At 47.4% G+C, this 121896-nt stretch overlaps 1 protein-coding gene across 2 annotated transcripts; it reads right to left on the bottom strand.

The window, feature by feature from the left end:
• Positions 1–8306: 8306 nt before the first annotated feature.
• On the bottom strand, positions 8307–119429 carry LOC147684589 (leucine-rich repeat neuronal protein 1-like). Of its 2 annotated transcripts, none has more exons than XM_086940429.1 (2): positions 119328–119429; positions 8307–11389 (listed from the first exon to the last, which is right to left on the bottom strand). In XM_086940429.1, exon 2 carries the CDS (start codon positions 11188–11190, stop codon positions 9034–9036), a length of 2157 nt encoding a protein of 718 aa, XP_086796555.1. In that variant the 5' UTR covers positions 11191–11389; positions 119328–119429; the 3' UTR covers positions 8307–9033. The 2 variants fall into 2 exon arrangements, with proteins under 2 accessions (XP_086796555.1, XP_086796556.1); XM_086940430.1 differs by lacking the exon at positions 119328–119429 and adding an exon at positions 48122–48801.
• Positions 119430–121896: the final 2467 nt, after the last annotated feature.

Raw genomic sequence — 121896 nt, 5'->3', positions numbered from 1 at the left:
CATATAGTGGAATGGCGTACAGTGGAATACCGTACAGTTTAATAACATAGAGTGGAGTGTAGAGTGAATTGCCAGCAAGTGGAATAGTATGCACTGGAGTGTCATAGAGTGGAGTGCCTTACAGTGTAATAGTGTACTGGAGTACAGTTGAGTGGCTTACAGTGGAGTGGCATAGACTGGAGTGGCGTACAGTGCAGTCTGATAAACTGGAATACTGTACAGTGGAGCGGCGTCCAACGGATTAGCGTAGAATGGAGTGTCGTAGAGTGGTTTGGTGTAGATTTGAGTGCCGTACAGTGGAGTACCATACAGTGGAATAGTGTACTGGAGTACAGTTTAGCGGCTTACCGTGGAGTGGCATAGACTGGAGTGGCGTACAGTGCAGTGTGATAAACTGGAATACTGCACAGTGGAGCGGCGTCCAACGGATTAGCATAGCATGGAGTGTCGTAGAGTGGTTTGGTGTAGATTTGAGTGCCGTACAGTGGAATAGGGTAGAGTGGTGGGCGTAGAGTGGAGGGGCATACAGTGGAACAGTGTATAATTGAGCAGCGTACAGTGGAGTGATAAAGACTGGATGGTGTACCCATGAAGCTACATATAGGAGCACAATGACTACTGCAGTGGCATACAGTTCAGTAGAGTAGAATCTGATAGCATATAGGGGAGTGATGCAGCATTGTGTCACCCAAGGGACTAGGGTAAAATGGAACGACGTACAGTGGAGTGACATCAATTGGAATAGAATGCATTGAAGTGCCATACAGTGGAAGAGGATAGAGTGGATCGGTATTTTGTGGAATAGCTTATAGTGCAATAGCTAATAGAAGAGTCACGTACAGTGGAGTGGTGTATACACTGAAGTGGCATACAGTGGAATAGCATAGAGTGGAATAGTGAAGTGCCATACGGTGTAGTGGGGTACGGATGTAATTTGAGATTTTGAGGGACTGTAGATGTACCAAGCAGCGGCGGCTCCTCCACTATGGCGAAGGAGTGTCGCCCCACTGCTCTGTGGGCATTTAAAAATGGAAAAGTAAAAAGATAATAACACAATGTTATTATCAATTTAGTTTTCCTTCTTGGCTCAGCTGGTTTACATTTTAGGTGCTGGGTGGGACTGGGCTGTCACAGCAGCAGGGGGGAGGAATGGTGGGCACTCTCTTAAGTGCGCATGATGGTTTGGTCAGCCGTCTTGAGCCAGTCTTGCGCACTTAGCATGTTCTCCACCCAGCTGTATTGCACAGCCTGGGTGGAGAACAAGCACAGGCTCCCAGTCCCTGTCTGAGCGCCGAACCACAGTGTTCTGACCAATCATGACACAGCTGTCATGCTGGTGACCGCCACACCCTGATTGGCTAGGAGAGTTGGGGAGCCTGTGTGCTTCCTGCTTCTGGAGTCGACTGAGCGGTAGCGGCTGGCCTGCAGGTAAGTGATTTTTCTTTTATTCCGACCCTCGATAAGTAGCAGCCGCCACTGGTACCAAGCAAGCAGGGGGACGCATGGTGGCTTTTTATTGTTTGGTAAATCCTTTGTAAGTATTGTGTTGCCCTTGTAAATAGAATCCCAAATTTGTGCCCTAGTTATATATTGTGCCATGGGTTACAGCGGTAAGTTAGCAGTATACCGTGGTAGGGAACGGCGACAAGTCAGTGTATAGTTGGCCAATGTCTGCCTTTACCATTTTAAAAAGGCAGCCATAACCTTTTCACTATACCTTTGGTGTGTTGTGGCTTACGGCCTTAAACATAGGTAAGTAGGAGAATTTATTGTTGTTCTTAACCCATTACCATTTTGTTAAAGTGATAATAGGTATGGAAACTTTAAAAATAATTTTCTATATATTTATTTAACCAGTTTACGCAGTACTGCGGTAGTACCCGACACTTACCCTGGTTTGTACAAAATGTACCTTTTTTGGCCATTTTTAAAGTAATGCTGTAATTTGTAGGTATTACCACAGTAATGCGTCGGCTTTTTTGGACATAAATAAATATGTAGAAAATTGTCAAGACACTGTTGTAAACAATATTTGTGAAACAGTGTTTTACAGTGATTTGTCAATATTTTTAAAGGTACTTCATAATATTGCTTTTTTTAAATATATAGAAATGTATAAATATATTTCTCTACCTATTACCTCTTAAATTAAATAATAATAGGTAGGGAAACCATATGAACCCTAATACTTAGCTATATTTAAGGCACTAAGCCAGAACCAGCAAAGTGTCCTAAAACAACATGACTGCCTTGGATTTTTGTAAAGGCAGTCATTATCCAATGAGAAAATAACTTATCGCTATGTACTGAGGTAGTTTCGCAAAATTTTGCAAAAATACAGTGACAACCAATATCAACAAGCTAATAATGTTAATAACTCAAAAATACTTACCTTTTTAGTTGCAACCACAAAAAGTATCACAGCGACATGGACTAAGCCATGATTGCTGACAAAACGGTGCTCAAGGGGAGGGGTTGCCCCAAAAGGTGGGACCACAAATGGGGAAAGTGGAACAAATATAGGGGTGATATTTGCATTTCTCCCACGGTTGAATTGAGGAGGGAGAGACAAACATTGATGAATATGCTCGGAGGGACTGTGGTGACCTCCACACTGGGTAGCCAATAATAGGACGTCTCTGTAATTGGCCCAAATACTAGTTTTCTCATATTCTTGACCCTGCGATGATGGTGTAACTATAACAGACAAGATAATCTCTGGAGTTAGCGGAATTTTGTACCCTTGATCCTGAATAAGTCGCAAAACATTGTCATGATCTTATTTTGCCTTGCCAAAGTTGACTGTACACTGCCGTGAACCAATGCCTTTTTGTTATCAATAAAAAAGGTAAAAAAAAAAAAGGATCATACCACCCAATATTCTTCAAACCTACCAAAGTTCATCAAAATCCGACTGACCGTTTTTGCGATACGTCCAATAAAAAACGTCTATGTAAAATGCATTTAGGTCCAAATCTGTTTTTGAAAACCTTTTTTTTCTTTCTTTCTTTCTAAAGTTGTATATAGCGCGAACATGATCCCGAAGGATATCCGAGCGCTTTACAATTGGAGGGAAGGAAGGTAACACTTGCAGTACAGGCATCAAATAGGAATACCAACCAAAACACATATCAAGTAGGCGTACCAAACAAAAAGGTTACAATCGAAAGGGGTCAACAAAGAATAAGATAATAACTGGTACATAGCGAACTGGGAGGGAGCAAATGATTGTTAAAGAAAAATCCCACCCAGGGCAGGGCTTAAGGTGTAAGTCCAATGCATTAGAGAAGGAGGTCCAAAACCCTTTTAAAGGTAAGAACTTGTTCATGAGGAATCTTTTTACTTCCAACTTGAAGGCAACCTTGGAGGAGATTCTGCATATTTTCGATGGGAGAGTTTTCCAGATCTTCGGAGCAAAGACGGAGAAAGCTCGGTGACACGTTCTCTTTTTAGGAAAGATCTGTGGTTTCAGGAAGAGAGAGTTAGCACTTCTAGAAGGTCTACCCCCTCTGGATAATTCTAGCTTTTGTGCTACATAACGGGGGGGGGGGGGTTGAAATGGAGGGCTCTGTGAGACAGGCAGGCAATCTTTAGCTGTATTCTTGCTTTGTAGGGCAACCAATTTAGGGATTTTAATACTGGGGAATGTGTGCGTTTCTTTTGGTACCTGTAACCAATCTGGCCGCAGCAGTCAATGAGGCCCTTAGTGGGCTGAGTCAATAATGAGGGGGGAGTTGAAGGCAGTGAGGTGGTTCATCCAAAGGTCTAACTTGGGGATGTGATTCGGATGAGAAAGGAGAAGGAATTCTGTTTTGGAGGTGTTGAGCAGGAGGTCGTTCTACGTAAACCAGTTTTGAGTATTCATTAGGGTAGTGTTGAGTAATGTGAAGTTATCCGTGGAGGAGATTTTCAGATACAGTTGCGTGTCATCCGCATACGTATGGAAGAGAATGTAGTGGAATTTAGTGCATTAGCTAATGGTTTCAAGAACAAGTTGAAGATTATGGGAGATAAATCAAGATCCCCTTGATCAAACACCTCAAAACTTTCAATCTTCTGGGAATGTAAGGCGGGTGATAGGTCTGCAAAGTTTCACTGAGATTCGTGAAACTGGTGCAAAGTTATTGAGAGACAAAATCGGAGGAATTCCTATCTCTGGTAATCCTAACTATAACTACTGAATGGCTACTGCCACTCTGTGATATATATATATATATATATATATATATATATATATATATATATATATATATATATATATATATATATATATATATATTATAGGCATTGCGTAGAAAAGGATGTGTGCTAAAGGCAGGCATTTTAATGTCAGACAACCAATGGCAGGCAAAGAGCCTGCCTTGGAGGGGAGCGGTGGGTGCTGGGAACAGCATGAGCATGAAACTGGACAATAGATTATGCAATTGATACCTGGTGGGAATCCCATCTATTTCTAGATCTTGAGGGCATGCCTTGGACATTCCATGATTTTGGTTCAGGTGGGCATGCCATGATACCAGATCTCGGGCCATATTATACACTGGCATTGTTTGCGCTGACACACCTTTGAAGAGGTGTGCCAGGTGCAAACCATGCCAATGCACCCCATTATGGTTAATGCGCTGCCCTCAGGGCAGCCGTGAACTCGCGGTGCCCTGGGGGCAGCTCATTCATGTGAAAACATGGAGCAGCTGCATTGTGTTTTCACAGTGCAGGCGGCACCCGCCTGCACTTTCAAAGGGGTTTAGAGATCCCTTGCAGGCGGGTGCAGTCTGAGACTGCACCCGCCTGCAAGGTGATGACTGAGGGGGTCCACATGACACCATTTGCCCCCTGCAGAGGGCTACAGTCAGTTAAATGGCGCAATGTCAGTGCGCCTCCTGTTGGCTTCTTTAACTCTGCACCCGTGTCTGTAATCTTGTGCAGGCACAGACTCAAAGGTATTTCCTCATAGGGCACGTCCTTATGCAAATGAGGGACCACCCTCTGTTGATCGCGCTGGTGCTTTTAGTGCGCCAGCGCTATCGGTATTATAGAAGGGGACGCTCAAGCGCCTGCGTCCTCTTCTATAATACCAAAGTGCCCCGGGGGCGCGCAAAGCAGGGGCAAACTCCCGTTGAGCACTTATTGTAATACGGCCCCTGGTGGGCATGCCACTGGCATCTCACTATTCTGGAAGGGGTGGGCTGGTCATCATTCTGAATCTGGTGTAAGTAGCAAGATTCTGTGCCTGGTTGGAATTTGGAGGATATGTCATCATTGTGTATCAGGAGGGAATCCCCTGATTATGGCGCTTGGGGATAAGCAGTGATTCGGATACGGGGAAGGGGCCGTCCAATGACCCAATCCTGGGGGACAGGCCATAGTTCCAAACCTAGAGGGTAATGCTACAACCTTAGAAGTGAGGAGACGTATCAGCACTTTGATGCTGACGTAGACATGCCATGATGATGAAACCAGTGGACGTACTACGATTCTGAGCTCTGGTCACTTGCTAATCAAATCTTTTCTGCAGCTGAAGGATGATGTTGATGATGTTGTGATGTAAAATAGGATGAGTGACGTGCCAACTTTGTGAAAGAATAAGTTGCTGGCCCCAAAAATGTGCTCAAATGCCCATGGATGGTCCTATCAAAGACCAGGGGGCGAATTCACAGAACTAACTTAAGACAAAATCCTAAACTTACTACTTTTGCTATTCACAGTAGTTAGGATTTTGTCTTAAGTTTGTCTTAAGTTTGTCTTAAGTTTGTCTTAAGACAGACTTAAGACAGACTTAAGACAGACTTAAGACAGACTTAAGACAGACTTAAGACAGACTTAAGACAAAATCCTAACTTCTGTGAATACCAAAAGTAGTAAGTTTAGGATTTTGTCTTAAGTTAGTTCTGTGAATCGGGCCCCAGGTCCCGAGTGCCCAGGCGGCGGTCTTGATTCGACCTCATGAAGGGACCCCTAGACATAACATTCGTATTTGTAAAGCGCACGTCCACGCAATAGGGCATCTTGGCACTGAATAGCAGATGCTTATTGTTACCCAAGTTAATGGTACTTGTTTTATTGACCTCAGAAGGTTGAAAGGCTTAGTGGACCTGCCGGGATTTGAACCTGTGACAGTGAGATCAAACAAAGGCCTCTACAGGTGATGCGTTAGTCCACTGGCCCACCAGGCCAGCTGCGACTCTCGCTGCCTCTTTACCTTGCTTTTGCAAGTTTCCTTTTCATCCCTGCCTTCTTTTTTCACCGTTTTGCCTCTTTCTCCGTCTTCCTTCCTTGTGTGTTTCTCTCTCTTACTCTGGATCAAAGTCTGTTGGTGAAAAATAAACCCCTGTCCCCAAAAATGAGTGGTGGCCCCACCTGCACCCACCCCTCAAAAGTAAGCACTGGATGAGTGATAGGGTATTTGTATTAAAACATAGTAATTTAACAATATTACACCAATTATAAGAATTTGTGAAAAGGTTGCTGATTAGGCGATAGTGATTCATTATTTTATCAAGAAAAAATATAAATGCTAATTATTAAAAAGGATACTTTTTAATATAAATTCCCATATCCAGTAAAATAGTTAAAGAGCTAACTCAATAGTTTTGTCTGTGGAAACAATTTCAGTTGGACTTAGTGGGATTTTCTTGTGAGTCTTTGTCTGTTTACGTGAGATTTCGAAGGAGTTTTACCAATTCTGAACTGGGTGTGGCTGTTATGACACTTCATGTGGTTTAACTTTACATAATGACACTTCCGGTGACGTTGTGGGTTAAAAGGTTATGTGAGGACTCTTCTGCACTTTCTATGATTTTGGTGAATAAGCTTCATTGGATGACTTATCTTATGTAAACACTCGAGACTAGGTACCACAAAACTGAATATGCTGCATATTGAACATCGCTCACATTCTGTGGTGTGGTGGATTATGTTTTTATCACAATAAGGATTTGTGCACTTTTGGTGGTGTTTCTTCATTTCTTGTGCCTTTCCCCTTTCCATTTAGCATGTTGCCAAGACCTCGAGAATTTTTCTTCTCCTTACACTTTAGGGGCACCTTTGGGCGCTTGTGTCTGTGATTGTTATAGTCGTAGATTAATATAAATATGTATTTATCTTTATTATTGTTCTCTTTTAGGTATTTTTGTACTTTTTGCCCAAAGTCCTGAGGAGGCCTTAAATTGTTTTTGATAGGCCAAAACGCGTCGACATTTACCATAGTCCGACACCATTCAAATGTGGAATTGATTGTGATAAATTCTAAAAGAGCTTCTCAAAAAAAGAAGTATAAAGTTTTTTTAGCTTCCTAGGCGCGATGACGAAATGGTGATTGTGAAAAAGGAATTAAGGCTCAAAAAGAGTATGCCATGAATTTCCTTGTGTAAAAGATTGGGCTTCATTTCAACACAGGCTAATAAGGGTATAAAATTGTGTTTTTCATGCGTATTATTTATGTCTTGTTTTATAGTGTATATTATGTGGATAGACATATGATGTCTGGATATTTATATGTATAAACTGAAACAAAATCAAAAAAATCCTAGTGTAAAGAAAATTTAGGTTGACTAAAACAAATAACTTAAACCAATTTCTTGTGTTTTTGTATATTTTTGTTGGTATAATGTTTTTTGATAGCGAGTAGATGAACAAAGAATATTTGATTTTTTCTGTGTGTAAATTAATACTCTTGGACAGACAATTTGTAGTATCTGTCCTCCAACTAAAAGGTTCTTCAAAAGAAATACCAGAGGCATCATTTGTACTTATTTTGTTGTAATGTCCCAGATGCCTTATGGTTTATTGGGTTTCCCCTGAGATATCTATAGCATATTGTAAGTACAGCAGGATGAATGTGCAGTGCTTAATTTGTAAAAACAATAAATGCCGGGGTCCTCGTCAGGAGGCCCCCGCAGTTTGCACCACCCATTGCCACTGTACTTACACAACTACTAACCATCACACTGCTACAAGTGTGACAATTCAGACTGTTCGAGGTCGCCAAAGCTTTAAGAATGGCTTGGGCCAGCAGGAATTTGTGGTTTAAATGTATATTGAATTAACAAACAACTGTTTTCCTGCTCATCTTTAAATTACACAAAAAGTGCCATCATGTGGCAGCTGTCAGAATTGCAGGTTCTGGCAATTAAGCATCCGTGCCGAGCACCGGCAGCCATTAGCTCAAATTAAGCAGTGGAATGTGGTGGATTTTATGGAAATATAGCTTGACTTCCATGTGACAGTCGTGAGTTTATACACAAGTGGAGCAAGCATTAACGTTCCTAAGAATGATTTACATGTACAAGTGGGTTGTGTGAGCCAGAACCATAGACACCCAGGAACTTTTATTTTTTTCAACTTGACATTTTTATTAAAACAACGCCAACAACAAACTCTGCTAGTCTGCCAGTTCACAGTACATCAGCCACACCGTGGCAACATGTCCAAAAATCCCTGTATAAACACACACACACACTTTCTATGCTACTAAATCCAGCTGTTGTGTGCACATAAAAGCAAGGCCTAAATTGCAAGTTCCAAAGATGGCTTTTTTGGGTGTGGGTGTCACATTGCAAATATTGCAGACAGCCATCTCTTCCGCGCCTCCATTTTCTACTCCTGGTCCCAAACAGTCTCTTCCAGGCACCTCAAAATGTCCAGTGAAGTCTTTGATTTTCTCTAGGAACAAGGGCAACTGGAGAACATGTTACAAGTCTACTCACTAATGGACAGCCGCGTGCTGTCTAGTGACCCTAAGACGCTGTTGCCATCTGATCAGATGTGACGTAACTACCCTATAGAAACGTGCATGCCCCCATCGAAGGAGCAGCCAACTGTGTTTTCAGCTTCTGATCAATGCACCACTTTTTCTGGAAGAGCTTGGCACTGCTCAAAATGGCCGCCGCATGAGCGATTGACCTTGATCAAGATGGCGGCCAGCTAGACAACGACTGGAAAGTCTTGTCCCTCATGCGCCTTCTGGGATACAGTTAGAGAGACGTTTCTGTTTCTCTACAGGGAAGGGTATGAGAAGGAGGAACAAAAGTATGTTCATGGTTGCCACATGTATGTTTTAGAAGTGTCGATTTGCAGGTCCACTGGCACAGTGGGGGGCGGTTGCTCTAGGGTTGTGTCCTTCTCCTTTTCGTTCTCGTTCTCCCAGAGATTGATGAGCGGGGGGTACAACTCATTGAGTGGTATGGAGGAGGCCCTCTGCATATACTTCTTTAATGAGTGATGGCAGCTCTTCTGCTTGAGCCGACGGCCGGTGTACAATACGAGCAGTACCATGCTAAGGATAGCAAAAAGGGACCCTAACACGGCAGCCAAGGCCACATTGCCTGGCTGCCCAACCATCTCCACAGCAAAAGAGGCATCCTTGGTTGTGACGTTCAGGCATGACCGCTGGGACTGGTGCGAGAGCGAATCTACAGTTAGGCAAATCTCATATCTAGTCGCTGGCTGAAGGTGGGTGAGGTTGTACTCCTTGATATCCAGAGGTACCTTAGCTGTGTAGCTGATGTGCGGGTTGTGGATACGCATAGTTGCCGACGACCATTCAGGTATGACAATGGGGGCTGTGGCCTCTGGGATTGGGAAGACCTTCCACTCCACCACCACAAAATGTGACTGCACCTTCTTCGCCACCACGAGCAGAGCCACGCTTTTGGACCCTTGGGTGCCGTTGATGTGGAGAGTAGTTGTTCTTGTGTCTGACCCATCTGTATTCCACGCCACACAGGTGTAGAGGCCTGAATCATCAGCATTCACACTATGGATTTCCAGGGTTCCTCCAGCCCGGACCTTAAATTTCTCAGAGTTTACTTCCGGGGAAAGCTTCATCCCTGTTGGACTCATCCAGTAGTATTCAGGTTCGGGATCACATGTGGCTCTGCAGTCTAGCGAGACCATATCACTGCCGGACACGTTGATATAGGAAGGCAGGGTGTGGGTGGAGATTATGGGCAAGCACCCGCCCAGCATTCCTTGCTCAAGGATCTCCTTGAATTGGTGGCCATCCAGCTGGGTCGGCGAAGCACACAGCGTGGACTGGGGCTCGATTAGCCGCATACTTTGGTTGTTGAGGATCCTCCAGTTGGCAGAGCAGTCGCATCGAAGTGGGTTCCCATACAGACTGATTTCATTGAGGGCGGGCAGAGACTGGAAGATTCCCCTTTGCACAAGGCGCAGGTCATTGTTGCTGAGGAGCAGAGTCCTCAGAGAGGGAGCATCCCGGAAGGCAGACCGGTCGATGAAGGAGAGCCTGGGATTGTTACAGAGCTCCAACTTGGCCAACTCTGGAAGAAGCCGGAAGGCATGGCGCTCCACGGTAACTAGATATTCCATATTGTTGAGGCTCAGCTCTTCCAGGTGGGGCATGTCCCAGAAGTCACCTCCAGAAATCTTCTGGATTGGATTCTTGTTAAGATCGAGGAATTTGAGAAGCGGGAGACTCTTCAGTGCCTCCTTGGGAACCTTTGAGAGACGATTGTCAAAGAAGGAGAGGCTTTCAAGATAGTCGAGTCCGACAAAGGCATCTTCAGGGATTTCTTTCAACTCCATCCCTGCAAGGACAAGGCTGTGCAGCTTCCCCAGTGGCTGGAAATTCATGCTTTGTAGTTCCATAATTGGGTTTTCTCCGATCATGAGAATTTCCAGGTTGGGCAGAGAATGGAACCAGTTGCTGTCAATGGCCTGCAGTTTGTTGGCGTTGAGGTGGAGCCTCAAGAGGTTGGTTAAGCCAGAGAAGGCCATGGGGCCGATATTGCTGATTTGGTTGTGGTTAATGTAAAGTTCCTCCAAGCTTCCGAGGTCCTTCAGGCAGTAGTCAGGCAACTCACTGACCTGGTTCTCCTCCAGATAGAGGGTGATGAGCCGGGAGAGGTTGGACAGGCTTACGTCCCCAATGCTGGTGAAGTGGTTTTGGGACAGGTCCAACTCCGTCAGGTTGGATAGGCTCTGCAGCTCGGCCGATACCTGAGAAATCTTATTGCTCTGCAACAGGAGCACCTGAGTGTCCACGGAAAGGTTCACAGGAATGCTGGTGAGGAGGAGATCATTGCAATCGACGGTCTTGGCTTCGTGGTAAATGGACTGGGGCGTGAACCATGGTCTTGTTTCACATACGCATTGAGGGGGGCAGTATCCAAAGACTCTCGAGAAGCCGGGGAGGGTGACTACCAGCATAGACAGCTGCATGAAGGACATGGCTACTCTTATATGATGAACACGGGCAACCAGTGTCACAGGTCTTGTCTTCCGCTTGGAGGGTGCGAAGTCTTCTCGATGTGAGGTGGGAAGATTGCAGTAAGAAAGATGTCAATTATTGCAAGTTTTCGGATGGTGATGATCTGTCAAGGAGAAGAGGCGAGTCTCCCAGTGACGATTCAAAGGCAGGAGGGCATGTCTAAACGAAAAGGAAAAGAATATGTCAGATAAATGAACTGCTTTTTTGGTAGATTTCCATAAACAACTTATAAGATCAACTTAGTTATCAATTAACACAGTGCACACATCAAACCAATATTGTGGGTAAGTGTTTAGTAGTATTATTACTCATTCTAATGACCTCACAGCGATTAAAGGCTACATTAATTATCAATATTTTTGAATGTGTAACTTACAAGATATAAACAAATATTGGAACTAAGTTTTTATTACAATGATGCCCAGATTTACTTAGATTTCACACCATGAAGGAATCAGTGTAGAGCCAGATCTACAAAGACTACCTTGCTGTTGTGATCACATGTGCTGGCGCACTTAAAGGCGGACTTGCACAATGCGCAATCTCACACCATGAGACAGAGGCAAAAGTGTGCTGTGCATCATAGAATATGTACAGAATCATACACTTTCAGTAAAAATTCCTATGCATTGACAACTGCAGAAGGGTCAGATACATTGGATGTGGGGTGTGTTTGCCGCATGCGTGCAATGCAGTTGTTCTTGGGGGGACATGAACGCACTTCCCATGGTTTGTGCTGACGAGCATTACAAAAGGGAGGGGGGGAAATCAGCAACACAAGGCACATGGGAGGAGTGATGGGGGACAAGCAACACGGGGAGGGGTGGGAGACGGACTGCAGGCCTGCACTCCTTGAGAGTGCATGTCCAAAAATAAAAATATAAAAAGAAAAAAAAAGCACCTGCAGGAGATATGTTCAGTGAGCCAAAAATATAACCTGGATATTCATTGGAATGAAAACGCGTTTCAGAGTAGAGTGCGGGTGGGGAGTTGGTAGGGAGCTTGTGGAGTAGCAACATCATTCCGAAGTCCCAGACTTAGCGGTATCTTGATAGTATACCTTACTTATAAACTTTTGTTCTTTCTACAGAGGACGGCTGTGGTTAGAAAGCCATGGGTCCTCTTCCAGGGCTCCATTCTATTATTCTCTTATGCAGGATGCACATTATTAAAGACCCATTGGACTCTGTAGGGTACTTCAACTCTTTGGAAGGCTGGGTCGCCACTGGCCTCCAACTCAGTCATCTAAATAATGGGTCAAAAAGTGGTACTCAAGAAAACTGTAGGATAGATAAGCCACTGCTCTTTACTCTGACCAGATGACCTGCTTCTTAGCAGCATTCTTCAAAAGCGTATACTTGTTACAAAACCACTAAATTACCGTTACCCTACCGATTAGTTCTTGATTACATCCTCCATGGAACCTGAACCCCATGGGATGAGAAGAGGCTGCTTCAACATCGGAAACCAAAGGATCGGCCAGGAACTCACCACCTTCCTTAACACCTCTATCACCACTACATTTCCCGGCGCGTGGAAAGACGCCAAAGTCAAACCACTGCTCAAAAATCCATCCACCGACCCCGGTCAACTCAAAAACTACTGCTTAATCTTCCTTCCCACCGAAGGTACTGTAAAAGATCATCAACAATTAACTCATGACACACCTGGAAAAGAACCAGTTACTCAATGCCTTCCAATCCAGTTTCCGCAGCAATCGCAGCACTGAAACTGCCCTGAGCGCAGCCACCTATGACATACAAACTCTCCTCGACTGAGGAGAAACAACAGCTTTGATCTTCCTCGACCTCTTGGCAGCTTTTGACACTGTATCCCACCACACACTGATCGAAAGACTCTACCACATCGGCCTCTATGGGTATCCGCTCAGATGGATCACCTCTTTCCTCACTGGAAGAACCCAGAGGATCCACCACCCACCTTTCACCTCTGAACTCAAGGAGATCCCCTCTGGTGTCCCCCGGGGCTCATCCGTCAGCCCCATGCTCTTCAGCGCATATATGACCCCGCTGGCCAACGTCGTCTGATCCCACAGTCTCGATATAATTTCCTACACAGACGACACCAAACTCATCCTCTCACTCACTGATGACCCCACCACCACCAGAAGCAACTTCAACAGATGCATGACAAACGTTGCTGATTGGATGAAGAACTACTGCCTGCAACTGAACACAGACAAGAGGGAAGTACTGATCTTTGGCTATGGCACCAGCACATGGAATGACTCCTGGTGGTCATCAGCCAGCAAAGCCCACAAGCCCCTACATTTGGGATGACTAGTATGTAATAAAAATTGAGTTTTAAACCTGCAAGGGGTTTATTTTACCAAAGTTAATTTGCAGTTTAAAACTGCACACAGCCTCCATGTTTTAAGGAGCTACTTAAGAGAGCGGCACAATATGTGCAGAAGGCCCACTGGTAGCATTGAATTTACCAGCCCTGGATATATGTATACCAATATTCTAGGGATTTATAAGTAAGTTAAATATGCCAATTAGGTGTAAGCCAATTTTACCATGTTTTAGGGAGTGAGCACAAGCACTTTAGTACTGGTTAGCAGTGGTAAAGTACACAGAGTCCTTTGGACAACCAAAAATTCATTCTGCGAAGCAGAAGAGAAGAAAGCAAAAGGTTTGGTGGAAGACCACCCAAAGGCTAACCGGTCTAACACCTTGTGGACGTCCGTAACTGCATAGATTTCCCTGCTATCCATGCGCCTGTCGCTATAGGGAATCTGCTGGTGTTAGTGAGTCTATAACTGCAGGAAATAATCTCATGTGAGTGTCACTGAAGCGACATCCCAGTTGTGAGTTATGCCACTTTAGGGAATTCCCTGGTGTAAGTGGGTCTGTCAGTGAAGGGAATCTCCATTTGTGAGTCTGTCACTTGTAAACAATTGCAACGCTGCCTTTGCATTGCATTCCTATTATAACGCGGTCGTTACAACGGTGTCACCATCCCTACTGTTGCGCAGGCTGGAGTAGGAATAGTAAATTATACTATTCCTAAGTTCAGCGTGCCCCCTACAGCAAGTCGATCTAATGCCTTGCAATGTAAAGGCATTGCGTTCTAACAACGCGATGTAATAGTATGCGATGTAACATGCGATATTCATACGCAAGTCTGTCATTGAAGGGAATCCCTGGCTGTGAGTTGGTCACTTCTTAGGAATTCTTAGAAATATTTTAAGACATGGGCAAAGTGGGCAGTTGCCAAGGACCCCCCACTCTTCAATGGGCCCCCTGGTAAAGTGATCTTTCTCCCACTATGTCACACCTTTGTCGGTTTCTCCATCAGAACATTGCCATAGGCCCTGAAAATCCTTACGATGACACTGGAAATTCCCTGGTGTTAGTGAGTTTGTCACTAGTCGGTGTTTCCCTGGTGTGAGTAAGTCTGTCACTGTAGGAAATCCCTGGCTGCGAGCTTGTCACTACAGAGAACCCACTGATTTATGTGAGTCTGTCACTGAAGGGACTCGATGACGGAGTCTGTCGCTATAAGTGGCTCTGTTACAAAAATGTACTTCCTGGTGTAAATCAAGTGTGCACCATATGGTCCATGTAGTCAGGTGACTCTGCCCCCATTTTTTGTATATTCCAGTTCACATGGCTTGCTCTGCAACTGGGACCCTCCCCCAATCCCCTCTTACTAGAGATGAGTGCCTTTCTCGCCGCCAGTGTTTAATATGTAAAAGAATAAGGTGGCAGATTTACAATAACTGGCGCATCCCTCCATATCAGCAGGGATGCGCCAGTTATTGTGCGTCACGGCTGCACCATCATGGATGCGTCGCAATTACAGTGCGGCGCACCATGGGGCAAAAATGGACAGATGCGCGACGCACCTTCTGCCATAAAGACTGCGCCTTTGAACGCAGCTCCAGCAAGGCTCGGGGGTGCCCTATCCTTAAAATGCTGCGTCAATCCTTATGCCTGCTTCAAGCAGACCAAGGCCCAGGGTTTTGACGCAGCATGGCCTTAAAAGTGACTGAGTGAAATCTTGTAGATTTCACTCAGCCACTTTTAGGAGGCCTTCTTGCGCCTGAACGCCCCCCCTGCGCCGGAACGCATACATGTGGCGCAGGGCTTTACAACGTGATGAATCTGGGAGATGCGTCAATTTGTAAATACCCTGCAGCATGGCACTGGCTTTGCGCCACGCTGAGTCACAAAAGTGACGCAACAGCGGCGTAAAAGAGGCGCAAGGGGCTTGTAAATCTGCCCCTAAGTGCCAGGGCTCTCGTCAGGAGACCACTGCAGCTTACATCACACATTGCCCCTGCCATGCTGCCAACAATAGTTACAACACTACTACTAACCATCACACTCATACAAGTGTGACAATTAGGACGATTTCAAGCCCCCAAATCTATAAGAATGGCTTGGTCGGCAGTATAATTTTTAATGTGTATTGAATGAATAATTACCTGTTGTTGTGGTCATCTCCAAATTAGCCAGACAGCGCCACCTTGTGCCCTAGCTCTGCACCTGAGGGGGCAGTATGAAGCATCCATCTAAATACTTAGGTTCAACGAGTCTCGCGCCAGTAATCCACTTGCTCTGGTTTGATGGATGGCGCAGTTGTACGCCTCTGCGCGCCTTTCATGCTTCTCGTGGGCTTTGTGTTTTGAAAAGCTCGCTGGTGGAGCCAGTCAAACAGTGAAGCTTAGGAACAACAACAATAGTATTGTATTTTATACATATTGTATATAGCTGTCAAACACCGCTTGCTGCCGAGACAACACGTCACTATTCCCCAGCACTCATGTTATAGCTCTCAAAGGGATGAAATGCGGAGCAGAGTTCAACGCTGGCTGTGCCATCCTGGCTATGTGTATTCAACGCGCAGTGGTATAGAAATGGTGCAACAGGCACTAATGCACCAAGATATATGCAGAGATCACCCCCTTCCGGTCCAGGGAAGACCTGGCTTGGCAGTTTGCGCTGGACTGTTCCCATGAGGCACAGGGTCAGACTGATTTGCATATGGCCATGTCTGAACTGGGGTGGCAGAGTGGGCTAAAGAACGGTGATGGATCAGTTGACTGGAGGTGAGTATTTGATTTGCTCAAACGCTCCGTCCATCATCCCCTTTGATATCGCTTTATATCACCCCCTGGCTGGGGAGTAAAAAAAAAAAAAGACAGCCATACTTTGGCCACACTGGCCCATTTTCTGGTGCCAGAACGCATGCATTGCATGCATGCGTCATAACGCTACTGGCACCCTGCGTCTTTCAGTAGGCACGCGCATGTGTGATGAATTGTCATTTCACGTGCCACCAAATATTCGCCTGCATACTGAATGACGTGTGCGCCATTTTACTTTTTTTAAATGCTGATCTAAGATGGCGTATGCCACTTGGAGCGGTAAATAGAAAATAGATTTTAAGTTGAGCTAAAGCACCATTTTCCTGCAAGTGTAAAGACCCAGCAGCAAGTAGGAGCTGTGGGGCCTGTCGCAAAATGTAAAAAAAATAAATAGACGCACGGCGACAGATAGGTGAGCAACGGAGGAGCATGTGAGGGGAAGCACCAGGGAGGGGAGAGGATAGTGAGGGGGAAAAAGCAGCACATGGGAGAGAGCAACACAGAGTGAGGAAGGTATTTGCCGAAAGGAAGAAGCACACAAGAAAAAACAGCACACAAGGGAGAGAGCAACATGGGGCCTCATTTATGAACAGTGACGCCTCGCTGCTTGAAAACAGCGATGAGTCACTTTTCACTGCGCACTCCTTGCGACATTTCTGATGCGTCATATTTAATGTATGACGCATCATGTCGCAAGGAGTTACAGATACATCAGTATTTCTGACGTATCTGTAAGCGCAAAAGTGACGCATTGCTGGAGTGTGTCACAAAAGTGACGCAACTCCAGCAATGCGTCCTTTCACATGGGGAAAGCCCCATGTGAAAGGGCTTGCATCAGTCTTACGCCTGCTGTGAGGCAGGCGCAAGATTTGGCGCAACAGCGTCCTAAAAGTGACGCAGTGAAATCTCATAGATTTCACTGCGTCACCATTACGAGGCTTTTTGCGGAGGAACGCCCCCTCTGCATACATTATACCTGACGTAGGTATAATGTAGCGCAGGGGTTTACAAAGTGATGCATCTGCTTAGATGCGTCACTTTGTAAATAGTGCGCAACAGGAGGCATGTTTTACGCCGCCGATGCGTCACAAAAAGTGACGCACCGGAGGCGTAAAAGTGACGCACGGCCTCATAAATGAGGCCCATGGTACACAGGGGATGCGCATTTGCAGGAGGGGAGACGCACATGTGGGAGAAAACCGGACAACAAGTGCACTCAATGAGTGCTTAAATAAAAAGAAAAAAGTGGTTCCTTAAAAGTGAGCAGTGGAAGGATACAGGTCAACCAATCAAAAGTGTGGTAAAGAGGGTCTGCACAGGGGAGGGGCAAACGCCCAAGAAGAGAAAATAAATCTATTCAATAAGAAACAAGGAAACAAGAGAGACAATAAAGCGGGTCAATGGAAGCAGTTGGTGGACTCCAAGCCCACTGTATGTTTTTGGGAAATTCTTCAACAGGTCTCTGACAGCCAAGCAACAGAAGCCATCTGTCTGATATGATTTACGAATTTACAAAGCGCGCAAATGCCCATGGGCATCTGATAGGTGAAACCTCAAAAGGAGGGGGCACAGCAAACAATTTTTGCAAGCTAACCTGATCATGGAGAATGTCTCAGTCTCTGCAGCGTGCAAGGGGATTGTACAGCTCGTCAGGAAATGAGGGATTTGCTGACAATCAAAATCTGCTTTGCTCCGGGTTAGATAAAGTTCAGCAATATTCCTAGACAGCGGGCAGGCAAAGGTTGCACCTGTCCTTCTAGGAATGCAAAAAACACAAACCGACCAGGAGGGGCCCAGGGTGTGTTTCTAGAATATTCCATGAAGGATTTCCTACTGGGGCAACCCTTCTCAGAGGGGTGCAATTGTCCCGTCTCTCTTGGTATTGGGTGGTCTGCTTTTGGAACATGCCCTGGTGGAACAGCCACTCTCTGTCGGTGTGACTCTCTGCTCTAACTTATCCTCAATGTGGCTGGGAGAATGATCAATGACCAGGGTCGGACTGGCCTATAGGGCGATCGGGCAGTGCCCGGTGGGCTGGTCAGTGTGTGGGACGGGGTTTTGGGCTGTTTTCAGCCTTTGTTATGGCCTGCTGGGCTGTTTGTTACTGTTGATTTCCCTGTTGTTACCACAGACAATGACAGTCGCAAGCTCAGATCCATGCAGGCGGCCAGACCTTGCAGACAAATATACAGCATCTTTCCAGTTTCAAAACTGCCCCAATTTACAAACATGGGGCCCGTTTTTAGCTATCAAATTCACTAATGGGGCCATCTTTGTTTAGTGCCCGGGCCCATTTTCAGTTCCAGTCTGACCCTGAAGCCAAATGCTGGTTTTAAATTCCGATTTACTGTTAATTTACATTGGCTCCATCAAGCTCAAATCCAGGCAGTCTTCCATACTATACAAACACTTATACAGAGTGTCTTTCCAAGTTCAAAACCCCCAATTTACAAAAATAGCTTTCCAATTCACTAATGGGTGCTGCTTTTATTTTCATGCTCGGGCCTATTTTATGTCCCAGTCAAACCCTGTTGAGGGCGTGGAAACATCTGAGCACATCATGTCTATTGAGCAAAATAAAATGTCTCCCTCCCAATGCTTGAGGCACACTCTGGTCAGCCTGCATCAGTTTGAGGCACTGAAACTAAACACACGCCCCGGCCTGAGGAAGAAACTTACAATATCAGGAAGTCGCTCAAGGAGTAGCCTTAATAATCTCTAACTATAAACAAAGGGGCATATGATCAAGGGTCGTATCTCCGCTTTTTAGGCTTTTAAAGACAAAAAAGGGGAGATAATCTTTTCACCCTATTAGCAAGCTGATGCTAACATGCATTAGCGCATGTTAGTAGCCGTTTTGCTGACGCCTCGCTTTGAATCTCTAATGAGATGCAAAGTGGGCGTCACTGGGCGTACCCCTGACGGACTACCTTGTAAATTATCGCTAAATGCACATTGTGATATTTACAAGGTGGCCCTCAGGATTTTAGCAGAGGTTAGTTTTTGGAGAAAACCCCAGTTTTTGCAGAAAACGAACGTCTGCTAAAATCCTGGCTAATGTAGGATGACAATGGGAGGTGGATTGATGTGTTACGACCACAGGGTCGTATCATCAAGCATATCGCAGATTTGCAGGGAACATCGCTGGAAAACCAGAGATGATCCCTGCAAAACGGCGATTTCCCCGCTATCGCTGGATTATATATCGCCATTGAGTTATGAGTTGATGATAACGCGCTAACTCTGTGATTTAATTCAGCGATAGCCGGCGTTAGGGAAATCAGCTCTAGGCGCGCTGGGCGATAATTATCGCCCCTCGTTGTTGATATGCCCCTTCATGACAACAAAACCACAGCATTATCTGTCTCTTTTTCAGGCTTCAGCCCCCATGAAATGGAATAACGTAAAAGTGACATCACACACCCTTTCACCATAATGACATCACAGAAAGTGAACTCATACGATCTTTGACCTTGAATGTCCCCAGGAAGTGGCGTCACATGAACTTACCCTGGTTTCCATTCATTCAGTCATTTTCATTCACACTCACTCACTTATTCTCACTCGCATTCATACCTAACTCTTACTCTTTCGCAGTCATTCTCACTCATTCTTCCACTCACTTGCACACTCTCAATACCGCGTTCTCACTCACTCATTCATTCTCACCCATTCATTAACACTTGGTCTCACTCACTTCACTCTAATTCTCCCTTGCACTTTTTCACTCTTTTTCACGCATTCTCACACACTCATACTCCATTTCACTCCTTCACATTCCCTCATAGTCATTCTTTAACATTCTTACACACTCTGACTCACTGACATTTAATCTCACTCATTCTCACTACCTGTCACTGAATCTCACTCACCAGCAAACTGACACACTCACAAACACATATATTCTCTCACACACAAACACACTCGCCCACAAGCTCGTGAACAACATACATTTATTTATATTTTATTTAAATCATCTGCCACTGGAGGTCTCGTTCCAGCTCCTGGTGCTCCATTTTTTATTACACTTTTAGTAAATAATAAAGTATAAAATGGTCAGAAAACCAGAGTGAAGCATTGATGCCCATAAGGGAAAGCTACCCTTGTCTTTTTGGCACTGTCGTTGCTACCTCTGGGGCCAAGGGTTGCAAATGGGGTTACAAAGGGCAAGCCGGTGGTCGCAGCTGCGACCTCTGGTGACCGAAAAATGATGTCCATGTCTGCCCCCGCAATCTGTAAAGTGCAGGAACGCACCTTGTCGAAATGTGTGCTCTCTATAAAAACAAATCTAAATAACTATCTAGGTTATTATAATAACTACCCATAAAGAATGTCCCTGCTCTATGGCAGTGTGTCAGGGTGCCACAGGTTTTGTAGGAGTGTCACACACAGTCCATGAGCACAGCTGGATGTTTTCCTTATGTGGCAAATGGTTAGGGCATCTCTGTTCCCTTGGCCTGTTTGATTCCCTGGTTCTTTTCTTCGAGAACACGTGTTCGAGGTTCTCCTTGGAGTATCGGAATCCAAGAAAATTTCCTTCGGAATGACCTCTCTCTATGGCATTGTGTGATGGCGGGCTAAGGGGTGGTTGTCTTGTTTCTCCTGGGAGGGTAGAATTCCCTGAATCACTTCCTAGAGAGCCTCCTTGCTCTACGGCCGTACGCCAGAAGGACGTTGTTCTCCTAGGACTGTGGGAATCCGAGGGTCTCTACCTTAGGAGTGTCCTCTGCCATTACTGTGGTGTGTCGGGTGCTCACGGTTCTCCTGGGAGGGTCCGATCCCCTTGGTTACTTCCTAGAGAATGTCCTCTCTCTATAGCAGCGGGTTAGGGTTTGGTGTTCTCCTGGGGTGGCAGTCTCTGCGGCACTCCCTGCTGAATGTCCCCTCGCTCTATTGTATTGTAATTGCATTTATAAAGTGCTTACTACCCCTGACGAGGCGTCGAAGCGCTTTTTCGGCGAGTAGCATGCTACTCCGTGACCCATAGAGGATTAGTGTTGAATTAGTACTATAGTGAAACATGCAAGTACATTTTAAGTGGTGGATAGGTTAGTCATTTATTTGGATTCGGAAGGATAGCAGAAGGATAGAAGAGGGAAAAAAAGGTTTGTATTTATATAGCGCCTCTTACCCTTGATGGGGTGTTGAATGGCAGTGTGTCCACAGTGGGTGGGGGAGGGGAGGCTACTCTGTTCTACTAGGAGGGTCAGATTCACAGGGACGCTTCCTAGTAAAGGCCCTCATGCTATGGCAGTGCGAGGAACAACTGCTGTGCGTAACTTCTAAAAACATAAGTGCAAAGGTCTAAAATGTTCTTAATACCCTGAATCTGGTACCGCCCACAATGGTTGGCGAGTATCAAGGTTGCCTAGTCTTGATTCCACATCATACCTCTTTCCTCTATAACTTAACGTGTACTATGTTTATCTGATTCGTGCCATTTTTTTCAACCCCGCTTTCTCCCTTTATCACAGTTTACCTATTTTTCTCTTCCTCCTTCTTTCTCCCTTTAGCTTCCTTGCTCTGGTCCTGATGATAAACACGCCTTGGCAAAGCAACAAAGCAAACCGTGTCAAACGGGGACTTTATTTTCTGCAAACATATGTAATCTGCAGGAAAAAATTGCCAAGAACATAAAATATATAAAAGCAAATGAGCCGCTCCGCAGCACGGGCTCTCCCTGTGGCTAAACCTTGAAATGGCGTCGCTTCTGCTCACGGACGCGCGCGCGTCGTGACCTTGACGTCCGCGTCGCTGCTGTTTTGATCTATGCGGGGAGCGGAGTCTAAATCTCAAGGTCAGCCGGCTGCAGCGGGGCAGGCTGGGTGCCAAGTGCGAGGGCGGGCGAGCACACGTCCCTCCTCGGGCAGTGCAGCCCACCGCCTCCTTCACCCCCCATCCCCTCACAGCGCAATCAAGAGGGTCAGTGGAGTGTGGCAGGAGAAGACAGACGGCGCGCCGCGGGCAGGAGGGTAATCCGTCCAAAGCTGTGGAAAATATGGCGGGAGAGAGGGGAGAAGGAGGAGAGAGAAAGAGAACAAGACGGAGAGCAAGGAAACAGTTCAGAGGGTGACTGAAAGGGGAAAGAGGGCGAGAGGAGGAGAGGGAAAGACCAAGAGAGGTCAAAGAAAGAAAGAGTGGAAGGTGAGAGGGAAATAGAGAGAGTGAGACAGACCAAGAGTAAGAAGCAGAGGAGAAAGGAAGAACAGGAAGAACGCAAGAAACAGGTGGAAAGAGAGAGAGGATAGAAACAGAGAGAGAAAATAAACCAAGAGAGATGGAGAGGGGGGGAATATAAACCGGAAGAGAGGGAAAGAGAGACAAAGAGGGTGTGAACCAAGACAGATGGAGGGAGAAACAGGAGCGAAACAGCTATTTAGAGGAAGGCGATACATGAACAAGAAAAATAGGAGGGAGAGAGAGTAAGGAAAGAAAGGGGACGAAAAGAGAACAAGAGATATAGATAGGGTAGAAAAAGAATGGAAAAAAGGAAGAGGACTTAGGAAAGAGGAGGGGAGTGAAAGTGCCAGAGAGATGTAGGGGCATATTACCAACAACTAGCGATAATTATCGCTATGTTGGTTTAGCGCCGATATGTTTATCGCCGAGCTGCGGCGATTTTTATCGCTTAGGAACCTTGCTATTATCAAGGTCTATCTCCTAAGCGATAAAATCGGCCGAAATGCATGAATATCGCTGAAAAGTCAGCGATATTCATGCATTACCGAGCTAATGCTCTTAGCCATGTTATCCACCTACCGTTGGATAACAAGGCTAAGAACTGCTTTTGGAGATATTCGCGCTTAGCGCGAATATCTCCAAAAGTTGGTAATAGGAGATAGCGATGTTAGCGACTGTTTCCAGTCGCTAACATCTTGGCACACCCACTTTGCATGTCATTAGTGATAAATATCACTGACATGCAAAGCGGGACCCAAGATGGTCGCTATCTCCTACTAGCTGTCGCTAACTGGTGTTAGCAACAGCTAGGTAATAGGGAGATAATTTTATCTCCGCTTTCTTGGCTTTTAAAGCCAAAAAAGCGGAGATAAACCCTCTTGATATTATGCCTCAAAGATAGCTAGAGATGCAGAGAGAGAGTGAGATTGGAAGAAACTGTGTTCTGTAAAAATGAATGGACTAGCACTCAACACCAATAAAATGAGGTACGAGTGGCGTGTGCAGTAAAATGTCTCAGGTGTTACGTCAGCAGAACATTCACCCAGGCGCAGTATGGACATCCTCGGTGGCTTGCTCAGTACAAGGTAAAAACACCCGTACAATTTAATACGTACTCTGTCTCATCCTTGACCTCTCTCAATATATCCTTTGCTTCCACTCTCTGACTCATCTATTCCCTTATTCTACTACCATGATCTCCCTAAGATCCTTTCTCGACTCTTCCCTCCTTGACCCACCCCAAACCTCATTTTACTACTATGTTCCCCAAATAATGCCTTCTAGACTATTCCCTCCTCTGTGCCTCCTTGACCAACCCCTAACCTCACTTTACGACTATGATCTCCCAAATAACGCAGACTCGTCCCTTCTGCATCCCTCCATTGACTCATCCCAAACCTTATTTTACTACTATGATCTCAAAAACGTCACCTTCTAGACTCTTCCCTCCTCTATCCCTCCTTAATCGTATTTGATCAAACTAACAGACTCACATGTTATTGCTCAAATTAACTTATATTTCCCTATACTAATCCACAACTAATCCTTTGGGTTCCGGAGTAGGGTGCTAATTGCCGAAAAGCGCTTCAATGTATCCTCAGGGGTAGTAAGCACTATATAAATACAAATCCGCCTGCAACCTGAGATCAAGCAAAGAAATCTAACTGTACAAGCCAAGCTCACTGCAAGGAGCAAGGAGGAAGGTAAGTCGGGCGTTGGGTGAACAACTCTGGAACTTACTGTTCCAAGACCTCAAAAATCTTCCTAGCCTTGAGGTATTCAAGGAAACCGTACAACCAGTGCCTAGATTTACTTTGGGCTCCTCAGGCGCTTTGTGTGGCACTGGCACTTTTGCCTTGCGCCTGCAAGCTGTTAAACATAAGAGGTCGAAGTGGATAGGATCTGAGGGGGCTCAATGTGCCCATACTTTTTAAAATTGACAAAAAAAGTTCCCCTACTTTTCCTTAAAAGAGAGCCCTCCCGGGACAGGTAATTCCCATAGTTGAGATGCCTCAGCTGAAGTGGATGATAGGGAGTCTCCAGTGCTGTGAAGGCCGGAGATGGACACACAGCTAAACAAGGAGCAATCCTTCTTTCTAGAGGGGCTGCAGCCTGCAAGAAATGTAAATGTGTGCAGTTGGTTAATCTGCAAATGTAAAGGCAGCTTGGGAGTTGGTATTGGCTTTAATTGGTGAAGTTCTCTTGAAGCTTGGTGTAGGCAAAGATGTATCCTTTTTGAGGGTTATTGCAAGGGTGCCAACAACTGGCCTATGAAGTTCATGCTTTTAATAGACCTATATAAAATATGTTTGTAACATGGCCAGTCTATTACTAAATCTATACTTTGATAGTACCTTTTTTCAGTCTTATAACTAAATCATTTTTTCACATTTTCTGGTAGCTTATCTCATACTAATTCAGAATGACAATTTACTTATTCTCAGTGCTTTCTGTCACAGGATGGGACCTCAGCTCATTAAAAAAACAAGTCACTATTCCCCACTACCCCCAACCAGAACTAAATTCTGTGGCTCTCTGTTACATACACAAACATGAGCAGTGATCACATTAACCAATCAATGTTTCATAACATAAAATAGTGCATCTCTCACTGCTTAGTTTAACTTGCATTTTTTTTTTCATTTAAGGTGTGCGTTATTGTTGGACTCGGCGATCTTTGCAAGGTCATCCCTTAGTGCCCGCAGCCTGTCTCTGGCTCACTTCACTTGGTGTAGTTGGCGGTTGGGTTTTGTGTATTGTTCCTAGACAGCCACACACAATAGGGAGCTTAGGTGTGCTTGAATGGGCCATCACCGGCAGGATGGGAGGGAAGAGTTGGGCACAGATCTACTTGTACATAAATAGGCTGTGTCTTGCCTGCACACCAAAAGGGCTGCATACTCCCTGGACTTAGTCTGGAGCTAGGACAGAGAAGGCAGGATGCTTGTGCACTTTAAAGAGAATTTCTAGAAGCTTCTCCCATGTTCCAGAGGATGGGCACCAGATATAAATATTGGACCTCAGACAGCACCTCTTCAGTACACTTCTGGACCTGTGGAAACTCTGCCAAGAAGAGGGTACTGTTGAAGGGACTGCCACTCTGTTGGACTGCTGCCCTACTGGACTACTGCCCTGCTGACCAGCTTCCTGCTGCCCCCTTGCTTGGGTGAGATGGACAGGGCCTTCATCTCTGAACCCAGGACCCCAATGTGACTCAAGGGCTGGTTGGCTGGCCTCCTCATGAGAAGGTTCAGGGACATAACAAGCTTCCAATAACCTTGAACCCAGCCTCTGGGCTCTGCTATCTGTGAGTCCTGCCCTCCCAAGTGGTGCCACCCTAGTCCTGTACCCTTGGAAGTGGGTCAGAAGGTGCTCTGACAAGCCTAGGTGTCCTCCCCCATTGAAACCAAAGCGAAGTGACGCAGTCACGCCGCACAGCTGCCAGCCTCATCGGATCCAATGAGAAGCGCTACAAAGGTTCGCTGCACAGCTTCATCAGAAACGCCGCTGTACAACGCAAAGTCTCGTAAAGGAACACCATGCAGACCTCGTGCCATGGTTTAAGGTACTGTGTTCAGCGGACCCAAGTGGGACCCTGGGAGCCAGCCTGTGCTCCATCATAGTTGGCCTGAACTTGTGGCTTTGTTCCAGCCTGGCCTGCCGCAACCAGACAACCACAGTTGCTGCTTTGTGGCGCTATATTTACTGAAATCTTTAAACCTGTATATCTGCAGTTCCTACAATACTATTTTTGTCGTTTTGGTCTAGTTTTACTTATCAAGAACTACTTTACTTTTCTAGTCTGGTGTGGGATCCTTTTGTGGTGTCTTTTCACAGTTTTTCACTTTGCACAAATACTTTACACTTTGCCTGTGAGTTAAGCCTGACTGCTCTGTGCTAAGCTACCCGGGGTTGAGCACAGGTTAATTTAGGGTTTGCTTTTGACTTCACCCTGACAAGGATTGTGGTTCCTGCTGGAGCAAGGTTTCTCCCCCCTCAACCAGTAACCCAATTTCTAAGCAGATATTGAAAGGTGATACACGAACTAAATAGTTACAGAATATTTTGTTCATTTTAGCCACGCCTTTGATCACACCCCCATTGTGCCCAGGATCACAGCTACCATACTTTAATAATGAACTTCAACCGCTGGCTAAAATGGTAGGTAAATCAACCTTTTGCTTCTGTGCCCTAAAAGCGTTACCTCTTCAAAGACTCAGTAAAGAATCCCTAAGCCTGTTCATAGAGGCTTTCCTATCCTATCCTTCTAGGACCCCAAAGAGTCATAAATAACCCTTTTGAAACCCATAACTGAGTATCCTCCTGGTTACAGCCCTGGATCCTCACAGAAGAGGAGGCAGCTATTTAGAGCTTTCCTTCTGTCCTCAACAATATTATGAAGTGGTCTTGCAAAAACAACAGGTGATGGACCGAATGAGGATCAATGTCACACATTCAACCCAGTCAAAAGATCTGGGTCCTAATCCATCGTTTTTTTGCACTCCACACCACCCCGGGTTAGACAATGGCGATATGCAAATCAGCTCTGACCCTGTGCCCCATGGGAACAGTCCAGTCCGAACTACAAAAGCCATGTCCTTCCCAGAACGGAATCAAGCATCCGAGGACCGGACCGGTTTCGAGGTAACACCTCTCATCAGCCCGGCTAGCTTGACTCCAGTGGTGTGGAGTGCCTGGGACCCACGTCTGGGCATCCCCAGTACACTTATAGCGGAATTGCAAAAACAACAGGTAATGGACCGAATGAGGATCAATGTCACACATTCAACCCAGTCAAAAGATCTGGGTCCTAATCCATCGTTTTTTTGCACTCCACACGACCCTGGGTTAGACAATGGCGATATGCAAATCAGCTCTGACCCTGTGCCCCATGGGAACAGTCCAGTCCGAACTACAAAAGCCATGTCCTTCCCAGAACGGAATCAAGCATCCGAGGACCGGACCGGTTTCGAGGTAACACCTCTCATCAGCCCGGCTAGCTTGACTCCAGTGGTGTGGAGTGCCTGGGACCCACGTCTGGGCATCCCCAGTACACTTATATGACTGGGTTGAATGTGTGACATTGATCCTCATTCGGTCCATCACCTGTTGTTTTTGCAAATCCGCATGAAGTGGTCCCCATCACAAATCCCAAGCTATAGAAAATTAAAATAAAGAAGTGAATATAAACAAATTCACACACAGATTCATTTTTCAAGAACTTCTCTAAAGTGGTATTGGAAAGAAGGTGTTTGGTGTGAATAAAATGTGCTTGCAAACACAATGCAGTGTGAAAATAAGCAACCAGGGGGACAGAAGCTATCAAGCAGGTGCAAGGGGAGGAGGAGATATGCTAACTGAGCCCAAGGCTAATCAACATGTTTATGATTCAGTAGCAAAAACAAGGAAGAAGGGTGAAAAGATGGTTGGAGGGGTGAAAGGAGAAGTGAATGGATGGATGGATGGACTGGTGATTGGATGGATGAGAGAAAGGGTGGCTGTATCAGTGGGTGGATAGATGGAACAGTGAAAGTATAGATGGATGTATGGAGAGAAGAATAGATGCATGGAAGGGTGACCTGAACATTTTTGGGGAGGTCTAGCTCACTCAGTTGCAGAATGCCAACACTCGCAGTGAAGTTAGCCAATGGCTGCAGTGGGCTGCCCCACTGCCCCATTCTCTACATTGTAGTGGTAATGAGACAAATGTGAAAGACACATTTAAAGATCAATTGATTTAAAGGGCTGGCTTAAAGCACATGTAAGCATATCATACTTATACTTTTAGCAAAATAAACAAGCATTTACAATGCAATGGTTTTGCCTTTGTTAAAGTTAGAGCTATTGCCATTGCTCTTGACATTATTTTTATTTATGTTTTTTTAACATAAATAAATGGCATTGTCATTTACAATGCCACTAGCTTTATCTATCGCAAATGACACACACAAACACACACAGAGCCGCCCCACACACACCCCCACACAGAGCCCCGCACACACAGCCCCCCACACATACAGCCACACAGAGCCCCCCACACACACAGCCACACAGAGCCCTCCACACACACAGCCACACAAAGCTTCCTACACACACAGCCACACAGAGCTCTCCACACACACCAACACAGCACAAGCAGGCAACAGGGGCAGACGGAGGCACAAGCAGGCAACAGGGGCAGACGGAGGCACAAGCAGGCAACAGGAGCACACAGAGGCACAAGCAGGCAACAGGGGCCCACAGAGGCACAAGCAGGCAACAGGGGCACACAGAGGCACAAGCAGGCAACAGGGGCACACAGAGGCACAAGCAGACAACAGGGGCACACAGAGGCACAAGCGGGCAACAGGGGCACAAGGAGGCACAAGCGGGCAACAGGGGCACAAGTAGGCAACAGGGGCACGAAAACGGAGGCACAAGCAGGCAACAGGGGCAGGTGGAGAAAACACAATTTTCAACAGCCCACTTGGCTCTGCAACAGTTGCCTTTGAAAAGCAATACGGCGTAATGGGCATGATCAAATCCCGTCCCCTGCATAAAAAAAAACAACAGCCTGAGGCGACTGCTAACACAGATGTAGTACAAGGCATTACACGGCAAGGGTGCTGCTGCCGCCCCACACACACCCCCACACAGAGCCCCCCACACACAGCCACACAGAGCCCCCCACACACACAGCCACACAGAGCCCTCCACACACACAGCCACACAAAGCTTCCTACACACACAGCCACACAGAGCCCTCCACACACACCAACAGCACAAGCAGGCAACAGGGGCAGACGGAGGCACAAGCAGGCAACAGGGGCAGACGGAGGCACAAGCAGGCAACAGGGGCAGACGGAGGCACAAGCAGGCAACAGGGGCACACAGAGGCACAAGCAGGCAACAGGGGCACACAGAGGCACAAGCAGGCAACAGGGGCACACAGAGGCACAAGCAGGCAACAGGGGCACACAGAGGCACAAGCAGGCAACAGGGGCACACAGAGGCACAAGCAGGCAACAGGGGCACACAGAGGCACAAGCAGGCAACAGGGGCACACAGAGGCACAAGCAGGCAACAGGGGCACACAGGAGAAGCGGAGAGCAGCTGTCCCCTCCTCCCCTCCCATTCCCCGGCACATCAGAGCAGCGGGAGGGGAGAGCGAGCAGGGCGCCCAGCCTCCGTTTCAGCACACTCAGTCCACCGCGGACAGCGGCGCAAGGATAGGGCAGCAGATTCTGAACCAGACACACTCAACCGGCCCCTGTGCTGCCCATTGCTACCCCTTGAACTCTGACCTTGCACATTCAGATGACCCCTGTGACGTCCAGTGCTACCCCCTGAACTCTGCCCTAGCACACTCAGCTGCCCACTGTGCTGCCCGGCGCCTTGGGCACTCAGCTGACCACTGAGCTGTCCAGCGCTGCAGTCCCGCGCAAGAGGCTGGCTGCAGTCTCCGAGCGCGAAGCTACAGGTGGCTCGGACCAAGTTGACCTCTCGGGCAGGGGACCTTTTTGATTTGTGGAGAAATTTGGATTGTGCGTTTGGAAGTGCCCGCAAGAGGGTCAGATGTCCGATTTGTCTACAGATTGTATCCGTCTATTTGACACAAGCCTGGAGCCTGCCCCATAAGGATTATGAGGAACCTGTAATAAAAGTTGAAAGGTTGCATTCTATTTTCTACCATTGACGACTCCATCAAACACGGGAGAAACTGGTTTTTTTTTTTGCCTTTTAATCGTTTACACGGCTGCGTTTAATACTCCGAAGTGAAGGGCCGTCTGACAATGGGCTGCGGCAAACTCCTGTGAAACTAACACGGATTACATCATGCAGGTACTGTGCGGTCGCATTCGTGAAGTTACGACATCAAAATGAATGGATGAATACATCTTCTGTGCATGGATGGATGGCAATGGATGGATGGCTCCGCAGATTTAAAGTAATGGATGACTGGATTAATGGCTGTTCGGACGGATTTTAACAGATATTCAAAAAGACGAGTTAATGTATTTAGGTAGTAATGTGCAGGGAATAGGGGTGGATGGATGGAGACATTTTGTATACAAAGGTGTCACCGTCTAATCTCTGAGCGTCTCCCTGCTAAAACAGTGATACTGTTCTGTTTAAAAAAGGCAAAGGCACGACCCAATTAAAAGCTCCAGTTGTCAAGAGCACTGTCGTATTTTCCGGCAAAACGCGCACCAAAAAAGTAAGACAAAGAAGCGTCCTCCCTGTACTCGTAAAATACATTCAGCGCCTCAGAGGGCTGTGCTCGCGGTTTACGTGGACCCTAAGTAGTTAGTTCCTGGACTTTGAATGCTTGTGTTTAGCCACTAATAGAACTTCCAGTAATTTAAGGAGAGGGGGTGGGTGTGTATTACAGAGCCGTCTCAGTCTGTATTAGCTTCTTGGCTTCTTGTTTTAATTCTGACCACATGCTAAATAGATTTTTTTTTCAGGGAAAACGAGAATGTGGCTTGGCGAGCGAGGGGAAAAGGGCTGACCTCCGTTTCCTGGTGGAAGGAAATGTGGAAGAGAATTTGGGTTTGCCCTCCTTTTCGTAGTGGGATAGAGATAAGGTGGCAGTCGAGGGTTGAGCTTCAACCAGTAGCCCCCCCCCCCCCCAAGACCCCTCTCAACTCCCTCCCCTCCATAGAATGTGACCAAGTGTCCCGAGTCTCCAATATATCACAAATATTTATATGCTTTGCGCTGAATGGAGGACCCCTGAAGGGTAGAGGTTGTCCCTTGAAGTGTCTCAGGGCGGCTGGAGGACCCTTGTAAGTCCCCCTGGCTCAGACCTGTTTTTCCTAGAAGAGGGACAGGGTCTCAGGCAATGCTGATCCGACTTCCACGCCCCCTGGGAGAGGGGAATAGATTCAGCCAGGGGCAGGATCAATCTACTTTGCCATGGTTTAAGAGGGGAAAGGAGGAAGACAGGAGTTGGATTCTGGCCTCGCAGTCCTGGTGAAAGACGTGAAATGGCAGACAAGGGGTGGGCTCTGAACTCCATCACCGTGAGCCAGGGGAGAAAGGTTGCAGGTGTGGGCCGGGTCTCATCTCCTTTGGTTGGCACCCGAGTGAAAGTGGTTCCGGTCACGTGCTGTGTTTGACCATCTTAAATGATTGAAGACGGGAAAGGAGGCAGACAGGGGCCGGGCCTCCAGAGGGAAAAGTGGCACACCGGGATGGGGACTAAACCTGTTTAACAACTGTGAATGGAAAAGGTAGCAGTGGCGTTACCCATCATGATGGCCCCCCTGCAGAATGTGATGGGGGGGTCCTCCAGGCGCCCATATCTTAACGATATTCCTTGGCCTTGGGATAAATAGGGGGGCCTGGATGATGTGTTAGGGTTCCCTTGAATCGTTGCCAGGACTGGGGCCAACTTGTGCCACGGGAACTGCTGGGGGCTTTTGTAGACCCCTGGCAGGGGCTTTGATGTACCCCTGCCATGTTGCGGGTTTGGAAGGGGGTGGGGTTACGGTGCGAAGGAGGCGGACCAGGCGCCCCTGAGAATTCAAATGTGGCTCGTTGGCGAGGAGAGGGGCGGGGGGGGTCTGATCAGTGGCGTTCTCGACCCGAGTGCAAGGATAATGGGGCCCCTAGCCCCCGGTCGGATAGTATAGTGCAGCTTTGATTGGTCCTCACGAGGTCCCGGTGCAACTGCACCCACTGCACAATTAATAGCTACACCGGCGGACCTCATCTGTGATCACCTTTCCCTGTCGGAAAATTGGATGGAGAGGCACCCTTTTCCCGCCGCAAATGCTCCGCACGCCTACCTCAAGGGGGCAATTTGAGCCTGAAGGGCAGCCGGGCCGCTACTTCGTGCTCTGCAGCTGGTTAAACCATCAACTTTTCATGTGTGTTGTTTTTTTAATCATTTGCGGAGGCTTTCGGGAAATCACTGCCAGATTGTCGAGACTCTTGTTGCATCTTGCTGTCCCACACCTCGGGCTGTTCACAGTGATAGCATTCTTTGACTAGGTTGGGGCAGGAAGGCAGGGGAAGAGAGGAGGGAAAAAAAAAAAAAAAAAAAAAAATCGACTCACCTGCACCTTGCGACGGCGGCACTTCTCCGGTCTCCCTCTTCGGCATGGGAGACCGGCAACGTCCTCCGCATCTCCCGGGGTTCCCTCCAGGCCACGGGAGCCCCGCGGGCGCCGCCATACTTCTTGCCGTCTTCCTTCTTGTTGCGGGGGGCGGGCACTTCCGGCCGGCCGCGCTAGGATTGGCCGGCCGGCCAGTCACGGGGCGGGAAACGGGGGAGGAGAGACGGGAAACGGGGGAGGAGAGACGCATAAGTGCCGGCAATGCCGGACCAGACTCGGGGGCGTTCCCGGCGTCGCGTGACGTCGGCAAAAGCCAAAGAATGTCGGGAACGCCCCCGTGTCTGGTCCGGCATTGACGGACAGGCCCCTCGTCCAATGGCTAGGCTCCATTTACGGAGCCAGCCAATGAATGACGAGGGCCGACCCAAAGCACACTACAGTTCTCATCAGGTTTTCGCCTGCGCCGAAAAAGATGCGCAGAGCGCATCTTTTTGGCGAGGCAAAACCTAAAAAGGTATTGGCTACCGTCAGACCTAAAAATGACTACAGCCACCATGCCACCCTCCTCTCGTGAAGTATTCTTCTAAAATGTACCTTGAATAGTGTTGGCAGAGAGCTCATTAAAAGCCGATCAATGTAGGGGCTTACATCAGAGACCACAGAATAATCATGATCATCAGAGGGGCATGCCCTCTCCTCGCCAGCACAAACAGCCGCAGCGCCGAGACCTCCCCTTCCACACACTGCATAGGAACCTTACCGGTAAGAGCGGTGCAAGCTTCCCTAACTCTCCAGGAATAGATGCAGCATAGGCAGGAGCGGTGCCAGCGTTCCCTCGAACACACCATTGCTCCAGAAGAGGAAGCAGCAGGACTAGCTTTTATTGCACACAAACCCGGTCTAGGATGGACAGCATAAATGCAAGCCCTAGGACAAGGCCTATGGTACATCCTCCAGACCCCAGTAGCGTATGCAGGAGGGTGGATGAGGACAGGACCCTGCCATGGTTTCTTCCACTTCTCAAATTTTGTGGACATTTTTTTTCCTTTTGCTTTCAGCACTTCTTGGGAGTGCATGTTTTCTAGCTCTCGCCCCTTTGTGTTGCCTTCCCCTTCACACCCCTGCCGCTTCCATGCTGTGTTACTCTCCAACCCCCATCCTGCTCAGCTCTGTTTATACCTTCCCCTCACCCACACCCTTCCCTGTTCACTGCCAGAGCATTGACTTGCTCCCCCATACCCTTCTCCTTCCCCCCAGGCGAGCCTGTAATATGCCTTGACAGTCAGAACACAACCAGCATTAAGTAATTGCTCATGTTTACACCCAACTCTGACAACAAAGCTGGAAGCACAGCAGAGTGCTGCTCCGCCAACCAGCCAAGCAGCGTGCGCTGTCACTCTGGAGGCATCCTAGAAGTGTGCGCTGTCGGCACCCTAACAGCATGCTCTGTCGGCACCCTAACAGGGTGCGCTGTCACTCTGTAGGCACCCTAGCAGTGTGTGCTGTCACTCTGTAGGCACCATAGCAGTGTGCGCTGTCACTCTGTAGGCACCCTAGCAGCGTGCGCTGTCACTCTGTAGGCACCCTAGAAGTGTGCTCTGTCGGCACCCTAACAGCGTGTGCTGTCACTCTGTAGTCACCCTAGCAGCGTGCGCTGTCACTCTGTAGGCAGCCTAGCAGTGTGCGCTGTCACTCTGTAGGCAGCCTAGCAGTGTGCGCTGTCACTCTGTAGGCAGCCTAGCAGTGTGCGCTGTCACTCTGTAGGCAGCCTAGCAGTGACAGCCTAGCAGTGTGCGCTGTCACTCTGTAGGCACCCTAACAGCGTGCGCTGTCGCTCTGTCGGCAGCCTAGCAGTGTACGCTGTTGCTCTTTCGGCAGCCTAGCAGTGTGCGCTGTTTCTCTTTCAGCACCCTAGCAGTGTGCGCTGTTGCTCTTTCAGCATCCTAGCAGCGTGCGCTGTCACTCTGGAGGCACCCTAGCAGCGTGCGCTGTCACTCTGTAGTCACCCTAGCAGCGTGCGCTGTCACTCTGTAAGCAGCCTAGCAGTGTGCTCTGTCACTCTGTAGGCAGCCTAGCAGTGTGCGCTGTCGCTCTGTAGGCAGCCTAGCAGTGTGCGCTGTCGCTCTGTAGGCATCCTAACAGCGTGCGCTATTGCTCTGTCGGCAGCCTAGCAGTGTGCGCTGTTTCTCTTTCAGCACCCTAGCAGTGTGCGCTGTTGCTCTTTCAGCACCCTAGCAGTGTGCGCTGTTGCTCTTTCGGCACCCTAGCAGTGTGCGCTGTTGCTCTTTTGGCACCCTAGCAGTGTGAGCTGTCACTCTGTAGGCACCCTAGAAGTGTGCGCTGTCACTCGGTAGGTACCCTAACAGTGTGTGCTTTTACTCTGTAGGCACCCTAGCAGTGTGTGCTGTCACTCTGTAGGCACCCTAGCAGTGTGTGCTGTCACTCTGTAGGCACCCTAGCAGTGTGTGCTGTCACTCTGTAGGCAGCCTAGCAGTGTGTGCTGTCACTCTGTAGGCAGCCTAGCAGTGTGTGCTGTCACTCTGTGGGCAGCCTAGCAGTGTGTGCTGTCACTCTGTGGGCAGCCTAGCAGTGTGTGCTGTCACTCTGTAGGCAGCCTAACAGTGTGTGCTGTCACTCTGTAGGCAGCCTAGCAGTGTGTGCTGTCACTCTGTAGGCAGCCTAGCAGTGTGTGCTGTCACTCTGTAGGCAGCCTAGCAGTGTGCGCTGTTGCTCTGTAGGCAGCCTAGCAGTGTACGCTGTTGCTCTTTCGGCAGCCTAGCAGTGTGCGCTGTTGCTCTGTAGGCAGCCTAGCAGTGTGCGCTGTTGCTCTGTAGGCAGCCTAGCAGTGTGCGCTGTTGCTCTGTAGGCAGCCTAGCAGTGTACGCTGTTGCTCTTACAGCAGCCTTGCAGTGTACGCTGTTGCTCTTCCGGCAGCCTAGCAGTGTGCGCTGTCACTCTGTAGGCAGCCTAGCAGTGTGCGCTGTCACTCTGTAGGCAGCCTAGCAGTGTGTGCTGTCACTCTGTAGGCAGCCTAGCAGTGTGCGCTGTTGCTCTTTTGGCACCCTAGCAGTGTGAGCTGTCACTCTGTAGGCACCCTAGAAGTGTGCGCTGTCACTCGGTAGGTACCCTAACAGTGTGTGCTTTTACTCTGTAGGCACCCTAGCAGTGTGTGCTGTCACTCTGTAGGCACCCTAGCAGTGTGTGCTGTCACTCTGTAGGCACCCTAGCAGTGTGTGCTGTCACTCTGTAGGCAGCCTAGCAGTGTGTGCTGTCACTCTGTAGGCAGCCTAGCAGTGTGTGCTGTCACTCTGTGGGCAGCCTAGCAGTGTGTGCTGTCACTCTGTGGGCAGCCTAGCAGTGTGTGCTGTCACTCTGTAGGCAGCCTAACAGTGTGTGCTGTCACTCTGTAGGCAGCCTAGCAGTGTGTGCTGTCACTCTGTAGGCAGCCTAGCAGTGTGTGCTGTCACTCTGTAGGCAGCCTAGCAGTGTGCGCTGTTGCTCTGTAGGCAGCCTAGCAGTGTACGCTGTTGCTCTTTCGGCAGCCTAGCAGTGTGCGCTGTTGCTCTGTAGGCAGCCTAGCAGTGTGCGCTGTTGCTCTGTAGGCAGCCTAGCAGTGTGCGCTGTTGCTCTGTAGGCAGCCTAGCAGTGTACGCTGTTGCTCTTACAGCAGCCTTGCAGTGTACGCTGTTGCTCTTCCGGCAGCCTAGCAGTGTGCGCTGTCACTCTGTAGGCAGCCTAGCAGTGTGCGCTGTCACTCTGTAGGCAGCCTAGCAGTGTGTGCTGTCACTCTGTAGGCAGCCTAGCAGTGTGCACTGTTGCTCTTTCAGCACCTTAGCAGCGTGTGCAGTCGCTCTGTCGGCACCCTAGCAGTGTGCACTGTCAGCACCCTAACAGGTTGCGCTGTTGCTCTTTCGGCACCCTAGCAGCGTGCGCTGTCACTCCGTCTACACCCTTGTAGTGTTCACTGTCACTGTGCCGGCTCCCTAGCAGTGTGCGCTGTCACAGTCAGGTGCAACGCATAGATATTTTGCAAGTTATCAGTACCAATCGCTCCCACTACTCTCCTCTTCTCAGGAAATACCCCTGACCCACAAAAAACAACAGTGCTTTAAGTAATGCAGTGAGGTAGGAAATGTGCAAATCTCTTTCTTTCACCGAGGGTGTTTTTCAAGCCGAGAAACAAAGTGGTGCACAATTGCCTTTGTTCACTTTAAGATATCAAGGCACTTTATCATCAATGAAAATCTACATTCCCACTGATCAAAGCTCTCCAGGGACCACAAGAGAAGCAGACAGTGGCTGGTACCTAGGGGCCCAATCTGGAGAGACCCTCACTTGCCTGCCCAGTATGACTGTGCTCCGAACTGCAGTAAGAGCTGTGAGTTACAAGGCCTACATGCCAACACCCTGCTCACCCCAATCACCACACCATTCGCGTGGCCTTTTTGGAGTGTTTTTGGTTAATTGCCCAGTTTTCCTAACTTCTCTCTGCTAACAATAGTTTCTCACCAGTGCACTCCGATGCAACAGCTCCAGAATATTCCCTCCAAGTTTGATCTGGTGCCTCATCCATAAATGAAATCACTATCAAGGTTTGGCCTTTTATTGAGACACTCAGAACAGCAGGGACAGCTTTCAATGAAGATGCAAAGCGGTGGGTGTAAAATAAGGCCGTGTTCACCTTTTACAGACAGCAAGTGAGAATACACAACAAACATCTGATACAACAGTGCCTAGATATCTGGGAGAACGCCTGCTTTGCAAATACAGACGTTGTTATGTTATATGTATCTGTAAAGTGCACTGGCGCCCGCGAGGGTATCCTGTCACTGGGCAGGGGCGTGTGCCAGCCTGCCCATGGTAGATGAAATGCCAGGTCTTCAGCTTTCTTGCAGAATTCAAGAAGAGAGGAGCCGGCTCTGATGCAAAATGGGATGTCGGGCTGTGTTATGTCCTAGCCCGCCAGATCCATAAACCCCACTCCCTTTGTATTCCTGGGCGGCTGTCTGCTGAGCTAAGCTGATCAGCAGAATTTGTATGGAAGCTTTCTTCTTTTTCACCCTCCCCACATCTCCTAACGCCTTTACTTTCAAGTCAGGTGACTCGCTAATCCCTTGTTTCTTCAAGTCATGACTTCCGCCATGAGGAAGGCATTCAGATAGCTCTAGTCAAGCATCTGTACTTTATACAAAAATTATTAGGATTCCATGTACTTACCTTAGGATTTGCACCATTAAGACCCTGCTTTGTGGCTTCCCTCAATGTACACAGTAGACAGGGCAGACATTCGAGCTATGTTGAAAATGTGGTTTTGCATTTATTACTTGCTGCCTTGTGGCATTGTCTGGACCAAGAATGAACGGATTGCAAACAGTAAACATCCTTGCTCTGCTGTTTTTGCTGACAACAGAAATGCTGCCTTCAGTGGCCAGGGGCGGCTCGTCCATTAGGGCGTTGGGTCGGTGACCTACTGCTGCGAGCCACCACACCTCAGACAGGCTCTCTACACCCATGTGTTTGTTCCTTTAGAATGGGGCAGGGCTGAGAAGCTCTCTCTCCTGGCAACGATTGAATCGGAGGCTGTGTTGAGTGAACTGCGCATGCGAGATTGGCTGGTGTTTTTCATATGACCAATTTCACATACGTAGTTAAGGCTTCCCTAATAAACACTAAGGAAGCCGGAAGGGCAGAGGCTCAGCCCCATTGATCTCCGATGGAGCGTTGTGCCTCCCTGACCCAGCCAATCCTGGTACTGCTTTTATGCTGTTTGGAATTAAAAGCAGCTTGACAGCAGTGCTTGGATTGGCTGGGATGCCATTTCCCAGCATGCACATCTTTTCCAGGCTGTGCGAGGTGGAAGAATCACGTTTACTGAAGGTAACGATATGTTTATTTACTTTACAGCAATGTGCAATATTACGTTGTACTGGGCACATTCTACGTGAATTGAATGCACCTTTAAATAGAATGTGCCCCGATCATATCTGCAATATAAATGTAACCACAGTTCCTAAAATAGCATTACATAGCCTAACCACTTTGGAAAGTCGCCAGCCGCCACTGATCTTTGCATAGCTATGTCAGTTCTCTATTATTTAATAGTCAGAAAAAGTGTCACATACTTCTGGACCCAGCTTGGAAATAAGCAGCCACACATTTAACAGATTTTACCTGTCATATGGGGTGTAGACCTACTGACTTTACCCTTTCTCCCCCAGGTGACTGCTTTGTATAGCAGCCATCTTGGAATGCTTTGTCTTAAGCTTAATGAAAAAGCAATTCAAGATGGCCACCACTCATGGGCATGGAAAGTCAGTCATCTTGGAATGGTTAAGAGGCCATTTAAACATTGGCTGCTGCGTTAGCAGCATGTGGTGGCAGACAGGGACGATAGAGAGATAGAGAACGAGATAAAATAGTCCCTCATGCACTGCATGGTCTGACGTTAGGTGCGTAAGGATACAAGTGGTCCAATAAATAAAAAACAAAAATCAGCGAGTCCAAAATGCTCCTTGGGTGGGACTAACAGAAAAAGAGGGAGGAACGCCATCTAATAAGAGAAGATACTTCGATGGAGAAAAAAGCCATTGTTCTATGAGCAACTCCTCTGTCTTCGGCATACTAATGGTGCTAGAGAGAGAGAGACGCTACATTCCCAGAAACGGCACAAAGTCAGCAACACACCACATGAATCTTCTGTTTAAATAAGTTACACCAGTAAATAAAACCCTTGGAAGTCCCAACCACAGATGCAAAGCAGACTGAAATGCCACAGACTGAAGTCTCACACGAGCACAAATGCTCAACAGGACACAGATAACAAAACTCTTGATATACATCCAACCGAGAACACATGCCAAAAAGAAGCATATTACTGTGACACAAACATCAGAAGTCTGACTCCCCCCCATGCATAATAGCCAACAGTAGCCATTGGACAGAACACCCACACACCCCCAATACAGCACGGATGTCATGTAGTTGGAAATCACCATGACTACAACAGCAGACAACCCCAATCTATCTCTCCCCTCCCCTTTTTTACCTAATGGACAACAGGCATGCCAAAAATCCTACAAGAAACACATTTGATTGGCAACAGCCCTTTGGTATCACCCATCAAACATCAAGAACATACAACCCCCTTTGGTATCACCCATCAAACATCAAGAACATACAACCCCATCTCATTAAAGTCGACGTTAGTAATAAAACAGAAGAATGTACCCATGCACAATACGGACAGCACATCTTACAAGCCCAGCCATACGCTGGTCTGTCATGGAGACCTCGGAACAGTTTGAACTTCAGCATTTGGATAACTGAAAGCGCTGTGAAGCTATACCCGTAGAAGAACATAGTCAACTAATGCAAACATACAGGGTCCGTGGCCACTGATTGGAGCAGAGGCTTGTCTGGAGCTCATACTGAGAGCAGACTGATCGGCAATGGAAGCCTGGCAATTTGAACAAGCATTGGCAAAGCCAAGATGTCTCACATATGAGAGAGCTAATGGCTTTGTCAATTTCTTTTAGCCATGTTGTAGTGCTGAAAGTTAGAAAATAAAACGGGTATGATGCGCCAATTGCTGACGGCGAGGGGCAGTGATCCATTTTCTTTCATGGGTTTATTCTCTGCCGTCACAAAAACCCACTTCATTATCTTATGCCGGAGCTGAAGTATGACGATTAGGCTCCGCAGTGAGACAGCACCAAAAAGGCCAAGCAAAGCAAAGAGTGAAGTGCTGCAACTTTTGGGTGCTTTTTTTCTGGCTGGACAGGAAGTGGCAAGCAACGAATATGGAGAAGATCTGGGGAGGATGAGGTAAGAAACAACAGGGGTTGGACAGACAAGCAACAATACAAGAGAAGAAGAGCGGGCAGGGCAAGCAACAATGCAGGAGGGAGGAGAGAGGAAAGAGGTGCAAGTAAATGGAAAAAAAGTACCTTTGAAAGATGCCAGCAATGTAAGGATACCGGGCAAGAGAAGCAGTACTTGGGCAATGCTCAAGGGTGGGGACAAACACATGAAGAGGAAGTAAAGACAGCACTTGCTGACCAAAGAGAAACAAGGAAATGAGAATAACGATAAAGCCAAACAATCGTAAGAAATGGGCAGGCTCCAAGCCTTTGAGCTAAGGAAAATGTTCTACAGGCGACAGCGCATGTGCTGTCTCAGGTGAGACCTAAAGTATAGGGTTGGATGGGGAGGAGGGGAGGGAATTGGAAGACTCAAAAGGGTGATGGTGTTCTCCAAACATACTGAAAGGCATAAACAACCAATTTGTACCCCTCAAAACATCTACGCCCTACTTCTGGGGAAACAGGTTTTATCTTGTGACCTTTACCAGACAAGACCTTAACCATGCAGTCTTTATCAACGAGGTGAGTACCACACAGATAAGTATTTCTACCTTTCACACAGAATACTTTACCACACAGTTAAGTTTTTTTTTTAAATAACATACTTTTATATTTGATTTTTTAAGTGATTTTAGCGTTTGTGGTAGAAGTAAAGAGAGGTGGGCGAGGTTCCAGGGGTGGGTAGAGGTAAATGGAGGTGAGGATGACTGGAGGATTGAGGGGGTAGAGGTAAATGGAGGTTATTATTACTTGGGGCTCGGGGTTAGTTAGATATAAAGGGAGGTGAGAGTGACTCAGGGGCTCAGGGGTGGGTAGAGGTAAAGCAAGTTCAGGATAACTTGAGTGTTCAAGGGTGGGTAGAGTAAAAGGGGGGCAAGGGTGTCTTGACTGGATAGTATGATATGGTAAGACTCATTGTACGGTATGGTATAGTACAGTATGTCGTTTCATAGTATGATAAGTTATGAGCTGTTATTGTATAGTATGTTATTGTATGGCATGTTATTGTTTAATATGGTAATCTGGTTTAATATGGTATGGACTGTCATTGTATTGCATGGTGTGGCCTGTTACTGAATAGTATTGTTTGTTCCTGTCTAACATGGTATGTTATGGTCTACTATTGTATTGCATGGTATGGTATGGTACGTCATAGCCTGTTATTGTATAGTATATTATGGTATGGTATGGCATGGCATGTTATGGAGGCATACAGCCTAGGAACTGCTAACTGCATGCATACATGTGCATGTAGGGAAGCACTGATACCACCAGTTGGTACAATTTACAAGCATGTAACTTGCGTTGGCTTTACCAAATTGGGAAGGATTGCGGCATTAGACAGAGTGCGACCAAAACAAGGATGGGTCACAAAAAACGCATCCTTAGTAAATGCTGCAACATGTACTTTTATAAAAATGTAATAGTGTGTTATGTGTATTGAACAAGACTGGCCAGAGAACAGTAGCTTACTTGAAAGTGAAAAGTTTTTTTTAATCTGAAACGCAAACAATGAGTGAGGGGAGCGGTGGGCCCAAGATGAAAGCAAAAACGAAGGGACATAAAAGCAGCTAAAAACAAGATAGAGTGACACAGCAGTGTGAAAAAGAACATAGAAATAAACAATACACACTTGCAAAACCTAAAAGTACCACAATCGAAGCGTAAGCAGCGTGGAAGAGGGATGTATGTCAGTACAACGCGATCTTTTAGATCGCGGTACTTGACATCGCAGGTTTTACAACGCAAGTCGTTACAACGACTTGCGTTGGAGGGCGCGGATTTCGGAATTTTTTAATTTTATATTCCAACAGCAGTCCCCGTAACAGTAGGGAAGGTGTTGGACTATAAAATTAAAACATTCCTTATCCCACAGCGCCATCCAGCGCAAGTCGTAGTAACGACTTGCGTTGTAACAGCTGCGGGGAAAAGGTCGTGCGGTGTAAACACCGCGTTGTAAACGACGTTCCCCGTGGAAGAGCACTAATCAAAAAAATCAATCAGTAATTGGTCCATGCTCCAGGGAAGAAAACGAAAAGTACAGAAATGAAGTGAAGCCGGCATGCGCTCACCAACAAATAAGAAGATGAATGACAATGAAGCCAAACAAGGGTACGTAATGGCTGGGCTAAAAGCCCCTTTTTGACAGTTTTTTTGACACAATAAATCATCGCAAGCAGCAGAGCATTTGTGTGGTCTCAGCTGAGACATAAAAATGAGTTTCTCATACAAAGACTCAAGCCAGAGAAAACCAGGCCCTGTTACAAGAGTGAGATCTCCAGGCATTCAGCAGGGACATAACTACAACATCACTGTTCTGCTGGGAGAAAAGTAGAGCTGCATTAAGAAGCAACAGCACCGGTGCCAGCATATGACACCGGCAGAAGCACAAGGCCCGACTCACAGAATGTGTCACAGGTAAGCATGCTCGCCAGGAGGGAAGCGTGGGGCGGGGTCATTATACCCAGTGGCCTTTGCTTTATGCAGGACCCACGCTCATGCTGCAACATTTATTTATAGATTTTAAAGCAAGCCTGCTCTGATAATGTTATAGTTCACCCCACATACTGGAATATCGCATCTCATTCCACCAACCATCCAGACACCTCTGCTCCGCAGGACAACTGCTCGCACATCCCACGCATACACAGAACCAGATCAGGAGGACGCGCATTCTCTTGCATTGCTCGTAAAGCGGGAATGGCCTCCCACTCCACATCTCTTCTTGAATTCCGCAAGAAGCTGAAGACCTGGTTTTTCAATTAACCGACCTACCAAAGGCGGGGCAAGGTACACACCCTTACTGAGCACCAGGGTACCCTCGTGGGTGATAGTGACCTTTACAAATATGCATAACATGGTGAGGCATCGACTGTGGCCAGCAGCACACGACTGCGTCAGATGTTGCACGTTTGCTGACCAAGCCCCAAATTTGATGTGCCTGCACGTACATGAAACTGTGCAAAGTTGCGCCTGATCCTTCAGATGACAAGGGGCTGTGTTATACATAGGGCACGCTGCCCGAGTCTAAGCTGCAGCAGTGCTTAATTTGTGCCTGTGCTTTCCAGTGCTCAGCACCAGCACTTAATTGCCAGCACCTGGTGTTTATGACTGTCTGCCACATAGTTGTGGTGTCTGACAACTTAGGTATGAGCAGAACAACTTCTGTTTATTTTTTCAATTTACATTTCCAATTATTAGTATTTGCCTCCAACGCCATTCTTATAGCTTTGGGGGCCTGTAATAGTATGAATTGTCACACTTTTAAGAGTGTGGTGATTAGTAGTGTGTTGGTGCTGTCATTGGCATTGGCAGTGCTACCAGGAGCAACGGATGGTGCAAGCTCTAGAGTCCTCCTGTCGAGGGCCCTGGCACTAAGGTTTTTACAAATTAAGCACTGACTGCAGTGCACCTTAGTGGGTGCCCTGGAAAAAGATCTGGTCAGTGCACCCTATTGCAGATCATGCTCTTCCCCTGCAAGCAGTCGTGAAAATGTGCCTGTCTGGGTTGGCAGTGCATTAGTGACAGGCGGACCGGCTCTTTGGAGCAGCTGATTGGTCTTTCACGTTGTAGGTGGCAACGCGGTCTGCTTTTGAAAGGGAGGCGGAGATCCCTCCACAGGCAGAGAGAGCACAGCTTAGCCAATGGGAGCTAGCCTCACACATTTCCAAATAAGATACACAAACTTCTAACACACCCAACAAACAGAACCGCTCACATGTATCGAACACTGCACAGCTTTTCAGACAACAGCACACAGCTTAATACCGCGCAAAGCACAAGCCAAATAACCCAGTTAGCACACAGGCATCTCAGATACAACCCTGAGAATACATCTAAACATCGAGAAAGCATCAAAAATCCCAATGCTTGTTTTATTTGCCACTGACAAACACCAGGGGGAAGGTGATGGAACCTGAGAAAACAGGGCAAGAAGGTACTGAACTTGAGGCCACACCCACGTCGCAAAGCACACAGTGTGATTGTGAACCAAGCATTGGACACACTAAAAGTCCGCAGATTGGGTCTATGCACAAAGGCATTTTGAAGTACGGAAAGTAGTACCAATGTTGTACACTGTTCAATCTACGCCTACATGCCTTTATGAATTAGCCAAAAACATTTAAAACGGGAATAAAATCAGAATATTCGTTGACTATTCATATATTGTTTGTAAAAATAAAAGGCATGAAATAGCCCTTTTCACTTTTACTAATAGGGAGTTGGACATTTTGGGGGCAATTCACAAAGGCATGTAAGAGTATGTAAAGGAGTTCTTCCATAGTATTGCTTCCCGCCCCATTGTGCAAAGTCAATGTATTCCCAACCCCTTCTGCAGACGTAAACGAGCACCTAAAAATGTAGGTGCAAATAGGGAGCGTAAGGTGGTAAAAACCACGGAAGTGAATTCTTGCACGTAAACGCGTTTTCCATGTGGATGAAACAAAAGGAACATAAACAAACATGTCTTTGCTCTAGAATACTAACCCTGTGAAAGAGGCTGTTTCTCTAAGTGGACATTTTATAATTCAATGAAGTGGTGTTCTGCTGCTCCTCAAGAAGGTGGAGTTATAGAGTCAACCAGAGGCTGGGACCAACTGAGCCCTAATATGATCTACAGTTTGAAATCCATTTGTTGGATTTTAATGCCCTCACACACCCTCTCAGGTGTCATGCTTCATCATATGGGCTGCTCCTTGTTGGGTCGGCGGTGCATTACCCAACGGGCTCACCTAAAAAGGGGCTCTTCGTCGGAGATCTTTTATCCAACAGCTGTGTGGTGAAGTGCGGGTGTAGGGTCAGAAGAGTTAAAATAGGGCTGGGACAACCTGGCGTAGATAATTTTATTCTGAGGGTCTCGTACCTTAATTAAAAACAGTGAACACGGCACTCAGAGTATAATGTCTCCTATTGGTGTGTCCATATTAACCGCTTCAGCGCTGCACGAATTTTCGCGCTATGCTGAAGATTCGAAAACGGGCGTGGTCGTGACGGAACAGTTCCGTCATCAGCACAGCCCAACCGACGCTGATGACGGAACCGTTCCGTCACGAGCGTCGAAGGGGTTAAAGAGATAAAGGTCAACATGTTTCTCCAGTTATGTGAATTTACTCACAATTCTTCAGGACCAGGAAAACAGAAACTATCTACACTTTAAAACTATTGATAATCATTTCAACTCCACCTTCTTGAGGAACAGCATAACACCACTTCATTGATACTTTGATAGGGGCTCCTGTTTATGCTGGACCTCCCACTCCTCTGTAAGTGGAAAAAGCCCCACCATTCCTCTATTTTGAACACAGACATTTTGTAATTGCAAAGTTGGCACTATCCGGCCTCTGCAGCAAGCCATGAATTGTAGGCACAGCAGTGCACCTGCGTGGATTTGCTATTTTATTGCAAATTGGCCCCTTCAACATATGCGTAAAACTGGCATTATTTAATAGCAAAAAACACAGTTGATGGACAGAATGTAGAACAATGTCATACATTCACCCCAGTACAAGGACCTGAGCCTAAATCCATCGTTTTTTTGCACTCCACACCACCCTGGGTTAGACACTGGCTATGTGCAAATCAGCTCTGACCCTGTGCCTCATGGGAAAAGTCCAGTTCGAACTACCAAGCCTTGTCTTTCCCAGACCGGAATCAAGCATCCAAGGACCGGTTTCTGGCTATCAGCCTTCATCAGCCTGTATAGCTTGACTCCAGTGGTGTGGAGAGCCATTCTGTCCATCAACTGTGTTTTTTTTATTATTTAATAGCCAGCAAGTTGTTGACAATATTTTTAAGCCTGACATTTGTGGAAAACAAAACGCAAGTGGATAGACATAGGCGCTGGAAGTGGGGGTCTTGTGGTGCTGCAGCACCCCCAGAATAACCACGCTGGAGTGCAGGTGAATGAGCAGTAAACAGGGCCGGACTGGCCATAGCGGGCACCGGGCGTTTCCCCGGTAGGCCGCTAGGGTGGGGGCCGGTTTTGGGTCCCTGGGGGGCCGTTTTTGCCTCCGGGGGTCGGCAATATCGGCCCCCGGTAACAAAATCGGCCGAAACCGACCCTTGCAAACTGCTCGGCTGCACTCCCGCTCACCCCAGTGGGGGGGCTGCTGAGCAGTTTGCCAGGGCCGGTTTCTGTTCCCAGTCCGGCCCTGGCAGTAAAGATGCCTTTAAATTTTGGTTTTATTGTGCCACATTTGCTGTGGTCAAAGCAGAGGCCAAACGTCAGGCTGTGACTTCTGACAAACTGTTGCTTATTTTTATAACATGGGAATGGTGTTCGTTTTTCTCTCTCTGACTAAAAAGTGAGAGAATTCTGTAAAGGGAACTTTTGACATTCTTGCAGGCGTAAAGGGAGTGGTGTAGGGTGTCTATTTTTCCTAGCGCACAACAAAACGTAAAGTCCAGTAGATGTACTCTAGAAATATTTCAAACTTTATCAGTAGCTTGTCAAGCACAAATGAAGCACAGATTTTTGTGATTCTGCAGTCTGATGGAAACAAAGATTTAATACACTCAGAACAAATGAGGACACTTTATTTGGTGATTTGCAAATGATACGTATTTTCTGACACCCCAGTGCTAGGGAACCCAATTCACGCTTTTTTTGAGGCATTTGTGATAGTGTGCTTCAATTTGCACCACCGGCTCCATACCACACCCATACCACTCTCCTAGCTGAATGGACATGACTATATTGTAGAAATCTGTCCAGCTGGACAGATATTTAGGGGCAGATTTACAATTACTGGCGCATCCCTGCATATCGGCAAGAATGCGCCAGTAATTGTGCTCCGCAGCTCCGCCACCCTTGATGCGGCGCATTTACAATGCGGCGCACCATGGGGCCAAAATGGCACAGATGCGTCACGCATCTGTGTCGTAAAAGCGGTGCATTGCTGGAGTTGCGTCGCAAGTGCGATGCGATGCAGCTCCAGCAATAATCAGGGGGGCCCTATGTGTACAATGCTGCGTCAATCCTTACACATACTTCAAGCAGGCGCGGGGTTTTGTCGCAGCATGGGCCCAAAAGTGACTGAGTGAAATCTTGTAGATTTCACTCAGCCACTTTTGGGAGGCGTTCCTGCGCCTAAACCCCTCCCCCAGTGATGGTACGCCTCTTCTGGCGCAGGGCTTTACCACGGACACATCTGGGAGATGCGTCACGTTGTAAATACCCCGCACCATGGTGCATCTTTTGCGCCGCCGCGTCACAAAAGTGACGCTACGGCGGTGTAAAAGCAGCGCAAGGGGCTTGTAAATCTGCCCCTTAATGTTCAATCAATTCAATATTTACAAAGAATAAACAAGAAGCATTTTAAAGTGGGACACAAGCCTGTACCGAACTTTAGCAAGAAAGACGTACAACATAAAGTGAAGGGTTCAGGCAAGGGAAAATATTTGTTTTCAGCACATTTCTCATAGAACAAACAGAATATACAGTAGACACCATTACACAAAAATTAGGACGTTTGAAGCAAGCGTATATGGTGTACAAGGCGTCGACAGCGTTTCGATCGCGTAAGAAAATACTGGGGTCAACTTCAGGACATTTTAATAAGCATGCCTGTTTACATATGACTTAATTGCCTGGGTTAATGGCCAGGCTGCCTTTAGAGGCAAGATAGAGATTGACCGGCGTGGGACCATTTAAATAAAGGTCTGGGTGCAGGTACGAGGGATGACGTACCAGAAGGCTGAGACCGGGTAGCAGGGTTCCAAGGTGACGGTAGTTCAAGTTGGAGCAAGCCGGTTGTGCGGACTCGAGTTAGATTCTTGTGCCAGTGCGGTTAGGGAAGATCCAGAATGTATATTTAGCAATATAAACCAAGCCACGGATGCAGTCTCAAGTAGGGTTCCAGAACCAGGCGTCTCCAGGCTTCAGTCTGTCACGACACGAGCGTTGCCGGTCACTGCTAAACCTGTTTGTGTGAAGTTTGAATTTTTCACACGCCCTCTGACTTCAGTGGTGTTACATTGATGGCAGCACTCCCAGCACCACTGTGGAATGATGGGTGGGGATGGGAAGGAGAGAGAGAGAGAGACACACACACAATGAAGGTTCAGAGGAGGGGAAAGAGAACGGAGGGGGGGGGAAGAGAGAATAGAGGGGAGGGGGAGAGAGAGACAGAGAGAAAGAAAGAGAAACACACTGGGTGGAAGAGAGACATAGAAGAGTAACAGAGTGGAGGGATCGAATGGAAAGAGGGAGGAGAGACGGTGTAAGTGATGGAAGGGATAGCGAAGCATTCCGAGAGAGAGGGGGGGGCGGCACAGAGGGAGGCCCAGGGGGGCGCCGGGAAGCAGCGCCCCGCGCTCTGATGCTATGCCATTAAAGCCGCCTCTCCACACGCAGCAGCCGACCCTCGCGCTGCCTCTCCGCAGACTGTCATTTTATGTGGCTAATATTACCCTCTCGGCGCATCTCCCCGGCTCGCAGCAGCACGCGGTGGGGGCAGGGAGGGCCGCGGCGGCGGGGGGCGCGGAGGAAGCATTTTACAAATGCGCCTTCGCCGGAGTCTCCTTGAAGCCGCCTGGCTGCACTGACCCACTTCTGGAGGCCGTCATTCCTGCACTCCATCATTAGCTCAGCGAGCTCCTACCCCTGGACCAGCACATGTAGCTCCGTCAGTGCACCTCCGGTCGGACCAGAACACGCAGCTCTGTCAATGCACCTCAACCATGAACAGCACACCCGGCTCCGTCAGTGCACCTCAACCTGGACCAGCACATGCGGCTCTGTCCGTGTACCTCAGCCCTGGCCTGCAGCCCCTCTTGCTGTCCCAGGGCCGTGACCCAAAAAGAGTTTTGCCATTGCACCGTAATCCTAATCCGCAGCACCCGGTGCTGCGTAAACACGGGTATCTACAGCCTGAACTCTGCCAGTGCACATCGGTTCTACCCTGCACTACCTTCGCCTCCTGGCAGGTGATGTGTTCAACCACTGCAGTCATGCAGGGTGCGACCACGCCCTCACACACAGCAGCCACGCGGGCTAGGGCGGAGGAGGGGCAGGGCCTAGTGGCCCTTTGGGGGGAGCAGGAGACTTTAATTTCCTGAAACGTGTCCCTCTTTCGATGTATTCATCCATCGTGTCCTCTTCACGCTCCATGCACACGCGTCACCGCGGCTCTGCAGCTGGCCAGCTGTTGCCACAGCAACCCCTGGGCCTCGGTCTCTTGGGGAAGAGGAAGGGAGGCTGCCCATTGGTCCACGATTGGGGACTTCCCCTCATTGGCTCACACTGGCCTCTCCGGTGAGCCTGGTGGCCTCGGCCTGCTGCTCCTTCCGGCCGCAGCTCAGGGGACGGGGGAGACCGGCTGGAAGAGCAGGTGATGGGCAGGCAGGGGCCACAGAGATCAGATCTGAGCAGCCATTAACTAATTGTGGACCACCACGACCCTACTCTCTCTCGCAACATTCTAAAATGGAGGCTCCTGTTAAGTGCTAATATGGGAGAGCAGTCCAGAGTCTACACCCCGGTCTACCTCTTCAGATCCAAAGCTTTCAGTCCACACATTTTGATGGAAGGTGAAGGGGCGAGGGTCGCTACAGTAGATGTGCGTTGTCTTCCCAGCTTCCCCACTTGCTCGAATTGTGTGACCTTGCGCAAACCAGCTTATCTTCCGGGGCCTCCGTTGCTTTATGCCACTCAACGGGGGTAGTATTTATATAGCGTGGACGTGACCCATTGGGGAGACGGAGAGGTTTGCACAGCAACGAGAGCACGTGCCCCACGTGCATGGTTGCATCATGGTGCACACAGGGACGGTTACACAGCTCCGGGAAGGTGGTGCGAGCACGAGGTGAGGGAGAAGACAAGCAGAGGGTTGGGGGTGGAAGGCAGACACGGGGAGTCAGCAGGACAGACACGAGATGCCTTTTTAGATTACTTTCTGAAGCAGAGGGGTTGGGGGCGACAGTCTCGGGTGTAGGGGAGGCCATTCCGTGGCCTAGATCACATGCACAAAATGTTGACAATGCAACAAGCACGCAATCTTATCCAAGCGCTACTATCCAGCACCACACACCCCCTTGCCCAGGTTTCCTGAGGAGCTTGTCGGTGCTTTACCTGTCTGCAGCACAGCTGTGTTATTCCTCACAGACAACCTTGTACACGAGGCAAAATAAGCTTTTCCACCCGTTGCGCGATAGACCTGTCTAGGTTAGTGTGCGAGAAGCCCAGCCCTACACGGCCCACAACTAGTCTCGGCCTAGGGCATCTCTGCCTGGCAGGGCCGGCCTTCAGCATGAACGAAACGGACCCAGGGCACCAATATATTATGAGGGGTTCACAGAGGTGCATTAAAGTAATGCCAACAGCAGCACCCCTGTCGTCTTCCTCCATCCTTATCCTTGTCCCTGCCTGATTTGCCAGTAATTGATTTGAATCCTTCATTGTCATACTGTAGTAGTGGTTACTTTGTAAAAAAAAAAAAGTGGCGGGGCTCTTGTCAGGAGGTAGTTTGCACCAGCCCATTTCTCCTGTTAGCGCCGACTAAAACAGAACCAACTACTAACCATGAAAGTGGGGAGAAGTTGTGGTGTAATGGCCAGAGCTGCTGACTTCAGAGCTGGGGAACCAGGTTTGAGTCTCAGCATCAACTGAACATCCTGTGATTCTGGGCAAATCACTTAATCTCCCCGTGCCTACCATAAATGAATGTATCCTTAACTGGTGCTCATGAAAAGTGTTGGTGTTGATGATGAAGTGCCAGTGCTGAGCACCGGAAACCACCGCCACAGTTGATGGAGAGAACATAGGCATAGACACTGTACAACAGAATAGAATGTGAGGCGATCAGAGTCACAGGAATTACCAAACGAGGCAGAGAGGAAAGCCAAACCCCATAGTGTTCCCGTTATGGCAGTAGGTAGGAAAAAAGAGCACGCACAATCGAACAGGCACTTTTCCAAACATCTGGTGTATTATCATGATTTACTGTCCTAGGCCAGAATCTGGTACACTCAACAAGTCCTCCAATTCCACTCAAATTCATCAGAGTTACAGAGGGACCAGCTCACCCGTGTAAGCTCACAGGCCCTCTAAGATGCCACCACCAGTGGCATAACTGAGTGCCCAACCTTACATGTGCAATTCTGCTCCTCACCCACAAAGCCAGCCCAGTGATAGATAACTGCAGTATAGAAAGCAAGGAGTTATTTGTTTTCTATAACGGTCAATGGTGAATTTGTGAAGAAAATGTAAGGAAGTGCTCGTGACAGGATGTGGAAGTTCGGGTGTTGCGCAAAACGACCGGCTTGAATTAATGGGAAAGGTTGTGTTTTAAAACACATTGGGGTCAGTGACATTGCCCAAAACCTGATAATATTTAAATTCCTTTGGAAGTGGGAGACAGAAGGATCTCTACAGATACCAATAAAGCAGCTGTTTCCCAGTGTGCCTTCAGCTCTGATTTTAGCGGCTTTATTCGAGCTTGCTAGTGTGTCCGCGTCACAGCTGTATGTAGGATCAGCCGGGTTCCTGGGATAGCTGCCTTGCCCATCTGCGTGGGTGCCATGTGCTACTCTGCTGCAGAGTGACTGGATTAAAAAATGATCCATTCCAAGGGCCCTGTAATTCCAGATTCAACTAGAAATCTTGGGAAAAAATTAATATTACTAGGGGAATCATCTGTGGTGACCTTTATTCCAGTGGAATTCCACATTGTTGCAATACAGCAGTATTCATCCTTGGCCACCTGTAATTTTGAAACAGGGAATACTACACTGGTACTAATGACCCTCTGCAATGGGCCCATAATGTAGGTGGTCTCTGTTACAAAATATATATGAATATCCATATACATTTGTTTGCATGTACTTCCAAAGAGTTCATGAGTATATAAGATCACTTAAACATGAGGCCTGGAGCTCAAAATGGCTTCCTATCTGACCTTGACTGGACAAGCTTCAACAAGCTATTCTGTACACCCTTACAGGTCACCTTGCTTGTCTTGACTACATGATATGCAAATGTTACACAGTGCAGAGCCTGCCTTTCTGGTCTGCCCATATCTGGCTGTTTTGCATGGTGCAGACATTGCACATCCATGTCAGCCATATTTGGCTTGGTGCCTTATTCTAAGTTCCGCTGGCATGGCATTGCATACAGTATATAAGACCTAGAAACTTGTCACTCTGGGAAGAAGCGGTCTGAGAGCCCCTAAGGTGGCAGATCTAACTTCTTCCTTGCTAATTAGCAATGATGCATGCTTTTGGTACCAATAAATACATTTCACTCTGTTTCTGAGCAACCTGCTGTGTCTGGTGAGTTTCATTCATGATATGCTCCTGGGAGGGTGCCAGTATTTCCCCATCAGAATGGTGTCAGAAGTGGGATATATTGGAGGACTGTGATGTCACCAGTTGGTAAGTGAGATGTAAGCTAAATAACTAACTTGCCCTGCTGCAAGTGACCTTTCAGTCTTTCAAATATGTAGTTAACTCATAGTATTAATAAAAGGGACATTGACTGGCATTTAAAATAGACAGGTGACTGTAGAGAATGTTTTTTAAAAATATTCTCTGTATCAATATGCTAATTGATATGTGCATATACTGCAGGAGACCCTGGGTTAGAGAATAATTTATGTGTACCTACACATATAAGAAAATGTGATGCAGGTGACTGATAAGTAACTAAGTTACTTTATGTCAATAAATATTGGCAAATGGCTAGACCCTCTGGGGGTTTTATAAAATCCATTTCAGGAAACCCTATGCTAGGAGGGGGTATTGATTGTACCCACAAAAAGAAACACTCCCAGAATATAGTGCGTGGAGCTTCTGATTTGCTGGTTGCACCGGAACACAGGGAAATAATTTTTAAATATGCGTAGTATTGTCATGGATGAATGACTGCATTTGAATAGGTTATTGATCTTCAGTACTGAATATCTAAAGTTTTATGAATTATATAAAAAATTAGGCGCATTAGTGCTTGAGAGAGGGAAATTGCCCTAACACTTTTTTTTTGCAGGAGACATTTTGAATTTATCTTTCAGGGTACGCGCACATTGTAAGTACAAAGCAGACATCACAAGACCGGATCTCAGATGAAAATAATGGTAAGCGCACTAGAAAGCTGTTTAAAAAACAGTCCGGAGAGAAAAATTCAAATGAAGGTAAGAATATGAACTAAAGTAATATGGACAGTGATGCAAGTACAAAGTAGGGTTGGAATGCCCTTTTGAGTCTGTGCAAACCTACTGACTTGCGTGTTTAAGAGTTTGAACAAATTCCTCTAAAATATTCTCATAATGAGAGGGGTTGGAAATGTACTCTTGACAGTGGCAGACATAAAAGTTCTTCCAGTGTTAGGAAAAAGAGGTTGGAGGAAAAGTGAACTTGGAAATATTTAGATTTTCACATGAGCAAATCAACACATGCAGAGTTGCTCATGGAAATATGCAGTTCACAAATATTTTCTAGGAGTACTGTTTCTTGGCCTATATATGCAAGGATGAACACCATGCCTGCACTTTTTGAGACTTTGTTTAATAAGTGGACTTTTAATTAGGCCTGGCGTTAGCCATGACTTTTTGTGTATATTAAAAGTATGCCAGTCACTCTCTCTCTAAGCTGGCATCACTGTGAGTGACTGTATTCTGCTCTTGCACAAGGAGCATATTGACCCACAAAGTCGTTTTGTACAGTACACAGAATTCCTGTTGCAATGAGTACTTTTGAGACCAAAAACGATTTTTGATTTTACCAATGCTTGTTAATAGTGAAGGCACAGCAGCTTCAACACTGATATGGGTTTAGAAAAACAATGCCAGAAGAAGGCATGCATTGAAAAATAAAAATAAAAAGACGGCGCATTCTACATAGCCTCACTGGAACTACCATTGGTGGTGCAGTCAGAATCTGAGGCTTCTTGGCAGCTGTTAACCCAGGACGTGTCAAAAGGGCAGAAAAGGTCAGCAGAAATAGATTTGTAGGAGTGTGGGGGAATGGTTTGGTAGAGACAGACCTGGTTACCTCAGTGTGTATTTAAAACAAATTTTTACATGATAAATGTAAATGACTGTTCCTAGGAAATTGCACTAAATAGAAATAGTAGGCCTCACAGAGAAAAACGAATTTGTGTTTCTACAAAACTAGGACATAACAAATAATAAAAATAGACATTGATGTGGCCTTAGATACATGATATTAAATATTAAAAGGCATTCACATTAATGGGTGGCGGCTCAGGATGGCTGCTCAGAGGATGAGCTGCTGTAAAATAAAAAAATGCTAATAGATTTAGACTGGTTTGGAATATTTAGCACTGTTGAAAATGATTCTGTGCAAAGTATATCAAAGTATATATCCAGATTTTTAATGTGCACATTAAAATTTATCTCCAACTGGTTAAAATATGTTGTTGCACCACATGAAAAGTGTGGATATTAAGTTATCTAACAACACCAATATTACAGTCTCTTAGTGACAAACTTAAAATGTAATATGGCCTAATGGCTACAGTGTCAAATACAAAGACTTTCAAAAGAAATGCAAAGAGTGGCTCTGGAGACCTGAATTACATTGTAAGCCTTTTTGCAATCTTTTGCTTTCAAGCACAAGAATACTGTGAGAAAATTATGGCATTCTGAAAAGTGAGATGTTTTGAGCCACTTTTTGGGGTGCTGGAGGGGCATAGTGCTAAAGAATAAAATAAATAATAAAGATCCTACCTTAAAAGAAAGATATAGGGGCGTGCTGGCGCGGAGCAGCAATATTTTTCAGCCATGCTTCTCGAGAGATACTTTCCAATGTGATCGTACCTTTTAAAATATCACCACGGAGGCACGGACCCTCAGTCTTGCTTCTGGAGAAGTTCCTTCAACAAATAACACACATAGGGAACGCCTTGCAAGAACAGCTGCTAATAGGTTAGAAGGTCGAGGTCCACATTTAGAAGCCTAAAAGGGCTCAAGAGCAAGGGGTGTCTTTGACATTTTGACCTCTTAAAAAGTTTGAAAGAGGAGATGGCAGCGCAGGGAGAGACTGAGAAGTTTACATACTTTGTTTTTGGCCAAAGCAAGAACTATATGCACTCATGCTAAGGGAAATGCAGAAAAAATGTGGTTGCTCTCTCCTTTTCTCAATCTCTTTTGAGCCTGTCTAAACGGTCTATGAAATAGCCATGAGACATTTAATGGGCTATTCAGTAATACGGTTTTAAAAAGTGTTAGCATTAATAAAATGAATATATATATATATGCTATGTTACTGCCCATCCTGTCTAATGTTTTAATGAGAGGATAAGTAGTCTACATTGCTTTGTTAGCTAGTCTGTGTAAATAAGCTGACCCTGCTTATTAGAGCTGATGTTGCATAGTTTGGATCTTGAAGAAAATGTACCCACTAGAATGCCTGTAGAATTAGCAGTTTGGAATTTTCCTGCTGTAGGTGCTTTTATTGAAAGAAATAATTTCAGAAGTGTCTGCAGTCCTGTACAAGTTATGTGAAGTCTGTCCATGCAGGGAGTTTTGAGCATTTTGTATCTGAGGTTAAGCCACTGTGACAGTATGTGATTTCTACATTACACTATGAAAGCTTGTAATGTTGAAGAGTAGTTTAAACAACTTAAATTCCTTTATATTAATTAAATATACTGATTCTACAATTGTAGGGTACAACACTACAAGTAAATGTACATTTTGCTCTAATGATGTCTAAATATAATGTGCCTAGGGAAATTAGGGTCCAAATTAATTCTCAATGCATGGTAATAATATTAGGGATATCACATTAGCCTTTCTGGAACCACATTGGACACCAAAGATCTGTTTAGGTACCATTAGCTAAAGGATAAATTACATTGTTTTAGGAGCAGATGGGGATATAACTGGTTTTTGAGAAATAATAAATTTGCAGGAAATATACAGGGTGGGTTTATTCCACTGAATAACATTAGCAAGGGGTGCAGCGTAGATACAAGAGAGTAGATAAGAGTATGGTATCAGTTTTATTGTTGCACAGTGTATCAGGATGAAGATATCAGACATGCCCAAGGAGAATTTTATGGTTCCACTAAAGTGGAAGGTGTTTCCACTAATAGGTTAGAACAGAGCAAGTACTGTTTACAGCTTCAGTAAGGATTCTCTGTTGTATACAACCTCTGTAGCGCACGTATAGATGTGTTGAGAGATGATGAATGCTGCTGTTAGACTGCAGTTTGTTACATATGAAAAGGAAATGGATGGATGTACACATAACTAACAAGAAGTTTATATAGGGAACGAAGAGGTTTTGGATAAATATATTTATTATAAAGTTTTATATAGCACAAACTTGATACTGAAGGATATAATGCCCTCACAACAAAGTGATATTTAAAAAAAAAAAAAAAAAAAAAAAAAAAAGAGAGGCTGGTGGTGAGAAAAATACTGTCCCTATAAAGTGATTACCTTGAACTTGTGGTCCCATTAGAGCCTGTTGTGCTTGACACCAGTACAACTGTCCCTATAAAGTGATTACCTTGAACTTGTGGTCCCATTAGAGCCTGTTGTGCTTGACACCAGTACAATATTATTATGTATACCTGTAGAGGCAGAGTATTTTTCTCTCCTCAGTGGGTTTTAGCATTAAAGTCCATCCACTGGGTGTGAACCTCTTTGCCATCATACTGAGATACCAAATCCACTATGTTCACTGTGAGTACCAATGTCAATGCGCAGGCAGTAAAGAGAGACTTGGACCACCTATGCTTGGAAGGTGGTAGATTGTCTTGCAGTAAGCTGATAAGCTCCTTGTGACATCTCCATCACTTGAGGCCTGTGAAAGACTGTGAAAAAAGACACTGTAGCTCTGCTGAACTACCGCCAGGAGAGAAGAGAAGCCTCATTGTCAAAATGCCAGTGCTGCCAAAATGAGATGACTTACCTGGGTTTTGTGATATTCCAAGGTACCCGCAGCATATCACCTGACAGAATTAAATTCAGGGCATTCAGCTCTTGCCCACCAAGAAAGGAATGATGTCCTTCCTGGGGATAATGAACTGCTGCCACCAATGGATAATGAATGCAGATGCTATGACTGTTACAAAATGAACTTGCAAACTGTTTCAAGAAATTGAAAGAGACATTGTGTACTGCACCTTCATGGGGACTGCTGGTCTGCCTGAATACAAACTGCCTTTCCATCTCTGTTTCAGAGCAAAATAACATTGCAAAAGAAGTGATGCTGCCAATGGTGTGCTGACACAGCTGGAAAAGAAAGGCCTGTGGGACACAACTATGTGACTTTGCTTTCTGCAGTGACTAGGGGTCAGCAGCTGTGATGGTGGAGGGGATGGCTATCATTGTGTTGGACTATACCTGTATTGTCTAGGTGCCATATTTGGTGCTGTGGTTGCTGTCTGGATCGACACAACATTTTTCTGCTAGCAGGCACACAGGTTATAATGGCACCATGTAAGATGCCCACCTGTTAATTTGTCAAAATTATTACCTACAATAGGTTATTCTGATGAGATCCATTCTCTTAGGGAAAGATATGACCCCCTAAGTAAGTTGGTGTTGAGATTGTAGAAAACGGCACCCCGCCAAGATTAGACAGCATTAAAAAAGGTAGACTATAGGAGTGGTACACTGATTGTTTCTCCAGCAGACTGCTAGACACTGATTACAGAGCAGGGTATGCCATAGCGATAGACACTGATTATAGAGCAGGGTATGCCATAGCAATAGCTGAAATGCAGCTCTGCTTCTTGGAACATCTACCCAATAAGATGAGCTGTATGCCATAACAAAGCATGAATACTAGTCAAGGGTAAAACTGTTAACATTTAAACTGACTCACATTATGCTTTGCAGTTCTTATTTGTGGCCAGCTGTGGAAGTATCACTGATTCATAACAGAAAAAGGGCGCATTATTAAAAATGGTCCTTTATTAAGGATCTTGTTAAAAGCAATACTATTGTACACTAGGATAGCGGTAATAAAATATGAAGACTACATAGGAGCTAATACTACGTTAGCCAAAAATGATGCCATTGCTGACACAGCATTAAATAAAAGTATGTTACAGCCAGTGCAGATGGGACTAATGAATAAAAGCATTCCAAAAATACAGCTCATTCAGAGACAATTGTTGTAAGCTAATGTAAAGGAAGAACAATGGTCTCCAACAACAGATGAACATAGCGGGAGGATTGATGATGGATGTGAGCTGAATAATGAAGAGAGTGTGGGCCTACCAGGATGAGATAGATGCCTGTGTCCCCACGCAGTATGTTCCTTTCTCTTACAAGACTGGAGCAGGGACCCTCTGATATTGCACAAGGGAGGATGAATGCGCAGATGCATGTTGCTTCCCAGTGAATGGATTTAAATATTTGCTGGTGCGGGTGGATATGTTTTCAAAATTAATGGAGGTGTATCCAACAGGGAAAAATAATGCAGCAACTGGGGCGCAGTACTTCAGTAAAGCCATCTCTCCAAGGCTAGGGACCCAGCAGGGCATAAATAGCGATAAAATGGAGATCACTTAGTGACTACATTTATGCTGAAGAGGTTGGGTTTTGGGAATAAAGTATAACATGCATACCCCCTACCGCCCTCCAACTGGAGGCCAGGAGGAGTAAATGAACTCCAAAATAAAAATAAAAATAGAAAAATAAATGATTAGTAAAAGCAACCGATGGAACATTCCTGGACTGGCCTAAGGATCTGAATTTAGGACTGCCTGCAATGTGGCAAGGACTTCTAAGGTGATTATGGATACATGGTCATTGCGAGAAAAATAAAAGCTGTTTCTTTTAGTTTTAGGTGGACTGGACCACAGACGGTGAACTAACGCCATGAATGGATTGAGGGGAGAAGACGCAAGGCAGCGCCTCAACGCCTGAGAGGACGGTACCAGAAAGAGATGACCATCTGTCACCAGAGGACCTGAGCAACACAGCAGTCAAGAAGAGGACAGACCAGACCATTTCTACGATCCATGAGGGCCCATCATAAAGTGTCAGAGGGACACAACATCTACATCTACTGATCCTGTTGAGTGAAGTACACATGATGGTCTGCACCTGCAGAAAAATAGACTGAAGAGGACAACGCAGGGCAGGTCCTTGACACTGCCCCTGAACAAGACGACTACGGACCAGGAGGAGAAGCAGATGACCGCTAACTGCGTGCCTTTAAACTACTGACACTTGCAAAAGACCGCTTACTGCGTGCCTTTAAACTACTGACACTTGCAAAAGGTGCCCAGGAACGGAGTTAGAAGTGTCACTGTAGCACTATGCATTGCACAGAGACAATATTTGTTGGACACTTACTACTGGTATCACAACAGCCTGCTGATATAATATTGATATCATCAAGATGTATCAATGTGACAATATATGCATTTTATGCAAAGACTGTGTAATGCCATCCAAAGATATGTAACTAATGTTTCCTACATATATAGACATATATATATTTTGGTTTTACACTAATGTTGGATAGGTATATCCAAAAGGGGGGATTGTTACAAAATATATATGAATATCCATATACATTTGTTTGCATGTACTTCCAAAGAGTTCATGAGTATATAAGATCACTTAAACATGAGGCCTGGAGCTCAAAATGGCTTCCTATCTGACCTTGACTGGACAAGCTTCAACAAGCTATTCTGTACACCCTTACAGGTCACCTTGCTTGTCTTGACTACATGATATGCAAATGTTACACAGTGCAGAGCCTGCCTTTCTGGTCTGCCCATATCTGGCTGTTTTGCATGGTGCAGACATTGCACATCCATGTCAGCCATATTTAGCTTGGTGCCTTATTCTAAGTTCCGCTGGCATGGCATTGCATACAGTATATAAGACCTAGAAACTTGTCACTCTGGGAAGAAGCGGTCTGAGAGCCCCTAAGGTGGCAGATCTAACTTCTTCCTTGCTAATTAGCAATGATGCATGCTTTTGGTACCAATAAATACATTTCACTCTGTTTCTGAGCAACCTGCTGTGTCTGGTGAGTTTCATTCATGATATGCTCCTGGGAGGGTGCCAGTATTTCCCCATCAGTCTCCACATAGCCATACTAAATAACATCCAGGTGCATTTATTGGCTTTTATACCACATTAGCTCTTTCAGCTCTCCCATTCCATTGTGGATGCTGTTTTAGCTTTTGCTTTTAGCCGGCTTACATCCTCTTGAATTCTGTATTTCCTTATTTGCCACTCAAGTTACAATGCAATATAACCATTATAGTTATTCATGTGGCAAAAGTTTTCTTCATATTTGGTTTCCATATAGGCCCTTATAGAGGACTGGAGTGGCAGTCGTAGGTACTATGTGATTTAGAGCAGGTCACTGGCGTCTTTGCATCACCTTGCACACTGGGACCGCAGGAGAATTTAATTTTACTCCCAAGTGTAAATCAAGGGTGCATAGAAGCAGTTTACGGGCACTGCCAAAATGTGTATCTTAGCAGTCCTTTCCAGCTGGTGCCATGCCTTATGTTCTGCATTGATTTCTGTGGCACATGCACCGGTGGCAGGCGCGGCTCTAATCTCTGGGGACCCAATAAGAAGCTATTTATAAAGTGCCAGCAAATCACAACAAACAAGGATGCCTTCACCGGGCCAACGAGGTGTTGCGTCACACGCCAGATCCTAGCAAATCGCCTTGCTTACTCGTTTTACGAAATATAAAGGACAGGAGACCCCCACTGGTCATCAATGCGATAAAATATTGAAGTATCTACACATAGCTTTCAACCAATGTGCACATATGAATTTTATGCATCTTATTTATGGGCAGTTTCACACTCCGTACATAAAACTCTAGTGATGACATTTGAAAGAACATACTTTCTTACCTGAAAGAACACAGGACTTTACTAAAAATGACACAATCAAAGAAAATCTATGGACATGGTAATCCAGTACTTAATTTGAGCCTGTGGTTGCCAGTGGGGGACACTGGTACTGATGTTTGGGTCACCGGCTGTTATTTTTCTTCATCAGACATTTACAAAGAGCAAGAGAGAGAAAAATAACCATAGGTGAATGAAAGGGCAAGAGGAAGATGGGATTCCCATCACAAAGGGAGGAAGGAGCAACCTGCAAGAGTGAGATAAAGAGGCAGGGTGTATCTGGTAGTGGATTAGGAAGGCATGAGGTGGAACACAACAGAGTGCTCACATTTAATAGCACCGGCCAAGGGCCACGGGCGTCTGAGCAGAGCTTTGGGCCCAGTAACCATTATTTTACAAATTAACCACTAGGTAATACAACAAATAAGTGTAATATCAAGTCCTTTTTTATTTTTAGTAATGTCATGTGGTTTGTAGTTATAAAAGCATGTCCTTTTAAATGTCATCACTAAATGTTCATGTGAAATAGAGGTGTGGGTGAGCATGGTCACCCAAAGGAATACAGGTGTATTTGAGCAGTCTCACCAAAAGGAAGAGAGGTGTGGTTGAGTGGTCTCACTCAAAGGAGTATAGGTGTGGTTGAGCGTTCATGTCCAAAGGACTATAGATTTGGTTGAGCTGGTTTGTTCAAAGGATTGGCGGTGTGGTTGAGCAGTCTTGTGCAAAGGAGTACAGGTTTGGTTGAACGGGTTGCCTAAAGGAGTAGGGGTATGGTTGGGTTAAATGGTCTTGCCCATAGGAGAAACGATGTAGTTGAGTGGTCTTGTCCAAAGGAGTAGGTGTGGTTGAGCGGTCTTGTCCAAAAGGAGTAGAGGTGTGGTTAGGCGGTCTTGTCCAAAAGGAGTAGGTGTGATTGAATGGTCTTGCCCATAGAAGAGGTGTGGTTGAATGGTCTTGCCCCTAGAAGAGGTGTGGTTGAGTGGTCTTGCCTCAAGGAGTAGAGTAGATGTTTTGCAGTCTTATTCCAGAGGGGAGTTGCTCCTGTGAGTTACTTCCCTTCAGGCTTAGACAACTTGATGAGCAGCCTCACTCAAAGCAGTACAGGTTTGATGGAGAGGTCTTGTCCAAAGCAGTAGAAGTGTGGTGGAGCGGTTGCATTCCAAAGGAGAGATGTACCAGTGATTCTGGCCAGGAGTAGACCTGTGGTCAAACAGCCTCACCCAAAGTAGTATATATATGCATACGCAGCCTCATCCCTCAGTCCTTGCCATTAAGTCGCAGTGTGACCAAGCATTCTCTTCCCTAAATTTATTACGTTATTGGGTGTCCTCTCTCGTGCAGTAGCAATGTGGTGAGGTGTGCAATCTCTAGGGTAATGGCTTAGTTGCATGGCCACTCGCAGGCAGCTGGCATGTTGTTGCGAAGTCTTGTCTTTGGGGTGTAACAATTCACTGAACGGCCACTCTTAGGGGGAAGATGTGTGGGGTGTTTCGCCACATCGTGTGGAGATATGACTCTTCAGGGCTTAAACTCAATCTGTAGAGATGGTGCGCTGGAAAAGTGTGTAATAAGGCCAGGTGGCGGTGTGCGGACGGAACAAGCGGCGTGGAAAGCTGGTCCTGATGGGCATGTGGGTCAAGCGGTAAAACCTTAGGATGGGTGGTCCAAGGTTAGCGATCTGTGTCATATCTCCACACGATGTGACGAAACATGTGTCGGCTTGTTTTATTTCAATTGTACTGATCAAGACTGAACTATAAATCTCTCTCCGCACACCGCTGGATCTTGACTTTTTATTACGCTCATCTATGAACTTTTTCTAAGCTTCTGGTTTTTACATAAGAACCTACCAATCCGTACGTGTGCACAGGACCTATGTGGCTCTCACAAAGATGAAGAGTGTGGTTGAGCGGAAGCACCCTCCAGGAGCTGTAATGCTTTGATTGGTCCCTCCTCTGGAGTACATGTTCAGTTGAGTGGTCTCATCGTGGGGGTAACACTTCACTGAGTGGCCTCTCATAAAAAGCTGTGATTGGACAACCTGTATTATGAAGTAGTTGAGCCACTTACACTCCACTATGGGAGTACAGAAAGTCCCCCACAACTTCTGCTCCTGGTGGTATCTTCCAGTTCTGCAGACCCTGCTCCCCTATTCTCTGTCTATTCACCCAGAGTCAACAGGTAGTCATAGTTTGTTCTTAAAGAAGTTGTTGATTACTGGGCACTTCGGCCTTTGAGCGGATTAATGAGGGGTTCACTGAGGGAGGACAAGCATGAATACATGGCCTTGAAGACTGTCCGCTTCCATTGGAGGCCTTTCAGATGATTGACCTGACCTCTGTGAGCTGACCTTGGGAAGAGCAGGGGCTTGTTGGGGGTCCTCTGGTCTTCCTTCACCTGTGGCCTCCTCCACCCTTTCACTTGGCGTCTGATTGGGCATCTGTCTGGGCAAGCTGCAGAGGGCATGACCTCCACGAGGGTGACACGTGTGGGGCACAGGAGTCTAGAGTCATGTGGAGACGGTGGTGAAAAACTAGGAGGATGGAACTGCTAATGTGGAGACCCCTTTGAGCCCCAAATAAACCCCAAGGAATACCAGTCAGGGAGGTTTGTGCAAGGCGAGGGATGCGCCTTTCTGCCACGGATTGAAAGATGGTGCAAGGGTGGCACAGTGAGCTACACACTCGCCTCTGACAGCCACATTTCACAAGTGTAAATCAACTCTCGTCTTCCCGAGACTGGGGACGAGAACTATTTGAAGGAGTAAAGCAGGTAAAATGTAAATTCTAATGTTTACAACTCTTGGAAATGTCAGAATTGGACAATTAACTGCTATTTAAAACCAAGTTGTTAGAATTAAAAGGGAAGGGGGGGTAGTCAGAGAGCAAGAACACATAGGGGGGGGGGAAGAGTAGGAAGGAGAGAGCGCATTGCAAGGAAAGAGAGCGAAAGAGACAGCGGAGTGAGGGCAGCGGAGAGAGGGTGAGTTATGGCAACTCTTGCATAACTCATCAAGTCAAAGTTAATTTGAGAGAGAGAGAGAGAGAAGCCAGCAGCTGACAGGAGGGAGACAGCCCTGACGGAGAGGCTCATTAGTGAGCGAGGGAGTCGGGAATGAGTCACTGTTGCGGGGAGAGACAGAAGAAACACTGTGATAAGAGCCGCGGATCGAGGCAGGGGAGGGGAGGCAATTAGGGCAAAAGAAAGGAACAGAGGGAAAGATGTATGTATGCTAATTAGGCACTTTTAGATTGGGTGAAGGAGGGGGAAGAGGGAGGGCGAGGGGGTGGGATGGGGAGAGAGAGAGAGAGAGGCAGCTTCATGAGCTAGAAAATGAAAACAGTTTTATGCCTCCTGCCCCGAGGAAGAGGGTAAAGCTACAAGTATCGCATCAGAGCAAATCTTGCAGCCTCTGTACCCCACTCTCCTCCACGTTTGAATAAGATAAGTATATGCAGGGCTCGAGTCGGGGTACCACGCGGGTGGATGGTGTCCCCCCACTGATTTTACCAGGAGCTCGATTACTGGAGCAAATGGAGCCACACATTCACTCTTTGGCCTCTCTGGGGCGAGATCGGAGCTCATTCAGAACGCTGCTCATGCGCTGGCTTCTCTGATGCAATCACATCTAAGGGGGTGAGCGAGGGGAGGCAATGAGTCTGATGGTGCAAGCCACCTTTCGTGATGTCACTTCCTGTTGTGACGTCAGCGTCCCCCCACTTCTTTTTTTAGGCCTTGTGCCCTGAGTATATCCAAAATGCGAGTGTATCTTTTACTCCTCCGAGCCGCACGCCATGCCTAAGTGCAGCTACAAGCTCACCACAGTACATTTGGAGCAGCCCTCTGACCCCCATTAACGACCCTACAATTCTTCCTACACCAGCCAACCAATGTCGCCACACTCCACCAACCAAGCACAGCCAATGGGGTAGCCTCTTACTTGCCTACCCAGAAGCGCTTTAAAGACTCACCAGTGGTGTGCAAAGTTACAATATAACTAAATAATTGCTTCCTCTAGGTCACTGGGGTGTCCTACACATATAATATTGGACTACTGAACGTATACATTTAGAGATCTCAAAGCATAAACTAAATGTACACATTTAGAAACTTGGATTTGTGTCATTTGTTGTTTAAAATTTTTGTTTGTTCTTTGGTTTATCAAACCATGAGACATATTCATTCATATAAGACAGAAAATGTGATGAGAGGAGGCTTGAAATAAGTCTAACCACTGGCAATCCCGCGGGGTAGCATTTTAACCCATGATTCGTTTGCACACCATGTCACCTCAGTTTGTACCCAGCCATATGCAAATCAGTCCTGACCCTGCTCCAATAGGAGCAGTCCAGCCTGATGGACAAGCCAGGTCCTCCCTGAACCACAACACAAGCAATATTCTTTAATACCAACATTTGGGTAATTTATATTAACAGCTTATATATAATGGCACTAATTGTAAATAAATTACAAGTAGATTTACCTTTTAAAACAGGAGGAAGCACCTCCCCCACCTCACTTAAGGGCCAGTAAAAATGGTTACTAACCCATCAGACTTATGAGGACTGCAGGAACACAGTAAGCCAACATTTGAGTCAAAGTCTGGTAAAAAAAAAAAAAAAAAAAAAAAAAAGGAATTATCCCTGAGAATCAGACTTGGAATTACTAGTTGCCCTATGCTTTATTTCTCAGTAGATCCCCAGGGTCCCATTAAAACTAAAAATGGCCTGGATTTTACCTACCCTGTGATTTACTGGTACCCCCAATATACCTATGCAGGAGGGAAAGGAAGGACATTTTGGCTGATTCTGTGGGTCACTAGTAAGGAGGGGCAAGTCCTTTGTCCACAGATTTGCAGAGATTCATTCAAGCTGTCGTAGGACTCAGTCAATATGATACTCCTCCTTTTCATTTGAAAAGCGTGGGGAGAAGTGCAGGCGTGGAGGATTTACTGAGCCGAGAGACGCCTGCACTTTTCCTCACACTTTTACGGATGAAAAGGTTGTATAATATGGATTGATTCCTATGACGGCCTGTTTGTTTAGATTCAATATTCAACGATTCTTTAATGAACTACGCATTGTGAGCTATATGGTCTGGAACTATTGACTCCCCTTTGGATACTCATCGTTTCATTACTTGCCATGGGTCTACATATTCATAATAAAATTCAGTACTTCATCCTGAGGATGGCCCCATATACTCTCTAGATGATTTGGGGCCGAAACGTCGACCCAGCGATTTCCACAATTACTTAATCATAAGGAATTGGAAATCCCTTGCCTTAAAGAAATTTTCTTGGAACTATAAGTTTGACTATATTAATGAGTGATTTCTGTGGCGCCTCGGGTCATCATTTTGGACTTTCAATTATGATCTACCATGGGATACTGAGATTTATTAATTTCATTTTTTTGACCCTGTTTAAGTAAACAATTTTTCTTGTGCGAATAATATCCTTAGGTGAATAATAAATTGTACTGGATATTTTTATACTTACAGAAGTACGCCTCACATCAGATACAACCTATTGTTGATTTGCTATTCATTGCATGTAACAAGGAGAGCAAATGTTTTCTTTACAGATATTACTCAAGCAAAATACTAGGCGGAAATCTCCTTCAGGGGATTCTTTTGGGTGTTTATGTTCATTCCAGAATAAAATACATCGGGGTGATGAAGACTTCAGGAGAGATGTAGTAAAACTACCGAAACATTTTTTTTTTTTTTTTTACGCAAGCGAAACAATGCAAGTCTTACACAGACATGCGAATGTTGCAGACCCTATGAAACACTGTGTGCCCTTCGGGCCCGTTTTCATACATGAAAATGTAGAACAACCCGGCTGAAATGAAATGAAAAGTTTTTGTGTTAGAAGTGTTTGTCTTGTGTTGTGTGATGCAGATCCTCAGCCTTGCCTTGCATGGCTGTAATTATTCAGAGGTCACACTCAGTCAATCTAGACTAGCAACTGTTCTAAATTACAGTTCTTTTCTATTACAGGGTCTTGAAGTGGGACATTTACAGGGGCTAAGCATCAGTATAAGCGGAGTATCCCCTTCTGGCCCTCACCCTTGGCTACGGGTCTTTTTCCGGGTGGGACAGAAATTTCGGGTGCAGAAATTGCCAATGGAAAATACCATTGCCTGAAGGTCAAGGTATGAACCCAGGCACCTTCTGCACTGGATGACAAGCTTTATTATTGGAAATCAGGACGTAAGAGTGAAAAACGACCACAAGAAGTATCTTATGCCTAGTCTTGTTACCATATCCTCTCATGAAGAACAGCTGATTTGTCAAGCATTAACAATATCTCAACGCAAAGTAGGGATCCATCGCAGAAAAACCAGCAGGCATAGCCAGCAATGTCCCAGAGTACAGCAGTTGCCCTACAGCCCACATCCAAGGAACACTGCTTACAAAAAATGAGGGTGACTGGAAATGTCTGCTTTACTAGTGGGATCAGTGTCATCTGCTAGGATCCCAGCAGAAGGGGGCGCCAGAGCGCTCAAAGACTCCACTAGAAACGGACAGTGGCAGAAAAAGGTCTCTGGGCACAGGCATTTAGAAGAGCTTTGTTGGAAAATCACACTTTGTGGTGGACGATGGGCAAAGAAAAGAAATATAGTCCAAATTCTGAATGCAGCAAAGCGAAAGATGTTCGCTTTGGAAAGATGCTGGCGCAGGTTTGGGTCACAAGACCTGGGTTCAATGTCCTGCTAGATTTGGACCAGTCTGCAAGTAAACCATCCAGGTCCCGGGGTGTCGCCTGCACATGTGAAGAGTGAATGGTAGAGTATGTGGAGTGTTAGACCTCCAAGTTCATGTGGACATCCTACTATTAGGTGGGTCAGTTTGACGAACCACTTTGGCCCAATGGATGAGGGTCTAGGAGTTGTCAGAATAAAGATGCTGCAGTTTGCTGGTAAAGGTCCTTCATGCCATTAGATTAATGCCACTGGATGCCATGGGCTCAAAAAGAACAGCAAAGGAGGTGGGATTAGTGGCTGGAGGTAGGAAACCTTCCATCAGAGGGGATACCTGTACCATAGTCCTGTGCCTCCAGCTCAGACATGAGGAGCACAGCAATGCTGTTCTTCCCAAGCAAATTGCAAAAAACACAGTAGATGGACAGAATGCAGAACAATGTCTTACATTCACCCCAGTACAAAGATCTGGGCCTAAATCCATTGTTTTTTTGCACTCCACACCACCCTAGGTCAGACAATGGCTATATGCAAATCAGCCTTGACCCTGTGCCTCATGGGAACAGTCCAGCCCGAACTACCAAGCCATGTCTTTCCTAGACCGGAACCAAGCATCCTAGGACTGGTTTCTGGCTATTAGCCGTCTTCAGCCAGGATAGCTTAACTCCAGTGGTGTGGAGAGCCTGGGACTCACGTCTGAGCACACCCAGCCCACTCGGGGTGAAAATTGCTAAAAACACAGTTGATGGACAGAATGCAGAACAATGTCTTACATTCACCCCAGTACAAAGATCTGGGCCCAAATCCATCGTTTTTTTGCACTCCACACCACCCTAGGTCAGACAATGGCTATATGCAAATCAGCCTTGACCCTGTGCCTCATGGGAACAGTCCAGCCCGAACTACCAAGCCATGTCTTTCCTAGACCGGAATCAAGCATCCCAAGCAAGGCTGCCGCAGCCCCGCCTGCCACCGCACCGGGCCACGCCTCCACCTGTTATGCTCAGATGATCACATGTCGCTCTAGCATATGTAGGACGGTCGGTCTGGCACTGCCTGTCATCCAGAGGATTCTCTCTGCGGCAGCTGGGAGGCATTCACAGAGTTTCTCCATCTCCTTCAACATTTGAAGGTTAGTCGCATCGCATTGGCCTGTCATGCCGGATTAAGCGGAAATCGAGAACCTGCGGAAGAGCCTCCCGGCTGCGGTGGAGATGGGCTTTAACAGCAGCTTTTGATCTAACTGCACTGTACAACTAGAGCACATCTATTCACCGGCTTGTGACCCCCTCAACTCAGTACAAGGTCAACCAAGGTGAGCCTCCTTGGTGATGTTTCTCCACGCAACCCTCCTATCGCGTGCTGGTCGAAGCACCTGCATGGAGTGTTGTATGTAGGACCAATTTGCTGGTCCATAAATTCTCTGTAGAGGTTATGTGAGCTTAATATTATGTTTTGCCCCATTGAACCATTTTACAGAATCTCTCCCTCCCACACCCATTCAGAAATGTCTTCCAGCCAGCAATTTAAGAGAAAAAAAACCTCTGGAATTCCCCTTACAATAATAGAAGACAGCTTTGTGAGCAAATCAGTCAACTGATAGATAACTGGAATACAGGCATGACACAATTATCTGTAGTGACTAGAAAAATATATATTTTTTCCAAACGCTTAGATTTAGGGCCTGCTGACGAGCTTGTGCTCTTACGCCATACTTCAGCGGCCGTCTCCCGCCCAGCATATTATGATGTCACCACTAGGCCAGAAGCAGTGTTTCTGATGACTGGGAATATTTTTTCATGTGTCGATGAATGTGTGCATATTTTGACTGCACATGTGCTAAATGTACACATATGCAGGACATGTGAAAAAATGCCTATTACAAGTACTTTCTCGTTGCTAGAATCTGGACCATATGTGACCAGTTCAGTCAAGGGGTAATAACTGCAAAACAAACGTACCCGGATTTCGGCGCCACCAGGGTAGTTTTCTTTTATGGTCAAGATGTGCTGCTGTGAAAGGGGGACATGGAGGAAGGGATCCATGTGGGAGACTAAGGGTAAGAAAAGGAAATTGGTGAGTATGCACCTCAATTCCTTTGAAGTAGGCTGTCTTCCTGCCACAGTCGGCTCGGCAGAAGTCAACTCATGATTCCGACGGAGGTGAACTTGTCTGTAACGCCCTCCGACAGCTGCTTTACCCTTGCCGCCGTTGAGGCGGTTGGCGACTGGCTGGTCATGGCGGCGGTGCTCCAGCGGTCTTTCGTTCTGCAAACATCATTGCCGTAATACGACAGGTGGACTGCCAACTAGGCAGCAAGGATTCCGACACTGTTTTGACGGCGTTTCCAATATCACCAAACCCGTAACCAGGCCCTTAATTGGCAGTCAGGGTGTCATTTTGTCAGGGACGGCTCCTCCGCTAAAGTGGAGAAGCGTTGCCCCACTGCTTTCAGAGAAGCGGAAAAGGGAAAAATGAAATGATAACCTTGTTATTATCATTTAATTTTTTGTTTCTGCCGGGCTGGGTTAGAGCGGGCGGGGCTGGTGGCTCAGGGAGGAGGAGTGGACTGTGCACACTAAGAGCGCAAGACTGCTTGGCCGTCCGTCTCAGGCCGGCCAAACAGTCCTGCTCACTCTGCATGTTCCCCATCCTGGCTGCATTGCATCCTGGCTAGGGAACATGCACGGGCTCCCTGTCCCAGTCTGAGCGCCAAACTATGGCGCCCAGACCAATCACAACGCAGGGGGTTTGTTGTGCTAATGGACTCCTTAACAACGAGGGAGAAGAGATGGAGGTGGCCACAACGCGAGGAGGTAAGTGTTTGCTTTGTTGTTTTTACATATTTTTGTCCCCCACCCACCACCACTGCATTTTGTAAAAGTTTAATTAATTTTTTGATTACATTGGAAGACGATTACTTCTTTACTTCCATTGTTATGTGTCAATTGATTTATTAACATTTTATTATAAGACAGGTTTATTAAAATAATATAGCCCATCAAAACCAGCAGACTATCCAATAAATTCATTAGAAGTTTTAAAAAACTCAGAAATTCAGGAGTTGCTTTACGCAATAACACAGCGTTAATGTATTAGATTAACAATTCACTGAGGACAATAACTGAAATGCTTCTCTCGCAGTTTGTATTTCGCTCTCCTTTAGCTCAGGTCGAAGATCTAAACATGGAGTCAAGAATCTGGACAAAGAAGAGGGACATGGCCAAGTGCATTAAGACGCTAACGGGGCTTGAAAAAAGCCTCACCTATTGGACTTAGCGTAATATATATAAAACCTTGTTGATATCTGCCCCAGGAGTATCAGTAGTAATATTTGCTTGATACCAGGATCTGGTACAAACCCAAGTAACCAGAAAGATCATAAGCGAGCTACGAGCGAGAGAGATGGCCCGATGGCTCGCTTCCAGTATGCGCCAAGTCACACTTGAGTGAAGTTCAAACTTCGATGTAGTTTGAGGCTGCCCACAAAACAACCAGGAACTCTCTCACCAAGGGACAGGAACAACAAATGGGCTTCCCATTACAGGGGTCTCATGGTGAATGAGGTCACTGTAGGTCTCAAAGCCCAAGCTGACATCATCAAACAAAGGAACCTTCTAGAATGCGGATTGTTAGCAATTGTTAGTGATGCGGGACTGGGTAAGCAGAACAGTTTTTTCTCACACAATGGACGGCCACTTTAAAAAACAAACTCCGACTAATGGAAACCCTTGGAACCACTCAATCAGTCCCACCGCGTTAATGATCTATAACACACAAAGACGATACAGAAGAGGTTCCGTCTATCCAAAGGCCAATTAGAAATGTATTGCCTGAAGCCTCCGCTTCTATATTCGTCTCAGAACCTGGCAGTGAAAAGGGCCTCTTATACGTTCCCGGCTCTGAAAATCGATTACTTTATCCAGGATCAACAGGTGCAGCCATATCCAGTGTCATCATATAGATTTTATGCAGATAGGCCTTTAGCAAAAGGGTCAATGGCAAAGTACCATAAAATGAACCAGTCTGTTCATGGAAACCTATTGATATAGGATGGACTATACCTAAATCACTCACATGTCTCGAAAAGCCCATACCAGTCTATGTGAGTCCCTGTATCAAGAGCAGGGGGCAGCAGTGTACTTAGCTTGCCCTATAAAACTGGCCGTTCAAAAAGATCTGCGAAGGCTGAGATGTGTAAGCTGAAAGCCCGAAACCGGTCCTAGGATGCTTGTTTCCAGTCCAGGGAGGTCCTGGCCTGGCAGTTCGGGTTGCACTGTTTCCATTGGGCACAGGGTCAAGACTGATTTGCATATGGCTGTGTTCAAGCTGGAATGGCATGGTGAGCAAAATAACAATGGATTTAGGTACAGCTCTCTGTACTGGGGTGAATGTATGACATTGAACTGCAATCTGTCCATCAACTGTTCTTGTTGAGGCTAAGATGTGGTCTAATTCCACTAATAGGCTATGCATTTGGGCAGTTAATTGGATCTATGAAACAGAACTGCTGCTTATGTAATTATAAGAGGGAAAGTCTTTCCTACGTAATATGTCTGTGCCCAGCTTTGAAAAGTTTAAGATGCTACTGGCTGAAACCCCTGTTTCGTAAACTCGGCATGAGACAATGCAATACGGCGATTATCGCATGTCTGAGTGGTGTGAACCCGCAGCTATCAGCTAGATGTGTGAAATTCCTCGGAGAAGCACTCTAGTTACTGAACTTACCACTGGAGAGTTTGGAACTGTCCTACCTGTCGGAGAGTGCCTATCACTTGTAGTCATTTTAGCTGGACCATACTTGGTGCCTAGATATTTCAATTCTCAAACAGATGTACAGACTAAAATTAAAATGGTTTGGCGAATGGAGTTGCAATTGTATTCGATCCTATCTGAATGATCGACTTTTACTGCAGTTTTAAATCGACTCCAGCGTCACTTCCTAGTCCTCGCTGCACCTGTCTTCGAATAAAATGTACCCGGCTGGGGTGGCCGGGATTCCTCCAGCAGCCACTTGGATTAGCCGACCCCATCCAAAGCGAATCTTCCTTAGTAGGCTGCTGCGGCACTCCGTTTAATTGAAGATGGTAATCGTGTTCCCGTCATAGGATACGCCGCAGAGGTAATTTTTGATGATTCTGCACGCTGCACTTTATCGATAACAATTTATTTATTATGACCAGGTATTGCTGAGTCCCCTCTCCAGTGCTGACATTTATTTTTTGACCATCTGCTCTCTACAGTACCTTTGGAAATGCACAAAATGTATGCGTTGGTTAGGAGTAGATTGTTATTTTTGCTGAATTTGAGTGGAATTTAGGGGGATCAGGTTTGCAAGGCGGTTGAGTGCTGCTCTATGTACTGACTGATTGAGCTACACTATGTCTTTTTGTGTTACGTGCTTTAGCCAGACTGCTGTTTTTATATTGTGATGGTTTTAAATAACTTGATACAATAAAGCTGCATCTATCTCACATACAAACATGTACAGGAAGATCAGAAGTATAAAGACAAAATCAGGGGTGCATAACGCACCCCTGCTTTAGGCCACTGAAGATATTAATCCAGCTGGTAAGCCCCCCTCAACTCCAAGCTGGACTTTAGTCCATGTTCCTCAATCAAACGGTTTAAATCCCCAAACTGCGCGGCGGGAATGCCGAATCCCTCCATTTTGCCCCCAAAACAACATTGGTCTGCAGCGTTGAAGGTTAGTTTTATCTTGTTTATTACATGCCTGCATTTGCATTATAGAGAATTTTGATGGTATTCATCCACTGTTACAATTTGGAATATTTTTCTTATGCAGCAGGGAGAATGATTTCCTTGACTTTTGAAAAATTGTGTAAGTGGACTTTTACAACATTCATCCTCTTTGTTACTGCCAACTTATTACTTGTATGAAGAGGTTTTCGGTTATGTTATAAACCCCGTATATTTGTTGTAATCTCCAATAAGATATTTTTTATAAAACAGACACATCAACAGAACACGTTCCCGCTTATGGCACCAGGAGAGACTTAAAAAGCCATGCGCCAAAGTCCTGTAATATATGTGGCCTGTAATATCAGACAGGCCATAGATCATAGCAATATAGCATTAGTGAATTGAATTTCATTGGAGTGATGGGGTGGGGTTGAGAGAGGACCTTGGCTTGCGAGAGGCTGGGATAGAAAACTATCTGGAAAGATGGGACGAGAGCTCGGGGGGGGGGGATTGGGGTATGAAGAGTGTGGACAGAATTGCCTCAGAAGTGACTGCTTCATGGAACCTCTGACCACGTCACGCTTAGAGGAGGGAGCCTGGAAACAGAAGAGCACAGGGTATAGCAACCTGGCAGCTCTTTGCCCACAGATGGCATCACACGGCCTTTCAGTTAAAATACAAACAGTATGGGCAACACTAGGTATGCACTGGTGAGATGTACAAAATGGTTCAAATTTGTCCTTATTAATTCGGGCGCTCCTCTTCCTTTGGCCTACAGTTAGGACCAAACCGTTCCAAAATTGTGTAAATTGATGGAAGGAGCGTCAAATTCACACACAAAAAAAATCATCAGTCCAATACTGCAGTTCGTATTTTTTATTTTTCAAAAGAGTTTTTCACCAAATTCAAGTTCCAACAGAAAAAATATTCAATCCAATATGATATGTTCAATCCAATGTGAGGATTTGTTTCATCCAGATTAAATGCTTTCTTGCAAAAGAATAACTAAAAAAAAACAGCCTACGCGTTTAGTCCTCCTAGGACATCATCAGGGCTCAAAGAAACAGCTATAATATGGTGGTTGCTGAATCTTTCTTCAATTGAGCAAGAATATATTCTATCAGCAAAATCCCAGTACAACGGGCCAATAAGATCCTGTTATTTTGTGTATTCTGGACCCATAATATCTTTAAGACCTAATCCAATTGAAAATCTTGTTCTACGTACAGGTATACTGAAACACGAGTTCCACCACCGGCGGCAACATGTCATAAATCAAATCAAATCAAATCAATTATCTTTATTTAGATATAACACATATATCTTTAAAAGAAGGTTACAAAATTCACATTGTGTATCAATAAATAAGATTAAAAAATCTTGAAGAATAAAAACATGGTCAGTTGACAGTCATTATAAAAATGGAAATTGTCTTCTCTTAAGCCTCTTTAAATAAAATAGGGTAGCTTGAAGCATGATGTATAGGGAAAAAAGTTGTCTCTTCCTCCCTTTTATATTATACTCGGCATCAATGGTATCCTACTTTTAGGAAGCAGCCGACATTCCTGAGGTTACTGGTCATTTTATTTTAACCTCCCTAAGGGTTGGAAAGTGGGAGGGGCACTTTAGCAGGGCCTCTTTTGATTGAAATTACGGTATGCTTGCAGAATGAAGGTTATGAGTCTTATGTTTAGGGATGTGTTTTCCGGATTTAAAGCTACCATGATAGCTTGCCTGCAAGTCCTGGCACCCAGCCTATTCCATTCTGGTTTTAGTCTCCGCCTGCGTTCTGAATTAAAAGCTGGGCAGAGGCAGATCACATGCGACATAGTTTCAGCTGTTTTGCCACACCCTCTACAAGTTAAATCTTCAGCGGTGCGTCCCCAGGAGGGTAAATCTTTCAGGAATCGCCAGTCGCCCATTCTAATGGCGATAAGGCTGCGCTTTAGATGGAGTGAATATGTACAGGCCAGATAGGAGGCGGGGGCTAGCCGTCTATAAGAGTTTACAAGAGCCCAGGCGTGACTGCGTTTCAAAAAGAGTGCTTTATCCATGATACTTGATCTCATTCTCACACCCTTTTTGATCCCTATTTTGAATGCTGTCTGACTAGGATTCAGGCCCCACAAATCACTTGCTGACATTTGCTGAATGGCGTCTTTAAAGAGACGGCCGTATGTTCCACCTGGATTTTTCTGGGTTATTTCTTCCCAGACTAGGGATTCTAATGTATTGGGGTCCGCTTGTCTTAGTTTGTGGCAGAGATTAAGATATGCCCCAATGTTGGAGGCATCGTGGTTTATCAGTCCCATCTCCAGTCTTATCTGTGCAGCAGATGCGGATTTTGGCAGCTGGAGAACCTTTTTATAAATTTTGGTTGTGTGCTGGTTCAAGGCTGTATTCATTTTCCCCCCAAATAACTCTATGCCATACGATAGAGTAGGGCCAATTTTTGCTCTCATCACCTCCAAAAGAGGCGATAGGGTTGGGCCTGAGAGATTTTTTGCAAGCTTGCCTAGTGATACCGCAAGGGTTATTGCTTTGACTGCGATCTCGTTACGCTGCTTTCTAAAATTGTATTTAGAATCCAGGTGGACGCCTAGATATTTATATGACTGGCCTGTTACGAGGCTTATGTTGTTGAATGACCAACCACCACCTGTGTGTCGTTTCTTACCAAAAGGAACGACTTGCGTTTTTTTTAAGTTGACCTCTAATTGGTGAATAGTCGTATAGTCATGCAGTTTTTCAAGGAGCCTTTGTAGGCCAACCCTGGTGAGGCTAAAAAGGACAAGGTCATCGGCGTACAAAAGGTTGCTTAGACCCAAGCCACCGACTTTTGGAGAATGGCTGTTGGTATCGTCCAGGGTCGCCGACAGATCTGCTATAAACAGGTTAAAGAGAAGGGGGGCCAACACACATCCCTGCTTCACGCCCCTAGTTGTCATTATTTTCCGCGAGAGATGTGTGCCGGACCCGAGCTTCACTCGAACCCATGTACGCAAGTGGAGTTCGATAATTGCCTGTAATAGATTCTCTGGAATCCCCCACTTTCTTAATTTTACCCATAGAGCCTCCCTAGGGACTCTATCAAATGCTGCTTTGAAGTCGACGAAGCAACAAAACACTAACCTAGATGTGTTTAGTGCCTTGTCGACTATAGTTGAAATTGCTAGCAAATTAGTGCTGGTCCCTGAGTTTGCAACAAACCCTGTTTGATTCATTGGCAACAGTTTATAGTCCTTTGCCCATAACCTTAGATCCTCCAGTAGGAGGCCTGCATAATGCTTGGCTTCAATATCCAGGAGGGCAATGAGTCTGTAATTGCTCGGTTGGGCACGTGATCCTGATTTGTAAATTGGGTGGATTATGGCGCCCCGCCATGAGTCCGGGATTGTTGCTGTTCTCAGAGCATAATTGAAGAGATTAGTTAGTGTTCCGGACCAGAAGACAATGTCAGATTTAAACAGGCTCTGTGGCAGGCCGTTTGGGCCAGGAGCCCCATCAGATCTTGCTTTTGTCATTGCTGTGGCTACTCTTTCTTGTGTCACTTCAAGGTCCATGTTGGCGGGGTGTAAGCAGTCGGCGGGTAGACTCTGTATGGTGGCAGGCCCATGGTTAATCTCATTTAAAGAGCTGCTTCCTTTGGAATCAAAATGTATGCGTTGGTTAGGAGTAGATTGTTATTTTTGCTGAATTTGAGTGGAATTTAGGGGGATCAGGTTTGCAAGGCGGTTGAGTGCTGCTCTATGTACTGACTGATTGAGCTACACTATGTCTTTTTGTGTTACGTGCTTTAGCCAGACTGCTGTTTTTATATTGTGATGGTTTTAAATAACTTGATACAATAAAGCTGCATCTATCTCACATACAAACATGTACAGGAAGATCAGAAGTATAAAGACAAAATCAGGGGTGCATAACGCACCCCTGCTTTAGGCCACTGAAGATATTAATCCAGCTGGTAAGCCCCCCTCAACTCCAAGCTGGACTTTAGTCCATGTTCCTCAATCAAACGGTTTAAATCCCCAAACTGCGCGGCGGGAATGCCGAATCCCTCCATTTTGCCCCCAAAACAACATTGGTCTGCAGCGTTGAAGGTTAGTTTTATCTTGTTTATTACATGCCTGCATTTGCATTATAGAGAATTTTGATGGTATTCATCCACTGTTACAATTTGGAATATTTTTCTTATGCAGCAGGGAGAATGATTTCCTTGAGTTTTGAAAAATTGTGTAAGTGGACTTTTACAACATTCATCCTCTTTGTTACTGCCAACTTATTACTTGTATGAAGAGGTTTTCGGTTATGTTATAAACCCCGTATATTTGTTGTAATCTCCAATAAGATATTTTTTATAAAACAGACACATCAACAGAACACGTTCCCGCTTATGGCACCAGGAGAGACTTAAAAAGCCATGCGCCAAAGTCCTGTAATATATGTGGCCTGTAATATCAGACAGGCCATAGATCATAGCAATATAGCATTAGTGAATTGAATTTCATTGGAGTGATGGGGTGGGGTTGAGAGAGGAACTTGGCTTGCGAGAGGCTGGGATAGAAAACTATCTGGAAAGATGGGACGAGAGCTCGGGGGGGGGGGGGATTGGGGTATGAAGAGTGTGGACAGAATTGCCTCAGAAGTGACTGCTTCATGGAACCTCTGACCACGTCACGCTTAGAGGAGGGAGCCTGGAAACAGAAGAGCACAGGGTATAGCAACCTGGCAGCTCTTTGCCCACAGATGGCATCACACGGCCTTTCAGTTAAAATACAAACAGTATGGGCAACACTAGGTATGCACTGGTGAGATGTACAAAATGGTTCAAATTTGTCCTTATTAATTCGGGCGCTCCTCTTCCTTTGGCCTACAGTTAGGACCAAACCGTTCCAAAATTGTGTAAATTGATGGAAGGAGCGTCAAATTCACACACAAAAAAAATCATCAGTCCAATACTGCAGTTCGTATTTTTTATTTTTCAAAAGAGTTTTTCACCAAATTCAAGTTCCAACAGAAAAAATATTCAATCCAATATGATATGTTCAATCCAATGTGAGGATTTGTTTCATCCAGATTAAATGCTTTCTTGCAAAAGAATAACTAAAAAAAACCAGCCTACGCGTTTAGTCCTCCTAGGACATCATCAGGGCTCAAAGAAACAGCTATAATATGGTGGTTGCTGAATCTTTCTTCAATTGAGCAAGAATATATTCTATCAGCAAAATCCCAGTACAACGGGGCCAATAAGATCCTGTTATTTTGTGTATTCTGGACCCATAATATCTTTAAGACCTAATCCAATTGAAAATCTTGTTCTACGTACAGGTATACTGAAACACGAGTTCCACCACCGGCGGCAACATGTCATGATCATGATGAGCCCTGATGATGTCCTAGGAGGACGAAACACGTAGGCTGTTTTTTTTAGTTATTCTTTTGCAAGAAAGCATTTAATCTGGATGAAACAAATCCTCACATTGGATTGAACATATCATATTGGTTTGAATATTTTTCTGTTGGAACTTGGATTTGGTGAAAAACTCTTTTGAAAAATAAAAAATACGAACTGCAGTATTGGACTGATTATTTTTTTGTGAATTTGACGATCCTTCCATCAATTTTCACACAACCTTTCACCCTCCTCCAAGTAACTGAAAGAAGTGGGCAAGGGTCAAGAACAGGGCACAAGTCCTAAAGAAATAGAAGTGGGCGGGACAACCTAGTTAGGCAATATGCAAGTGACATCACTGCACATGACATCACGGCACATGACATCACGGCACATGACATCACGGCACATGTGGTATCACATGAATTGACATCGTAGGAAGTGGCATCACAAGCCACGACTTTAATATGCACGTGTGATGTAAACCGCTCCGACACTCTGCTTTGGGATGAGTAGCACTATACAAGAAAAAAATAGTGGTACTTAAATTCTTTCAACGCCTCCTCAGGGGTAGTAAGCGCTATATAAATACATTTAGTGTTCTGCAAATATTGGGAGAGGCCAACACAGCTGACATTCTTCCAGTGCATTTATATCTAGTAAACAGAGCCTGAACACGATGAAAAGCTGCCTCTCTTAAGTATGTGTGACGTGCTAACCTAGGTTTCTCCTCTGCTGCATTTGCATCAGGTGTGAGGCTCCTGACTGCTCCGAGCCAGGAGACTCGAACAAAAGGAGGCCTGATGACTCCTCAAATACTGCCTTTGTATGGGCCCAGCAGGAGCCTTAAATAAGAAAGCCCCGTCCCCGCCTGCACGTGTTGCTTGTTGTGGATGGAAAGCAGAAAACGTGCAGGCGCTGCTGAATGTGTCCCAGTGTTTGGAAATTACACCGGGACGAGTTCAGCACATTATTTAGTGGGGCCCAATTCTTGGCAGGGTGGACTGCATTCACCCTGTGAAAATAGTGGATGGACACCGTCCACCTGCATAAACCCCCAACTCAGGCCCTGGGCAAGAATCATTAAGAGAGCAGAGCCGAAGGCCAGCCAGACCAGACCAGACCAGATCACAGCCAGAGCAAACCAGAGGCCAGCGAGAGCAAACCAGAGGCCAGCGAGAGCAAACCAGAGGCCAGCGAGAGCAAACCAGAGGCCAGCCAGAGCAAACCAGAGGCCAGCCAGAGCAAACCAGAGGCCAGCCAGAGCAAACCAGAGCCCAGCCAGAGCAAACCAGAGCCCAGCCAAAGCAAACCAGAGCCCTGCCAAAGCAAACCAGAGCCCAGCCAGAACTAGCCAGAGCCCAGCCAGAGCCCAGCCAGAGCCCAACCAGAGCCCAACCAGAGCCCAACCAGAGCCCAGCCAGAGCCCAGCCAGAGCCCAGCCAGAGCCAAGCCAGAGCCAAGCCAGAGCCAAGCCAGAGCCAAGCCAGAGCCAAGCCAGAGCCAAGCCAGAACGAAACAGAGCCCAGCCAGAGCCCAGCCAGAGCCCAGCCAGAGCCCAGCCAGAACAAAAACAGAGCCCAGCCACAGCCCAGCCAGAGCCCAGCCAGAACAAAAACAGAGCCCAGCCAGAGCCCAGCCAGAACAAAAACAGAGCCCAGCCAGAACAAAACAGAGCCCAGCCAGAACAAAACAGAGCCCAGCCAGAGCCCAGCCAGAACAAAACAGAGCCCAGCCAGAGCCCAGCCAGAACAAAACAGAGCCCAGCCAGAGCCCAGCCAGAGCCCAGCCAGAGCCCAGCCAGAACAAAAACAGAGCCCAGCCACAGCCCAGCCAGAGCCCAGCCAGAACAAAAACAGAGCCCAGCCAGAGCCCAGCCAGAACAAAACAGAGCCCAGCCAGAACAAAACAGAGCCCAGCCAGAGCCCAGCCAGAACAAACAGAGCCCAGCCAGAGCCCAGCCAGAGCCCAGCCAGAACAAAAACAGAGCCCAGCCACAGCCCAGCCAGAACAAAAACAGAGCCCAGCCAGAGCCCAGCCAGAACAAAAACAGAGCCCAGCCAGAACAAAACAGAGCCCAGCCAGAACAAAACAGAGCCCAGCCAGAGCCCAGCCAGAACAAAACAGAGCCCAGCCAGAGCCCAGCCAGAGCCCAGCCAGAACAAAACAGAGCCCAGCCAGAGCCCAGCCAGAACAAAACAGAGCCCAGCCAGAGCCCAGCCAGAGCCCAGCCAGAAGCCAGCCAGAAGCCAGCCAGAAGCCAGCCAGAAGCCCAGCCAGAGCCTAGCTTGGTCCAAAGAGCCAAAAAACAAGCCACGCCATTGCAAGTCCTTTCCTGTAAATCACCCAGGGAATGACTTGTAAAAATAAAAAAGCACGTCGGATTAAACTGAAAAAACAACACCAAAACTTTGCAGATTTGAGTGTCATGTTAGATTTCTGCATCAAGGGACATTTATTAAAGTGTGTAATCTCTCAAACCTATAGAACAGTTTGAGAAATAAAGTCTGTACGACGTTGCCAAGGTTGGGACATTTTCGGTCAATAACTTTTTAGAGGAAGCAACGTTACTTTCAAATAAACCTATACATGAATAAGGTTGTTGTACAAGGCTAAATCTGGACTGCTTGATTTGTTAGTGCTCCCAAAATGTGCTGTTAAAGACAATGAGGTGCAGTCCCATAAAGCGATTTGCCCAGGATCACACAATTTGGCCCCATATGGAAGCTGGGGTCTCAGCCCATGTATTTTGGCCAAGCAAACAACAATGAATCCACGGGTGTTACTTCTTCTTGCTCTTCTTTCAGCCCAGGTGTATTCTCCCTAGAAGAGGCCACAGATAAATTGGCCACTTTATATTAGCTCCCCGCTCATTCCTTCAAATAATTCATATGGCGGAGGGGTAGTGGGGGGATAGTTTGAATGGGAAGGGCATCCTCACAGATAATCAAAGTAGACACCCTCCTGCCCCACGAAACAAGCTAAGCTCTCGATGGATCAAATTCATAGCTATATTATCAAATCAAATTTGTCAACAGAGAGGCCAAGGTTTGAATGAGCATGTGGCTAAATGGGCAGGGCCAAGCGCTACAAGTCAATCCTCTGACACAAACCAGGGTCGGATCACAAAACATTTGTGACTGGTGCCATTCCATGTGTTAGTGCTAATTTGCGGTAGGCCTGCTCCAAACACTGAATTGCAAAAGCAGGTTTGTGCAGGTGGCAAAAGTAATAAGAAGGCGCATATTTGTTGTGTGGCATTTTCTTGTGACAGCGATGTGTTACGTTCTGTTTTGTGTTGCAATACTGCAATGCGGGCTTGTTGTGTTGCATTCTGTTTTGACTCCTGCAATGTAAAGGTTAATTTTTTTTCAGGCTTATTTTGCGGAAAAACTACAAAAAAGGCAAAGGTGGTTCTGGTCTCCAAGACTGTGCTCCGTTAAAAAAAAATGAGGACTTTCTCACTGCTTTTGATCTCACACTTCTCAATGCGACCATTGTACGTGCAAGTGTAGTTTACTGAAGCTTGTCACGTGTCAGCCATGACAATGCTGGGGAGTTCACACTGGCAAGGGTGGGCATAAAAAGTACCCTGGCACAGAAGGGGCAGCAGAACTCAACTACTTGAAGGCGAATGTTTGAGAACTCTGCCCTTGGGATAAAAAAGAACCACTCTGGGGACGCCGGAAGCCTCGGACACCCCCTTCTGAGGGAAAACATTGGGCCTACTGAGGATGCCCACGTGATGCTTTCTGAATAAAGAATTGGGGTGGGGTGTCCCGAATTGATTCTCTCTTAATGGAGTGCGCAGACCACCAAACACAGAAAGAGAGGCTTCGGAGGTGGAGAGCACGTGCTGGCGGCTCAAACACAGGAACCACATCCACCTCGGGTAACCCATCCCCACGAGAGTGTCTAAGGTTTCAACCCCTCCTCTGGGGCTGGGGGGGGGGGGGGGGGGTATGCCTTACTTCAGGAGGCAACCGCAAGCCTCCTGGGCCTCGCTGGCTGCAGACTCTCTGGCGGGAACTTTACCGCCCCACCCTCTCGCGGGTAGTGTCTTTAGAACCACCAGCCAATCAGCAGCCACCCTGAGACCCTGGTTCACTTCCTGTAACACGGGGCACGTGCACAGGCCTGGCTACCACCCTCACTTCCGCCTCCCAGGAAAAAGAATGGCATTTGTTCCAGTAGAGCTATTTCGAAATCAGGATCGAAGTGCGGAGTATTAAAGAATTCAGAAAGATTTCCAGGCCCCAGTTGGCATATTTCCACGATTGTTCGGATGTGTGACCATTTTCACGTGCAAAAAGAGTATCGGTGTAATATTCACGTGCAAACATATCACGCTAAAGTACATTTGCATTTCTAAACTTTTTTTTATCGTGGTCTTCCTTCACGAGGGAAAATAGTTTTCCGGTTGTAGAAACCCCGTCTAACTATTCTGGAGTGTTGCTCCCCATTCCAACTCTGAAAACTAATTTACTCACGTCGCAGACAGGACTACTTCTGTGAGTGTCTTCAGGGCAGGGACGCACAAATGTCCCAGTTTGTGTCTGTTCACCAACTTTAGCGGTGGGCCACTAAGAAATGCACAAAACGGCGTCCTCTGTGTAGAGAGCCACTCGGGCTCTCCACTACAATGTTGCTTTTCCCCCACGCACGCACGCACAACCCCGGGGCGGGCTCGCGCCGGGGTATAAATAAACAAGCGGAAGACCGCTCGTGGTCTTTCCGGCTAACCACCATCCAGTGTCCGAGTGTCATTGTTCCCCCAACATATCAGCACGTGGTAGGCCTCACCTACCACACCACATTGGCGACGAGGCGGTCGTATGCCACGCGTGCCTACCGCCTTTTGCACACCCTGCTGCGTGTGCCCTGGCTGCGAGACCCAGCTGATCCGGCTCGCCGTGCCCTGAAGCCGAGACCCGCCCACGCGTCACCCGTGAGGGTGCGCCTTCAGCTGGCGGGACTCGCGGTGACGGTGCGCAGCCTTCGCCTCCTGCGGGTGAGTGATCCTTCTGCCCCGCCTGCGCGCGCTCACCGCGCCCCTTCATCTTGCCGGCCGGCGAGAGTCAAGACACCGGCAGAACCACGTGTTCGCGGCCCGGAGCAGGCCCGCCCCTCCCTCTCGGCAGGCTGCCGCGGGGAGACGCCTCTGCTGTTTGTGCGCGCGGGGCTCCGCGCTGCTCTCTCTCTCTCCCCCTCGTCAGGCCGCCAGCAGTCCAAACAAGCATTGGCAACAGCAAATCAGGCCGACTGCACCAGGGAACTGTAATCACTCCAAGGCCCAACATTGGCTAAAGCAATTCGGGCCTCGCTCCTGCCTGTACTGCGTGTCATTTGGAACGCCTGCAACCCTGTGGTCTCATCAGATCAAGGCAAAGGGGAGAACACTAGTCTCAGTCATTACACCCAAGGACAACTGACAGCAGCAGTCCCCCGCCACGACCCCGGAAAGCACCATACCTCCTCACACACAGCGTCACCATGAGTCAGGACGCCGGCGCAGTGCAAGACGGCGTTGTCCAGCCGCCGCCACCTGCAGTCATCCCACAGGCCAACGCCCAGGTGGGAAATCAGGCCCCTGCCGGGCCCACTACCCCTGCCCAGCCTGCCCACCTGCATGCTGGCGCGGCGCCCATCCCGCCATTCAGCGAAACGTCGGATCCAGCAACGGCCGCCCTCCGTTGGAGGGCATGGGTCGGACGCCTCAACCTCTATTTCAAGGGAACTAGAGAAACTGATGGAACGGTGAAGAGATCTCTACTCATCCTCTACGGGGGACAAGAAATCTATGACCTATTCGAGTCACTCCCGAACACCGGTGCCGAGGACGACTACGACGCCGCGGTCGCGGCCCTAAACGCCCACTTTGATCCACAGCTAAACAACGACTTCGAGAAATTCAAGTTTAAGCGCGCCTGGCAGACTGAATCTGAGTCCGTCGACATGTATTATGCTCGGCTCCGTCGACTCGCGAGCACATGCCCGTTCACAGACCCCAGGGAAGAAATAAGGGATCAAATAATTGTCGGATGCAAGTCGAAGCTGCTGAGAAAGTTGATCCTCAGGCAACCAGGAATTTCACTTGACGAGATCCTCGTCCTGGCCAGATCGCATGAACTATCGGACGCGAGGGCTGAGGAGATGGAGGTGGCGTTGCGCACTCCAGTCATTGCTCCAACGACGGCGCGAAGCCCGACCATCAAGGAAGAGCGAGTAGACGCCATCCACAGGCGATTTCCACCGGCAAGGCAACGACAAGGCCCTCCACGAACCAACCGCTGCGGGTATTGCGGAGAAGATCACCCGACCGCCGCCACGTGCAGCGCAAGAGGCAAGACGTGCCTCAAGTGCGGGCGCCTCAACCATTTTGCCGCCGTCTGCCGAGGCGGCAAATTCAAATCAGCAGGACCACGTGCCCGTGCGGTGACGCAGCGGATTCACCAGCTATCGCTCGACCAGGAGCGACCCCCGCCGGACACCGAAGCACAAGACCGTCGGCCCAGGTACGAGGACGATGAAGATGACGAGGTATACATCGTCTCCTACGTCAGCCGGGCATCTACAAAACGAAGGCCACCGCCCATGTGCTCCATCACTGTGGACGGGACGAATGTCAACGCGTTGATTGATACCGGAGCGTCTGTCAACGTCATGGACTCAGAGCAGTATGACAGCATGTCCCCGAAGCCGACACTAACGCCGTCCACGGCAAGGATATACACTTATGGAAGCACGGAACCGCTCCCTCTTCGAGGGGTGATACAAACCACAGTCGTCAATGGGGAATACTCCACCGAGACCAAATTCCATATCACCGAAGGCAAGAAAGGCACCCTCCTGAGTTGTCATACCGCGGAGGATCTCGGCCTGGTATTCTTCGCCAACCAGGTGCATCAAGCACACGCGGACTTCGTGCTCAAAGACTTCCCAGAACTGTTTAAAGGACTCGGCAAACTCAAGGGGCGGAAGTTCAAACTTCATATAGACCCCACGGTGAGGCCCGTCGCACTCAGGCATAGGCGGGTGCCCTTCAACCTCCGGCCACAAGTAGAGGAGGAGCTGCGGAAGCTTGAAGAGCTGGGGGTGATTGAGAAAGTGTCGGGACCGACACCCTGGGTCTCCCCGTTGGTCGTCGCCCCCAAACCAAAACAACCAGGAGCCATTCGCCTATGTGTGGATATGAGACTTCCGAACACAGCCGTTAAGCGTGAGAGGCACATCACCCCCACCATGGAGGACATCATAGCGGACCTCAACGGGGCGAAGTGGTTTTCGAAGCTGGACCTTAACTCCGGATATCACCAGCTAGAGTTGGAGCCCGCCAGCCGGTACATTACCACCTTTTCGACGCACGTGGGGCTGCGTCGCTACACAAGGCTCAGCTTCGGCGTATCCTCGGCAGCCGAGGTTTTTCAAAACGCTATTCGGGAGGTGCTGTCGGGACTGACGGGTGTCATCAACCTGAGCGATGACATCCTTGTCTATTCTTCAACCCTAGAAGAGCATCACATCAACCTGAGGGCGACTCTGCAGAGGCTTGCCGACAGCGGATTGACCTTGCATCGAGCCAAATGTGCCTTCTACCAGGAAGCAGTGGACTTCTTCGGGTACACATTCACCAGGGAAGGCCTCAAGGTGGACCCAAAGAAAGCGGAGGCGATTAAAGCGGCTAGCACACCTCGGAACCCAACGGAAGTACGCAGCTTTCTGGGCATGGCCACGTACTGCGGCCGGTTCATTCCGAACCTGGCTGCCATCGCGGAACCCCTCCGGGCTCTCACCCGCACCGATCAGAAGTGGGACTGGACCTCAGCCGCAAACAAAGCGTTCCAAAACGTCAAAGCTGGCCTTCTAGATAATACCACCATGGCCTACTTTCAGCCAAGACGGAAAACTGAACTGATTGTGGACGCCAGTCCCGTTGGACTAGGAGCCGTCCTGTTACAAGAATACGGTTCGGAGGAATGGAGGCCAGTCGCCTATGCCAGCAAGGCGCTGACGGACACGGAAACCAGATACGCACAGATAGAAAGGGAGGCCCTGGCAATCAAATGGGCCTGCCAGCACTTCCATCTCTACCTCTGTGGACAGGAATTCACCGTGGTCACAGACCACAAGCCTCTCCTACCCCTTTTTGCAGGAACTTCAAGACTAGCCCCTCCACGGATCGAGCGGTGGGCCGTCCAGCTACAGGGCTATCGTTTCAAAGTGGTGTTCCGGCCTGGCGCTCACAATCCCGCCGACTACCTATCGCGGCACCCGGACGTTGCCTCGCAACCGCCACCCACCGAGGACGGAGAGGAAGTAGAAGAGATCGTGCACATGGTCACGCAGGCCGCGTGTCCTGACAACATGACCCTCAAGGAGATCGGAGAAGCCACGGCGGGAGATGAAACCCTCACGAAAGTCCGCCGGGCCCTGGAGGAGAACCAATGGGCCCGCTTCCTGGATGGCGCCGCAAGCCTCCGTCCGGAGGTCAGCCATGCGAGACAGCAGCTATGGCACATTCGCAGTGAACTCAGCGTGGGAGAGGAAGGAGTGATTCTGCGAGGACACCTCCTCGTCATGCCAGAAAGCCTCCAACAGCGCGCATTAAGCTTAGCTCACGTGGGACACCAAGGCATGGCAAAAACGAAAGCGCGCCTACGAAGCAAGGTGTGGTTCCCAGCGATGGACACCCAAGTAGAGACAATGATAAGGTCCTGCCATGCCTGCACGATCACCGGGGGTGAACCCCTTCCAGCCCCTGTAATCACAGAAGATGCGCCCAGGGCGCCATGGACCCAATTGAGTATTGACTTTGGCAGCTTCCCGGATGGGAGGCAGATGTTGGTGCTGGTAGATTCCTTTTCGAAGTTCCCCATCGTGGAAGTCATAGCATCAACCGCTTTCCCGCACGTCAGAAAGGTGCTAAACCGAGTGTTCGCAACCATGGGACTCCCCGAGGAAATTAAGTCAGACAACGGCCCTCCCTTTCAAGGGCGAGAGTTCCAAGCATACCTAGAATCCCTCCGAATCAACCATAGAAGGATCACTCCGCTGTGGCCTCAAGCCAACGGAGAAGTGGAAAGACTGATGCGGACCATAAACAGAGCACTTCGGATTGCCGTGGACAACGGGGAAGATCTGGAGACAGCACTAGATCAGTTTCTGGGAGCCTATCGGCAAACGCCGCACTCGACGACAAGGTGCGCCCCAGCCCACGTACTGTTCAAGCGGGCCCCCAGAGACGGCATACCCACGGTGAGCGAGTGGATGCCGGCAGAGAGAGACGCAGAGGCCACGCAAGCCAGGAGACAGGTCACCAATGCCAAAGCAAGCCTGCACCGCCGTGCCAGAGAACCGGACATCCGAGAAGGTGACGCAGTGGTCGTCAAGGATCGCTACCCAGGATGGAAGTTTCGAACACCGTTTGAACCGGAGGTGTGGAGAGTCGAAAGGGTACAAGGGACAATGATCACGGCCAGGAGAAATGGACAAACTGTCACACGGAACGTATCCTGCTTCAGAAAAGCTACCGAAACGGCCACGGGGCACCAGCGAGCGGAGGAAGCGGCAGAGGAAGAGCCGATGCTGGAAGGGCCAAGCGGCCCTAGGTCCCCGAGTCCTCTGCCAAGACCGGTACGCGGAGAGAGTCAACCGAGGCCAATGTCACCAGGCCTCGGCACCGAGCGGAGTCAACCAAGGGCCTGTGAGTCGAGCAAAGATCCGAGTGCAACCCCGGCTGGGGCTGCCGAACCATCAGGGATCCGGAGTCAGCGCTACAGCCTGAGGCCCAATCCGGTGCCCAGCCAACGGCTGAGGGACTTTGCATGGACATCTCCATAAACTGTCAGTTGAAGGCCTGAGGGCAGAACGAACTAAAATAAAGGAGGGATGTAGAGAGCCACTCGGGCTCTCCACTACAATGTTGCTTTTCCCCCACGCACGCACGCACAACCCCGGGGCGGGCTCGCGCCGGGGTATAAATAAACAAGCGGAAGACCGCTCGTGGTCTTTCCGGCTAACCACCATCCAGTGTCCGAGTGTCATTGTTCCCCCAACATATCAGCACGTGGTAGGCCTCACCTACCACACCACACTCTGCAGATAGATTTGCACACATGGAAAGCACATCACACTTCGGAATGTTCAGATTTGCTCGCATGGAAAGCACATCACACTTCGGAATGTTCAGATTTGCTCGCATGGAAAGCACATCACACTTCGGAATGTTCAGATTTGCTCGCATGGAAAGCACATCACACTTCGGAATGTTCAGATTTGCTCGCATGGAAAGCACATCACACTCCCGGAATGTTCAGATTTGCGTACATTGAAAGCGCCTCACACTGTCGAAATGTTAAGATTTGCGTACATAACATTGAAAGCGCCTCACACTGTCGAAATGTTAAGATTTGCGTACATAACATTGAAAGCGCCTCACACTGTCGAAATGTTAAGATTTGCGTACATAACATTGAAAGCGCCTCACACTGTCGAAATGTTAAGATTTGCGCAAAAGGAAAGCGCGTCACACACCCAGAATGTTCAGATTTGCGCCCACGGAAAGAGCCTCACACTGCTGGAATGTTCGTGTGCGCTTTGCCCACTAGCTAGGGGAAACGCGCACCCTTTCCCAATCCCAGAACCCGGAATGGGCTTTGGGCCTTCGCACATACATTTGTGGTGCACCTCGGTTTTATTCAGGGGAGGAAGCAGCCGGTTTGTGAGCCGGTCCCTTCCGTCTTGGCAACAGTGTCTATCTTCTATATATTGATTAATTTTTCTTTTGCAATTCTGTATCTCGTACAGCGCCTGAAAACCCGCTGAAGCGCCTGAAAGCCCATGGGTTGGCTCGATAGAGCACAGTTAAATAAATAATGATAAGGGTTTTGGTTAGAGGTGCGTTCATTTTTTTGTAGTTTGCTCTTTCTATTTCTCAATGTCTTGAGTTAAATAAACCTGACAGGGGAGTCTGCGCTTGAGAACGGGTATCAGAGCACTGAACACCAAGGGAACGAGCGGGGAATGCATCAGACACCGCTTCCTGCCAGAGTCTGTCCCGCCATCGCTCAAACTGACAAGGAAATTGCACACCTCTTATCAGCACCAGAAGGACGCCCGTGTCTGGAAGAAGCTCTGTTTATTACTTTTGCAATATTGCAAAACGCAATGCAGTGTCGGCACGGATTCTAAATGAAGGACCCCTCTCCGTGCAGCCAAGCAGAGCAGACAACCTTAGAGCATTCATTGGAATGTTGGCAGCAAGAGTAGCGGCCAATCAGGTTGCCAGAAGAGCGGGCTCCAATTCACGCGTAGGCGCTGATCCGGAGCCCTCGCAACAGAAGACTGGAGAGGGAATGGGAAAGAAGGGGGTGATGTGAAGACCGGTTTGCGTCACTCATTACCAAATTTAGGGTTCATCTGTCTTGAGTGGCCATCTCTATGGTTCCTCAGCTTGAGGGCCAATAGTTCGCAATGCGACCCAGCCCTCTAAACCAATAATGCTACATTAATCTACTGTTAATTTATTCCAGAATTCACCACTGTTCATCACCAAGCCAGGACTTCCATGGGGCGATTTCAACTCGCTGGCATTATTTATTATTATTGTAAAGTTTTATAGAGCTCAAACCAGACCCGTGAGGGTATCGGAACGCTTTGCAGAATTGAAGGGTGGTATACAAAGGACTTAGGAGGGGAGGATATCAATGGGATACAAAGGGTTAGGTGCATTGTGCCGAAAAAAACAAGCAGTCTCAAATACCGGATACATTTGGGATAAAAACAGGTAGAATCATTATACAAGAAAATAAGTAGGCTCAGCTCCCGGGTAGGATGTCCAGAAGGGCCAGGAAGGTATCACCCGGAAAAAGTCAAGGATAATGCCGTAACGGTGGGTGGTAGCTGTTCCTGGTGTATGGGTTTCTACCATTGGGTCGGTTGTACGATGGTACAACACAGGCAATTACTTTGCATGCCTTTGACACACATTTTTTAGCGTGCATGTTTTTACTGCAAATATGCATTTAAAACGCATGCCAATACAATGCATTGTTTTTATATTTAAAAACAATGTATTTGTGGGCCCCCCCACCCAACTTACCTTAAGTGCGTGGTATTGGCATGCGTTGTAACTGCATATTTGCGGTACAAATATGTGTGCTAAAAAATGCGTGGTAATTAAAGGCACAACAAGGTAAAAACCTCGTTGTGAAGGCTGTTTAACCATTGGGTCTAGCCTCGGCCAATCTAGAGGGCCGGTGATGCCCAGCAAAAGCCGTCCTGCCTGTGTTGGCTTCTGGCTGGTCTAGATTGGGAAGTGTGGGACCAGGAATGGATACAGCCACCGCCAGGCCACGATCGGTGACGTGCCTGGTAAGGAGGCCAACCTCTGTTGTGATACTGATTTCAGACCACCGTGGTGAGATGATTCACGGCTCGATGAGTTCACAGGAAGCGGACACAGTAGTGCATTGACCTACATCTCTCTAGAAGTTAGTACGATTTGGATATGAAGTGTCGCTCTTCTCGGCCTCACCATGAGACGGGATCCTTGACCGCCAATGCGGTCTCTGAGTGGGCGCTGTGGCAGTAACGGGGCATCTAGAGTGTCAAGGAGCTTGTGCGTTGCCTTGGCGTTCCTAGTGGGGGTGGGGGGGGGAAATAACTGATGTTTTTCATTGGCTTCCCTACCAAAAATGAAGGCAGCGCATTATGTTAATATGATTCAGCTTTCGTACCACTAACACGTTTCTCCACAGTGACAAGTTGCAGCTTCTGTGCTGGGTTATTTGGACTGCATCAGGTTATATGGAGTTGATTCACCCATCGTTGTCTGGAGCGGTTTGGTGAGGGGGTCACAGGAAAGGGCAGCAGTGGGAGACTCCTGTGAATGCCTCCTTGCACAAGGCTTGTCGGTCATCCCTTTGGGAAATGGCTGAGTCGCTGCAGCCCTGCTGGCCAATCCTGCTGCCCCTCCATCTCACTGCCAGCCCACTGTCCCGAGCCATTGCCCTACCCTTGTGCCAGGAAGATATCTCTTCTAGATCACTCCTCCAACCTCTCCTGTCCCAGCCGATGTCCACCTCGCCCCTTCCTTGCACTCACCCACCCCAAAGGATTGCCCAGCCCCTCCTTCTCAGTAGCCACACCCTCCTCTCAACCAGTTCCTGTTGCGGTCTTCCACCTCCCTCTCTTAGGCAGTGTATCTCTACCTCCCTGCCCATTACGTGTGAGCACTTCACCATCCCGGTGTTCACCTAGTCCTGCATGGGGGCCCTCCGCACCCAGATACCCTTCCCGCGCCACTCCGGGTCTGGCAGGCTTTGGTGTGACTGCATCTGATCAGACCACACTAGACTAGGCACACTGAAACCAAGCTCTAAAGTTAGGCCAGAGGAAGCCACATATGTGGCTTGGCGATATGGACTATGCGGTGCCCACCTTCCATATAATCACAATTATCCGGTAAGTACTACCGTGATGTGCAAGAGAACAGCCTTGGGCCTTTACGGAAGACATACCCAGGAATCTGCCAGCTTCATAAAGGGTTCCTTGTTTATATAACTGGATGCAAACCCCACGTACAACTAATAAATATGTGAGAGAGAATGGAAATGAGAAATCCTAGATTAACACCTGTGGAAAGTCTTATGAGTACTTGGTCTCCCATCCTATCTACTGACAATCTTAATTAGGCTCCATATTAGCAACTATTCCCAAGTCAGGTGTGGGAGGCATGGGGATCTCTCGGCGCATTTCCCAGTGTCCAAGGGTGTACGCCAAGGGTGCGTCCTGCCGCACATCAGTAGTGTCTCTTGACTACTGTGAGGCTGGCTCAGGGCATGTCCAGTTTTGATTGCTCCCGGTGAGAGCATTTAAGACTCAGCTGAACTGTAGACCGTCAAGTTTTTTATTGTTTCTTGCGTCCTGCCGCCAACATTGTTCTGCCTTTACATCAACGGTCTTGTTGACCATTTAATTGGTGTAAATGACAATGATGCTCCCAGGTTGGCTGCCAGGCGGGTGCCCACTCTGATGTTTGCGGACGACACTCTGTTGTTATACAAAACATCATCGGGCATCCAGCGCACCCTGGATGGCTTCTCAGCATTTTACGCCCTACGGGGTTTGGAGATCAACTTGGACAAGACCAAGTTCATGATTTTTAATCCCCCAAAGCAGACACGCCCAAATCCTATCCTCAACAGGTCTGCCTTAGAGAGAGTTAAGACCTTTGTCTATTTGGTAATTACCCTGATGGAAAACTTTGATTTGGGTTCCCAAATTTCTAAAATAGCCCTCACGCTATCCCAAATAATGGGGGGTATTAACAAAGTTCATAGAGCCTCGGATTTCAAGCCGGTAGCCCCGGTTATTGAAATATACCGACTGCAAGCAAGAACGGCCCCAATATACGGTGCAGAACTCTGGGGCCATAAAAATATACCAAAATTACTGAGGGCTGAGCAAGGCTTTATGAGGAGTATCCTGGGGTTGCCAATTAGTACACCAGTTATCCCTCTACGATTTGACTTGGGGTTGGAATCTATAGAAGAATTAGTAGCAGCCCGGCCACTGCTCTACTGGAAAAGGCTTTGGTCAGTGCCTGAACAAGCCCCGTTTAGAGAGGAATTTCTAGAGGTTTGGGCTCTCCTAAAAGGCAAGAACATTCCGTGGCTATGTCATATCAAGTCTCTTAGCATTCGGATTGGCTTGCCCCAGCTTTGGGAAACAACGGACGTGTCTTGCCCGGGGACATCAAAAATAGCACTCAAAAGTCAGTTGAAACAGCAGTTTCTATTAGCTCTACTGAGCTCAGGTTCCCTTGGAAGACTTTCAGTAGAATTCCTCCTGGTGAAACCTGAATTACGTGTGGAGGAATTTCTAAATGTAATTCACCTATCGCTCGCGAGGAAGCTCTATATACAGCTAAGGCACGGCACTTTACCACCTAGATCATTTACCTGCAAATGGGCTAAATCCAAAAATATTGTCTGCCCTGCATGTAATTACAAATGTGAAGTTGTTAGTCATGTAATGTTCTGCATATGAGGCCATAAGAAAATGCTGGCTAATCCTGCTATGTAGAAACCTTGGTTTTAGACATTATAGACAGGCTTGTAGGGTTTTAACGTACGATACTCATCCGCCTATTGTTTTTGCCGTCTCGCGCCTTTTATATGGTATGTGGCGTAGAAGGAAAGGTTATGGATACATTTTTATGTGCAATCATGTTTTATCATACAAATTTTAGCCTTAGTATTGATAACTTTCTAGTTTAAATTAATTTTTAATCAAGACTTGTTATTTATCGGTTTTATTGACCATGCATCTGTATATGTATTTTATTGCACTTTTATGGTCTATGACCGAAATAAAGTAATCAAACAGGAAATGAGAAATCCTAGATTAACACCTTTACCCATCAGAATACACCTTTGTGAATGAGTCTGTCAGTGCCTTTGTGTTTTTAATATATTTTGCCAGCACCATAAAATAGTTTAAAATTAAGAGTAGTGAACATAGCAGAGCCACCACAAGCAGGAATAAGAATTAATGAATAGTAGTTTACACCCAGGAGCAGCATCCGGAGGACCGAAGAGGTGAAATGTGCTGGAACAGGTCATGTGGCGATTACTCCACGGAAAGTAAAAAGGGGAAAAATTATGCCAAATTGGGTGTTGGAGGCCACTGAGACTCAGAGCAAAGGAATTTGGTTTTATCATCTGCCTAAGTCATGAAATGGACCCAGGGCCGGCTTTAGCGCTGGTGGCGCCCGGTGAAACAATCTTTTTCGGCACCCTCCCTTCCCACCCCACCCTCATGACCTCCTCCTCAGATTCTCTCACTACCACCCGGGCCAAAGTGACCCTCATCTCTCCAGATCCCCTCTCACATACATTTCATTTGTTTTAAAGCGTGTAAAGGCTGCCTTTACTAATCCACTCAGCCACCCACATAAAATGCAGATCTGTTCTTTGCGGCTGGCATAATAACCCTGTGAGCTCCTTTGTGGTGAGTCAAAACTGCCACTAGATAAAACTCTGACCCCTCTCTCCAGCAGGAACATTAATCACAAGAGTTATCTTGATATTTTTATTGCTGCCTGAAAGCTGCATACACAAGGAACCCTCCAGCAGGCGCTTTTAAAAATCGTACCTTATTGCTAAACAAAGCCCCCCTGAGGGTAATGCCCACCCTTCAGGTCAGCACCCAGTGCGGCTGCACCGGTCGCACCACCCTATAGCCGGCCCTGAATAGACCCATGTCGGGAGCCATAAAAAGATTAATTTAGATTAGGGACACAAGAAACCCAGTATTCATTTTTGTAAATCCAAATAAACAATTTCCATTTTCTCATCAGGGGCGGCTCTAGGCTCATGGTGGCCCTGGGCAGGGAGTGTAGGTAGGGGGCCCCGGAAGAGGGGGTCCGGGCAGGGCGAAATGCGGAGGCCAGTGAAGAGGGGGGGGGGGTCAGGGTGTTTGGAAGTGGAACAGAGCCGGAGGCCGCCACGCAAATATGTATCCATCCTCAGAGGATTATTGTATTAAGGATATATATTGTCATGGTGGCCCCTGGGGTTGGGTGGCCCTGTGCAGGTGCACAGCTTGCACATGCCTAAGGCCGCCCCTGTCCTCATTTATAAAAAAAAAAGTATTTTGAAAAAAATGAAAAGATAAATAATAATAGACAGTTATTTTATAATACGTGGAACGTTATTGAGCCACACAAGTGCTAAAATTGTGAGTAATCAGCAGGCTTTTCACAAATTATTTTTCACAAATTGAGTCAAATGTGTTGTGAATTCTGGTATTATGTTTAACATATTCAGCAATCTGGTCTGACTGTCGATGAAAGAATGCTTTTAAAAATGAATTCTAATTTCGCATTGTGGGTAGCATGGTGACCGAGAGAGGTGATAGAAATAAGTGATTGATTTGCATCTAAATTAGCACTAATGGAAATCAATTGATTAAATGATTGTTCCAATGGACTAATTGAGCTGAGACCTGAATATCCCTTAGAGCAACTAATCTTTATACTTAAATAATTACTTGGAAAAATCACAACCTGCGAAACAGCAGATTGAATGGGGGGTTGACAGCAGTTTTTTCAAGAAGTTGGGGTACTAAATTTAGGGACTAGGGCCAGACACCACAAGGAAGTGTTTGTCAGAAGTTACAGGAAGTACTAGAGGTCAAAATGGAAGGAAAGTCAGAATAATGAGCATGCCACGGCTTGGCGGACAGTTCACGTCTACTCGCTTTGGGTTACATGGTCAGTGTAATAATGGATGCCTTTTGTAGACCATGGTGTGTAAAATGCAGTCTTAGCCTTTCTTCCTTCCAAGGTCCTCAATATGCCTTTCTAGCAAAATCTGGCCTTCTCACGGCCATCCAATGTCAAAATAGCATTGTGAAGGAAAAGGCCTTTACAACGTGGGCTGAGCCATGTGTGCTGTTTCCTCGCTAGTGGAACAACGCTTGCTTGCATGCGTGGTTAAGGCAGTTAGCGGTCTAGTGTACAGATGGGCGGGGAGAAGAGGAAGCGTTGGAACAGGAAGCTCCAAACACAGACAGGTAAGTGGCGTTGGGTGGGTAGTTTTAAGGGGTGAGGGTTGGTTTTAGAGTTTAAGGCAAGGGGGTACAGGGTAATTTTTGGAAGGGGGTTTTAGGGCTTGGAGTAGGGAGTTGGGGTAGTTTTATGTGCTGGATTTGGGGGGAGAGTTTTTAGGGGTGAGGTCGGTGTTAAGGGCGGAGGGTCAGGTAGTTTTTTATTAAGGTGGCAGGGTTTTAGACCTCACGGGGGGAGGGGAAGGGGTAGTTTTAAGTGAAGGGCAGGTTTTAAGCCTCACAAAATTGCAAGCTAAAGGCATGTTGTGTGAAGGCATGCTCGGTCAAGAGGCATTTGTGGTTGGGAACGCATTGTAGGGGCCCTTGTGTTTCAGCCATGTGTGTCTCTTTCAAACAACCACATTGTGGCCCCTGATTAAATAGTTCTGCTTCAAATTGTAAACCCAATGAAACAAGTAAGTGCAGGGGGCCAACGCTTTTCCTAAGTGCCTGCAGCTAGCACTGTAGAACAAGAAGTTGCCAAATACAAGGATGCCCAGTCTTGATCACCCCCTTATGTAAAACACTTCGTACTAATCTACTAACTATAAAACTCTAATCTTGGGTCCTGGAGTAGCATGCTACTCCCTGAAATGCGCTTCAACGCCTCGTCAGGGGTACTAAGTGCTATACAGTGCACAAGCCCTAAAAAAAAGAAGTGTGGGGACGCTGAAGTCATAACAGGAAGTGACGTCACAAAAGGTGGCTTGCACCATCAGACTCATTGCCTCCCCTCGCTCACCCCTTAGATGCGACCAGAGAAGCCAGCCCGTGAGCAGCGTTCTGAATGAGCTCCGATCTCGCCCCAGAGAGGCCAAAGATTGAATGTGTGGCTCCATTTGCTCCAGTTATTTAGCTCCCGGTTAAATAAGTGGGGAAACCGTCCACCCGCGTGGTACCCCGACTCGAGCCCTGGTGCTATATAAATACAATTTGCAATTGTGCTTCTGTCCACCCCCACCTTACACTTCTTGCCTCTTCACCTCACTCTTACAGGTTCTGCTTTTTTCCTCCCTTCAACACTATTGTCCTATCTTCCTCCTCTCTTATCTCCATTTCTCTGCCCCCCCTCCCCCTCCCCCCTCTGGTTTAAAACTGATGCAGAATGAGCGCGTCTGCCCACACCTCAGAGCCGGCGCCACCGCCGCTGAAACCAGCGCTGCCTGCCCGACTCTGCCCCGCTGAAGATGTCCCCGGCTCGCCCTGTGCCCGGGGGATGCCGGCATCGCTTATCGCCTGGCACTCCAGCTGGGATTTACGAGCCCCCGGGGCGGCGAGCTCCAATCCGCCGGAGTCATAAAAATATCAACAGAGTTCATTGGCAAAATGATATTTTACCAGCCGGCTCGAAGCTGCCACTGCGTAAACACAGGAGAGCGCGGATTTACGGCGCCATCAAACGGGCAACACAGTGCGGCCGTGACAGGACGTCCTCGCGCCATGATTACCCTGGCTGTAAGGGCTTGTGTGACTCTACAGGACGAGGTTTTATGGGATTTTAATAAACCTCGGGTGAGCGCGGGTATCAACGGCGGTGAATGCCGTCGTAAACCGAGAGGGGTTGAGGGAGGAGGGGGCGACGGCTTCCCGTTCTCTGCTGCAGGCACCGAACACCACCACAGACACTAGGGGATTATTTACAAGTCCCTTGCGCCACTTTTGCGTCACTTATCCCATGTTAAAAATGACGCAAAAGTGGCGCAAGTGGCTTGTAAATCCGTACTCCTTCATATAGTGCCTTGCTTATAGCGCCTCTCCCTATTCTAGGACCTCCTCGGTATGTCCCAATCATCATTCGTGTTAAGAGCCTAGGTGTCAACCCCGCCCCCTCCCCCATTACATTAGTTGGACTATCTCATGGCCCCCGCCCTTAGAAGAACTACACGAAATGCCCTCTCGTCCAGCATGGTTTATAAACATCTCCGCCCTGTTGTAATAAAACCAACGAGTGTCCCAAGTGTAGCGCTGCTATAAATACGCCTTTCCTGGCCTTCTAAGCAGCTGTACATGTCTCCAGTTTAGCGCTGTTATAAATACTGCACGCACATTATTACAGCTCCACTTTGGAACGTTCCCCGCGTAGCACTGGTTATAGATGTAAATGTAACCATTCCCCACCCCTTCATTAAAACCCTAGCTATGAATGCTCTATATATATATATGGAACTGGTTTCCCATAGTCTCACCTGGACTACTAGTCAGAACGCCTCAGTACTGAACTGTCATCAGTACCCAGTGCTTGAAATGGAAGGAACTCCCTCTCAAAATAAACAGGTGCCAGTACTCAGTACCGGACAGTGCCGGCACATGTAAAGCACAGGAGTACCCCTCACACAGCTCCAGATACACGTACGTACGGTTAGCCTTCTGGGAAATAACGCCCCCCATCCCCAGCTCCGTAATATAACTCGGGCTGTAAATGTTTCCAGCTTTGCTCCAACAGAAATACCCCTCCCCCTCCTGCCTTTTATTAGATGTCCAGCTACGAACGCCCTCTGCGAAGCACTGGTGAGAAATATTCCATTCATTCGCACCCCGTTATAACTCCAGCTACTTACCGACCTCTGAATAAAACTGGTTAAAAATACTCTCAACTCCCCCGCCAATTATACCTCCATTTGTGGGTGCCCTCTGTACAGCTGATTCCAATTCCACCCACCCCGCCCCCATACAGCCCCCGCTATACATGCCCCAGTCTAGCGCTATAAGTAACTCGCCTTCTCCGAGCTGTGTACCGCCAGTTAGCAATAGTGCCTCCGCCGCTCTGGCCACCCCTCCTCCCCATTACAAGATAAAGCTATGACACCCCCAGCGCGCCCTGCTACAAATGGAAGGAAATGAACACTAAGGGAACTTAAAGGCCCTGGAGGCGGACAGCGCAATCCCCTGGCCCGGGGCAGCGTTCAGCACCCTGGACAGCAGACGCGCAGCTCGGAGGATGGATCCGGCGGAAGCGAATTCTAGTCCACCCGCCCCCCCCACACTTCCTTCCGTAAGAGAGCCCCCATTACTACTGCCACCCCCACCCTCGTTTCTGTATGTTGCCACTGCCCAAAGAAGACAGTAGAATGATTAAAGATGCTTGAAAGCACCCCGCTGCCAAAATGATTCAAACAGGCACTGGCAAAGTCAACAGGCCTGGCTTGCATTCGGAGTCCTGAGCAACATATTTTAAAAAAAGCCTGCTGCAGTGAAGAAAACAACAAATCACACATATTAAATTCTGTATAAAGTGTATCTAGGAGATTCATTTATTGTGTGATGACTCAGAACGCTTTCCAGTTCGAGAAGTAAAGTAGTCCCTCATAAATTCCGATGCAAGCTCTCCACTGGAGGCGGAATGATCCCTCCAAACATCCAACGTTATGGAGTGAGAGGGTTATTACTCCTCTGTCTGGCCCAAAGGCCCTTCTTGGTGCATTTGAATGTATTGGCAACAGTAGGTAGTGCTCCTCAAAGCCAGGCCAAACAAACACCTTTCCTTACAGTATCCCTTAGAAATCGAGACGTGAGGCCGATAATATTTGGGAAAAACACACACCCCCAGGTTCCCACTAACAAGGTGGTACACGCGGCACTTCTGCTGGGAAGTGCGTATACGTGTGCACACGCTACATGGGCGGGGGCAGAAGTATATGGGAGACTAAAACACCTGGAGGGGTTCTTCCTGACAGTAGGAAGGCACGTGCAGCTTTGTGCGTCTATTTCTATAGCGTGAATCCAGCTGGAAAGCAGCTTGGCGCTACTTGTCAATAGGTCCGGGAAAGTGGGGGGAGTGAAACAAGATCACTCGCAATGACGAAAGGAGTTGACTTGATGGGACTAAATCTGTTGCTGTCTGCAAGGGATGTAGGACATCACAACGCATGCTTTTACCATGCATGCTTTTACATCGCAAGTTTTACAACGCATGCCTTTACAACGCATAGTGTTGAGGGGTGCTGGATAGTGAATAGTTTAATTTACTATTCCAACTCCAGTCCCCGTGGATAGTAGGGAAGGTGTTGGATAGTAAATTAAATCTATTCCCCACCCTAGAGCGCCCCCCAGCGCAATGCGTTGTAATGGTTTGCGTTGTAAAAGTTGCGATGTAAACGCACTGCGTGGTAAAAGTTGCGTTGTAAAGGATGTTTCCCGTCTGCGAGGAACCGCACTTCGTGTTTTCCTTGGGTTTAGTTTCAGTAACATAGAACACAACACAGCATCTCTCAAATAAACAAAACCTAGCACTGATGTACACCCCACGCCCACGCCCACCTTCTCCCGATCCACATCGAAAACTTAATCTGCCCCTGAAATCTACCATACTCCCAAAACATCACTACCAGCCAGGGCAGCAGCCTTGTCCACTGGCATTAGCATCTGCTTGTTCAACCGACAAGCTCAGCATCATTCCATCAACTAACTATTCACCACTTTCCTGGACACCTCTCATCGACAACAAACTGAGGACCAATGCTGCCTTGTGTATTTCGCCTCCCATTGCCTAGTTACCTTCACCTCCTAGTTCTAGCAGTACAATTCAAAGATGGTGAAATACCGCAAATCCTGAACCCAAGTCAGGTCCGAAGCATTCCCATGACATGAATGACCTCCGGCCTGAATGGGAAACATTCTTTACAACAAAACTTTTTCCACGCAGTACCTTTACAACGCAGGAATTACAACGCAAGTCGTTACAATGACTTGCGCTGGAGGGTGCTGTAGGATAGGGAGTACTTTAATTTACTATCCAAAACCTTCCCTACTATCCACGGGGACTGGAGTTGGAATAGTAAATTAAACTATTCACTATCCAGCACCCCCCAAACGCAAGTCGTTGTAACAACTGGTGTTGTAAAACCTGCGTTGTAAAAGCATGCGTGGATAAAGCATGCGTTGTAACGACATACATCCGCCTGAATATCACCGCCACTCATTCAGCCTCCTGTAGAGCTGGCTCAGGGACAGTGCAATAGCCACCCATAGGGGCCTTCTCTCCTTGGACTTCAAAATGTCTCTAGTGGAAATAGGGCCTGGTGAGGGTGGCAGCGCTTGCGTGCACACTGATTTTCTTGCAATATACACATCCTTTGAATGTATGGAGGCTCAATGAACCATGAACCCGAACACCACCTCCACTGCAGCAGTAGTCTCACTTTTGTCCAGGGAAACAACCTATCCTTTTCAGGTGTATTCATTCAACTTTCCCACCACCCGCAGACCAAATCAAATACAGCTGGGAACAAGTGAGACTTTAACCAGGTGGACAGACTCTGAACCTGCCAAAGAACTCCTCGTCAACACGCAGGCTCAGAGCTCAAACGAGTGGTGCAAACACCAACGTACTCAGGATAGCACACAAATTTACAAGCAATCGTGAAAGTTCTAAGAGGTCTCTATAACCGCAGGTCTGGTCTGACCACTTCGTTGTCACCACCAGCCTCTTAGACCGAATATCTAATCAAACCACACGAATCAGACACCTCCTCTCCCAATCCCACAAAACACTTCAGAAACATAAATCCAGCAGTCTTTGAGGTCACCTAGGTTGCTGCCACAGTGAATGGACATCCCACAGTCAAATTCAATGTATTCGGTTAATTAAAACCATAAAAGCATACTACAAAAAAACACAGTAAAAAAATATATATAAAAAAAAATCCTGCAGTCAATCTTGAAACACTACTCAATAAACATTAAATCCTCCTAACAAGGGTTGAGGTATCAACTTTAGTAGTTGTATTTTTTGTAACTGCCACAGGACTAGGCCCTTTAAGAGCAACCAGCAGCAGGATTTTAAACATCTGGAATCTTCCGCAGTGAGGTATCAAACGAGCGGGAAGCCACTTCAAAGGGACACAGCGAAAGAGAGGCAGTTTTCATCAAGGCAGAGCCCCGACACCTACCATGATCGGTCAGCAGCTAGAACTGAATGGTCACATGAGAGGTGCGCCTGGTCCAAGGCAGGGCAGACTGGCATCCCATGCGGGTACCTCAGCAGCTAGATCTGCATGGGTAGACGGTAGGAAGCGTGTTCTCCAAGTAGGAACCAGAAAGCAAAGCTGGTCTCCAGGAATTCCTTGGAATTAAAAGGGTTTCTGCAGGGTGTTGTTTACCCCAACAAGATCTCTGGACTCCCATTCTCAAATGGAACCTTCTGAATGGTCGAGCTCTGCTGTACATTTTGAAAGAATTAGTGAGATGGTCAAGGATTAGTTTTATTGTTCTTCCTTGCCAAAAGGAAATGGCCTTAAGATGGCCCAGTGGGAAATAAATTGCATCCGCCATCTTGCTTTCTAAGAAGGAAACTGTGTAAAATGACTTCCTGGGGGTGGCGATGAGGCCTAGTGGCTAGAGCTGCTGACTTTAGGACCAGGTTTGAATCCCAGCTTCAATTTAACATTCTGCGATTCTGGCGAAAAAAAACACTTCTTATCCCAGTGCCTAATGCCTTATTGACCGATTGGCTTTGCCAATGTTTTTTTGCTGATTTTGTGTAGCAGCAAAATGCATGCCAATGCGGCCGGTTCTGGAGGCTGTGTAATTCCCTAGAAGCACGCAAATAGAATGACGTAGGACCATGCATTAAAAACATGTTTTAAAGGACTTTTAGCTCTGAAGAGCGTCTTGCAAGCAAATGACAGATACCTGACCCTCCCAAAAAACGATTATATGCACCAGCTAAATACAGAGTTCGCCTTTCAGGAAATGAGCAGAAGTGCTAACAAAATGAATATCTGAATGGGATGTATATATATATATATATATATATATATATATACATACATATATATATATATATATATATATATATATATATATATCATGTGATCAAGACCCTCCCAGGATCGAAACGCGTCATGACTGCCATGGTCTTGTAAAGCTGAAAATAAAGACTATGCAATGAGCAACAAATGGTGGTCCGTGCTCCTTTCTTGCGAAAAAAATCTGGCGAGGCGAAGGTGGGAAGGTGGAGTGTTTTGAATATATATGTATGTATATGTATGTATATAAATATATATATATATATATATATATATATATATATATATATATATATATATATATATATTCCAACACTCCACTCTAATGAAAGAATGGGTCTGACACAACTTGGTGGATCAACTGTGGCGTTTTAATACGCCATAGAGGTACTCATGCAGCGTAGTTTGTCGGTTCATGAAATGCTGCAGACGCGTTTCGGCTGAATAGCCTTTTTCAATGCCGGCTGCACTTCGAGGGTGGTAACACCGTTTGTTTTTTTAACCACAATAATGTTCACTCCCATTAGAGCATCATCTTGGCCCCACCTCTTTCTTAAAGTTGTAATGTCCCATCTGCTTACACCACAGTACGCCTTTCTCCCAGCTGCTAGGTGACGATAAGTAGACCCCTGCTGCGAACGCAGATTAAGTAATCGGCGCTCAAACAAGTATATGTATATAACTTTTAAAATATGGTCAGTGAGACGTTCATGGGGAGACAAAGAAACGGATCAGGACGGGTTGGGGAAATAACAGGGAGTTGCCGGGGTCGAAGCAGCAAAGGAGGATTTTAGAGGCTTGGTACAGGGAGACCCTCAAAAATATAATAAAAAGCACAGAGGGGTGAAGAAAGCATTGGACAAGCTTGGGGAGAGAGATGAAAAAGAAAAATGGAGGGTGGAGTGGGGGAGCAGTGTTTGAGGAGATGCATCACATGAAGGAGAAGCTACAAAACACACTTGTGGGTTGCTGAAAAAAAAAAAAAAAAGAGTCCTGAACAGGAACAGCAAAGGATAGAAATCAGCCAGTCAAAGGGATGGTAAAAGGCAATGCTCCAGGGGAGGGATACGCACAAGGAGAGGAAGGAAAGCCATAAAATAATAAAGTGAGTGAGAGTGTCAAGGAAGCCAAACCATGGACACCCTCATACTAGTTTTTGGAGTGGTCCACAAGGGGCTTAAGCCTACAGACGTGTCGGGGTGGCGACACCCAAACATGTGGAATGTAGTTTGGTTCACTCTAATACCCTGGAGTCAAGTTAGAACTATACAAAAACCTGCAAAAATTTTTTTTGAGTATCAAGGCTAGGAAAGAGAATGTTTAGGGTTTAGGGGTGGGTATGGGTACAGGATGACATGGGTATTTTTAGGGCTTTGGGCAGTGTTTGGGTATTGGGTTGTAAGGGTATTTTTAGGGCTTAGGGGTGGGCTGGGGTATTAGGTGATAAAGGTATTTTAGGGTTTAGGGGTGTGTAGGGGCGTAGGGTGGAAAGAGCATTTTTAGGGTTTATGGGTGGGTAAGGGTATTTTAAGGTTTTGGTGTGCGTAGGGGCACATGGGTATCTAGTAAAGGGAGCTATGGGTGTTTCCCCAATACGAAAAACAAAAATGAATTTATTTAAAAACAAATGGGGAGTTTGGGGGATCGTCCATACAAAAACATTTATAGGTGTACATTTAATTTGCCTTATTTATATGTATACTTTGATACTGTGGTGGATATGCTCTAAACTATCTTCACATCAAGGGGTCTCCTTCGTACTTTGAAAAAAGTCCTTATATTCAGTCTTGGGTGCTCCCTTGGTGCCAAACACCCATCCACCTAGAGTATCAACTCCTGAATACACGGAGAGAATTCAGGTACCGATTTTAATTAAAGACACCAGAGCACACCATAAAAAAGTTACTTTTATCCTGCATGCATTATGCACCAAAGCGAGCAATGTAATCACACAGAAAAGAGCCAACAAAATTAGGTGTCACCGTAGCATGTGGATCAATTTCAAATTCAAATTTTATTTCTTTACATAGCGCAGCAGCCGACGCGCGTTTCGCCCTCCCGGGCTTCCTCAAGACTGCAAATTACATACAAAAACATGGATTGTAATATGTATACCCTGTACACTTTAAAAACACAGCATCACAACTAAATATTTTTTTTACTCGTGTAAAAATGATCAATTCTTCAGTGAATGCCAATTTCATTAACAAGGCCGCCAAGCATCCTCTCCTTGGCTTTATTTATACGTACCTGTGTGGTAAAGACAGATGCGTGGTAAAGACGTGCGCTGTAAAAATTGCACGGTAAAGGCATGTGTGGTAAAGGCATGCATGGTAAAAGCGTGCATGGTAAAAGCATGCGTTGTAATGTCGTACTACCGTGGTACACTGGTAGAAGGATAGGAGCAGGACTGCCTCGCCAAAGTTCACTTTCATTGCAGACTTCTGACAGCCGTCCACTCCACTGCCCCCAGTTTCGATGTTTGGGGTGTTATTATGTGTTGGGTGTGCACCAGTGTGTCCGTGATGGATGACGCGTGTGGTGTGTCATGTTGGGTGGAAGTGAGTAAAGGGTATGTGTGATTTCACAAGTGGGTTCTTGTGCCACAGTTTGTTGCTGGAAGCCAGTGTGGCTGTGTGGGTCGCCGCTTGTGTTGTGTAATGTTATGTTGTGTTTTGGTAGGAGTAAGTTGGGGCTGCGAGCGATCTCTTGTGCCTCTTGCAGTGTCTCAGTGTGTGGAGTAAGGCTGTGAGGATGTCCCTTGTAGAGTTGGGCAGTAGTGAGCAGGCTTGGTTTATGATCTCGCATATGGGCTGCAATGCCACAGTGGGTCGAGCATCACTCGAGAAGTGCTGTTACTAGGGCCACATATGCCACACTGTGTACATTACATGTCAGGAGGCGTGGTGAATACTATTTCTGAGCCCAGAGAGGCCACATATTGTATATTACATGTCAGGAAGCGGGCCAGGACTATTTCTGAGCCCAGAGAGGCCACACTGTGTACATGACATGTCAGGGGCGTGGCCACTGCTGTTTCTGGGCCAGTGGTGCTACAGTGTGCACGTTACACGTCACCAGTCGCAGCGAGCGCTGTGTCATGAGTGGCCGGGTATCACACTTGCAGCTGCGCCAGGATTAGGGCTTTGCTTTAAAATATTAATAACTCAGCCGCCGGGGAACAGCTGAATCTATTTTTTGTCTGTCGTCCAAATGGGCAGACTGCAGTCTGTTCCACTAATCACTCAGGCTGCTTTCATCAGTCTGAGCCTACCTCCCCCCATCACTGTCTGCCCCCCCCCATCCCTCCCACCTACCTCGCTCCCTCAATCATTTCCAATGTGTTTGCATCCCTCCATCACCCTCAGTCTGCCTCCCTCACCCCCAGTCTGCCTCCCTTACCCCCAGTCTGCCTCCCTCACCCCCAGTCTGTCCCCCTCAATCACCACCAGTCGCCTCTCAGCATTCACCCAAGTCTGACCCCCTCCACCACCCCCAGTCTGCTTCACTCCATCACCTCCAGTCTGCCCTCCTCAACCGCCTGGGCACGCTAAAAAAAAGTGGCCCACATTTTCATATTGTCTTTCCGCAAAACACTGCTTTTATTTAAAAAAAAAAAGTGTGTGTATGGGGGAGGGGGGTAGGGGGGAATACACAGATTAGTTTACACTGTTGAAACACACCTGTAAATAGGTGAGGACACTTCTGTTCAGGCCCCCTGCTCCCGCTCAATATGCATACATTAATGGGCCGGCCGAGTGAGAGAAAGGGAGTGACACCTCTGCCCATTGATAAAAGGGGAAAAGGACACCCATCTGCCTCCAGAAAGGCCACTCAGGCCTCACTGGGCCGCTGGCGGCATCGAGCAACGCAGAAACCACCCAAATCGGCCCCCACAGGCTGTTAAAAAAAGCAGCACACAGCTGGAATTCGGATACCGGCCCCCTCGGGCATTGACCGAGTGCCCACGTTACCAATCCGATGCTGACCACCACCCCCATTCTGCCATCCTCCACCACCCCCAGTCTGCCCTCCTCGACCACCCCCAGTCTGCCTCCCCATCACTCCCTGTCTGCATACCCCATCGCACCCAGCCTGGCCCCATCTCTCCCAATCTACCTCCCTCCATCCCTCCGTCTGCCACCTGCCATGTCTCCCAGACTGCTCCCTCCCTTATTCCCAGCATGCTCTCGCTCATCACTCCTAATTTGTCCCCCATCACTCTCAGTCCTCCCCTCATCATCCCAAGAGAGCCCCTCCATCACTTCTAATCTCCTTCAAGGCTCCACCTCTGTTAGAAACAGTCTGACGTCACTCTCAGACTGACCCTGCACCCCTCAGTCTCCGACATCTGTTAGAACCGTCCCCAATTGAACCCCTGCATTCTGCCCTCGACCAGACCCCTGGAGCTAAGAATGTAATGCAAATTGTATTCATATTGTGGTTTTCTAATACATTCTTCAAAATGTCTAGATTGTAATTTGTGTGTGTCCCCTGATCTTCTGATCTCTTATCTGTTGTGACTGAATGAGATTGGAGTTTTCTAAGAAACTAGAAAGAGTTGATTCATTCGACCCTGCATGATGAAAAGATGTCTTCGTTATTTCCGATTGGACCACTGTTGTCTGTATCCCAACCACACCTCTCCCGGCAGAATCTGCCCCTGCGTCACTTCCTTTCTGACCTATCGGTCACTTCTAGTGTGAGGGCTCCGTCACTTCCAGTCTGCTCCCATGTCACACCCAGCCTGTCCCCATCATCCCCAGACTTGCCCCTGCGTCACGTACGCGCTATTCAACCCACGCATCACCCGCACGAACACGCTACTCCACCCACGCATCACTCGGGCCTGGCTCCTCCCACTCTTGGGGCCATCGCCCCAGCCGCTGTCCCTTCCGGTTTGATCTGTGCATCAATCACAGCCTAGCTCCTGCATCGTTGTGTCCATGTGAGATGCGCTGACAACTCTCTGGTTTTGTCACTGTATTGGCTGTGATACCCTGCCCTGCAAACTGAACCCTCTCCAGTGGTACCCCTGCACCATCAGCTGCGATATCCCTGCACCCTCTTCAGTGGTACCCCTGCACCATCAGCTGTGATACCCCTGCACCTTCTCCAGTGGTACCCTTCACCATCGGCTGTGATACCCCTTCATGCTGCACACTCTCCAATTGTACCCCTGCACCATCTGCTGTAATACCCCTGCACCCTCTCCAGTGGTACCCCTGCACCATCAACTGCAATACCCCTGCACCCTCTCCAGTGGTACCCCTGCACCATCAGCTGCGATATCCCTGCACCCTCTTCAGTGGTACCCCTGCACCATCTGCTGTAATACCCCTGCACCCTCTCCAGTGGTACCCCTGCACCATCAGCTGCAATACCCCTGCACCCTCTCCAGTGTACCCCTGCACCATCAGCTGCGATACCCCTGCACACTCTCCAGTGGTACTCCTGCCCCATTGGCTGTGGTACCCCTGCACCTTCTCCAGTGGTACCCCTGCACCTTCTCCAGTGGTACCCCTGCACCATCAGCTGCGATACCCCTGCACCCTCTCCAGTGGTACCCCTGCACCATCGGCTGTGATACCCCTTCATGCTGCACCCTCTCCAGTGGTACCCCTGCACCATCGGCTGTGATACCCCTGCAAAATTGGCTGTGGTACCCCTGCAGCATCAGCTGCGATGCCCCTGCACCCTCTCCAGTGGTACCCCTGCACCATCGGCTGTGATACCCTTTCATGCTGCACCCTCTCCAGTGGTACCCCTGCACCATCGGCTGTGATACCCTTTCATGCTGCACCCTCTCCAGTGGTACCCCTGCACCATCGACTGTGATACTTCGCCCTGCACACTGCATCCTCTCCAGTGGTACTCGCGCACCATCGACTGTGATACACCGCCCTGCACGCTACACCCTCTACGGTGGTACCCCTGCAGGATCGTCTGTAATACCCCTGCACACTGCACCTCCTCCAGTGATACTCCTGCATTCTGCACCCTCTCCAATGGTACCCGTGGACCATCGGATGCGATACCCCTGCACCATCTGCTGTGATACCCCTGTATGCTGCACCCTCTCCATTGGTACCCCTGGACCATTGGCTGTGGTACCCCTGCACGCTGCATCCTCTCCAGTGGTACCCCTGCACCCTCTCCAGTGGTACCCCTGCACCATCGACTGTGATACTTCGCCCTGCACACTGCATCCTCTCCAGTGGTACTCGCGCACCATCGACTGTGATACACCGCCCTGCACGCTACACCCTCTACGGTGGTACCCCTGCAGGATCGTCTGTAATACCCCTGCACACTGCACCTCCTCCAGTGATACTCCTGCATTCTGCACCCTCTCCAATGGTACCCGTGGACCATCGGATGCGATACCCCTGCACCATCTGCTGTGATACCCCTGTATGCTGCACCCTCTCCATTGGTACCCCTGGACCATTGGCTGTGGTACCCCTGCACGCTGCATCCTCTCCAGTGGTACCCCTGCACCCTCTCCAGTGGTACCCCTGCACCATCAGCTGTGATACCACCATACCTTCTCCAGTGGTACCCCTGCACCATCAGCTGTGATACCACCAAACCTTTTCCAGTGGTACCCCTACACCATCAGTTGTGATACCCCTGCACGCTGCATCCTCTCCAGTGGTACCCCTGAACCTTCGGCTGTGATACTCCTGATGGTACCCCTGCACCATCAGCTGTGATATCACCATTCCTTCTCCAGTGGTACCCCTGGACCATCGGCTGTGATACCCCTGCACTCTGTGATACCCATGCAGCATTGGCTGTGATACCCCTGCACCATCATCTGTGGTGCCCCTGCACTCTCTTCAGTGGTACCCCAGGACCATTGGCTGTGGTAGCCTTGTACCCTCTCCAGTGGTACCCCTGCAGCATCGGCAATAATACCCCTGGACTATCGGCTGTCATACCCCTCACGATGCACACTCTTGAGTGGTACCCCTGGACCATTGGCTGCGATACCCCTGCACCATCATCTGTGGTGCCCCTGCACCATCGGCTGTCATACCCCTGCACCATCGAACATTGGCTGTGGTACCCCTGTACCATCGCCAGTGGTACCCCTGCAGCACTGACTGTTATACCCCTGTGCTGTCACAGTGCCCTCTCCTGTGGTGTCCTTGTGGTGTCACAGTGACCTCTCCAATGGAGCCCTGGTGATGTCACAGTGCCCTCTCCTGTGGTGTCACAGTGCCCTCTCCTGTGAGGTTACAGTGACTTCTCCAGTGGTGTCCTCGTGATGTCACAGTGCCCTCTCCTGTGGTGTCCTCATGGTGTCACAGTACCCTCTTCTGTGGTGTCACAGTGCCCTCTCCTGTGGTGTCACAGTGCCCTCTCCTGTGGTGTCCTCGTGATGTCACAGTGCCCTCTCCTGTGGTGTCTCATGGTGTCACAGTGCCCTCTCCTGTGGTGTCACAGTGCCCTCTCCTGTGGTGTCCTGTGATGTTACAGTGACTTCTCCAGTGGTGTCCTCGTGATGTCACAGTGCCCTCTCCTGTGGTGTCCTCATGGTGTCACAGTACCCTCTTCTGTGGTGTCACAGTGCCCTCTCCTGTGGTGTCACAGTGCCCTCTCCTGTGGTGTCCTCGTGATGTCACAGTGCCCTCTCCTGTGGTGTCTCATGGTGTCACAGTGCCCTCTCCTGTGGTGTCACAGTGCCCTCTCCTGTGGTGTCCTGTGATGTTACAGTGACTTCTCCTGTGGTGTCCTCGTGATGTCACAGTGCCCTCTCCTGTGGTGTCCTCATGGTGTCACAGTGCCCTCTCCTGTGGTGTCACAGTGCCCTCTCCTGTGGTGTCTCATGGTGTTACAGTGACCTCTCCTGTGGTGTCCTCGTGATGTCACAGTGCCCTCTCCTGTGGTGTCCTCATGGTGTCACAGTACCCTCTTCTGTGGTGTCACAGTGCCCTCTCCTGTGGTGTCACAGTGCCCTCTCCTGTGGTGTCCTCGTGATGTCACAGTGCCCTCTCCTGTGGTGTCTCATGGTGTCACAGTGCCCTCTCCTGTGGTGTCACAGTGCCCTCTCCTGTGGTGTCCTGTGATGTTACAGTGACTTCTCCAGTGGTGTCCTCGTGATGTCACAGTGCCCTCTCCTGTGGTGTCCTCATGGTGTCACAGTACCCTCTTCTGTGGTGTCACAGTGCCCTCTCCTGTGGTGTCACAGTGCCCTCTCCTGTGGTGTCCTCGTGATGTCACAGTGCCCTCTCCTGTGGTGTCTCATGGTGTCACAGTGCCCTCTCCTGTGGTGTCACAGTGCCCTCTCCTGTGGTGTCCTGTGATGTTACAGTGACTTCTCCAGTGGTGTCCTCGTGATGTCACAGTGCCCTCTCCTGTGGTGTCCTCATGGTGTCACAGTGCCCTCTCCTGTGGTGTCACAGTGCCCTCTCCTGTGGTGTCTCATGGTGTTACAGTGACCTCTCCTGTGGTGTCCTCCTGATGTCACAGTGACCTCTCCTGTGGTGTACTCGCGGTGTCACAGTGCCCTCTCCAGTGGAGCCCTGGTGATGTCACAGTGCCATCTACAGTGGAACCCTCATATGTCACAGTGACCTATCCTTTAATACCCTAGTGATGTCACAGTGCCCTCTCCTGTGGAGACCTTGTGATGTCACAGTGACGCCTTCTGTGGCACCCTCACGATGTCACAGTGACCTATCCTTTAATACCCTAGTGATGCCACAGCGCCCTCTCCTTTGTTGCCTTGTGATGTCACAGTGCACTGTCCTGTGGTACATTAGTGATCTCACAGTGCCCTCCCCTGGGGCACAGTGCTCTCTCCCATGGCTCCCTTGTGAAGTCAGTGCTGTCTGCTTTGATGCCCTGGTGATGTCACAGTGTCATCTCCCACCGTTCCCTTGTGATGTCACTGGGTCCGTTCTCATGCTGCCCTTGTTGTATCACAATTGTGAGACTGAGCCGTCAGGTTTAGTGTCATTCTATAACATAACATAACATGTGTATTTGTAAAGCGCACGTTCACCACTACTGGTATCTTGGCGATGAATAACAGATGTTTGTTGTTACCCAACTCAATGGTACTCATTTTATCGACCTCAGTTGGGTGAAAGGCTGAGTAGACCCGTGGGGATTTGAACCTGTGACCATGAGGTCGAACACAGGCCCCTGCAGTAGATGCATTAGTCCACTGAGCCACCAGACCCGGCTATACCCTCTCCTAAGCTATCCCTGTGCCCTCACATGGTGTGTGGTGCCCATCAGCTTTGGCTAGGCCCTCTTTTGTGGTGCTGGCATAGAGGCACTGTACCCTCTCTCATGGTGCCACTATAGTGTGACTGCACCCTCCCTTCGTGGTGGTCTCTCCTGTGGTCTACTGTGGTTCTCCTCTGAAATGACCTGCTGAAGAGCAGTCCATTGTGTTTCACAAGTATCAAGTGGGAGAGAGAGGAAAAGTCCTAGAGCCAGTTCACTTCCCCGCGTATAAATGTCGGTGCTCTTAGTGTATGCTTGTACAGGGGAAACACATTTGTGTTTTTAGAAGACCCTCACTCACCAACCTAGTTGGTGACATGCTTCATCACTGGGTCCCACTCAAAGTACTGAGTGTACCTCGGGTGTGCTTCAACGCCTAAATACAGCGGAGCATGTTTTGTGCAGTGCTAGTGAATGAATGCAAGTTAAAAAACTGCCCAGAGGGTCCAAAGTAACAAAAAGTGGTTCTTTTAATGACTGGGCCCTAGGCAGTAGTTAAAAGCGAGAGACGGATATCAACGGAGGTTATTAGTAACTCCGATATCCTTAATGGTCAACATGTTTCAGCCATGCGCTCTTTATTTGGCTGGCTTTCGTCAGGACCTTATGTGAATGGGTGTTAAGGTGGTGGTCTAAAAAAGTGGTATATTAGAGACCATCTATGTGTTGCACATGCTAAGGTGCGTTATGTGGTAGAGGATGGTTTCCTCAAATGGGGCATTCTCAGAAATTATCTGGAAAATGCCCAGTGAGTTCCGTTGTGGGGGCCCGACCTATTGTCACACATTCTTCAAGATCAGAGGCCGCTTTCATACCCACTTCGGCCGCATCAGAACTCCATTGATGGATCAGCATTAAGTCCACAGGGCCCAAGACCGCCAGAAGGGCAGAACAGCAAGGGCGCTCCACTGGGGTGTTTTGTAGTATGCTTCTTGTGGGCAGTTATGTCACGGGTGGCAAAAACCCCCCAGGGATAGACTGTGGAACCAAAAGCAGTCGTGGCAAGAATGTTCTCTCTATCCTTCCTACAGTTCTCTCACTCTCCTTCTCTCTTCCCTCTCTCGTCGCTTTCTCTCTACCTTCCCCCTCCCTCTCACCATGACCCGCTTCCCTCTGTATTAACCCGTTTACGTGCAGGCGTTCGACGAAGTGGGCGGGGCTGCGTTGGCCGCTGGTCGTGCGCAGCACTCGGGAGGTAGTGCTCGCGTTGGCCGACGCGAGCACGCAACGGGTTAAAAAAATTATAATAAAGTTTATCCTGCCCAACAGACAGTGATACCAAACCTACACGAGTGCAAGGGCTAGTGGTCATAGCATGTGACAGTACATACCGAAACAAGCACTGGCAAGCCAATAGAGCTTGCTTTGTTAACCGATTGACTTTGCCAATGTCTTTTGCCGATGCTATGCAGCATCAGAAAATTGCTGATATTGTGCAGGGTTGGAGGGGGGGGGGGACGGGGGAGGGGAGCGGAGGGAGGGGGGCATGAAGACGAGGCCGCGTGATTCTGCTGTTGAGCGAAAAGCATGCTGAGATATGTGGGCTATGAAAGAGGTGAACTCAAAATGCTGGCCGCAAATACAGCAGGATTAAAAAACCCGCCGTGCTCAAAATGAGCATTAAACCGAAACAAACATTACACTTTGAAAAGTCGTGGTAAATTTAGAGACAAGCTTTAAATATTAACAAATTCAACATAGACAAAAAACAATCCATAAAACAAAATTAAACTACCTCCTTGGTTAAACACAGTTTGGAATTAAACAAAGAGTAATCAATCTTTTTAGTATCTCCTTGGTTAAACACAGTTTGGAATTACACAAAGAGTAATTAATCTTTTTAGGAAATTACCGTGAGAAACATTGCAGCTAATACGTTTTGATAGCCCATGATTGACACCTCAGGTGACCAATGGTCAGAAAAAACCTGAAGGGTGGACAGACTCCTGCCAAGGTGTGTGTGAAGCACCCCTGCCCTTCTCCACCCTTTGTTGTCACCAGCAATGCTAGAGGGTTTAAATCGGATTCTCGATATTAGCCAAATAGATTTCACCCAACTTGATTTTATGAAACTGTTATTTATTATAGGTTTTGACCCTTTTTCACCTGAGCCGTCTATTTCAAGATATTACATAATACCCATTTGTAAGGTAATTGCAGCCTCTTTTCTGAGATTGCTACGAACTTTCTCCAAGGGCACACACGTAACAAAACATAGCACCTAGTTACTACTATACACTGCAAAGGCCCACGCGTGCAGCACAACATTGTGTCGCGCGATGCGAGGACCCATGGGACCCTTATCGACCCTTCACCTGCTGGAGTAGAGAACGTTTAAGCCAACCTTTCCCTGAGCTGGGAAAAGCTTTTTTTGGTTGCACCACAGAGAACGGCGTTTCTAGAAGGTTCCTATAAACCAACATCACTTTAAAAAGAAGCATTGGCAAAGTCAATAAGAATGCCAGTTTTTAAGTATTGTTTTGGTCTAAAAAATCCCATTGTCATTATAGTCCCTGGCACTGAAGGAAACTGCTTAGTGTGCGAATATGACCCTTGTCGTAGGACGGAAGGCCATCGCTCACAGATAAGTCTGCCACAGGCCAGAGTGGGCTGACCCCATGCTGTAGTGGTCAGAAGAAAAATGTGGGTAACAACAACTGGCACATAGATAACAAGGGCTGGTTAGAAGTTTCTAGAAGTATTTTATGCATATAATTTTAGTAAAATCAAAAGGTCTTGACTAACACCAGACCTAAAGAAAATTGTTGTGAGGGGAGTTGTTCCAACACAGAATCTAAAGTAAGTTTAAAATACAGAAAATTATGATAACCGTGAAATCAATGTATGCAGTGGAATAGCTTAACAAATTGGATTCTCGCAGCAAGTCTTTTGCATCCTTAGAGGTGTTTAATACATCATTTCATGACATATGTATATAATAATAGTTGACGAACATGCATTGCTCAGTGCTGCAAGCCACATCTCATGTATACTCTTGAAATTACAAGAGCATGAATAGAATACTACAAGGAAAATAATTTGTTCACAGCCCGCAGACAAGGTTTATTGGCATGTTGGATGGAGCTGCCCTTGGCTTTTTGGTATGTGATGATGTTTCAACCCAACAATCAATGCCATGGTCATCATCAGGATTGCGGAATTTGGGCAACTGGGCAGGCATATGTTGTGCTGAGGCCAAATAGTCCAAGAGGCTTGGTTAATTAATTGGGACTATGTAAAAACAATACATTGGCTATGAGATGGTCAACTTACTCACGCAGAGGCAGTTTTCCTGAAGCCGTGATGCTAATGTACAGGGCAGCACACATGGCCCAGGGAGTCGGCATCCTCTAGAGTTGCCTGCAGAGAGTCAATTTCCCTTCTCACTGCATCATGGCAGTGGCTGCACACTGCACCCTTCGCCCTGACTAAGATCCAGACATGCTAATGCACAGGGCTTGGGGCGGATTGGGGTCATGCGTAATCTAGGTGCTATGTTAGTATGTGCACATGAGAGTTTTAGAGTGTGTGGGACAGAAGGAGAGGAAGTGCGGATCGCTGAAGGGTGATGGACTGAAGGATCACGGCCGGGGGGTGCACAAGCTGTCGGTGTGTGTAAGAGTAGGGCAGCGTGGGAAATCTTATGACGTCCAGAAGATCTGCTGCCCCTACTAATCCAGTATAAAACCTTATACTCAACGTGTCCAATGAACATCAGTCGCGATCTGCCACCCACTTATTTTAAAGAGAATACGACTTTGCTCACCCAATGCACCCCTATCAAATCTACCCACCCCCAACTGATTTGGTAGTAGGACATAGAGTCAGCCCACCCAATGCACCATGACCTCATCTTCCCCCGCTACTCTTCTGATTCTAAGATCTACACTCAGCTCAGCCAATGCACCTCGACCTATTATTTCACAACTACTAATCTTCTGGCACTAAGGCCTACACCTTGCTCATCCAATGCAAGTCGATGTGCTCTACAAGTCCTACTGTTCTGTACAAGTACCTACATCTAACACATCCAATTAACTTCAGAGTGCCTGATTACTCCCTACTATACCAGTATGAGGCAGCTGCTCGCTCGTCCGATGCACCAACACCAGATCTACCATCACTACAACTCCAGTACCAAGGCCTGAACACATCTCGTCATGGTGGTCAACGATGCCTTTTATATTGGTACTATGCCCTTAGGTCACCTTGACCCATGCACCTCGGCCTACTGCATCACACCCTATAATCTGGTGCTAAGGCCTATTCCTAGTTAGTCAAATCAACCCCGACCTATTCCTCCACCTCTACAATTCAGGCACTAGCATCTACTGTTAGCTCAAGCCAGTGCACCACCCGTGCTACTTTCAGCAGTAAGACTTACACTCCGCTTGCCTACTGCGCCCTAATGTGATCTGACACTCCCGCGTGGCAGCTTGAAGCAAGGGCCGGGCTCTGCTCTGTCGCGTCCAGCCCTGATGTGTGTGTGCTTCCCTCTCTCCCAGAGCTCCCCATCACCCATCCATCAGCCCCTCCCCCACTCCCTCCTTCTGTTTCAGGCCTACTGTAGAAGCTTTGGCCTCAGACAGTGCTGTAGTCTGCATAAAATCACTGTGGTTTGAAAAATGCTGCCCAGTCAATAAATCAATCCATAGCTTTGCTACCATCATTAATAATCCCGGCCCGCTTGTCGGCGAGTCCATGCAGGCCGAGAGGAACCAAGAGTTAAAAAAAACAGGAAGCAAGGGTGAGGAGTGGGGCTGCTTACCATGAGTGTCAGGGTATGCCAGTTGGTGCCTTGTACCCACCATTCAGCTGCCACATCAACACATACCATGGTTTGTGGTTGATGGTAGGACCTCTCTGCAGTGGAGCCGGTTCACGTGGAACGTAAAAGTCCACTTTTTACATAATTCAGAACTAGTCTTCAGATTGTGCCTCCAATTGGAAGATACAGGAACTATCTCGCAAAGAGAGTGTGATTTGCCCAGGATCACACAATGCTGGCTAGCATTGATGAGAATTGAAAGAAGTAATTAGGCATGGGTTAAATTTTAATTACACTGGAGTAATCCAAGTAATTTTGGAACTTTGTTAAATTTTGTGTCTTTTGACACAGAATTATTGAAAATTATGTGATTACGCCGGTTTGCATAATGATGAGAAATTTGGCACAACAACTCAACTGAAGGAGCACAGCAACAATGAATTTAGCGAGTGTCAGGCAAGCGGCTGCTACTGTTTGTGTTCTGTAGCATTTAGTGTGATTTTCTTAGCGCAAAATAAATCCCCATGTCCATTTTGAACACGAGGGCTCATTTTCTGCTAAGAAAATAGTGTTAAATTCTGGGTTATGCTCTTCGCCTAATTCCTCGTAATCTCACATTATTTTGCTCTAATTTTGCATAATTATGCTACAGCAAATTACATGGGTTACGCCCACCACTAATATATAATCAGAACTGTTTCCTGCTAGATACCACTGGTGGCTTGGAAATTGTGTGGCACTCCAAAGAACATGGCATTGTGCCACAGCTTAGCGCTCACCCGGCTTCTTCTCCAGATCTACCAGCTGGATGCGTTAGCGCTACACCATCAAACTGTACGGAAAGAGCTTCTATAAATGAAACCGGTCTTTACACGGTCTGAGAATGCGCACATCAATAAATGAACAGAACTATATAGCTCAGCTCTGCATTCTAAATAACCTCAAAGCGCTTTCTGGCCTAATTTAGTGAGAGCGCAGAGAAATCACCCCCCCCCTTCACTTGAATAAGGGAATGAGGAAAAACAAGACCACAAGCAACACTCTACAAAACTCCAAAATAAATAAATGAAGACAGTGGGTAGCATTTTTGGGGTCCACTGCGGATGGAGGGAGGACCTCGAATCAGGAGGCGGAAGCGTTATTCTGAAGCTGGTGGTGGTACAGGCGGCGAGCAATGGTCCCCTTGGAAAAGATAGTTTAGGAAGGACAGCCTGTCCCCGTAGCTTCGATTTGCTAAGCAAGCCTTAACGTGAATATCGACTGCGGGGGACAGCGATCAGGTCATGGGCAAACGACGACAGGCCTGGATGGGCGCGTCACGCGGGCCTAGTGGCAGATAATGATTCCTGGATACTCTGCCCCAGCCCTACTGGCCTTTCAGCAACTGCCAACCAAGGCCAAAATGTAATTCTCCACCTATAGCCCAAGGGGCATACCATTGCAGCTGAAAAAGGACCACCAATTCTGTAAAAATATAGTAAAGAAGTACAACCGATTCCTTAAGATGACCACTATTAAACCACAGTATAAACAACGCCTTAATACCCTCCAAGTACGGTTCGAAATGACTTTAAAAAGCACAGAGAGCACCATTTTCCAATTTCTAATGCATTCTGGGACTTGTAGTGCTGTTTCACTTGATTCGAACCAGCAAGGCGCCGGGGTCACAATGACCTGTGAAAGCACAGCACGTGCCTGCATCACTCAAGGGTCTTATTTCTAAAAGGCGCGTGAGGGGAAAGCAGATATCTGGAAGGGCTACGGTGTCAGATTTAAATGGTTCGGAAAAGGGAAGCCCAGGACGGGAAACACGGCGCGCTCCTTTTAGGGAGTCACCTAGTGACGCCAGCCATCTGGGCAGAAGGGCTGTAAACATCTCACACCAAGCGGGGGTGAAGCCAAGTATCCGCCTTACCGGAGTGCGCGATGGAGCGTCTGCAGGAGGGATGAAGGATGCTCTGTCCTCGCGCCACTGCTCCGGGTCAGCTCCTGATCTCTGCTGCCCTGCCGCCTGCCGCTGCCTGTTATGAGGCTGAGCAGAGAAGGGAGGGGTCGTTGTCATCAGCCCCCCCTCTGCGGCGGGTGACTGGCGTTCTCTCAGCCAATCAGAGAGCGCGGAGTACCGAGAGCCCTCCAATGGCAGAGGTGGCGTGGGTCTTACCGGCAGGGATGATGTCATGGCGCTCTGGTCCGCAGGGATGGAGATGGCACGCTTGATAGGAATAGCCGCTGATGGTGCTCTGAGCTCAGCCCCAAGGATGAGCTCAGCCCTGGCCCCTGGCACAACCAGGAGTGGGAGTGTGTGTTCATGAAGGGCATCTATCTATCTATCTATCTATCTATCTATCTATCTATCTATCTATCTATCTATCTATCTATCTATCTATCTATCTATCTATCTATCTATCTATCTATCTATCTATCTATCTATCTATCTATCTATCTATCTATCTATCTATCTATCTATCTATCTATCTATCTATCTATCATTCTTCAGAGCACTCTAGTGATGTCACCTATGACTTCACCTCAGCAATTGCACATCAATGTCCTGTAAACAGAATAGGACCCCAATGGGCTGACCTCTGAGCACGTTCTACCTGCAACACAATGTACCACATGTAACCTACATAAAATGGTATTTCCAGGATAATTGATAATGGTGATGTCATCAACAATGCTTGAAATGGAAAAAGTAAAGTGCAGGTACTCTGTACAAGTGCACCTGCTTGTTTCTGAGAAGTGCTGGTACTCTCCAATTAAAAGCATTATGCTTCTCTTTAGAAGTGCAGGTTCTTTCCCTCTCAAAATAAAGAAGTGCCGGGACTCAGTACCAGACAGTACCGGCCCATTTAAAGCACTGGCCATCAATCAATGATGTCAGCAATGTTTCAACTAGCGAGGTCACACGAGGTAATAAACAGTGCACTTTGAAGTTGTGTTTGTAGAGCCGTTAGCTTTAAAATTACAGAGGCTTACAGGTTCCTGATCACAGCTGTAATGTCCAATGGAATTCTTGATTGCCGGAAATTTTGAAGGCTTTTGTATAAAGTTGGGTAGTTTGCAATTTTATAGTGAATGATAATATTCTTTACTAAAAGCATTTCCTGTGATGCTGTCTTGTTTTATTTATTTATTTATTTATTTAGAAGTTTTCTATAGCGCTAACAAGACCCGAAGGTATCTGCACATAACACTGTTTGGACAAGGCCTATGGCCGCAGTCCAAAAGCACGGGAAAGCCTTGTTCATTATATTTCTGTTCCAAGAACCTCTGGCTCATGGCCAGTGGAGCTGTCCAGTGGTCGGTCACTGCATGAATGAAATGGCCGACAACTGTCGCCCGTGTGCATTCCACCAGTCAGCGTCACTCCATGGCACGACTTCCAGCCAACTCAATATGGCACAGGGAAGAGGGTTCAGACTACACCACCTGCTAATTTCTCCTATCCGCAGTGACTGCTGTCTATGACCTGTAGACCGCACTACATAGTAGAAGTTATTCCATGAATGTAGTGCTCAGCACTCCGTACCTGCGGGATACTCAATATATGTGCCTTTGGGTCAGACCCTGTCCACTTTTCCCCTGTACGCAATGCCCAGTGTTAGCATACCAAATACAACAAGATGTTGGACTGAGTGATGAAAATTTCAAACACTCACCGCCAGTCAAGAGATCTCAGTTAAATCTATCGTTCTTTTGCTCACCATGCCACCCCAGTTTGGACCCAGCCATATGCAGATCAGTCCTGACTCTGCTACCCATGGGAACAGTCCAGCCTGAACTTTGAGACCAGGTCAAAGCTGTGTGTCTTTTACTTTCTTGTCCTACTTGTGCCACTGGATTTAAGCTAGCCTGGCTGATGAGGGCTGATATCCCAAAATCAGTCCCAGGATGGTTGTTTCTGATCCAGGGAGGAACTGGCTTGGTAGTTTGGGCTTGACTGTTCCCATTAGGAGGAGGGTCAAGTCTGATTTGCATATGGTTGTGTCTAAACTGTGTTGAAACATGTTTCCATTGGTAAAGTATTTTTTGACTTGCCTATAACTTTGGCGCAGGTTGAAGAATCTTCACAATATTTTCCCCCAAATGTCTCAAGTTATGTCTTGTTGTGCATGGAAAGTTTCAGGGTGATCTGTCAAGCGGGGGCACATGCCTACAGCCGGAACTGCTGAACAGAATTGCACCAAATGTAGCAGAAAGATATCTTTTGGTTCACCACCTCCGCGAGGCTAGAGATGAAATTAATATGGGGGGGGGCCCTATGGCTACCCCCGTAGCTCTGGGGACTGCCACCTCCCTGGGGCTAATTATAAATTAATGTGGGGGGGGGCACATGGCCTCCCATCAGCCCCGGGGACCACCCCCTCCCTGGGGCAATTTATCAAATATAGGGTGGCCACGTTCCAACCCTGCAGCTCCGGGGACCGCCAACTCCCCGGAGCTGAAATGCATTAATGTAGGGGTCCATTGCGGAACCCCAG

The sequence above is a fragment of the Lissotriton vulgaris genome, chromosome 10 (assembly GCF_964263255.1).
Source record: "Lissotriton vulgaris chromosome 10, aLisVul1.2, whole genome shotgun sequence".
In the NCBI taxonomy this organism is placed as follows: domain Eukaryota; kingdom Metazoa; phylum Chordata; class Amphibia; order Caudata; family Salamandridae; genus Lissotriton; species Lissotriton vulgaris.
Note: the sequence above shows the minus strand (reverse complement) of the source record. Positions and strands in the feature narration are given on the sequence as shown.

What these genes read in the sequence shown, in the direction of transcription:
- LOC147684589 (XM_086940429.1), bottom strand. Translation starts at nt 11,190, where the DNA reads ATGTCCTTCATGCAGCTGTCTATGCTGGTAGTCACCCTCCCCGGCTTC.